The 116,939-nt window shown below is 35.4% G+C and overlaps 7 protein-coding genes, 3 long non-coding RNA genes, 1 other non-coding gene and 1 pseudogene across 12 annotated transcripts; 5 read left to right on the top strand and 7 right to left on the bottom strand.

Moving 5' to 3' along the window:
* Positions 1 to 22,069: 22,069 nt before the first annotated feature.
* LOC106397033 (heavy metal-associated isoprenylated plant protein 33) lies at positions 22,070 to 24,483 on the top strand. The gene is made up of 3 exons (XM_013837570.3): positions 22,070 to 22,260; positions 22,348 to 22,423; positions 22,561 to 24,483. The coding sequence occupies exons 1-3, from the start codon at positions 22,231 to 22,233 to the stop codon at positions 24,144 to 24,146; spliced, it is 1,692 nt and encodes a 563-aa protein (XP_013693024.1). The 5' UTR covers positions 22,070 to 22,230; the 3' UTR covers positions 24,147 to 24,483.
* Positions 24,484 to 38,410: 13,927 nt separating this feature from the next.
* Positions 38,411 to 40,513, top strand: LOC106399626 (probable aspartic proteinase GIP2). Its single transcript, XM_013840089.3, has 2 exons — positions 38,411 to 39,392; positions 39,488 to 40,513. The coding sequence occupies exons 1-2, from the start codon at positions 39,053 to 39,055 to the stop codon at positions 40,477 to 40,479; spliced, it is 1,332 nt and encodes a 443-aa protein (XP_013695543.1). The 5' UTR covers positions 38,411 to 39,052; the 3' UTR covers positions 40,480 to 40,513.
* TRNAG-GCC lies at positions 38,837 to 38,907 on the top strand. The gene has a single exon. It is a non-coding gene; the product is annotated as a tRNA-Gly (tRNA).
* A 4,362-nt stretch (positions 40,514 to 44,875) lies between the features above and the next one.
* On the bottom strand, positions 44,876 to 48,917 carry LOC106400182 (gamma conglutin 1-like). Its single transcript, XM_048769017.1, has 2 exons — positions 47,854 to 48,917; positions 44,876 to 45,444 (listed from the first exon to the last, which is right to left on the bottom strand). Exons 1-2 carry the CDS (start codon positions 48,709 to 48,711, stop codon positions 45,040 to 45,042), a joined length of 1,263 nt encoding a protein of 420 aa, XP_048624974.1. The 5' UTR covers positions 48,712 to 48,917; the 3' UTR covers positions 44,876 to 45,039.
* Positions 48,918 to 68,171: 19,254 nt separating this feature from the next.
* LOC125593061 lies at positions 68,172 to 69,755 on the bottom strand. Its single transcript, XR_007328977.1, has 4 exons — positions 69,487 to 69,755; positions 68,845 to 68,944; positions 68,572 to 68,764; positions 68,172 to 68,461 (listed from the first exon to the last, which is right to left on the bottom strand). It is a non-coding gene; the product is annotated as an uncharacterized LOC125593061 (long non-coding RNA).
* Positions 69,756 to 70,293: 538 nt separating this feature from the next.
* Positions 70,294 to 78,975, top strand: LOC125593062. Of its 2 annotated transcripts, XR_007328979.1 has the most exons (6): positions 70,294 to 70,666; positions 71,081 to 71,124; positions 75,907 to 76,100; positions 76,189 to 76,339; positions 76,422 to 76,559; positions 76,655 to 78,975. It is a non-coding gene; the product is annotated as an uncharacterized LOC125593062 (long non-coding RNA). The 2 variants fall into 2 exon arrangements; XR_007328978.1 differs by having other exon boundaries at positions 75,907 to 76,339.
* LOC106433633 lies at positions 78,236 to 84,232 on the bottom strand (annotated as a pseudogene).
* Positions 84,233 to 87,317: 3,085 nt separating this feature from the next.
* Positions 87,318 to 89,255, bottom strand: LOC106433643 (probable aspartic proteinase GIP1). Its single transcript, XM_022709521.2, has 2 exons — positions 88,167 to 89,255; positions 87,318 to 87,780 (listed from the first exon to the last, which is right to left on the bottom strand). Exons 1-2 carry the CDS (start codon positions 88,956 to 88,958, stop codon positions 87,475 to 87,477), a joined length of 1,098 nt encoding a protein of 365 aa, XP_022565242.2. The 5' UTR covers positions 88,959 to 89,255; the 3' UTR covers positions 87,318 to 87,474.
* Positions 89,256 to 90,001: 746 nt separating this feature from the next.
* On the bottom strand, positions 90,002 to 93,057 carry LOC111212879 (glutathione S-transferase T3-like). The gene is made up of 2 exons (XM_048769015.1): positions 90,656 to 93,057; positions 90,002 to 90,554 (listed from the first exon to the last, which is right to left on the bottom strand). The coding sequence occupies exon 1, from the start codon at positions 93,055 to 93,057 to the stop codon at positions 92,131 to 92,133; it is 927 nt and encodes a 308-aa protein (XP_048624972.1). The 3' UTR covers positions 90,002 to 90,554; positions 90,656 to 92,130.
* On the bottom strand, positions 90,002 to 103,818 carry LOC125592741 (probable aspartic proteinase GIP2). The gene is made up of 3 exons (XM_048768128.1): positions 101,327 to 103,818; positions 100,423 to 100,426; positions 90,002 to 100,316 (listed from the first exon to the last, which is right to left on the bottom strand). Exons 1-3 carry the CDS (start codon positions 102,192 to 102,194, stop codon positions 99,914 to 99,916), a joined length of 1,275 nt encoding a protein of 424 aa, XP_048624085.1. The 5' UTR covers positions 102,195 to 103,818; the 3' UTR covers positions 90,002 to 99,913.
* A 2,169-nt stretch (positions 103,819 to 105,987) lies between these two features.
* LOC106433646 lies at positions 105,988 to 107,486 on the bottom strand. The gene is made up of 4 exons (XR_002661497.2): positions 107,420 to 107,486; positions 106,920 to 107,134; positions 106,513 to 106,579; positions 105,988 to 106,414 (listed from the first exon to the last, which is right to left on the bottom strand). It is a non-coding gene; the product is annotated as an uncharacterized LOC106433646 (long non-coding RNA).
* Positions 107,487 to 111,197: 3,711 nt separating this feature from the next.
* LOC106433636 (glutathione S-transferase T3-like) lies at positions 111,198 to 111,869 on the top strand. Its single transcript, XM_013874465.1, has one exon. The coding sequence runs from the start codon at positions 111,198 to 111,200 to the stop codon at positions 111,867 to 111,869; it is 672 nt and encodes a 223-aa protein (XP_013729919.1).
* Positions 111,870 to 116,939: the final 5,070 nt, after the last annotated feature.

The raw sequence follows: 116,939 nt of genomic DNA, 5'->3' as shown, positions 1-116,939 counted from the left end.
AATGTGTTCGATGGAAAAAATAAGGTTTTTTATGTCATAATTTGTTTAATGTCCACTAGAGAACATTATATTAACCTAAAATATAAGAAGTGTGTATTCTTTCCTTAAATAAAAGCTACAGAATTACCTAATATGATTTACATATATATGACAATTAATGATTATGAATAATAAAGATTTGATAACAATTTTTGCATCTTTCTTCATTTTTGTTTAAATTTATATTATTAAAAAAATAAACAATCACATCAACCATATAATAAAAAAATTAGATTTTTTCTTATATATTATATTTTGATTTTTTTAAAATGACTTTAAATTACAAAAATGAGGAAACTTTATATGTTATTTTTTTTAAAACGATTTTAAAATACAAAAATGAGGACACCTTATATGTTATATTTTTCTTATATGTTAGATTTTTTCTTATATGTTATATTTTGAATTTTTTAAAACGACTTTAAATTACAAAAATGTAAGTTTTTCTTAAGTATACGACTAAAAACATTAAAATGACATGTATCAATTCGATGGTTGATTTGAAAGCTTTCAAAACCATATGTAAGATAAAAGTCAAAATAATTCAACTCTGAAAACAATACTGTTCACTTTTTCAAGAATGTGTTCGAGGGAAAAAATAAGGTTTTTATGTCATAATTTGTTTAATATACACTAGAGAACATTATATTAACCTAAAATATAAGAAGTGTGTATTTTTTCCATAAATAAAAGCTACGAAATTACCTAATATGATTTACATATATAAGGCAATTAATGATTATGAATAATAAAGATTTGATAACAATTTTTGCATCCTTCTTCATTTTGTTTAATTTTATAGTATTAAAAAAAATAAACAATCACATTAACCATATAATAAAAAAATAGATTTTTTCTTATATGTTATATTTTGAATTTTTTAAAATGACTTTAAATTACAAAAATGAGGAAACCTTATATGTTATATATTTTTTTTTAAACTACTTTAAAATACAAAAATGAGGACACCTTATATGTTATATTTTTCTTATATGTTAGATTTTTTCTTATATGTTATATTTTGAATTTTTTAAAACGACTTTAAATTACAAAAATGTAAGTTTTCCTTAAGTATACGACTAAAAACATTAAAATGACATATATCAATTCGATGGTTGATTTGAAAGCTTTCAAAACCATATGGAATATAAAAGTCAAAATAATTCAACTGTGAAACCAATACTGTTCACTTTTTTCAAGAATGTGTTCGATGAAAAAAATAAGGTTTTTATGTCATAATTTGTTTAATGTCCAATCCGATCAACCCATGATGTATTAATTATAGTTTTGTTCCATTATTTTTAATAAAAATTGATCCGATCCATCGGAAAGAAATTATATAATAACAACAAAAAATATTTTATATATATAAATAAAATGATCAAATATATAAAAGAAACTATCGATAATATATACAAATAAAGTCACCCTGCGCAAATCTTTTCCTAGCAACAGATAGATAAGGACATTTTTATAGTTAAAATGTAAAAAATGTAGTACTAAAGGGGCCACGTAATTTATTCAGAGATTAAAAAAACAAAGGAGCTTTATAAATAACGCAAATGTTCTCCATTCGTACCATGGAAATCTGCATGCCATTTGAATTGCGGGCACTAGCAGATTCACCTATTCGGCAATTCGTTAGTTTAACTTAAATTGATTATCTTTTTTTTTGCATAAAAGGCTAAAATTGATTATCTTTTAAAAAATCATTATCGTGGATTATATATTTTTTAAATGTACGGTATCTCCAACTATGACACTAAATTTAGAGTTAAAACTATATCAAATTTAATGTTTTGGTGTTATATTATTATTATCATTTCTAACCATGATACCAAATATTACATCAAAAATAGTATTATATATTAGTTAATATTTTCAGTTTTAATAAGTTTTTATTATTATTTCCAATTGATAAATATTTTAAAATTTTATGTTTATCAAATTTATTTACATTTATATTTTTTAGTCTAACAATATTATACTTTTATGTATTTATTTTATGTAAAATATTATATTAAAATTAGTAACTATTAATTATGAAAAGCATATAACAAAATAATATGAATTTTAATTTTATCTAGCTTATATTATTAATTTCTATATTTTATAAAATATTTATTAAATTTTATATTACTAAAAATAAAATAAAAAATTCTATAGTATTTTATTTTTAAAATATAAATATCATTTAGTGATTTCTTACTTGAAAATAAAATAAAAATATTTTAATTATGTAAAAATAATTTAAAAATATAACTTATAGTATATTTATGTTTAGTTATAAATTTGAACTAACTAATAATAATAGTTGAAATATATTATTAAATGAAATACAATAAAATATGTATATTAAATATTTTGTGTAATGAAAAATATTACATCAAACACTACAAGAAAACACAGTTTTAGCAAGGAAATTTAACGAGGAAAACTATTCCTCGTGAAATTACGATGACTTAACGATGAAATTGCGAGGAAATAAAGTTTCCTCGTAAAGGCCTTGTAAAATACCGAGTAAAGCTTTTCCTCGTAAAATCGTCGTAAGTCGACGTGGTTTTTCCGAGAAAAATGTGTTTCGTCGCAAATTCGTCGTAATTTTAGCATGATTTTTACGAGGAAATAACTTACGAGGAAAGAACGAGAAAGCCACCAACTTAACACGTTTTTTTTGCCACCAACCTAATTTTTCGTCGTAAATTCCTAGCAAAATTAAACTACCAGATTCGAAAATTTTCTATAAATATGGAGGTTTGAACATAATTTTAAGCACACCAACAAGAAAAAAAAACGTGAAAAAAATGTCGGGCTTGGGAAATATTTTCGAGTTGCGGAGGTGGATGTATATGCATAGAGATGCTAACGGGAGAGTGACGAAAGAATATCTTGCTGGGTTGGAGCGTTTTATGCATCAAGCAGATTCTACACCGCTCGCCCAAGAAAGCGGTAAAATATTCTGTCCTTGTAGGAAATGTAACAATTCAAAGTTGGCAAATCGTGAAAATGTTTGGAAGCATTTAGTAAATAGAGGTTTCACGCCAAATTATTATATCTGGTTTCAACATGGAGAAGGTTATAGTTATGATCAGAATGAAGCTAGTAGTAGTAATAGCAACTTTCAAGAAGAACCGGTTGATCATCAATTGCATAATGCACATAGTTACCATCAGGAGGATCAGCCGATGGTAGATTATGATAGGGTTCATGATATGGTAACTGATGCATTCGTAGCTCATGATGATGAAGATGAAGAACCTAACATAGATTCAAAAAAGTTTTATGAAATGTTAGATGCGGCAAATCAACCACTTTACAGTGGTTGTAGAGAAGGTCTCTCTAAATTGTCATTGGCTGCTAGAATGATGAATATTAAAACTGATCACAATCTACCTGAAAGTTGCATGAACGAATGGGCAGATTTATTTAAAGAGTATTTGCCGGAAGACAATGAGTCTGCTGATTCTTATTATGAGATTCAGAAACTGGTTTATAGTCTTGGGTTGCCTTCGGAGATGATAGATGTTTGCATCGACAACTGCATGATCTACTGGGGAGATGATGAGAAGTTGGAAGAATGTCGATTCTGCAAGAAACCACGATTCAAGCCGCAAGGAAGAGGACGTAATAGGGTACCGTACCAAAGGATGTGGTACCTACCAATTACAAATAGATTGAAAAGATTGTACCAATCGGAGCAGACTGCTGGAAAGATGAGGTGGCATGCCGAGCATACTCAGACGGATGGTGAGATGACTCATCCATCAGATGCAAGAGCCTGGAAACATTTTAACAAAGTACATCCGAATTTCGCTAGCAATAGCCGGAATGTGTACCTCGGATTATGCACATATGGATTTAGTCCATTTGGAATGTCAGGGAGACAATATTCATTGTGGCCTGTCTTTCTTACGCCATACAACCTGCCACCGGAGATGTGCATGCAACGGGAGTTTTTATTCTTGACCATATTAATACCCGATCCGAAGCATCCAAAAAGGTCACTTGATGTTTTCCTACAACCACTGATAAAAGAGTTGAAGGATTTGTGGTCAACAGGGGTGAGGACGTATGACTGCTCAACGAAGAAGAATTTTACGATGCGAGCTATGCTTTTGTGGACCATAAGTGACTTTCCTGCCTATGGGATGTTGTCTGGATGGACTACACATGGGAGATTAGCTTGTCCATATTGTAATGGAACGACAGATGCATTTCAACTGAAGAATGGTAGAAAGACAAGTTGGTTCGATTGTCACCGTCGATTTCTTCCAGTTGGCCATCCGTACCGAAGAAACAAGAATTTGTTTAGGCACAAAAAGGTTGTGAGAGACACTCCTCCTCCATATCTAACTGGAGAACAAATTGAAGCGCAAATCGACTACTACGGAGCTAACGAAACAGTTCGCTGGGGTGGTAATTGGCATGTCCCTCGTAATATGTCTGATTCTTACGGTGTTCATCACAACTGGCACAAGAAGAGTATATTTTGGGAGTTACCATATTGGAAGGATCTTCTTCTGCGCCACAACCTTGATGTGATGCATATGGAGAAGAATTTCTTTGAGAACATCATGAATACAATATTGAATGTCCCAGGGAAGACAAAAGACAACATAAAATCGAGGTTGGACTTGCCGGATATTTGCTCAAGAAGTGAGTTACATATAAAAAGCAATGGCCAAGTTCCCGTTCCAATTTTTAGATTGTCTTCAGAAAAAAAGTCGGTTTTGTTCAATTGGGTGGCATCAGAAGTGAAGTTCCCTGATGGGTATGTTTCAAATCTTTCAAGATGTGTTGAAAAGGGTCAAAAGTTCTCCGGGATGAAGAGTCATGATTGTCATGTCTTTATGCAACGACTTCTGCCATTTGCATTTGCGGAGCTACTTCCAACAAACGTACATGAAGCACTTGCAGGTAGTTTACAATAGGACAATAATATTAAATTGGTTTAGTTTACAATAATAGTATTTGACTAACAATGTGTTTAATTGTTTTTGGAATAGGCATTGGAGCATTTTTCAGGGATTTGAGCACACGCACTCTTAAAGAAGAAGTCGTAGAACAGCTTCAGGAGAACATTCCTATCTTATTGTGCAACTTGGAGAAGATATTTCCTCCAGGCTTTTTTGACGTGATGGAGCATCTAGCTATCCACCTCCCATATGAGGCATTGCTTCGTGGACCGGTACATTACGGATGGATGTATCAGTACGAGCGAGCCATGAAATATTTGAAGGGAAAAGCAAAGAACCTCGCCAAAGTTGAAGGTTCTATAATTGCTGGAAGTTTGACAGAAGAAGTTTCTCACTTCACATCGTACTACTTTGCGTCAAAAGTACGTACCCGAAGAAGAGCTCCAAGAAGATATGATGATGGTGGCGTTGCGCCCACATATGCAGTTGTTGGTGTTCCAGAAATCTTTAGCCAGATTGGACGACTTGGTGGGAAATCAAAACAGGTTTGGTGGTCGAGTGAAGAAGACGCTCATAGTGCACACACCTATATTCCACTCAATTGCGAGGATCCATTGATGCGTTATTTTGAAAGGTAACTTAAATTGAGTATACATTATATAATTGAGAGAGATTAATTCATGTAAAATGTGAATTTACAGCATGTTTGTTTCACAAGTCGAAGAAACATTTCCTGGTATATCCACAAGTGACGTAGACAAAAGAAAAGATCAACACTTTGTTAAGTGGTTGAAGAATCAGGTATTAATCAAATACTTTTAAAATCTTCATACATGAATGATTTGTATTTCAACGTTCTTTTTATTTTTAAATAGGTTGATTATGACGACGATGCAGATTATCCTAAGTGGTTATACGAAGTAATTCAATCTCCACTTGTAAAGGTCACCACATCACAGATGTATTTCACACGAGGCTATACTTTTCACACATATGAGTATGGTAAACAGCGGGCTACCAGTAACTATGGAATTTGTGTGAAAGGAGAAACAGATTTCTACGAAATCTTGACGGAGATTATTGAAGTCGAATTCCCAGGGATATTGAAGCTAAAATGCGTCCTCTTCAAGTGTGAATGGTTCGACCCCGTCGTCAATAGAGGTGTTCGGTTGAACAAATTCGGTGTAGTAGATGTCAACGGTGGCCGGAGGTACAACAAATTCGAGCACTTCATCTTAGCTTCACAAGCAGACCAAGTTAGCTTCCTTCCATACCCACGGATGAGAGAGTCGGGTATAAATTGGTTGGCCGCGATCAAAGTTACACCTCGAGGACGAATCATCGTAGGAGAAGAACCACCATTGCAAGAAGAACAAATAAATGAAGTTCATGAACCTGAACAAGAAATTGATGACATCCTTCTCATTGATCCGCATAATCACGAGTATGAAGATCTTACCGAAGATCCCACGGAGGAAGCTGTTGAAGACGAGTTTCATGTAAATGATGATGTTTCAAGTGATGACGAGAATGTCGATGAATCCGATTAATGTATTTCATATTTGTATGAGTTTGATTTATTATATATAATTAAAGATAATGGGAGTTTATTTATAAATAAGATATCGACATTAATTATAAGTAAAGGAATTGTGTTTTTATAATTTTCAGGTTTGGATTAGAATGAATTGCTTGAGGTTAAAGGATAGAAGTGTTTGATATATGAAGTAGAAGATAAAGAAGATGTGGTTTGGGATTTAGGGTTTCGTTTTAGGGGTTTAGAGACAGTCGTCGTACTTAGCATTAAGTCGTCCAGAAGACTTAAAGGTAAGTCGTCTAAAGAGGTCACTTTTGCAATTGAAAATTAAAAGGGACGACTTAATTCTAAGTCGTCCGGCTTTGTTTGTTAAAAAAAAAACTTCAGACGACTTATATATAAGTCGTCTACGAGAAACAGGCTAGTTTTGCATTTGACCGAAAGTTAAAATTTCACGGTAACAGTAAACGTCGTAAGAGCCTCGTTAACTTACGTGGAATTAGAGACGATTTATAATTAAAAAAGCGGACATCGCTTTTTCCACGTAAGACCAAAACGTCGTAAGAGTCTCGTTAAATTACGTGGAAAGAGCGAGGTTCGCTTTTTTATTTTACTTTTCGTCGTAAGGGCCTCGTTAACTAAAAAAAATTAATTTTCAATTTTATATAAACTTTAACCAAAAAAGAGAAGTTAAAATTCAGTCGTCTTTGACTATTTCTGGACGACTTATAATTCAGTCGTCTCTGGGAAAGTTAAAATTTCACAGTAACAGTAAACGTCGTAAGAGCCTCGTTAACTTACGTGGAAATAGAGACAATTTATAATTAAAAAAGCGGACATCGCTTTTTCCACGTAAGACTAAAACGTCGTAAGAGCCTCGTTAAATTACGTGGAAAGAGCGAGGTTCGCTCCAGAAGACTTAATTTAAAGTCGTCCGGGGAAAGCAAAGTCGTCCAGAATTTTTCCCAATTTTCTGGTCAAACCTTGCTTATCCCGGACGACCTTAAATTAAGTCGTTCAGCTCGACGACTTTCAGCTAAGTCGTCTGGAGAAAGGTAAATTTCAAGTTTTATAAGTCGTCCAGAAATAGTCAAAGATCTGACACGATTCGGTCAAATGCAAAACTAGCCCGTTTCTCGTAGACGACTTATATATAAGTCGTCTGAAGTTTTTTTTTTTAACAAACAAAGCCGGACGACTTAGAATTAAGTCGTCCCTTTTAATTTTCAATTGCAAAAGTGACCTCTTTAGACGACTTACCTTTAAGTCCGCTTTTTTAATTATAAATCGTCTCTAATTCCACGTAAGTTAACGAGGCTCTTATGACGTTTACTGTTACCGTGAAATTTTAACTTTCGGTCAAATGCAAAACTAGCCCGTTTCTCGTAGACGACTTATATATAAGTCGTCTGAAGTTTTTTTTTTTAACAAACAAAGCCGGACGACTTAAAATTAAGTCGTCCCTTTTAATTTTCAATTGCAAAAGTGACCTCTTTAGACGACTTACCTTTAAGTCTAATCATACATGCCCAAAGACAAGTTGAAATACAAATACTTCGCTCGTTAAAAAATCATGTTCAAATACAAAGACAAGTTCAAATACAAACACAAATCTAATCATACATGCCCACGAACTTATCACCATCCACATTTTCTTTCAAATGCTGATCAACAAGCTCCTTCCATATATCCACCGCCATATTATCCCTCATTTTCTTCGCGTTGCACCTAGCAAAGTCTTTAGGGTCAAAGGAGACCCCAAGAGCATGATCACATTCAATGTACTTTACAGCGTACACAGGTTTGAGGTTTGGAGATAAGAAAGATAGGGTTTGAGGTTTGGAGATAAGAAAGATAGGGTTTGAGGTTTGGGGTTTAAGATTTTAGGGGTTAGCAAAAAAAGCCTCGCTATTCACACGTAAAATCGATGATAAAAACAAGAATCGTCGCAAGAACAACGTTAAATAAAAGACGGGCCTCTGTATATCCTCGTTAATTTACGTGGCCCTTACGACGAAACGAAAGACGGGCCTCTGTCTCTCCCCGTGATAAAAAAAAGCCTCGCTATTCACACGTAAAATCGATGATAAAAACAAGAATCGTCGCAAGAACGACGTTAAATAAAAGACGGGCCTCTGTATATCCTCGTTAATTTACGTGGCCCTTACGACGAAACGAAAGACGGGCCTCTGTCTTTCCTCGTGATTTTGCGACGAATTTGCGACGAACACTAATCCTATATATAGGCGAAACCGCAGCCCTCTTCATTTCCTCTCTAATTCCTCTCTACAGCCTCTCCATTTCCTCTGAAAATGGTAAGTCTCTCATTCCTCTCTAAGTAGTTTAGGGAATTTAGATTAGGTGGTTAGTTTAGGGAATTTAGTTTACGAAATTAGTTTACAAAATTTAGGTTTCCTCATTTTATTAATTACGTAGTTAATACTGTTCATAATTTTTTTTTAACTCTTGACTTTAATTTATAAATTTAAATTTTGCAGACTATTCGTAGGCACCAGCGTAGTGCTCACTACTCGCAGATGTTCGGTCCACCGGGCAGTCGGTTAGATCTGCCTTCACTTCCCGGCTCTTCTTCAGCTCCCGGTTCTTCGGGTCAGCAGGAGACCGTCCCCGAGACTCAATCTTCTCAGAGAGTCTCGCCTTCTTCTACGGCATCGCCATCAGTTCCTCATGTGCCTCCTCCGGTACCTCCTCCTCCGATGCCAGCTCCTCATGTGCCTCCTCAGATGCCCGCCCATCAGGTTCATGCTGATTTGATGGTGCCAGCGAGTAGTCCTTACTCTCAGTACACTGTTGAGGACATTCTCGGTTTCCCAGGCAGAGAAGGCTTACCGATCATAGACCCCGACCGACCTGAAGGAACTCTTTGGTATGTATGTTACATTTATTTTTTAAAATTCATTTGTGACTTTAATAAATATTTAAAACTTTGAATTTGTTTTTTTTTTTCAGGTTTGGGGTTGATAACTGCCTTGCAACAGAAGTAACCGAGACGATTAAAGGTTACTTCTCCATGGCACATCCCAACTGGAAATCCACTCCGATCTACATCAGAAGGACGTGGTTCAAGATTTACGCTGTAAGTTTTTACAATTTACTCCTGATTTATATTTTTTTAAATTTTATTTTTCTAAACTAATTATTAATATATTTTTTTTTTGCAGCAAAAATTTAATTGGTCCATCGGGGTCACTGAGAAGGTGCGGAAAGAGTTTATCGACAAGGCGAAGAAACGTTTGTTGGACACGGTCTCCAACTGGAAGGGTGACTGGATCGTGAAGGGCTATGAGCGGGGCAAACCTTCAACCATCACCACGGACGTGTGGGATGGCCTCATCCGTTACTGGAGGGATCCTGATGCCATGAGAGTCGCCCAGTCTTGTTCCGCCTCCCGTAACTCGGTAGATGAGCACGGCCACAGGGCGATGCAACATAGTACGGGCCAAAAGCCACACGCCCGCGTCCGTTTGGAAATGGTACGTAATTTAAATATTTAACTTTTTGATTTTTAATATATATATATATAATAAAAACTTTCTTAACTGTTTTTAGGCCAAGGAGTTGGGACGTTTACCCACTCTTATGGAACTTTTCGATCGGACCCACAAGAACAAGGCGGGCGCATTTGTAGATGAGAGGTCTGAGAAGATCTACAATGATGTGGCAGCTCGTATTGACGAGCGTGAGACCCAGCTGGCGCAGGAGTCCGCCGACGGATCACCCGTCGTCTTATCCACAATAGAAGTGGATAGAATTTACGAGGAGGTAAATTTTATATAAATTTTTTATTAATTTCATTTTACTTTAAAATTTAAATTTTAATATATATTTTATTGTTTTTTAAGGTCGCTCCTAAGAAAAAGGGACGTGTGTTGGGGATTGGTTCCGTCAACGATGTTCCGAGAGCGACTTCCTCTTATGGCCAGAGACGGGATGATGAAGTCTCTCAGCTGCGCGACGTGTTGGAGACGACACAACATCAGCTGTCGTCGACACAAAACGAGTTGGCCTCGACAAAATCGTCGTTCACAGCTCGTATGACTGGTCTCGAGAACTTCTTGGACGTCATAGCGGCCACAAATCCGGAATGGGAGGCCATGTTCAGGACCATGAGACAACAAAACCCCATTCCAGGCGAGACATCCGTGCAAGTCAACGAGGAAGATCTCTCGAGAAGGAGCGAGGAATTCTACGACGCGGCAATGCAACATTAGTTTTTTTTTTGTTATTGTATTTTAAAATTCAAAACTTATTTATATATTATATAATTTCATTTTGATTCGGCCAAAAAAAAATTTCTATTCGATTTAATTTCAATTAAAATTTTATTAATAAATTAAATAAATATAATTTTTATTTATAAATTCAGTAAATAGAAAACAAAGTAATTACGTCGCTAATTCCCGATGTATTAACGAGGAAAATTAACGACGAAATATCGAGGACTAATTAACGAGGATTTTACGTGGATTTAGTTACGATTCTATTACGACGAATGCTTTTCGTGTTCCTTACGTTTTTATTACGACGAATTTGTTTAGAGGTTTTTGCGGGTCTTTTACGACGAATCCTTTACGAGTTTTTTACGAGGAAAAACAACGACCGCATTACGTGGAAACCCCACGTGGTCTTTACGACGAAAGCTTAATTCTTCTTTACGAGGAATATTTAACCTCGCTAATTAACGACGAAATGGCGACGAATATTCTCTTACGACAATCATATAACGACGAAACGCCTTTCATCGCCATTTCCTCGTAACTCTTCTTTTCCGAGGAAATAACGACGATTTTGGCCGTCGTTAAATTTGTGTTTTCTTGTAGTGAAATTTAGTGGGATGATGTAATTTTTATTGTTCTATTAGAAATAAAATTACACTAAATTTGGTGTTTTGCTGTTCTATTGGAATTTACCTAAGTTGATCACAACTTTAATACGTGAACAGAATTTTATCAGACAAGTTAATACCAAACAAGTTAATAACATACATTCCAATATGGGTTATAAGAACTAGGATGATATCCAAATATCCAAAAATAAGATTTTAACATAGAAGAACATCTTAAATACTTTCATATTGTTATTTAAAATTAATATCCAACATTCATATATATTCTATCTTGAAATCATTTAAAGGCTTACATGAAGATTAACTGGTTCAAACTAATATTTACAATATGATTTTTGTTGAGAATATTCCCAGTTTAGTATCGGTATAAACTGTATTTTGAGATTTTTTTTTGAGCAAACATCTATTAATTAAGAACTTCAAGGTTTAAACAACAATCGAAACAGGTGCAGGAATGGAAACTAAAGCTGCTTTAGCGAGAGAGTCAGCTTGTACATTTGCTAAACACAGAATAAACTGAAAAGAGATAGAGGTGAAAGAGCGCGCCATGAATCTTATGTCGTGGAGAACGCCTTTCAGCACCACATCCTGTTCATGAGATTTCAAGAGTGAGATGAGGGTCTTTGAATCAGAACAGACTAAAAAGCTGCTGACATGTGAGGAGATTGCCGCTGTCATAGCTGCTTTAACCGCCAATGCTTCAGCCACCAGAGCTGAAGGAACATAACGCCGGTACGCGGACGGATTTTCGGTGAAGGAATTTGATGAGTCCCGGATGAGCCATCCAATTCCGTCCCTGAAGTGGAGTCCTATGCTGCATCAGAAAAGGAGGACCAAGTGCAAGCATCAACATGAGAAACATGTAAAGTCGAAACCACACTTTGTGGTAGAGAGGGTTTTGCGACAACTATCTGAGCTGCTTTCCAAGCTCTAGCATCATGCAAGGCTTTCAGGACAGTGGCATCTTCGGAGAAGAACTTATCTTCGAAGAGAAGTTTGTTTCTGTTTGACCAAAGTAGCCATAAAACCCAAGGGTAAATTGGCGTTGCGCCCAACCCAGAAGGAGGCAGAGACACCATTTTTCGACATTGGTGGAGGAGGGCCGCAACAGAATCAACGTCATCCATCGCAGGCTTGAACAAGCTAGGCACTAAGTCCCAAACTTTTGCTGCGAAAGGACACTTAAGGAGCACATGACGCTCTGCTTCTACAGCCCCGCATCGTTTACATACTGGATTTAGGGACAACCCTCTTCTTTCTAGAACAGAGCCGACCGGTAAAGCTCTGTTGTTGGCCTTCCAGAGGAAGTGCTTGATCTTTGGGGATGTATCAACTTGCCAAACCCCCTTTTTCCAGTTGAAGGCCTGATCGTCAGAGCTTCCCACATAGAGCTTTGCAAGAGCATAACCCGACTTCGTAGTGTACAGACTGGATGCGTTAGGTAGCCACACTCTTTCATCAGGCGCTAGGAAAACACTAGGGACCAACCTCCTAATGCTCTCCTCATAATGTGGTAAAACTTGTTGAATCATTGAAATGTCCCAGTCGTTGGTTCCATGAAGAATGAGCCTGCAAACCTTCCAGTCTTTCGTATCTGAAGTTGGGGGTCCAATTGGCGCCATTGGTTCCGTCGTTGACAGCCACGGCTCAGTCTAGATCCCAACATCTCTTCCCGATCCAATGGCCCAGCCCATGCCTTTGAGTAGAAGATCTCGACCTATCAATATCCCACGCCATCCATGAGATGCACTGGCAGGGGGTTTGACTTCTAAGAAGGGTGAGTGCAGACAATATTTTCCGATGAGGGTCTTTGCCAACAGGGTCGTTGGTTCTTTGAGTATTCTCCACGCCAATTTTGCTATCAAGGCATCATTGAATTGAGCAATCTCTCTGAACCCAAGCCCCCACTGCACTCTTAGGCCTAGCCATTCTCTCCCAAGAGACCCAATCCATTTTCTTGACTCCCGGGGAATTATCCCACCAGAATCTCGTAAGGATGCTTTGGATTTGTTTGCAAAGGGACCTCGGAAGTTTGAAACAGGACATCGTGTATGTTGGCAAGGCGGTCAAAACCGATTTCAAGAGAATCAACTTCCCTGCCCCAGAAAGGAATCTAGTGGTCCAACTGTGAGAACGCTGGCGGATACAGTCAATCAACGCAGCGAATATGTCTCTCTTACGCCGGCCGAAGTGCTCCGGAAGTCCTAGGTATCTACCAAGTCCCCCTCGTTAAGAATGTGTAGTTCGGCTCTGACTCGTCTCTTAGTTGCTACTGGAGTCTTTGCGGAGAAAGTAATTGGTGACTTATCCAAGTTGATGAACTGCCCAGAAGCCGTCTCATATTTCCGAAGAATAGAGATCAGAGCCTTGCAGCTTCGGGGGTCTGTCCTACTGAAGATCATCGTGTCGTCGGCGAATAAGAGATGGTTAATAGTCGGGCAACTGCGAGCTACCTTGACTCCCACAACTTTTCCTGTTTACCGCGCCTTCTTCAATAAACCCGATAAGACTTCCGAGCAAAGAATGAAGAGGTAAGGTGAGAGAGGGTCGCCTTGTCTGATTCCTCTAGACGGATTCACTTTCCCTTGTGCCGTGCCGTTCACCAAGTAAGAGTAAGACACTGACGTCATGCAGGTCATGATCCAGGATATCCAAACCTCATGAAAGCCGAATCGCGCCAGTACTTTACATAGAAAGCCCCACTCGATCCGGTCAAAAGCTTTGCTCATATTTGATTTTATCTTCATACTGCATCGCACCTGTATTTTGAGATAATTATATACATGCTTGTTAAATATATATATATATATGTGTGTGTGTTTTTCTTGTTGCAAACATTAAATAAAGAGAGGGATGACAGAAACAGAAAGAGCGAGTGTGATATTGAGAGCCCCCAAAAAGAGATTATTGGAGAAGGAAGTGAGCACATGGAGAGGCTTATTTATGTTTCCGATGATGGAAAGGGGAATATTACAAACCAACAAAAGTCAAATCTGTCGTATTTGGATACCAAGGATCTAAATTGTTGTGACAACGATATGAAACCGAACACTCGGAGCATTTTCAAAAAACGCTCTATAACTTCAAATATGAGTTTTTTTGTTTTCCAAAAAGGAATTTTGAGTAGTGAAACTCTATATTTGAAGTTTCACTACTCAAAACTTCAAATTTGAAATTTCATATTTTTATTTGCATTTTGGTCCCTACAATTACACATCACATTTATGATTCATAAATATTTTCTTATTTATTGTTTTAATCCTTATAAAAATTATATCTCATTAAAATTTTAAGTTTTGTTTACAAAATTTAAGTTTACACATAAAATTAAATAAAACTTTAAAATAAGATATAAAATATTTAAAACTAGATTTAGATAACAAAAATATACAAAAGAAACTTAACAAAAAAAGTTTTTAAGAAATTACATGAAGACATAACTATTACACAAATTTAAATATTACAACAATACTAATAGTCAGGAAAGTTAAATCCAGAACCTCCAAAATTTTCAAATATTGTCCAAATTTTTTGTGTAACTGGAAATGGTTGTTGTTGTTATTGTTATTGTTGATGATGTATTTTCGTACAATTCTTTCTTGTTCATATTAAATATATTCACGAGTATTAATATCATCGAAAAAGTTAGTCTTTTAACAATATTGTATGTTTCTCTTTTACTTTTTTGTTCTGATCTAATGTATTTACAAGTATTAATATCACCTGATTTCAACAATTTTTATCTCTAATCTAAAAATTAAAAATGAAAAGAGCCATTTTTACTTTGAAATGCACTAGTATATCATATATGCATTACGAAAATCACTTTATGAAATAATATGGTATTTTACCTGAAGTTTAATATTAATTAAATTATTTTGTTTAAAATTTTATATTTTAATATAATATTTTATTAATTAATATTGTTGTAATATGTTTATATATGTGCTAGTTATTTACAAAAGTTTTATGAATTGAAATTAGTTATGACAAATATAAGGACTATATTATAAAATACGAATAGTTTTGAAGTTGAGTTTGAAATTTTGCTTTTGGAGAAAAACACCTTTAAAATTTAAATATAGAATTTTGAAAACTTCGAAATAGAGTTTCTTTTTGGAGATGTTCTCGGGCTCCTAATGATAACAACATTACAGACAGTGCAGATTAAGAGAATAATATGATATGGTTTATATATGGTATGGTAAACAAATGCTTATTAAGAACATGTGCGAATAATAGAAACATGTTTGTCGAAACCTCGCCTAGTGTCTAAGATCTACTGTATATTCAGTTTAAACTATGCAGTAAAAAGTTCTTTGTGGAAAGAAAGTAATAGGAAGTTCCAGATTCTTGTCTATATTTGATGTGTGAATTATGTGGTTATATATATATGGTTAACAAAAACAGAGAGCATCGATCTAAAATAAAACTCGTAAACATTTTCGATTTATTTGATAGAAACTGCAATAAAGGTGAAACATTCCTTTTATCTTTTTCTGCTTGACATTTACTTGTCTATGTCAATATTCTCTAACCACCCACCAAAATGGTCAATGCATACTTTTGTTTTATAAACGCATTATCACAAACATTTTCATATAAAACCTAACAAATCTAAATAATGTATGCATTCAAATAAAACTATATGTTCCTTTTCCTCTTGTTCAGCATAACCTTCAACTTACTTACTATCGTACTATAAAAGTTATTAATGTGTTGACTTTGGAGAGAAAGAAGGAGGAAAACTTAATGGGTCACGCGAAGCTGATATACGAGCAAAACAAAGATCACTTTGGCAAATAACTAAGCAAGTGTGCTAAAAGTCTTTGACTATCAATAATTGAACCACACGCTTTCTTACAGTTTCATAGTACTATTACTCTAAACTAAAGTATCTTAAATTACTTATTAAATTGTTTCAGTTACCAGTTTTAGTGTCTGTGTTGTTTTCTCTTTATTCTCTGCTATTTCCTCAAATAAAGTATTGTTTTTTAAATATCATTTGATTATGCAAATGGACACTAACACTAAAAGCCGAGTAGAATTTGCATCCTCGAGTTTTCGCTTAACTTGAACTCACAATTCTTTTGCAACATGAAATAATCGCGGGAAAATAAAAACGAATTTGTAACGGGAAAAGAAACCACACATAAATTAGCGGCCAGTATTCAATTTTCAACAAAAACCAAAAGCAAGGGAATAAAAGTAATCGTATTTCTTGTATTATAAAGTTTGGTCTAGTTATACTACTGAACAGTGAACAGAGACGGCCAGGTTTAATCCAAATCTAATGAAACATTGGACTTCGCTCCTAAATTTTTTGACATTTTTTACGTAGTCTAAGAAAAAAATTTACAAAAGTTCTTAAAAAATGTTTATGGCCTCCACATTTTTAGATTCTGTCCTCAACAGAACTGGACTCAAGACTGTTCTTCAGTTTCTGTGTACATGTACTACACTATTACTCACTAACGCGCACTCGTAATCATCAAATTATAGTATGCATGTATCTGTAAGTGGTGTGTAATACTATTTACATACATGTAATATATACATAAGATGGTTGGAGGAATCAAGTAATAGGACACGAACTGGGTCACGGGCTTAAGGGGAACTTAAAATACTAAAAACAATTTCTACTAAGATATAATACTGAGAGGCACTGAGATTTTGTGGTGTGTCAACATGTAGCTAAAGAATAAAGATAAGGGTGAATTTGTGAGATGACCATAGTAGCAAAAGAATTAACAAAATAACTATAGCTTGGAAGGTGTGTCAATTTAGCACATCAATAGACATTTTACTCCTTCATAAATGCGTGAACGTTTGCATTACAAACACAATAACCCAATACCATTTTACTTATACAAACGATATAGAATAGTCTGTTTCAAATATAAATACAACTATAGAAGAAAATTAATTATATTAGTATTGTTTATTTGTAGAGTTCAAAGTCATTTAAGCAATGTCTAATATGAAAGAGAATATTTATTTGTATAATATATGTTTAAGTGTATAATATAAAATGTGAAAGAACAAAATTATTGATATAGTACAAATAATAAAAAAAATTATCATTCTATTATTTGTGGCCACAGAGTATAATATTTACCTAATTATGAAAAAAGTGGTGTGTAGAGAATGCAATTTATCTTCGGAGGGAGGGAGGGAGAGGAAGAGAGGGAGAGAAAAAGTGAATGTTTTGAAACAATTCTATTTTATAATACATAAATAGAATATAATACAACAATATATTATTTAAACGTTACATTTTTTTTTGAATACATTGAACATTACATATAAGAGAGAAAAAAAAATAAGATAAAGAGGAGGGAAAGAGAGAGAGGAAGATAAAGATGGAGATGGAGATAGAGCAGAAAGATATATGAAACATGGAAAAAATAGGAATTGTATAGCTACAATTCCATTCTATTTTTTATAAATAGAATAGACTCGTATTCTAATTGTATATATTTAATTTTATAAATATATGTTAGTTTTACACAATTTAAAACATGTCATATACAAAAAAAAAAAAATGTTTTTATAGATATATAAAAAATTTGAATATATAATTTTTAATCTTATAAAGTTAATTAAAAAGAGAAGTGAAAGTGAAAAAAGACAATATAGTAAATATTATAGAAATATCATAGCCATATGATTGTAACGGGTATATAATTAATTTTGTTGTTTGCTATAGTCATGTCGCCAAATTATCCTAAAGATAATGCTTATTTTGACAACCGAGAAGGTTGCAACAGTGTTTATTTATTAAAAAAAAAAGACAGTGTTTATTTATTTATTTTACAACTACTAATTTTTTCTTTATATAAGATGCATTGTTATGTATATTTGTATGTAAATTAATGTATAGTGCAAAGATGATCAATTATCAATATGATCCAAGAAAGCTCATCAGAAAAGACTTGTCCTTGTAATGCATCTTAGTGGGTTGGCTTTAACAGGTATCCAATCCTCCCATTTCCTTTTTCTCTTCTGTTTTTTTTTTCATATATTTTGTTTTTTTGTTAACTATATTTTGTTACAAGTATACGAATTGAAATTGTCATTCTTGAGCGCCAGACATGTTTCTGATAGCACCACGTGAAAGATAGGATAACATTTATTTAAAATTAAAAAAAAAAAAACTAAACTAAACAAAACAGGTCAGAACTCACTTCACCCAACTCCCATCAAATATCTTGCATTTTTTGTTTTATGATATTTTGTTTTATCATGTACTCACTCACCCCAATCTCTGCCTATTTATTAGCCATTCATTATGAAATACATATAACTTATTTATTTGTGTAGGTCTGTACCAAAATAAAATAATTATTATAATTATGTCTAAAAGAAATTTAACAGTTATTCTTTCCCTGCACATAAAATCAGAGGAAATATTTTTCAAAAAGAAAAATCAGAGAAATCTATTGAAAATATTGTGCTATTGTATTTGTTCTAAATATAGATTTATTTTCTGTTATATACCAAGAAGGCAAGATTATACGTTGATTTACTTTTACAACTACCAATGCATTTTATACTAGAATATATATTTGTAATAAAGTATATACTCCTTCCATTTCAAAAAAAAATCATATTCTAGAAAAAAATATTGTTTCAAAAAAATACATTTTTTACTTTTTCAATGTATTATTTAATAAAAATTTGTAAAATTCAAAAAAATTAATAGTGTTTATTGGAGTTCTATTGGCTGAAAGTTATGAAAAATTGTTATTCACAAAAACAACACATTCACAATCAAGTTTTAATGTGTTTTCTTAATATGCGTGAAAAATCTAAAATATGTATTTTTTGAAACGGAAGGAGTATTTATTTTGTTTTGTCTTTATTCATAAAGTATACTCCCTTTGTTTCATATTAACTGTTATTTTGAGTTTGTGCACACAGATTAAGGAAATAATTAATTTTGTATATTTTTTATATAAAAACACAATTACATATATATCTAACCATATTTCAACCAATAGAAAAATAAATTACTCCATAAAATTAATAAATTTTGCATTGAAAATCGAAAACGACATTTATTTTGTAACGAAATTTTTTTTCTACAACGACATTTAATATGAAACGGAGGGAGTATAATTTATTTTTATTTTTCCTTTACACACACGAAAACCCTCTAAATACAGTGATTAATTTTTAAATGTGATAAATGACAAACAGTAGTTTGTTAATAGCATCATTAAACAGATTGGCCAAATAAATAGTGAAAATGGTCAACTAAAGTTTTGGTCAAGACTTAAATTAAATATTGTCGTTTGTGTGGATTCAAAAAGACCAAACTAAAAATCACATGATGATAATTCAACTGTAAGAATATAAAAAACGTACTACGAACTAGCCTCGGACGTATCGGGTATCCGGGCAATTTTAAGATATCCGGATCCGAATCCATAATTTTACTATCCTTATCCGGATCCGGGGTTCGCGGATATCCGGGTGTCGGATATCCTTCTAAAAATTATAATATCCGGCGGATATCCGGATCCGGATTTGGATCATTAAAATAAATAAAAAATAATATTAATATATATAAAATATTAACAATAATTTAAAAATAAAAATATATATAATGTTTTTAATTATTTCTATGTATAATATTACAAAATTTACATAAAATTTATATATACTATTATAAAAATGAAAATATATTAAATAAAATTAGTTTTTATATATAGATATTACTATTTTTGAAATAGTTATTAATAAAATTTACGGATCCGGATATCCGGACTAAAAAATCAAGATATCCGGATCCGGATTCGGCTTTGACGGATTCAACATTTTACTATCCGGATCCGAATTCGGCCTCTCCGGATATCCAGATTTTCTGATCGGATCACGGATTGAATCCGGATCTCGGATAAAAGTTCCAGGCCTACTACGAACATTATAAATATAGAGATGGTATAATATAATCAGATTAATGAGTTAATAAGTAGAGACCGGTTAGGTTCGTAGGGAGGATGGTAACAATTATTTTATTTAGGAAAGAAGAAGAAATAGTGAAGGTGTTTAAATTAATCAAATGATAAAGTGAGTTAAAAGAAGAGTAAGACTTGTAAGAGTCAAACTGAGGAGTTCGAAGTAGAGATGGCTCAAGACCCAACACGGTCTAGTGTCAGTGATGTTCACATGGCAATGTCCAAATACACTTGCTGCTTCCGGGTTATCCTTTCTTCAATCTCAACGGCTAGCATTTTCCTCTTCCCATCGACTTATTGACTGGCGAAAGTTAAACAAAATCACGCAATTTAATGTCATGTGTTTGGACATATGCTTGTTGCGATTTGCAAAGTTTGTTTTCTGAACACTGAAGTCCTTTCTCATTGTCACCAGAATTTACTGGTTGAACAAGTTGCTTAGTACTATATAAATACTTACACCCAGTATCTTAAATTATCGACATAATAACACTAAATATATGTTGGATGGCTGGGAACGTATTAATTGTTACTTAGCCCTACAAAGAGATGGGTTGGTCTAAAACATGACCGACAAAACCCTTTAATTATGGTCCGATGCCTGATTATTTTCTTAACATTTGTTTGCTAATTCCCAAGTTTGAACCCAACTCTGTATTTGATTAATAACATTATTCCCTTGAATTGAAAAGGCTAATTGTTTTTTACTTGGACAAAGAATAATTCTTCACTGACTTCTAAGGTATATATATTGTTACACATTCGCTTTGCCTTGGTAAAAACTAAAATTTAATTTCACTCACAATCTATGATCAGTGGTCCAGTGTCAATCTCTATATAGCTCGTGTCACTCACACTCTTCGCTAGTTTTAAATTTGCATTGTTTTTTTCATAAGGATACTTTTCCAATTATAAACCAACTAATGACAAATGAACATCACAAACATCATCATTTTCAGAAGAAGGTCGATCAACCTGTTCTCCGCGACATTCAAAACGTGCATGGCAGGTCACAGTCACATCATCCACAGCCTTCGAAGAGAATTCTAGATGCAACATCTTCAGAAAAACCTGAAAATCTTTGTTCCAGATAACGTTCATTTGCATACCGAGATGAGTTCGTTTTGGCCATACTAAAGACGACTGTTTGAGATGACACAATGCATGCGCCGTTTGGTCTTGTGATGGCTATCAATACAATGTCTCATATATCGAAAGCATACTGCAACCGATCGTCTAAGTGTTTCATAACTAATGCAAGATCTATGTAGCTTCAAAAAGAAACAATAAAGAATGGGAAAGTCGTAACAATATTCTAACTTCAATTTTTCCTTCTTTTTTTTTTAAACTGATGAATAAATCAACAGATTCTTGATTTGCTTGTTACGTCTGTCAAAAAGGGGGAATAACAAAGAAATCATCCTATCTGCATGATGTAGGTGAGCGGTCAAAAGGGTAGTTAAAGCCTACAAGTACGAGAGAAAAATACCTATAAGTGTACCGGAAAATCAAACCGGTTCGAAGAGCCGAGCTGGGTCGAGCCGATGAGTAGTAGTAATACTTCGGTGCAACGCAGACTAAAAAAAAAACTCGATATGGGAAAATAATAATCAACGGTGAGGATCGTCAGTTACTGGAAACGTAGCGGGACCCATGTATCTAATATGGGAATCTTTCTAATGTACGGTGGATTTAGAAGTGAGTAGGCCCCACTTTTCTCCATACTTCAATACACCCCACGCCTCATTATTACTACCTCTCCCTCTCTCTATTACTATATGTAATTCATAATCGTTTTAATTCTCCTTTACATTGTTCTACGTTCTTGATTGTGCACATCTAACTTTCAAGAACCAGAGGAGTTTTCTCAGATCTAGCGAGATAGAATATTTCAATTAAAATAAAAAAATGAGTAAAGAAGAGTTTATGAAGATACAGGTTTGTTTGCTCACCACATTATTTCGATTGTTTTGTTCTAATATTTAATGAGAGCTTACTCTGTTGTTGTGATGTTTTCTTGTGTAGACTTGTGTTCTTAAAGTGAATATTCACTGTGATGGTTGTAAGCAGAAAGTGAAGAAAATCTTGCAGAAGATTGAAGGTAGAGAGAAGCTAAAAAACAAAGATCTTCCAAAATATCACCTTCTACATTTTGACTTACGAAAATTTTCACTTTAATTCTGATTTGACTAAAGACTTCAATTGACTTACGCAATGTTGTTTTCGGACCTGAAACAGGTGTTTTCACGACAAAGATAGACGCAGAGCAAGGGAAAGTGACAGTATCTGGAAACGTAGACCCTTCGATACTGATCAAGAAGCTCTTGAAATCTGGTAAACATGCCGAAATCTGGGGAGCTCCAAATGCAAACAACACCAATCAGAACCAACCCAACTTGGCTAATCAGCTCAAAGGCATGCAGATTGACCACGGCGGCAAAGGTGGTGGCGGTGGCGGCGGTGGAAACAATAACAAAGGCCAGAAGGGAGGTGGTGGTGGCGGAGGTGGAGGAGGCGGAGGCGGAGGCGGTGGAGGTGGCCCACCGCCACCGAAGATGATTCTTCCACAGTTAACACCACAACAGATGCAGCAGCTGAATCCTCAGCAACTTCAACAGCTTCAACAGCTTCAGCAGATGAAAGCGTTTCAAGATCTGAAGCTTCCTCCTCCTCAGTTAAAGGGTCCGGGCCCTGGCTCTGTTCCTATGAACAAGAACCCTCAGAATCCTAATCAGAAGGCTGTGAAGTTTGATGTCCCTGAAGATGATGACGACGATTTCAGTGATGATGACGAGTTCGATGATGACGACGAGTTTGATGATGAGTTGGACGATGACGAGTTTGACGACCGCCCTCCGCCTAACAAGATGAAGCCTATGATGGGTGGTGGTGGAGGTAACATGATGATGCCTAATAACATGATGCCTAACATGATGATGATGCCCAACGCTCAGAAAAACGGCGGTGGTGGTCCTGGACCCGCCGGTGGCAAAATTGTGGGTAAAGGAGGCCCCGGTGGTGTTCCTTTTCCTGTTCAAATGCCTGGCGGCGGCGGAGGTAATGGTGGCATGAAGGGAGGTCCCCCCGGTGGTGGTGGCGGTAATGTGGGGAATCCAAATCAAGGCGGAGGAAAGAACAGCGGTAAAAATGGTGGTGGTGGTGGTCATCCGTTAGATGTAAAAAATGGCGGAGGTGGTGGAGGTCCTAGCGGTAATAATAAAGGAGGAGGCCAGATGATAGGTGGTCCCAACGGAGGCAAAAAGGGTGGTGGTGGTGGTGGCGGAGGAGGACCCATGGGTGGAGGACTCCCGCCGGGTTTCCGACCAATGGGAGGTGGCAATGGCGGACCTCCGACCATGAATATGCCAATGGGTGGTCCAATGGGTAGTCTACCATCAATGGGTGGTGGTCCTGGTCCAATGGGTAATAATATGCAAGCGGTTCAAGGATTACCTGCGATGGGTCCAGGAGGTGGCGGTGGTGGCTCAGCTGCAGGTGCCCCACCAGGATATTTCCAAGGTCACGGTGGCGCTGGAGGCGGCCAAGATTCAATGCCAGGTAATCCCTACTTACAACAGCAGCAGCAACAACAACAACAACAATACTTAACGGCGGTTATGAACCAGCAACGTGCAATGGGAAACGAGCGGTTCCAACCGATGATGTACGCTCGACCACCACCCGATGTCAACTATTTGCCACCTCAACCGCACCAACAACATCCTTACTCGTACCCGTATCCATACCCTTATCCTCCTCATGGTGGTGATCAGTACTCTAATTATTTCAATGATGAGAACACATCAAGCTGCAATATTATGTGAGCAAACAAAAAAAAAAACAAAGCTTCCATGGTTTGTCTATCCTTCTCGTCTGTGATTATACATGGAAATGGGGTTTCCCTTAATTATTTGGGGTTGTTAGAATCCTTCTCTTTTTTACTCCAGCGGATCGAATCCTAAGTTATATTAGGATTTATTTCTAATTTGTGATAGTTCTTAAGTAATATATATAGTATGATAATATAAAATCAAACAAATATTTTCCATTGCAGTTCTTGTTTTTTTTTTCTCTGGGTTCTTTCTTTCTTAACGAGATCCTAGTGTTCATAGTTGTTTATATGTTTCAGAAATTAATAAATATGGAATGTGTTTTCTATTATGCAAAGTTCTTTTACTCGTGATTAGTTAGTCTTAAAAAGAATATACTCAAATGCGTTGAACAAGTTTGGTAGATACTAGATTCCAAACCCTTTCTGAAATTAAAATATGTGTGTATTTAGCCATGTTCTAAAAATCGGGTCAGGTGGCCGCTTGGGTTCTACGCGTCACTCTTCCGCTTCGATTTATGTCAAATTCTCTTTCTAATCTATTTTTATTATTTTATTATTATTTTATTTTATTTTTAATAATATTTTTATTTATTTATTTGATTTACATTTTTTATAAATATTATTTATATTCATAATTTTGATGAAAATTACGCTATATTAAGTTTATACTCCTTTCGTTTCAATATAGATGATGTTTTAGAAAGACTATTTTGTTTCAATTTACACGAAGTTTTGAGATTTTAATGTTAATTTTAATTTTTTTGGAAACTGTTCAACCAATTAGATTTTACCGTCTCTTTATTAATTGGTTAACTGATTTTTAAAATATTTTTTTTTAGAAAAATGTAATTTTCTTAATCTTTGTGCACTACTACAAAACATCAAGTATTATGAAACAGATGGAGTATATTCTATTTGTGTGTTTTATACAATCTTAAACATGAAAATGTATTAAATGTTATACACAATTAAAGATTAACATGTTTTATAACATAGTAAACAATCTAAAAATTCTGCTCCAAATAATTTCCGATTAATTTCCAATTTTTTCTTTAGGCGTTAGGTCCAACCCGATCGTCCGACCAGCTCCTCCTAGCGCGAACAAAGGTATTTAGTGATATTGACACCTTTTATTCACTAAACTCTTTTATATATTTTTTAAAAAAATAATGTTTTTTATTTTCTTTTTCAAATTGGGCAAAAATAATGGAGAAATGGATTGGAATTGTCCCACCCACTGTTATATTAGATCATTTTGTCCATTTGGTTTTTAGCTTTAGTCTTTCGCTTTTATTATTAGGTTTGAATAGAATTCTAAAAGGAAAAGAGATTACAAAGCCTAAAGTAAACAGATCAGTTTATTTTTTTACAAGAGAAAAACAATAAGAAACGCTCAATGTGAGGATATGACAACATCTGCTTTTCAAGACTACTTGTTTAGTGAAAAAGAAGTAATAAACGCTGACATAAAAGAAGTAATAAACTTAATATCTTGATCTATATATTTCTTTATGGCATATGTGAACAGGCTTAATTTGCTTGCGATAAACGTTAAGGGTGATTAGTCTTTGGGTTGCTAATGTGTGATTAGGCCGGTTCAGTCTCTTAAAAACTTAAAGCGTATATTAAAAAATTACAGATGATCATCATCGTCATTATAATCACTATGATGATGTTACTGTTGTGAATGAAGTGGATCAAGGATGATGATGATGATATGGATGATGAGTGGGACCTATTTCTTAAATTAAATGGATGCTTGCGGGCTTGCGGCAGTTATCAGTGATTTGCGTCATAGACTCAGCATACGTTTCTTCTCATTCTCATGCTTTTCTGTTTTAAATATTTTCGATGTATAACACACAAACTTATAAAAGAAGCGTTTTGGATTCGTCAAGATTTTGCTTCTTTCATACGTATTCTGCCTTCTATTTCTTTAAGGGTTTTTTTGTTTAATTTAAAACACTCTTGTCTTGTACGTGGCAGTTACTACTCACATAAATCAGATTAATTCTTTGTTTGGACTAGAACCAGAGTAACGTTGCGGTGATAAGACGAGCAAGGCTCAGAACAGTCTGCTCGAATTCCGACACTTGTTCATAGGTTGTTGGTTTTTATAGCTCTAACGTTACTCCCATGGTGAATCACTAAACTAGTAACGTTGTAATGAGAAGACCAGCAAGGCTCAAAACTGCGTTTACACTTTACCAACCCAAACCCGTTACGGTGTTGACAAATTAACCTATCTTTTCACTTTGGGTCCCATAGTTTCTTTACCTTTTTGTCACTTCGTATAGTTTCATAATTTCATTTCATTTGGACAACAAGCGAAAAGGTTAATTTTCAGTGTTCACAAAAACATATGCGTTTGAAGTTTTTTTTTTAATTCAAGCATTTATTTGGATTTGAATTCGAGGAGATGTCCTCGTCATTTTTAAAGCTATTGAGGAGATATACACTTGTTTCACTCTGAAAACATCGTACATTCTATTTTGAAGTTTCGGAAATTTTATATCTGAAGTTGTAAGGTGTTTTTCTCAAAAAATAAAATTTCAAAACTAACTTCAAAATTATTTGTATTTTACACTATGGTCCTTATATTTGTCACAACTAATATAAATTCATAAAACTTTTATAAATAATTAACACATATATAAAAATATTACAACAATATTAATTAATAAAAGCTTACATTAAAATATAAAATTAGAAATAGAAATACATAATTAAATATTAAACTACAAGCAAAATACCATACTGTTTCATAAAATTATTTATATAATGTTCTCATATGTGATCAACTAATGCATTTCGAAGTAAAAAATGACTCTCTTTATTTTAAATTTGTAGATTGTGAGCTAAAAATTGTTGAAAATGAAAGACACAGAAGGTAATAATATCAAGTTCACGTTCTATTGGATCGAAGAAAGCAAAATTATATGGCCGCTGATACTTTGATATCATCAAACGATCAAATCCTTGATCCTTTAAAAGAAAATGCAACAAGTAGGGGAAAAAGTTATTGAGATGATTGAATTACGAATGCAAAATGAAGCAAAAATGTTAGTTTTAAAAAAAGCAAAATAAGAAAATAAAATATTGCTAAAAGACTTAGCTTCTATCGTAATATTAATACTCGTGAGTACATTCATTATGAACAAGAAAAGACGCCAAGAACAACAACAACAACCATCTTCGGTTACACAAAATTTGTTTGTACAATATTTTGAAGGTTTTGAAACTTCCAGAGCAAATTTACCAGATTATTAGTGTTTTTTTAATATTTAAATTTCTATAATAATTATGTCTTCATGTACTTTTTTAAAAGGTTTTTTATTAAGTTTGTTTTGTAATATTCTTGTTGTCTAATTTTACTTTTGAAATAATATAAAGCTTGTTTTTAAATATTTAATTTTATGTGTAAAACTTAAATTTATTAAAAAAAAATTGAAGATTAATGAGATATAAAAAAAATTAAAGATTAAAATGAGAAATGAGAAAATACTTAAGAATTATAGATAGAATGTCCAATTGTAAGGACCAAAATGCAAATAAAAAATGAAACAATTTTGAGTAATGACACTCTATATTTGAAGTTTTACTACTAAAAATTTCAAATTTAAAGTTTTGAAGTTCTTTTATTAAGAGTAAAAAACTTCATAGAGTATCTTTTGGAGATGCTCTAATAATAAAAATTTATAGTCGCTATAAAAAGAAAAGAACTACAACAATCACCTATAAATCTACAAATTTAAGAAGCTTCTTTTATAAAAAGTTGTTTTATAAATCTTTATTACTAAAAAATTGATGTTAGCTTTTGCCAAAAAAATTGATAACTAGAGTAAATGAAACTAAAATGTTAGAGCATGATTACTGGGAGTTCTTAGAGTGGAGTTTTTAGCGGAATATAAGAATCCATCTTTTAACTTTTAACAAAAAAAATTAAGAACCGGCTCTTAAAACTCTTATTTAAGAACCGGTTTTTAACTTTTTTAGTTAAAAGTTAAGAGACGGGTTCTTATATTCCGATAAAAACTTCGCCCTAAAAAACCCTCCAATAATGATGTTATTAGCTTCTGCTCGAGCTTGGCTAGTCAGATAACTTTCGTGTTTAGTAGCTGTCCAGTGATATAATGCCAAGTCATCAACATTGAATTATTGAGCGTTTTAACGTCTGCATCACAGCCGTCCGATTGTACCCACAGACCAGATGGCGCCAGAGAAAAAGCTCGCCATCCGAGGAGACGCGTGGGACCTGAGTTCCTTTTCCTTCACTCACTCTGCTTGCTCGCCGGTTACGAAACCGCGCGAACGACGAGTGAGTTATGAGATGACGTGATGTTATGGTTAACGACGTTAAATTTCCATAATTGTCATGTCACATACTCCTTCCATCCAAGAAAATAAAATTTTTTAAAATATTCACACTTATTAAAAATTCAATAAATATTTATAATTTAATTTTTTTATTTTATTATACATTTTCTAATAATTTTTTACCAATGAAATTTAATTAATTCAAATATTTTTATTTAATGTTTTTTAAAAATATAAAAAAATATTTTAAACATATAGAAAATTTATTTTTGTGAAAAGAATAAAAAAATCTAAAATATCTCATTTTGGAGAACGGAGAGAGTATAAGGGATAAATAAAGACAATTTTTTAAAAATGTAGTACAAGGGTCATGTTATTTATAAAAGTTGGTATGCTTCATAATTACTTTGAGAGAGAGGGAAAATAAAGGAGCTTTATAGATTAACGCAAATGTTCCCTATTCGTACCATGGAAACCTGCATACCATTCGAATTGCGGGCACTAGCCGATTCACCTATTCGTTAGTTTAACTTATGCTTATTTGACTATCGTGGAGTCCAGTCTAAGTTGATCACAAATTTAATATGTGACCAAAACTTTATCTAAATACTAAACGAGTAAAACATACATTCCAATCTGGGTCATATAAACTGGAGATGATATACGATATCCACAAAATTAAGTATTCAAATCCGTATTTTAACATAGAAGAACATCCAAATTTTTTCATACAAATTTGTTAAACAAATATCCAGTATCGACCATATATATGTATCAGTGATGTGTTGGGAAATATGATTTAAAAAGGCTCCCTAACCTTCTTTATATATTCTTTCCCTATCTTATGTATTTTGACATAATAATAAAAATACATGTTGGTTCGAAATAAACATTCTATACAAGTTTTTTGTAGATGTTAAAATAGAGAGGTGGATGTGAAGGAAATAGAAAGAGAGTGTGTGAAATTGAGAACCCCGAAAAGAGATTAATGGAGAAGGAAATGAGCACATGGAGAGACTTGTTTGTGTTTCCGATGATGCAAGAGGGAATATTACAAACCAACAAAAGTCAAATCTGTCTTATTTGGAAATCAAGGATCTCGTGAACGATGAATCGTTTGACAGCAAGCTAGCGAGAACACTCCGAAAAAATAGAGCAATAGGCTGAACCATTTTCAATGTATTTCTCTATTTTTTTTCTCTAAAATAGAAAAATTCTATAATAGAGATGAGTTTGTCTTCAATGTATTCCTCTATTTCTTCTTCTAAAAAGGAATATTTTTGATATATTCTTTTCTAATTTTACAAATAGTACCTTTTATTTGTGAAAGTTGAAAACTAACCCAATTTAGTGTAACATTTATAAAATTATGATATTATTTACACATAATATTTTTTTAGAAACTATTATGTAAATAAAAAATATGATTATATATTTATATAAACAATAAATTTTCACTAAAAATATTTATTTTGGTTATAATTGTAAAAGTAAAAGTTAAAGGATCATTTTGTAAATAAAAAAATATGTCTCTATTATAGAGGAATGATATTTCTTCCTCTAAATATAGAGGTGAAAATAGCAATCTCTATTTTAGAGGAAGAAATAGAGTAGGGTTGGAGTGATTTTATCTCTAAATGCTATTATAGAGGCAAATATAGAGGTGGGTTGGAGATGCTCTAATAGCTTTCAGGTTATTTTGCTTCAAAAATTAATATATAAAGAGGAGTCTTTTTTTTTTCAGAGGGAAGGCATTCTAAAATTCTAACTCCAAAACATTATTTTGGTGTGACTTCTACGCTATTTTAGTGTAACCTCTCAGATCCAACACTAAAATAGTGTTTTGGAATTGGATTGGAGATGAATTTTTTTTAGTATTGAAATCATATTAAAATAGTGTAATCTTGAAACTATAATAATGTTATAGGTTGGAGATGCTCCAAAGAACAGGATTTTATTTTAAATCCCACAGATATTGATTTAACATAAGCGAGTGGTATTAACATACTGAATAATTATTACATGTTTTCCGAAACCTCTTCTAGTGTATATAGTGTCTCATGTATATATGTAAAGATTAAACTACGCAGTATAAAGTTCATTGAAAAAAAATAAGAGAAAGTCCAAAATCTAGTGTCTTGAATTTGATATGTTAATTTTGTGGTTATATAGGTGGTTAACAAAACAAGGGAACGTCGATCTAAAATAAAACTAATATAATTTCAGGTTCGGTCTAGGAACATTTCGGGTTTCCTTAGTTGATAGAAATTGCAATAAAGGTGAAACATTCCTTAATTATGCATTTACTTGTATTTGTAACCTCCCACCGAAATGGTCAATCCATGTTTTTGCTTTTACAAACGCATTTTCATATAAAACCTACCAAACGTAAATCAATTATGCATTGGAATAGAACCTAAACTTAGTGCACTGGACTCTCCGTTATTTGTTTCCCTTCTATTGATCATATTTGGAAAACTTTTACTTTTACCTTTCCTATTATTGTTTCTATTGCTTTTCTCCTTACAGTCGGTCACAGTCCCATTATAAAAGTTATCAGCGTGTTGACTTTTGGAGAGAAACAGGAGGAAATTTAATGGCTCACGCGAAGCTGATATACGAAGCAAAGTAAAGATCACTTTGACAAATAACTAAGCAAGTATGCTAAAACTAAAAGTCTTTGACTATCGAATAACCGAACGACACGCTGCCTTACAGTTCTAAAGTACTACTATTAACCTAAAATCAACCATTTTGAAGGGTATTTTTAAGGAAAAATCGCATTTTAAACACCGAGAGTATCACTTTCTACCACTTTAGACACAGAAGTGTTTTGACTACCACTTTAAACTTTCAAAGTGACATTTTTATCATAATAAACCTCCAACGACGTTTTCCAAGTTCGTAGACGACCGGTACTGTTCATTTTACAGGTTAAAAAATGATGTGTCGATTTTTTTTTTAAATAAAAAATAAAATAAAAAACGTAAAAATACAGAAAAATTCAAATGAAATTGGAAAAAATTTATAAAAAATTATAAAAAATTCAAAACAAAATTAGAAAAAAAAATTCAAAAAACATAAATATTAAAATTTCAAACTTAAAAATAAAATAAAATATTAAAAATTCTAAAAATTCAAAAATAAGATCTAAAATTGAAATATAAAATTTAAAAACGAAAATAAAATTTTAAAAATTCTAAAATAAGATCTAAAATATTAAAAAAAAAATTGAAATTTTTCTTTATTTATTTGTATTTTTATATTTAGAGCATAAGAGTCTTGCATCTTTAATGAAACATTTTTGGTCATTTTTTTTCTTAGAAAATCTTTTTGGTACAAAACTCAATATAATCTATTTGAGAGAATTATTAGCCCTGCGTGTGGTCACCATCAATTAACATGTGGTGAAATTGGCGGCTCCCGAGATGCTTTCTGCGAAGTGTACTTAGGCGCTAGTCGAACTATGTAAGGTGTATGAGTATTCGGATTATCAAAAAAAAAAGTTTTTGATGGTAGCAAGTTTTGATATATTGTTTTTGATGGAGGCAAGTTTTGATATCATCATAAGTGACGGTCACTTTAATTGGATGAAATTTTAAAATAAATATTTTTTTTTGGTTAAATATTTACAATTTTGTTTTACAATTTTAATTTTTAAGTTTGAAGTTTTAAGTTTAATTTTTATGTTTTTTGAATTTTTAGATTTTTTTTAAAATTTTGTTTTGAATTTTTTACATTTTTTTCCAATTTCATTCGATTTTTTTCTGTATTTTTATTTTATTTAAAAAAAAAACGACACGTCATCATTTTGACCTGTAAAATGAACAGTACCGGTCGTCAATAAACAGGAAAACATATTTGAAGGTTTATTATGATAAAAATGTCACTTTGAAGGTTTAAAATGCTAGTCAAAAAACTTCGGTGTTTAAAGTGATAGAAAGTGACACTTTCAGTGTTTAAAACGCGATTTTCCCGTATTTTTAACCTCACTCCACAATTTATTCCAAATTAGAGTTTAGAATATGAAATGTTTTAATCTCACTCAATTTTCCATTTTATAATAGAATAAACATGGATCTATTCTATAAATAGAATGACTATTTTATTTTTTGTTCATTATTTTATTCTTCATTCCATTTGTGAAGTAGGGTTATAATAAACTCAACTCCATTATTGAGTTATTTAGTTTTGAAATAAAAATTGGAATTTTACATTAGAATCCAATGCTTTTATTAAATTGTTTCAGTTATCAGTTTTATTTTCTGTATTGTTTATCTGTTATTTCCTCAAAAAAATATTGATTTTAAATTGTTCTAAGTCGGTGGAATTTGCATCTTCGCGTTTTCGCTTAACCTTAATTCACATAGTTGAAAATCAAATCAATAGCGAGAACGAAAGCACACAACAATTAACGGCTTGTATTAAATTGTTCAAGAAAAAAATGGCAGGGAATAAGAGTGAATATGCCATATTCCTTGTATAAATTTGTACTATTATATAGTTTGTTATTTCAGTCTCAGTTCACGTTTTTTTTGCTTAGAAGTCTCAATTCACGTTGATATTCAAAATCTCAGACGCATTCCTAAACTACTAAATCCAAGCGATTTGTTCGTATAAAACCAAACTAAATGACTGTGAACATAGCTGGACTAAAGACTGTACTTCAATTTCTGCATACATATGTACACTATAGTTTTACTCATTACCGTGCATTCGTAATCTTCGAATTTAAGTATGCATGTATCTGTAAGTGGTGTGCTAGCGACAAAAACATGTATATATATGTTAGATTCGACTTTAATTATGGAGTTCCAACTTAAAACCAATTGGCGATTAGTGGATTGGTCCTAACCTTTTATATATTACTTAATGTCCTTTAGAATTCCCGATGTGTGATATATATCCCTAATACCCCTCCTTGAGATGATGGTTCTTATCGGCCATAAATTTCGGAACTTTAAGACATTTATACTCGGTCGAGCGAGTTTAACACAACCTTTATACCCGGTTGGAAGGGTTAATCACGACCTTTATACCCGGTCAGAAAGATTAATTTTTTATTTTAATTAGGAGTTTATGATATTTAGGATATGGGCTCTGATACTATGTTAGATTCGAGTTTAATTATGGGCTTCCAACTTAAAACCAATTGGCGATTAGTGGATTGGCCCTAACCCTTTATATATTACTTAATGTCCATTAGAATTTTCGATGTGAAATATATATTCCTAATAATATATAAGAGAATTGAAGGAATCAAGCAACAGGACACGAAGGTCACGGCTCACGGGTTTAAGGAAAACTTAAAATACTAAGCAATTTCGATAAATATATGCAATATTGAGAGGCACTGAGATATTTTGACCCACGGGTTTAAGGAAAACTTAAAATACTAAGCAATTTCGATAAATATATGCAATATTGAGAGGCACTGAGATATTTTGGTGAGTCAACATGTAGATAAAAATAATGCTTATTTAATTATTTTGACAACCCATAATGTCGCCACAGTTTTTTGATAATTTGTTCTTTTATATAAGATGCACTGTTATGTATATGTGTGTGTAAATTAATGTATAGTGCAAAGATGATCAATTATCATATGATCCAAAAGAAGCCTATCAGAAAAGACTTGTCCTTATAATGCATATGATTGTTTCAACAAAGTGGTGGGATTTTGGTCGATACCAATCCTTTCATTTATCTTGTTTCTTCTGATTTGTTTTTTATATATTTGTTACAAGTATACGAATTGAAATCGTTGTATTCGAGCGCCAGCCATGTTTCTGGTAGCACCACGTCGTCAAAGATAGGATAACATTTATTTAACTAAACAACACAGGTCTGAGCTCTACTTCACCAATCCTCATCAAATATCTTGCATTTTTTCTGTTTAATGGTTATTTTTGTTAATTATATACCCACCCCAATCCTGCCTCTCTAGCCATTCATTATGAGATATATATATCGATAGCTTATCTATTCGTGTAGTTCTGTACCCGTATAAAAGAACAATTACTCTGTTCCTGCACGTAAAATCATGCAAAATTCTACTGAAAATATTACGTTATTTCAGAATACAAATATCTAAATAGAGTATATACTTTTTATTTTTATTTTCGTTTCCTTTACATACAAAAAGCTCTAAAACACTGAGGTTAATTTTTAAAATATGATAACTGACAAACATAAGTTTCCAAGTAACACCACTAACAAACTGGCCAAAGAAATACTGAAAATGATCAACTAAGTTGCGGCTAGAACTTTAAATTATACAGGTATTCTCTTAGTGTAAATTTACAAACAATTACAATACCGAACTAAAAAGAATCAGATGATGGTAATTCAATTGAAAATATATTGAAAACGTACGACGACCATTCAAAAATCAAAATATAAATAATCAGATTAATGAGTTTCTTTATCTGCAATCAGATTAATGAGTTTCTTTATCTGTAATCAGATTAATGAGTTAAGTACCAGTTAGACTCCGTAGTGTGCAGAGAAAATGATTTTATTAGACAAAAAGAAGAAAAATGAGTGAAAATGTATATTTGTTTGCTAATTCCTAAGTTTGAACCCAACTCTATATTTGATTAATAAATAATAACATTATTCCCATAACTAGCAAAATATTTTTATCTAAGGTATGTTGTTAAACATTCGCTTTGCCTCGGTAAAAATTTATTCCACTCACACTTTGAGATCGGTGGTCCAGTGTCAATCTCTAATAATATTTACATAGATAAATATCATACAATAAATACTACTACTAAATCTTGATATGCGCTTAACAAGCTGAGAATATTTTATGATAAATTTTTTTATATATAATTTAACAAATATTTTGTTAATTTATAAGAATTTTGTGCATTTTAAATATTTTTGTATCTAAGTCAGTGTTTTTAAATTCAAACCAAACCCGCAGTCAAACCGTTTAATCCGGTGATCCGATAATTCAATTTAGATTTTTAAAAATATTCATATTTAAAAAAAATCACTAAAACCCGAGACTAACCGAGTGAATCGATGGATGACCGATATATAATCCAATATGGTTTAAATTGTTATATTTACATAATTTATCACTTTTTAATCTAAATTTTAAAGTTCATTGTTTTGCAATTTTATGAAATTATTAAATTTCTAGAAAATTTTGATAGAGAAAATGATAGATATCAAATAATAAGAACTATAAATATTTCTTGATCATATTACTCCTTTTATATAGCTTAATTAATTTTATTATAGTTGTTTTGTGTAATTTATTTTGTTAATAATTTGGTTTATATTATAATCAGATTTTTTTTTTGTTAACAATTAGTGTTAAGCATTTTTTAGATAACATATATTTTGAACATTTTATTATTATTTTTTGTTATTACATTTATCGTACAATGTATAACGTTTATATATATTATGTAATGATATTATTGAAATATTATGTTACTAAAATAAATTATATAACCATTATTTAGGAAATATAAATAAAATAATCTATTAATTTAATTTATTTATTACTGACTGAAATGTTTTTGTAGTATTTAAACGCGTAAAAATAAGTTCTATTTATTTTTTGTTGTTTTCTAAATTATTTGATTTTTTCAATCATTTAATTTATCTAAATAATTTTAAGAAAATTGTTAGAAATTATTAAAAAGATGAGGTCTAATATTTTATATTGTTTAGACACAACGTTAATTATAGTGTTGTTTGGAAACATAGATAGTAGTATAAAAAAAAGGAAAATCACATTTTAAATTCTTAGAGTGTCACATTCTCGTATTTTAAACACTGAACGTTTTTGACTCGCACTTTAAACCTTGAAAGTGATATTTTTATCATAACAAACCTCCAAGTCACCTAGTACTGTTCATTTCGTGACGACGTGTCGGTTTTTTTAAATAAAAATTAAAATACATAGAAAATTTGAAAAAATCTAAAAAATTCAAAAAAATTCAAAAAAATCTAAAACTTCAAAAATATAAAAAATAACATTTCAAAATATAAATAAAATAAATATTTTTAAAAATTTAAAAAAAAATTGATTTATCAATACTTCTTAGATAAGTAACATATATTTTAGTTTCTCTAAAGTTTGATTAGTTTTTTATTTAAATTCTAAAGTTATTTACTATTTTTAAGAACTTCACTTATAAGTTAATTTCTTTTTAAACAAACTTAAAACTACTAAAATAAATATAATTTTAATAAATAATACCTATAATAGGATTAATTTTGAAAATTTTAAAAGTTAAGTATTGATAAATCAATTTTTTGTTAAAAAAAATTAAAAACCAAAAACCAGAATCTAGAATCACCTTTCAAGCTATTATATATATTTATTCGCTTATAATTGGATTAATTTTTTAAAAATATTTTATTTTATTTTTAATTTTGAAATGTTATTTTTATATTTTTTGCATTTTTAGAATTTTTTAAAAAAATCAAATTTTCAATTTTTTTTAAAAAATCATTTAAAAAAGAAAAGAAAGAAACCGACACGTCATCACACAAAATATGTCACCTAGTTGACTTGGTAAACAAGTAAACCTCATTGAAAGTTTATTATGATAAAAATGTCACTTTCAAAGTTTAAAATGCTAGTAAAAAACGTTCAGTGTTTAAAATGAGATAATGTGACACTCTCAGAGTTTAAAATGCGATTTTTCTTACGAAAAAATGAATACATTGTTTCCCTATGAAAAAATGAATACATTGTTTCCAAACATGGATAATAGTATAAAAAATGAAACATTAGTGATTTAATGCAAGTTTAACTATAAAGTAAAAAAACTGTATTTAATTTAAAAACTTACAAAATAAATGTTAGGTCATGTTTCTGTTTTAATAAGATAAATAAATAATTAATAATTTCTGGGTAAACATTTTAAAATAGTTTCAAGCAGGTGAGCCCCACTTTTCTCCATACTTCACAACACCCCAAGCCTCATTATTACACCCTCTCTCTACCTAATTCGTAATAAGTAGATTTTAATTTTCCTTAACCGGGCAATCAAAGAGAAAGTATTTTACGAACCAAAACAATCAATTTATCAGGAAAATAAATTAAGACATTGGCGGATGTGAACAAAATAGAAAAAGAAGTTACTGGGTACAGATGTTTGGGCATGTGAAGCAGTGTAGTAAATAGGAGGTAGATAAAGTGATTGGTACGAAATGTTCTAACTTCAAAAAGAGAGATAACAGAGAATCTGAGGACTGTAATTGCACAAAACCCCTCGATGGCTTTGTATGAAAAGGACACCACCACATAACGAGACAGGAACAGCAAGTGGATCATGCGAGTGATTGCACAACATCATCCAATGGGTCAGTTTTAAAAATTTGCTGGGAAAGTTAATAAGCTATACTTTTTTTGGATCAAACTGGGGAAAGTTATACTTGATAACGTTTTTTAGTAGTTGTGTGTACACACTTCTTCAATTGGAATGTTAGGTTATTAAGCTTTTTGCACTGAGATGCAAACTATTATTGGTAGATAGATATCCTGTGCTTTTGCTTTGTAATGCTGTAGTGGTTTGGAAATGGATTTCTGAAAGTCTTGGTTTACCATCAAGTGACTAGAGACTCTTCTTGGATTTTACATTGTTGAGAATGTTCATTATGATGCTCTAAACAGTAAACACATCAATTTACTATGAATGACAAATGAGTATTACTAGTATTATTCACGTAATAAACATGTAGAAACAAATAATTGTATAAAAATTTACCATTGAGTTTTTTAACGATTATAATTATATAAAATTCCAAAATCCATTATTAAAAGCCATCTATTTTTATTTCTAAAGAGCAATCAATTGCATCGTACAATGAACATAGGATTCCCACTATTATAAATAGTTGTTGATTGACAAGTTGATTTACCAATTACCAATGATCATAAGATATCTTATAACAAGACGGCAACCTATCAAACAAATTGGGACGAAATACAATGCAAGAAAAAAATACTAGTTAGTGTGCTTAACAGATGAAATATAAATGGGATTTTTGATTTATTTGGGCTTAAATATATTTAATTATATTTACTTCATATTTTTAGGTTCAGATCAAGGCCCAATATGTTTGGGTTCATTAGCATAAACAATGTTCCGAGTTTCAAATACGAAATATACAACAGTGGGTTAACAAGGGTGAGACTTATGTAAAGTTCATATGGTGGAGCATCATGAAAACAACTAACAACATTTTTTTTTTTTTGTCAGCAAACAACTAACAACTATGTAAGATGTAACAGAAACTTTTATATTGAACAAAAAAATTAAATGAATCAGTAACGAGATAAGCTAAGAAATGATAGGTTTTTTTTCATCATCAAGAAAGAGAGTAACACAAGCACCAGTGGTCTAGTGGTAGAATAGTACCCTGCCACGGTACAGACCCGGGTTCGATTCTCGGCTGGTGCAATTTTTTTATTTTTAAAATTCCTCGAGAGCTATTTAAATTGAAGGTCAGCGAACTGTATGATACTATTATATCTTTCGCTGTCAAATTTAGTTATTTTGTATGCTACATCGTATATCACCATATCTTGAACTCAAATAAAGATTGATGGCATTCTCAAAGTCAATGCTTAACAACAAAATGGACCGTGTACATCTTCTCCTCCTCCTCCTCTTCGTCTCCGCCGCCGTCGCAACATGGCCAAATAAACCTCATGCATTAATCCAAACGGTGATCAAAGACCCAATCACCAATCTGTACTTCACCTCCATCGACATAGGAACCAACATCACCGTCTCCGTCAGCTTCGTCATCGACCTATCTCAACCTTACACCTGGTTAGACTGCTTCTCCGGCTACTCTTCCTCTTCTTATACTCCGATAGATTTTGACTCCCCCAAATGCAATCTCCACAAGCTCACACGCCCTCTCAATGTACCCACACCAGGTCAGAATATTCAACTATATTGATTGATAATATTCAACTATATTGATTGATACAATCTAACTTTATAAAAATAGAGTAAAAAGAAAGTCTTTCAGATTGGTGTGTCTGCTCCGGCGCCGGAGAAAAAGTCAAACCAGGATGCTCCGACCATCCTTGTGGGATAAAACCGTACAACCCCGTGGATAACACGTCACGTGCTGGATCCTTAAGTGAGGATGTAATGTTCTTCTACTCTACACCTGACGGCTTAAGCTTCGGATCTAGATTCCAGTCTCCGCCGGTGACATTCGCCTGCGTCGGCCGGAGAAGCTTCGAGGGGTTTCCTTCGGAAGCTCAGGGGTTGCTTAGTCTGTCAAGAAACGCACTTTCTCTCCCGTCGCAGCTCTCTTCCAAATTCGCGCTCTGTTTGCCTTCTAAAACAGAGGACTCTGGTTTTGGAGATCTTTTCATCGGCGGTGGTCCGTACTTCCTCCCGCCGTACCACGACGACGCTTCTCGTCTCTTCACCACCGTATCTCTAATCACTGACAAAGCCTCAGATGAATACTTCTTCGAAGTCAAATCAATCGAAATCGATGGAAAGGTGGTTCCTTTAGAGAATTCGATACTCTCTAAGCTCAGCACCGTGACTCCTTTCACCGTTCTGCATCGTTCGATTTTCGAACGTTTTGTTAAAGAGTTCAAGGCAAAGGCCAAGGCGAAGAAGATGGTCGAAGCAGAGACTGTGGTGGCTCCTTTCGAGGTATGTTATAGAGTGAAGAAGGGGTTTAAAATGGAAGATGTTCCAGTGATTGATCTAACGGTGGGGAGCGGTGGCGGGAGATGGAGGATCTACGGCTGGAATTCAATGGTGGTTGTGAAGGAGAAAGGTGCGATGTGTTTGGCGTTTGTGGAAGGAGGAGAGATGATGGTGATTGGAGGGTTTCAGATGGAGGATAACTTGGTGGAGATTGATCTTCAGTTATCGAAGCTTTGTTTCACTTCTTCTCTTCGTCGACACAACACTTCTTGTTCTCGTTTTAGACCAGTTGCAACAGATTGGTGTCTTAAAGACAACAATTCGTGTGGATCGGTCATATGTTGTTAAACTGTTTTGAGATTATTTTACATTTCTTCTTGAATCTGGCCCAATAAGAAAACTACGACTATTGGTTTGGTCTAATACAAGCCTAAAATGAAAACATTAAAGGGGGTGAATTTGAGATTTGAAATGATTTAATTTAAATGACTTTCTGATGATTTTAGCTGAATTAAAGAAGTTAGAATGTATATCACTATATATATACTTACCTAATAAACTTAAGTGAAATATCTTAAAATCACAACAAAATTTTAGAATCTACTATCTTTAATTGAAATTTTCTTGTCAAATAATATAAAACTAGCCGTGCGGATATTTGTTTTTTCTCCTCCATTCATGTCATGGATTCAGTTCAAAAATGACATAAACTCTTTTCCCAGCGATAAAGAGAAAGATAATGTGCATTTTTTTCACTGGCTCTTATCTAGTGCGTCTAGGCCTTTCCGAGCGAGCCTCTGGGATCTCATGTAAACCCCCATGATGTGGTAAATGGAGGATATTAGGGGAAGCAGTGAGTAGAGATTCCCCTGCGGAGAGCCGGATGAGGGGAGACCTTCACGTCCGGTTCGGAGGGTTCAAAGAAAGGGTGGGCCGTCGGTTTGAATCCAATATTATGCACCATTTTTTTTTCCAAAAATACGGAATTCACAACTAGAAAGGGAAAGGTTTCCGCTACCAACTGATCCCACCATGCCTAGGAATTCCCATCGAACAGAGAGATAGATTCAACCCCTTCCAGCTTCACTGAAGAAGCGGATCCAAAAGCGAGAAAAAAAAGCTGGCTATCAATTCAAGGAACTCATTCCGAACGGAGAGAAAGAAGAAAGAATCTTGTTCCTAATCAATCTTCTCTTTAGGGGGGGGGGACGGGGGAAATCGCTAGATCCCTCATGGGATCAAAAACTCATGAACATCATCCCTTCTTTCCATTTGACTTTGATCTATTTATGTTCTTGTTTTTGTTTGAGCTTTGATCTCGGCATATGAGATTGATTTCATCGAAGTTGAGTAAGAGTCACTCCACTCGCCGCCAATGTGGAAGGATGCCGCCGAAAAGAATGGAACGCTGCTTCGCAGTCGAGTGACTTCGCCCCTGAATGTCTTAGATAGCTGTAAGTGAAAGAAGGGTACTAAGTAGCTGGGAATGCGGGGCGAAATTCTCTTTCCTCTCAGGCCACCAAGAGCTGAACTTGGAATTCAAGAACTAGGGAGATAAGTGGTGAGTTGGGAAGGAATGTTAGGAACCTAGAACCTTTCCTTACCAAGATCCAAAACTAGGAATCTTTGCCCGTTTTTTTGATTAAAACTAAAAAGGCACAAGGTAAGGAATTTTGTCGGAGAATCTGAGAATGGTTCTTCTAATAGAAAAAAAGAATTTGTTTTATTTGACCGAGGGGGCCAAAAAACTAAAAAACAATTAATTGTAAAAACATCATGTGTATTTCTGAGGTACCCCTCTGGTGTTAAAGGATATAAGCTCATGCAGCCCACTTAATGGCTTCCCTTTGTTCCAAAATGGAGGGAGGCCAGCTATTTATGGTATCCTCGGTATGAGGATGAATGTCTCTAACGCTGCTCCTGCCACTCACTTTACTATTTAAATATTTTTGGTTAATATTGTAAACATTTAGCATATTTTAAAATGTTTGTAAACACAATAATTAAATAGTTTACATGGTATAAAAAATTATTGACCTGTGCAGCACGTACTAAACCTTCGACAAATATTGACGCATTGATATGTTCGAGTAATATTTTTTAAACAGGAAATCGTTTCTTAAGTGCAATAATATTTAAAAAATATTTTGATTAGATATGATGAGATCTAGATACATCCGAAAGGAATATTCAGTTTTAAACCTTAAATGTTGTTCTACAACTAAATTAAACATATTTAAATCTTAGCATAGATATATTTTATTTTAAAATAACTAATATTAACAAAAATGGTTAAATATATATTTTATGTATTTTTGATATATATATAATAATTAAATATATTTATATCTTAGCATATATATATATATATTATGTGAGATTTAGATATATTAAAAAGAATATTCGGTTATAAATATTCCATATTGTTATACAAGTAATTAAAAAATATTTATATCCTACCATATACAGAGTTTATTGTTGAAATCAATTAATAGTAACTGAAAAGGTTAAACATGTATTTTAGAAATATTATAAATACATACATTTTAAGTCTTACAGCTAATTTTGTGGAATTATACGATACTTAGGAAATATTTCATATTATCATTTAAAAAAAAAATTAAACTTGAATATTCCTAAAATTGTATCATGGACAACTAAACTATAATCATGTCTTCAGCAAAGGGTTGGTATTAAATATTAATATATCATCGACAACTGTTTTGTTGAAAAGGTGAGGATAAATACATTATAGTATAGATTTTTGTGGTGTCCTCTATTAATTACATTCCATCTCTTTACTAAAGTAATTATGTATAATAAATGTAAATTACCGAAATGTTAGGAGAAATTAAAAGTGAAGATATTACATCAGTTTTGTTGCCAAACAATTTTTATTAGTTATAATTATTATAGGAAATGATGTAAATTGGAAAAGAAAAAAAGTAATTAAAGTTAAGATTATTTATTACTTCAGTGATATTGTTTTGTAAATAAGTTATAAGTTTTATAGATATTTTTTATTTGTACTTCTATTTTAATAAGAATGATAATAATTCTAGGTATATTTTATTATTATGATTAGTAGATGATCAGATGCTAGAAAAATACCCGTACGCCGGAATCCATACGAGATCTTCCGTCGACAGTAGTAATTAAAATTCATATTGTGTTTATGTATCCAATGAATAATATCTGGACCACATGGTTCACATGATGCATGCATATTTTGTTACTATTTATTGTGGTTGCAAGATGGTCAATGTATATATGGAGATGCTACAGAAAAATATGAAGGAACCTATGTGAGATTATCTGTCGAGGCAGTAGCAATTAAATTACAGAATGCAACTATGTATGCGATGAGTGATATCTAGGCCATATGGTATACATGAGAAAATAATTTTCTTTTAGATCACGAGGAAGCCAAAGCTATATCTATTTCAGTGTAATTTTTAAATAGGTCACCGTTTTCGTACTTAGGCCATGATTCACAGCATTAGCACTAGTAGTATTCTATAGAAGCAGTATGCTACATGACCTGTATACTTTTGCTAACTGTTTAATAGGATGATTGGTAGAACAGTATGAATATGCTATTTAAAATTATTATAAAAATTAGTATATAATATATAATATATTTATTTTTAATGAATATATTTCTAATATATATATATAAATATATCAACATATAAAATTTAAAAGATATATAATTAATTTATTTTATTTAAAAATTTAAATTTATGTTTATATCGAAAAATATTATTTAAAAATAAATTTTATAATTAAAATATATATTTTTAAAAATAATATTTCATATTTAAAATAAATTAAATTATATAAAATTAATTTATATATTTTAAACGTGAAAAACTATTTAAAAAAATATTTTTAATATAAATTAATTTTAGAAATCAAAATTTTATTTTATGGATATAAAAATAATTTTATGATATTATTAAATAAAATAAATGAATTAATTATATATATTTTTTAATTTTATAAATTATAGATGTAAATACTCTTATAAAAGCTTCATGTGAAAGCATTGGCCATAGAGCATTTGCATTTAGTAAATGCTTCTCTAAATACTTTTCTAATAATCGTTGATTGGAAAATGTAGAGCATAATGCTAATGCTAATGCTCTACCAATCAAGGTCTTAGTCATGCATTGTTCCAATGATTGATTCGCTGCATTTTCACTGGAATTTTTTTTCTTTTTTTGTAAGAATTCACTGGAAATTTTTTATATGAATATCTCACAGCTTAAAAGTAACATATTAGAAAACATAAAAAAGAAAAGAAAAAAGGTTCTTAAATGGAACGGCTGAGCCGCCTTTGAGATCTATGGAAAGGCTATGAGTGATGTGAGAGTTGTTTCCGTCGCTAAGGTTTGTGTAGTGTAGTAGAGGCTTTGTGCATTTGTCTTTGATCAACGTAAGTGGGTTTTTGGTATCTGATAAAGAATGGGAACAAGTCGATCCAAGAGGGGATTGTTGTATGGTAACTACAATGGAAGTGATATTGTATCTTATAATAATCACAAACTTTACCGTTCACGTGAATGGTCCTTGGTATCTTTCTAGCAAAGCTTGGGACCTTGGGTAGGTTTATTTACAAGCTTTCTATTTTTGTTATTACCAATGGAAGAAATAACTATTATTATGGAAACTTTTAGTACTGGCTTTTAGATTATTTAGTTAAAAATGAGATCAGATAGATGATGGAGTATGACTGATGTTTAAATAGAGTAGGAAGTAGATAATGAAAAAGAAGATAGAATAAATTTCCAATTTTTTTAAATTTGCATGACTCAAAAAAAAAAAAGTATAAGAACTGTGATAAATTTTATTCAAATTTTTTATTGGAACACAAGTAAAAAGCTGAAATAGTCAAAGACGATATCTTTATAACATCATGTGTGAATGATTCTGTCTCCGGGAAGGCCACGCGGAACAGCTAGTCTTATGGCTCAAGAGAGAGTCACTAAAAGCCATACGCTTGGTGCTCAAATCGAATTCGATCATATAATCTTGAAGCTGATGCGTCCCAATGACCATCGGCTCAGTAGGTTTCTTTCCTCCGTCGGCGAATGCCAAACAAATCACCGTCTCCAACACTCTCACCACCGTATTCGCACCGTGAAACCTCCACTTCACCTCCCCTGCCCTCCCTGGCAGACCAATCTCTATCACCGGCACGTTCATGAACTCCTCTACGTTCCTCCTGGAACCGCCTTCTTCGAAGCAGGTTTTAAATGGTGTAACTCCTGGGAACTCAGCCATTCCTGGGACCTCAGACATTCCTGTTAACTATCATAGGAACAAAAGGAATGGATAAGAAAGAGATGAGTAGAAATAACATTTTAAGAATGATGGTTCCTTATCAAAATTAATAAAATAGTTTAAATGGTGAATAAGAGAATGATGAGGAATAGTAAATTCCTTATCATTCTTTATAATTTACACTATTTATAAGGAATATTTGTTTCTTGGATATGAATGGTGACCAGGAAACGGCGATAAATAATGCATTCTCTAACGTTCCTAAAAAATATCACCATTCACGAGGAATAAATTTTTCTATTTCCTAACGTTCCTAAAAAATATCACCATTCACGAGGAATAAATTTTTCTTCTTATTCTCTACCATTTTTTTTTTGTAAAGAAATAAAAAACAAAAGCATCTAATCTATTAATTTAGAGTCCTATTTTTTATCTACTATCAAATGTTGTGTTTTTAATTTTGGACTTATTCTGAATTGTGACATTTATATAAACATGCTAATGATACAAAATAATTCTTATATGTACGAAGTCACTTAAATCAAACCGGATGTACACAAACCATAACTCGATTTCTACTGATTCCATAACAATGCAAATTTCATATGTAACCAATAAACCGATATTACACAGACAATACTGAGCTATTCACTTCTATACAAATAATCATGATCGTTCTTTGTGGGTTGCTCGTGAACCCAAGATCGACTGTTGCGGCTATTGTCGTTTTGATCCAGACAACGTCGTTTTTCTAAGTGTCTCCGTCTTCTTTGAGATTTGCCATATCAAATTTTGTCAGGATGTAGCGAACCAATGCAAGACAGCGAAGCTAACCGCGACGGTGATCGTCGTGTTCGTGGTAACGACAGCTATTACTAAAACGCATGGGGAATGGTTTTCACCGAGGAGGCGACGAATCTCCCCGGTTAACAGCGACGGCGCTTTGGATTTTGAATTATTTGAGATCAAAAACTGTCCTCAAACGGTGGCATGCGGCGTCTTGAGGGGAACTGCACGGTTGTCTACAGCGGTGGTGAACGTTAATTTCGTGGGCATGCCGATTGTTTCGTCTCGGATATTGGGCTGACACTGGCTTTAGTGGGCTTTGGATAATTAGTATAATAATATATGTATTTAAATTTGTTTTAGAGTGTTGTATTTCAATTTTTAAAATAACAGCAAATTAATTTTATCTCATATACATATATTAATTTTACTATTTTAAAAAAATTATGTTAAAAATTTAGTAAACTAAAAAATGTAGATAATATATAAATGAAGAAATTAGAATAAAACTAAATTATATTTAAAGTGAATTATATGCAAACTATATAAATTTAGCAGTCATTTGTTTTTTGTATTTTGATGTTTCTATATTTGGTTATCTTAAATAGAAAACTTTTTCTATCATATATTGAAACATATTAATTTACAAATCACAAAGAAAATTTCATACAACAATAAATAAGAGTACATTTAATAATATAGAATAATTTACTACACAACAATGTTATAGAACTACCTACACATATATAATATCAAATTTTTAATATTTATATAAACTAAAAAATATTTATAATAATAAAAATATATCTGCGCAATTGCGCGGATCAAAACTCTAGTTCCTTCTTAAATTTGAGAAGGAACAACCATTCCTTTTCATTCCTGCAATTTTATTCTTTTGCGTTCATTTTCTATTTGTTCTTCTTGTTTTCAGAATGGTCACCAGTCGAACCCAAAGGGAGGAATAATAAAATACAATTATTCCTTATCAAATTAGGGGAGAAATAATTTTTTCTCTTGTTTTATTACTCTTCGTTCATTTCCTTCTTATTCCTTATATTCCTTTATACCAGTCAAAACTTTAAGAAATTGATTTATTCTATAATTTTCTATAAATAAAGGAACGAAGATAAATGAAAAAGAAAACTTATTCCCCATGAACGGTAAAACATTTAAAGAATGTTAAGGAATATAGTTTTCCTCATCGTTCTCTTGATCACCCGTCATGCCCATAGTTAAATCCAAACAAATATGATCAGCAAATCTATTACACACAAATATTTCAAATCGAATATCAAAAATCAAATTTATCAGTTCATTAAATAAAATATTCTTGTTATTTGTGCGTAATTACGTTGTCAAACATGGGGGCACGTGGACCCACTCAAATTTTGATATTGATATTTAGTACCACAATTATAACCATAACATAGCTAAAATTTTATTATGCCCCCTCAATTTCTTTTATTTGTTACCATTTGTGCACCCATGAAAAAAAAATCTTATGGATTCGCTCCTGGATTTAACTACGTTTTCACAAATAAAATAGTTTTGTTATTTGTATATTACAAATATTATATGTATATATTATTAAAATAAAAGAGTTTGTTATTAAGATGTTATAAAAAAAACAGTTTGTTATTTGATTAATACCTTTGCTTGAAGCGTAAACGCACTAGCAAGAGCATTGTAGATATCGGTTTGTAGAACGGTATATGGAACCACCGTGCTGATCTTTGCTCCGCCTTCAAGCAAACTTGGGTTCAACGATAAAGGTACTCCGTCGACGTAGATTGACGTGGGGGAGATTATATATTTTCCCGACTCAATGTTTTTCAACGGCGTCAGAGTCATCGGGATGGGATTACTGCTACCATTGAACGGCGGGATAATATAGCCGTTAACGCCACCGACATAGAAATGACCGACGTCGAAGACGGAAGAAGGCAAGCAGAGAGCGAACTTGGGGATGACGTTAAACGCTCTCGTCACCTGTCTCCAGAACGGAAACTCTCCGGCCGGGGAAAGACCGAGAACTCCGGCGATCGGAAGGGAGAGGCCTTGTGTGGCGCAGGAGAATGTGAAGCGGGGGAGAGAGACTTCGGAAAGTTGTCTTCCGCCGTCTGTAGTGGAGAAGGTAGCTTTGTCTTGAACGACACGGCCGGTGACGGGTTTGCCGAGAGGGTTTGGTTGACGGTAAAGACACGGCCGGTGACAGATTTTTCCGTCGCAGCCGTTGCCGGGGATGGACTTGCAGGTGGAGCTCTTGCAAGTGATGAGGCGGAGTGATGATAAAGATTTGAGTTCGCGGCAGTTGAGCCACGTTAGGTTGGTTTCGAGATCGAGGACGAGGGTAGCGTAAGACTTCTCGGCGGATCCGATGTCGAAAGCTGTGTAGTATTGTTTGGAGGGTTCGTGTTTCATGATCGGAAGAAGGTATTGGGCTTCTGACATCAGAGTAATGGAGGCAAACATGGAGATAAAAACGATGAGCCGCGTAAGGCCACTCATCTTTGTTTTCTAGGTCTTTTTTGTTGGTTTACTTGTTGTAAACGTTATGACTTTGATTGTTTGTTTGTGGATGGAGATGAGTACTATAGATGCATGGTATTTATAAACGTAAAATAAACTTTATATCTAAGAAATTGTTTAATGTTTTGAGCACGTTGAATATGTGTCCTAGTGTTTAAATTACGGGCACTTCCGCGTAACGAGACTATTATATATCTTTTTGGTAAAAAAACGAGACTATTATATGCGTGTAATAGATATATGATCACATGACAACAGCTAGATTATATTAGAAAAATTGGAGAAATGTCAGTGGAACTTGCATATATAAATGGTACTTCAGAAAATTCTCTCCCAGACAAGCTTCCCGAAAAAAGGCATTATCCTTTTTGTGTAAAGCAATACCCCTTTTACCCGCCAGTCTCTTTACCGGTTATGGATTAATTCCTCTGATTATCCTTCTGTATTTTCAAATTTTTACCGGTATTAGAGTTATTCAGCGGTCCATCCAAAGCCTTGGCCTTGATCCCCCGGGTTCTTCCCCCGACCCGATGTCGGAGGGACCGCCGCCGTTCGCCCTCGCCAGCCTGGTTACCGGAGCTAGTCCTTATGCAGATTGTCTGTCTCCTACCGCCCTTGAAGACAAAACCAGTTGTAACCGAAGCTTATGATACAGGGGTTCATGTCCTTTTTGCTGCTTGCGATTTTAGTATCAGTAGGTTGAGACATTGTTTGAAGTTCACGGCTGGATCTAAGAAGCAATCACTCCGCCTATTGAAATCTTAACCAATAAGTTATTTCCGAACTCAGCAGCGAGAATGCAGAGAAGGATATCTGTAGCTGATAACGGGAAACAAATCTGTACAGAGGACTATCAGGCGCCTCGTACGGCTTGGGTTCGAGCTGAACTCCCGGAGAACACTGAGCTTATCAACAAGTGCTCCCTAACGCTAATAGGGAGAGTCACTAATCGCTCGGTTCAGAAGATCTGGCCCCTCCTTTCTTTCTTCTCGGACCTCTGGAAGTCTGATGTGAAACCTGTGGGGGCAGACCTGGGTAATGGTCTCTTTCAATTCCAATTTGAAAGGGAGGAAGATCTACTCCAAGTGTTGGAGAAAAGACCATACCATTTTGCTAGATGGATGGTTATAGTCCAAAGATGGGAGCCAACGCTGTCGAAAGCATTTCCGTCCTTAATCCCCTTCTGGATAAAAATCCAAGGAATCCCCATACACCTCTGGTCTGAAGGAATAGCGACGAGTATTGGAAATGATATAGGGATCTTTGAGAAAGCTGAAATCACTCCTCTGACCATGCGCATGCGGGCCCATGTCAACGGCCTCCTTCCACTAATCACCTCCACAGTAATAGAGTATCCCAATGGAGAGGAAGTGACGGCAAGCTTAGTCTATGAGAGACTGGAGAGGCATTGTACAACTTGCTTAAGGCAGGATCATGATATTCATGATTGTTTGGAAGAAAAGGCAAAGAAACGTTTACTCAAAGCGTCTCAGGAGGTGGATCGTAGTAAGCAAGCCTCCCAAACCTCAGTCAGAGAAGGTCGCGAAGCTAGGGAGCAGTCACCACGAGATAATACAATCTACCATTTCTCGGACTCGAATGGAGCAGAATATCGTGAGCGACGGTCCCACTATGATCAAGAACTGCAGGGCCGACGGCAGTATAAACTGCAACCTAAGACATGGAAGGAGAAGGAAGAGTACAGGAGAGCCAGTCAGGCTAGGGAACGCTCTCGCTACCCTGAGGAGCGAATGCACGCAGGAGCACCTCTGTTCTATAAAAAAGACAAGCGTCATCTCAAAGTAGAAGCTATTACAGAGCAGTAGTAAGAAACCCAAGGGCTGATATTGACAATGGGCTGAGCTCTGTGAGGTCCCAATCTAGAAATTTTGAAAAGGGGATTCCCTTACCTGAACTTGTGCCCTCTCTCCCAACCTAAGCTCTACAGCAGGCACGAAAAGAGGTTCATGATGCTATGCTACAGTATACTAGAGTGGCTGACCCATCTGAAAGGGAAGCGCGGGAGGAAAGAATGAGACTTGCGGAGGACCTAGGCGAAATGGAGGAAACGGCGACCAATATGGTCCAAGCAGCCACGCATCTGAGTGCAAAAAAGCATGGTCGGATACAAATAACTGATACTCCAGAAAGAATTTCGGCAGTTCAACGTCTTTCACTTTCGGAATCTCATGAGCGCATCCCCACATCTGCAAGACTGGGACCGTGCCCCCTAGTCCAGGAACCAGTTCAGAGGACCATTCCTCCTAATGGAGATATAGTTAATGCGGAGAGATTACCAGCCTCGTTGAGGCTAGATTACCCCCCTGAGACTGTACTACCACCCACAACCACGGGATCGACAGTTAAAAGGAAGCCGGGACGACCCCCAGGACCAAGAAAAGGAAACGAGTCATCAGGGGCTAAGCCCCCATTAGCTGCAGCTGCTAGTAGTAAAATAAGAAGGGTGCCTGCTGGCAAACCATCCCCAATAAGGCGGTCTACTAAAGCTGCGAAAGCTAAATCTGGGGCGGGTCCGTCTAAAGGGAAGAATCAACCAGGAGGTTCAACGACAAGCTCAGAAAATAGGCCACTCTGTAACATGATCCCAAGCACTTAGAGGAAGAGAATGGATTTTCGGATCCCATCCACTCCCGGTCCTTAAAGATGGTGAGCTGGAACTGTCAAGGGTTAGGGAATCCCAAGACAGTTCGTCGTCTCAAGGAAATAACGAAGACCTACCGCCCCGACATCTGTTTCTTTATTGAGACTAAAAATCCCGATGACTTCGTACTTCAAAAATGTGATCAGCTTGGGTATGATGAGCATTTCTTGGTAACTCCCACAGGCCACGGAGCGGGGGGTCTTGCGTTACTTTGGAAGGAAGAAATAAAGTTACAAGTGCTCTATCATAATGCTGATGTAATCGATACGAGTATTAAATACGAAGGAAAATTATTCTATGCAAGTTTTGTATATGGCAGTACGAACAGAGGCCAAAGGAACCTGTTGTGGAACCACCTCTTGGCATCAGCAGAATCACGAGATGCACCGTCGTTCCTTACGGGGGATTTTAATGACTTACTGCGTAGTGAAGAGAAGGTAGGGGGCCCGGACAGGCCAGAGGGCTCCTTTTCAGACTTGCGAACCTTCTTTTCTGAAGGCGACCTGTATGATCTCCACCATTCAGGCGACCCATTGTCTTGGCGAGGCCAAAGGGGTACTCATTTGGTGCGATGTAGACTGGATAGAGCTGTGGCCAACAGCTCTTGGGCAGAGAACTACCCATCGGCTCGCTGCCATTACCTGGAGTATGAAGGCTCGGATCACAAGCCACTCGTCTCTTGCCTTGATCCAACTATTATGAAAAGGAAAGGCCTCTTTCGGTATGACAGAAGGCTCAACACGAATGAAGAGGCAATCAAAGTGGTTCTGGAGTCATGAGCTAGCTTAGACCGGCCAAAGGTATCTGAGAGACTAGCGGCTACAAGAAGAGCATTATCAGAGTGGAATAAGCTCCAACAACAGAACAGCAAGGTCCTTATTGAGCAAAGAAAGAAAGAACTGGAGGCAGCCCTGACTAGCCCGCTAAATGACACTGCCCTTATCAAGGAAATTGGTGATAAACTTAATAAGGCCTATCTGGCGGAGGAGGCTTTCTGGAAGCAAAGAAGCCGGCTGTTGTGGCTCAGTTTAGGAGATAGAAATTATGGATTTTTTCATGCCACAACAAAGAATCGGAAAAGGGCTAATGCTCTAACAGTACTGGAAGATAGCGCAGGGGTGATGGTATATAAAGAGGCTGAGATAGCGAAGACAGTAGAGGAGTACTTCAAAGAGTTGTTCACCTCGGAACAGGGAGAGCGAACTAGTACGGTGACAGACGCCCTCCAACCCCTGATCTCGGATGAAGATAATGCGGGCCTGATAGCAATACCGTCGGCCCTGGAGGTGAAAGAAGCAATGTTTGCTATAAATGGAGAAAAAGCACCAGGACCCGACGGGTTTTCGGCGAGCTTCTACCACACCCATTGGAGTGTGATCGGGCCAGACCTTGTAGAAGAGGTTCAAGCGGTGTTCAGATCAGGAACTCTTCCCCTCGGAGTTAATGACACTCACGTGTGCATGATCCCGAAGATCAAAGGCCCGCAACGAGTATCTGATTATCAGCCTATTGCGCTATGTAATGTTTATTACAAGGTCTATTCCAAGATACTCCAAAGAAGGCTGCAGCCGCTGTTGGGGAAGATTATATCGGAGAACCAATCAGCTTTCGTCCCTGGGAGACTGATAGGAGACAACGTCCTAATTACTCATGAGGTTTTACACACCTTGAAGACATCTAAAGCAGAGAAAAGAGTGGCGATGGGAGTAAAAACGGACATGAGTAAAGCGTACGATCGACTAGAATGGGACTTCATTGCGGCGGTGCTAGAGAGACTCGGATTTCACCACCAGTGGATTGGTCTAATCATGCAGTGTATCTCGACAGTTATGTACTCCTTCCTCATTAACGGTTCGCCTAGAGGAAAGGTTAAACCGAGCCGAGGGATTCGCCAAGGCGACCCCCTCTCTCCCTACATATTCATTCTTTGTAGTGAGGTACTCTCGGGTCTTTGTAACAAAGCCCAAGCGGAAGGTCGTATTGAGGGTATTAAGGTGGCAAGGGGGAGTCCCCGGATTAACCACCTGTTGTTTGCGGATGACACTATGTTCTTCCTCAAGGCAAACAAAGAATCGACGCTGGCACTAAAAGAAATCTTGCATAGCTACGGGAAAGCATCGGGCCAGTCGATTAACCTGGCAAAGTCTTCGGTCACGTTCTCACGCAAAGCCCCGGCTACTTTGAAAAGAATGGTGCAAAATGAACTGCAAATCCAAAAGGAAGGCGGAGTTGGGAAGTATCTTGGTCTGCCGGAGCACTTCAGAAGAAAGAAGAAAGACTTGTTCTCGTCTATTGTGGAGCGGATTAAACAAAAAGCAAGTAGTTGGTCGAACAAATATCTATCAGCAGCATGAAAGATGGTGATGCTTCAAAGTATCCTTTCACCTATACCATCCTCCTCCATGACCTGTTTTAAACTCCCAGTATCCTTATGTAACCGTATCCAATCAGCGCTCACCCGGTTCTGGTGGGACGATAAGTTGGGGAAGAAGAAGATGGCTTGGATCGCTTGGAACAAAATGACACTTCCAAAGAGCAATGGCGGTTTGGGCATCAGAGATATACAGGCATTTAACGATGCTTACCTGGCCAAGATAAGCTGGCGACTGAAGGAAAATCCAGACTGCCTCATAGGGAGAATACTCTTAAGCAAGTACTGTCCCTATGGGAACCTCCTCACATGTTCCACGCCGAGTGCAGCCTCTCATGGTTGGCAAAGCATTCTGGTGGGGAGGGACTTATTGGCTAAAAATCTGGGATGGATAGTAGGGAATGGGGATTCAATCAAGGTCTGGGATGATGCATGGCTAACGCTTGATGCTCCGTGCCGACCAATGGGCCTAGAAACAAGAGAATCAGCTGAGTTAACGGTCAAAGATCTCATCATAGAGGAGACCGGCGAGTGGAACAGAGGTCTGATCCAGACTATCCTACCATTTGAAGAAGAAAGAATTCTCAATCTACAACCTAGTACTAAAGGAGCACCTGATGCGTTAAAATGGTTAGGAACAAGAACATGGGAGTATTCGGTCAAGTCAAGATATTTTACTGCCATGGCAGAAGTAACAGATGAGATCCTAGAAGGAGAGCCTACCCCGGAGTTTGATTGGAAGAAGACAGTTTGGAATTTGGCAGTGGCCCCGAAGGTGAAGATGTTTATGTGGAAGTGTCTGAGGGGAATCCTCCCGGTAGGAGAGAGACTGCTGGCCCGACATATAAACATCAACCCCGCCTGTAAGCGGTGCGGGAACTCAGAATCTATCAATCATCTTATTTTCCATTGTCCGTTTGCTCGGGAAGTGTGGGATCTTGCTCCTCTCGACGGACGGTTTGGAATTAGCGGATTGACAGATTTGAGAGCTGACTGGACTGAGTTCCAGGTGCAGAAGTGCCTCCCCCCAACAGGTTTATCTTCCTCCCCGATTGTTCCTTGGATTATATGGGGCTTGTGGAAAGCACGGAACAGGTATGTCTTTGAGAACTTTGCTGGGACACCGGCAGACATACTATCGCAGGCAATAGTTGCAGCAAAAGAGTGGGCCTCAGCGCAGGAGAAGAAAGATAAATGTAGCCAAAAGAGCCCGGAGCAGACGTCTCGTGCGCTTGGTACGATAGCTCGGTCGGACGCTGCGTGGTCAGAGACCAAAAAGAATGCAGGGCTAGGGTGGACGGTAACATCGCGAGAACAGAGGACCTTGCTAAAGAAAGGGATTGGTTTTACTCCCTCAGCCCTAGTTGCAGAAGGCTTAGCGCTGAAGGAAGCGGTTATAATACTCCGTCTAAAAAAAAAAAAAAAAAAAAAAAAAAAAAGAAGACTCAGAATAGTATCGGCGGGAAGTGGAGTCACCTAAATTTGACTACAGTTTAATGATATGGTGCAATGTCATTAAATGTAAGTCAATAGCTTAATTGGATAATTAAGCCACTTTTCAAAGAGTAGTGACCAATGAATGTGTAGTTTTGGTCACCAAATTTAGGTTAGTTTATCATGCATAAAAGGAAAGAAGAGACAAATAAATATTTTATATTTCTTATGGCTTGGTTGCATTCAACGTGTTTGATGGGAAGAAAAGGAGAATGAATCGTATAGTCTTGCTTTGTCATCACCAGGTGTCTAAACAAGAAAGGAAGAAAATAAATAATATGCTTACTCATGCTTATGAGTATCACGTGGCCAACTTGGAAGCAAATGACTTACCTGAGTCATTGTCTTGGAAACGTGGCCAAAGATGGGAGGGAGAGTGTGTGATACTTGTCACCGCCTCATAGATCTTGTTTAACTATAAAAGGAAGGTCAACCTCTTCCATTTTCACACTTACGTGACCAAGAGAGAAGAGAGGAGAGCAAGAAGAGAAAAGAAATAAAGAGAAGAAAGAAAAGAAGAAAAGAAATAGAAAAAGAAAATAAATAATTTAAGGAGCTGTTTAGAGAGTTGCTTGGAGAAGCAAGACGTGTTACAACATTGCGGGATTAACGGTACAAAATCAAGACGAAGATTGGAGGGGATAAAAAGGGTTTGGTCAGCTTCCGGAATCAGAAAGTCAAGCCACATCGCTTAATCACTGTGAGTCACGGTTAATTGTTTGTTAACGTGTTTTTAATGCAGATTCCTGACATCGGAGACGGTTTCTGAGCTAGGATTGTCGGACCGGTCTAGGTGTCAGTTTGTGGATCCGAGGCTTGAGACGATGTCTGGGCTAAGTGGATAGCAAGACTAGTCTAAGCACCCGGATTATTGTGATTGTGTGATTATTATATGTTGTTATAGTGTGTACCTCGTGTTGGTACTGTTGTATGAGAACCTCGTGGTGGTTCTAGTAGTAGTTTGCAGGTCATTGCTTCCTCAAATGGTACCACTAAGCCGGTCGTGGTCCGGAAAGTGGTGGGCTCGGTTTAACTTGGCTTGATCACCAAGGCCGAGTGTCACATGTGGATGTGACAGCCCCCGGCGAGTCCGATAGAGGACCGGGGCACGGCGATTCCGATTGAGGACCGTGACCGGGTGATTCCCGAGCGCCTACGCCTGTGTGGTGTAATAGTGAAGGGAATGCCGGTGTCCCTTATTTGGAGGAAGAATGATTCTGTTGGGCCCTAGGAGTATATATATGGTTGATTGATGTGATGACACTCATAAAGAGTGTTTGGATTATTATGGTTTAATTGTTTACTGCTTAATCATTTAAAATTTAATATTTGAATATTGATTGTTGAACTACCCGTCTTGCTTGTGTTTGGGGTTGGTTTAGAATGACGGGTAGTTGTATATGCTAGATAGGGAACCCTGGCTCACTGAGTGAAACTAGTTCACTCACTCCTCACATCCTTTTGCAGGTGACCAGTAGAGAGGACCGTAGCACTCGCGGAACTGTAGGAGCTGGTGTAGATTGATCATCTTTTGCTAAAGACTCGTTTTCAAGATATATGAATGTATGTTTTACTTTCGATTGCGTCCATGGACCCTATGTATAATATTTTGGTCTTGTGAACTTCATGTATTATATATATGAAATAAAGTATGTTTTATATTCGTGACGTGTTGAATCTGATATTAGGTTAGTCCAACCTAACACAACTCTATTACTCGGTACGGGTTGCAAAGCCTCAGGCCGAAGATTAGAGGAAACGAGTTTTGAATGGATATTCTGGGTTACAGAATTATGTTTTGTGACTTGGAAAGTCTATTCTAAACCCGTTGTGACACTTCTGGACTTGGCAGAGGAAGGTCGTTCGGGCATGTTCTTGTTTGATTGTTGCCCGGCTGACTGACCGATGTCTAAAACGGTTCGGGGGTGTTACAGAGGTGGTATCAGAGCATGGTTTAGATCATGCGGTCAATCACGCATTTTTCGTGTTTTATCGAGTCAAATATGTCGCAAAAGATGTATTAGGAAACCAGTAGAGTCCCACTCTAATTTGTATTCTAAATAGGAATTCCTTGTTTGTGGATTGCAGATGGCAAGGAGGGGAATGAGTGATGGGGGACAGGATTGGATGCTGGGTATAGACAGAGTCTCAAGAAGAAGGGTACTGGGATATGAATCCGAGGGGAGAGTGCAAACACCACACACTAACCAAGGATTCAGTGAAGAAAACGTAGGAAGAAATAACAATCTGTTTCATGATCAAGAGATACCACCAGAAGAAAACTTTCCACCAAACCGTACTGTAAGGGGAAGACTAGAAACAGATGATAGCGAGTCAAGTGTCCAAGGACCAAGACCAAATAGGCGGAACAACCCGATTGAACCAGAAGTTCATGATCAACCACAACAAGGAGAAGGAATGGAGCACACTTTGAAGATGCTTCATGACGTGATAGCGAGGTCACTACAACAACCTCAAGTGCAACCTCAGCCACTCGTGCCACCACAACCTTCAGTTAGTACACCGATGTTACCATTGATAACTGCCATGAAGAATATGAAGACACCACATTTTGAAGGAGGTACAGATCCATTTCAAGCCGACCAGTGGCTTCGAATTATGGAGAAAAACTTTGAGACCCTGACGTGTTCCGAAGAGTCTAAGAAGAAGATGACATTGTATTACTTAGACAAAGACGCAGCAGAATGGTGGGAGAGTAGGGATCGCCAAGTGGGACATCTGGTCACCACTTGGGCGGCATTCAAAAAAGAATTTGAACGCAAGTACTTTACTCCTGAATCCAAGCGAAGGCTTCAACGCCAGTTTGCAAACTTAGTACAAGGAGATAAGACGGTTAGAGAATATGAATCTGAATTTATGCGACTGCGACGACACGTGCTACGAGGACAAGATGATGAGGAAACCATGATATCTAACTTTATGTTTGGTCTAAAACCAGAGTTAGAAAATAGACTGGCAGTCGGGAACTACGAGAGTCTGACCGAGCTAGTGGAAAAGGCTGTGAATGTGGAGATTGGATTGGAAGCTGAGAAGGCGGTAACTAAGAAATCCAAGCAGCATCAAGAAGGAAAGTATGGTGGAAACCAAAGATCTTTTAAGGGTAAAGATAAGGAAAAGGAGTCGGGAGGGCCAAGTCGACGATCTCTGTTCACAGGGAAATGCTTTAACTGTGGCAAGATAGGCCATAAGTCAAGTGAATGCTACGGGAAGAAACCTGGATCCTTTCAGTCAAACTCCTACAATCCTACATGTTTCACGTGTGGAAAGAAAGGGCACATCTCTACCCAGTGCAGCGTCAACCGTCCTATCCCAGCTACGCCAATCACTGTCCATCCTCCTCCAGCTCCACCTGCAATCGCACCAGCGCCAAAAAGGCAAGCTATAGGAGGTAGAGTTTACGCTTTAGAACTAGAGGATACTAAACCTCCAGGCCCATCTAAGGGTCCCATCACAGGTATTTGGGTTCTTTAACCTTACTAGATTGATTTTGTGTTGTGTGATTGCTTGTGATGGATTGGTTAATTTATGTTGGATAATTATTATGTTGTTGATATATATTGATGTTGTGGCAGGAACTTTACATGTTGCGGGGCGTCCCACACATGTATTGTTCGACTCCGGGGCAACACATAGTTTTGTGACCCCTGAGGTAGCTGCCGAGTTTGTGGGATCATTTGTGATTGACAGGATGGATGTGGCTGTAATGACTCCCGGAGACCAAACCCTCCAAGCAAAAGAATGCCTCAGAAGAGTTCCGTTAGTCATTTGCGAGAAGATGTTCTTGGCAGATTTGTTGGTGGTGCCCTTAAAAGGATATGAAGTTATCTTGGGCATGGATTGGTTATCAGGCTATCGGGCACAATTAGATTGTGGAAAAGGTCGTATTTCGTTCAAGGAGAACGGGCAACGGCAAATAGTATTCTACGGGATCAGTCCAAGTAAGTATGTGTCTTTAGTAGCTGCCTTGAGAGTGGAAGATTTGCTCAAGGATGGAGAAGCGTATCTGGTAACAGTAACTGCTAGTGAAGGACCCGCTAGCAATGGAGTTGAAATTACAGATATTGCGGTAGTACAAGAGTTCGAGGATGTGTTTGCAGCGTTGAAAGAGTTACCTCCACCTCGGAGTAACCCTTTCACAATTAACTTGGAACCTGGAGCTAAGCCGATAGCAAAGACTCCCTACCGCATGGCACCTGCAGAGTTAGCAGAGTTGAAGAAACAACTTGAAGATTTAATGGAGAAAGGTTTCATAAGACCTAGCTCTTCACCATGGGGAGCTCCGGTCTTATTTGTCAAGAAGAAGGATGGTAGCATGCGGCTTTGCATTGATTATCGAGGAATCAACAATATCACCATCAAAGATAAGTATCCTCTTCCGAGGATAGACGAGTTGTTGGATCAGCTAAGGGGAGCAAGTTGGTTTTCGAAGATCGACTTGGCGTCGGGCTATCATCAGATTCTGATTTCAGAAGGTGATGTCATGAAAACTGCGTTTAGAACTCGTTATGGACAATATGAGTTCGTCGTAATGCCTTTTGGCCTTACTAATGCACCGGCGGCCTTCATGAGATTGATGAATGAAGTTTTCCACGATTATCTCGACAAGTTCGTGATAATCTTCATCGATGACATTTTAATATATTCCAAGACAGAGGTCGAGCAAAAAGCACACTTGAAGCTAGTGTTGGAACGGTTAAGAAACCAGAAGCTGTATGCCAAGTTCAGCAAGTGTTCTTCCTGGAAAAGAGAGATCGGGTTCTTGGGGCACCGTGTGTCTGGAGAAGGAGTTTCCGTAGATTCAGAAAAGGTGAAAGCCATCGAGGAATGGCAAAGGCCATCAATGGTAACCGAGGTAAGAAGTTTCCTCGGGTTAGCCGGGTATTATCGAAAGTTCGTCAAGAACTTTTCTTCGATCGCTAAGCCCTTGACGAAGTTGACCGGAAAAGGAGTTCCGTTCATCTGGGGAAAAGAAACAGATGAAGTATTTCAGAGACTGAAGAAAGCTTTGACCACAACACCAGTATTGGCATTACCTGAACAAGGTAAACCTTACACTGTGTACGCAGATGCTTCTAGGGTTGGGTTGGGTTGTGTGTTGATGCAGGAAGGCAAAGTAATTGCTTATGCATCAAGGCAACTCAGGAAACATGAAGAGAACTACCCAACACACGATTTAGAAATGGCGGCAGTGGTGTTTGCGTTAAGGATTTGGAGATCTTACTTATATGGAGAAGTCGTGGAAGTATTCACAGATCATAAAAGTCTCAAGTACTTGTTCACACAGCCTGATTTGAACCTCCGACAAAGGCGATGGATGGAGTTTGTGGCGGATTACGACCTGAAGATTCAATATCATCCAGGCAAAGCTAATGTAGTCGCAGATGCACTAAGTCGTAGAAAGTTGGCGTCCAATGTTGGAAAGGAAGTGGAAGCGTTATCGAATGAACTCAAGTTGATGACATTACGGGCAATTGAAGGAGAACCAAGTGAGCCTTTAGGCATGCGTGCCGTAAACCAAGCAGGTTTACTTGCACGGATCAGAAAAGAGCAAGAATGTGATGAAAAGCTAAAGAAAATCATCAAGGAAGTCAAGAATCATGAAGGTGCAAACCCAAGTGGCTATCATGTGGCATCAGATGGTACACTTTTACTTAATGGAAGGATCTCAGTACCACATGGAGAAAGGCTACGAGATGAGATTTTGAAGTCGGCGCATCATTCGTTACTCAGTATCCACCCCGGGAGTACGAAAATGTATCGAGATATCCGAAGGTATTATCATTGGCCGGGAATGAAGAAATCAGTGGCGCGATGGGTGGCTCAATGTCAAACTTGTCAACAAGTCAAAGTCGAGCATCAGATTCCAGGAGGGTTGTTACAAAGCTTACCAGTACCTCAGTGGAAATGGGATTCCATATCCATGGATTTCATCACTGGGTTACCCCGGCTCGAGGTAGATCAAATAACACAATATGGGTGATTGTTGACAGACTGACGAAGGTGGCGCACTTGTTACCTATGAAGGAAACTGATAAGGTAGAAGTATTGGCAGAGATGTATGTGGACCAAATTGTGAGGTTGCATGGTGTGCCAACAGATATAGTCTCAGATCGAGATCCTAGATTCACCTCAAATTTTTGGAAGGCGTTACAAGAAGCAGTGGGAACTAAGTTATTCATAAGCACTGCGTATCATCCCGAGACGGACGGCCAAACAGAAAGAACCATTCGCACCATAGAGGATATGATGCGGATGTGTATATTGGATTGAGCGGGAAGCTGGGAAAAGCATTTACCATTAATCGAATTCTCCTACAACAACAGCTTTCATTCTAGCATAGGTATGGCACCATATGAGGCGCTTTATGGGAGGCCATGCAAAACACCTTTGTGCTGGACCGAAGTTGGAGAAAGAAGAGAGTTCGGACCCGAAATTGTAGAAGAGACGACGAAAAAGTTGGAGATCATTCAAACCAATATGAAGAAAGCGCAGGATAGGCAAAAGAAGTACGCTGATCAATCAAGGCGAGAAGTGGTGTTCAGTATTGGTGATTGGGTTTATCTAAAGGTGTCAGCTCAGAAAGGAAAAGATCGATTCGGGAAAGTCGGGAAACTAGCGGTAAGATTCATCGGACCATATCAGATTATAGAACGAATCGGAGAGGTAGCTTATCGTCTCAACCTACCTAAAGAAATGAGGATACATCCGGTGTTTCATGTATCAATGCTACGGAAACATGTTCATGATCCCAAAGCTATTGAGATGGAGCAAATCGAAAACCTGCAAACAAACCTCACTTATCCAGAGGGGCCGATCCGAGTAGGTGAACGTCGAATACGGAAACTAAAGAACCGAGAGATTCCTCAAGTCCAAGTCTTCTAGGGTAAGCGAAACCGTGTGGTCGTGACCTGGGAGGATGAGTCGAGATTCAAAGCATCGCATCCAGAGTTCTTCCATGAAGATGTAGTGATGGAAGAGGGGGATCCATCGAAACCCTAGAGAATTCGGGGACGAATTCTTATAAGGAGAGGAGGATGTAATACTCCGTCTAAAAAAAAAAAAAAAAAAAAAGAAGAGAAGGCTCGGAATAGTATCGGCGGGAAGTGGAGTCATCGAAATTTGACTACAGTTTAATGATATGGTGCAATGTCATTAAATGTAAGTCAATAGCTTAATTGGATAATTAAGCCACTTTTCAAAGAGTAGTGACCAATGAATGTGTAGTTTTGGTCACCAAATTTAGGTTAGTTTATCATGCTTAAAAGGAAAGAAGAGACAAAGAAATATTTTATATTTCTTATGGCTTGGTTGCATTCAACGTGTTTGATGGGAAGAAAAGGAGAATGAATCGTATAGTCTTGCTTTGTCATCACCAGGTGTCTAAACAAGAAAGGAAGAAAATAAATAATATGCTTACTCATGCTTATGAGTATCACGTGGCCAACTTGGAAGCAAATGACTTACCTGAGTCATTGTCTTGGAAACGTGGCCAAAGATGGGAGGGAGAGTGTGTGATACTTGTCACCACCTCATAGATCTTGTTTAACTATAAAAGGAAGGTCAACCTCTTCCATTTTCACACTTACGTGACCAAGAGAGAAGAGAGGAGAGCAAGAAGAGAAAAGAAATAAAGAGAAGAAAGAAAGAAGAAAAGAAATAGAAAAAGAAAATAAATAATTTAAGGAGCTGTTTAGAGAGTTGCTTGGAGAAGCAAGACGTGTTACAAGATTGCGGGATTAACGGTACAGAATCAAGACGAAGATTGGAGGGGATAAAAAGGGTTTGGTCAGCTTCCGGAATCAGAAAGTCAAGCCACATCGCTTAATCACTGTGAGTCACGGTTAATTGTTTGTTAACGTGTTTTTAATGCAGATTCCTGACATCGGAGACGGTTTCTGAGCTAGGATTGTCAGACCGGTCTAGGTGTCAGTTTGTGGATCCGAGGCTTGAGACGATGTCTGGGCTAAGTGGATAGCAAGACTAGTCTAAGCACCCGGATTATTGTGATTGTGTGATTATTATATGTTGTTATAGTGTGTACCTCGTGTTGGTACTGTTGTATGAGAACCTCGTGGTGGTTCTAGTAGTAGTTTGCAGGTCATTGCTTCCTCAAATGGTACCACTAAGCCGGTCGTGGTCCGGAAAGTGGTGGGCTCGGTTTAACTTGGCTTGATCACCAAGGCCGAGTGTCACATGTGGATGTGACAGCCCCCGGCGAGTCCGATAGAGGACCGGGGCACGGCGATTCCGATTGAGGACCGTGACCGGGTGATTCCCGAGCGCCTACGCCTGTGTGGTGTAATAGTGAAGGGAATGCCGGTGTCCCTTATTTGGAGGAAGAATGATTCTGTTGGGCCCTAGGAGTATATATATGGTTGATTGATGTGATGACACTCATAAAGAGTGTTTGGATTATTATGGTTTAATTGTTTACTGCTTAATCATTTAAAATTTAATATTTGAATATTGATTGTTGAACTACCCGTCTTGCTTGTGTTTGGGGTTGGTTTAGAATGACGGGTAGTTGTATATGCTAGATAGGGAACCCTGGCTCACTGAGTGAAACTAGTTCACTCACTCCTCACTTCCTTTTGCAGGTGACCAGTAGAGAGGACCGTAGCACTCGCGGAACTGTAGGAGCTGGTGTAAATTGATCATCTTTTGCTAAAGACTCGTTTTCAAGATATATGAATGTATGTTTTACTTTCGACTGCGTCCATGAACCCTATGTATAATATTTTGGTCTTGTGAACTTCATGTATTATATATATGAAATAAAGTATGTTTTATATTCGTGACGTGTTGAATCTGATATTAGGTTAGTCCAACCTAACACAACTCTATTACTCGGTACGGGTTGCAAAGCCTCAGGCCGAAGATTAGTGCTGTTGATGATGTTGTATTTGGTTGGATCTCGGGAGAGAGGAATGAGGAGGCTGATTTACTGGCCAAAAATGTCTTAAAATTGTATGAACAAGAGGTGGTTGTGGTTTTAATGCCCCCACCAAACTAGAGTTATGAATGAATGTTAGTTGGTTAAAAAAAAAATGTCAGTGGAACTTGCGGGATAGTTTCAGTGATCATTTTAATTAGCGCTGCTCAACTCAAGTATCAATATAATTCACGTGGTGGCTACTTATTATTTTCTTATATTTTTCGAAGAAGTTAGCTGACTTCTTATGCTAGATCTTAATATATGATCAAGTCTTGCTGGATCGCGAAATTGATATAAACATTACATACAACTCGAGTAAATAATAACCATCACATATTCACACGTTTAAGTTTAAACTTCATTGGTTCATGGCAATGCCTTCAAATTGCCTGAAACATTAACTCATTGCTCATCTAGATAATTATTGACACCTAACTCATCATAGAGTATTAAGCTATATATCTATCTATACCTATGGTTAAGCTCCAAATCCTAAACACATGCTTTCACAAGAAAATAAACAAGGCTGGCCGTTTCTAAATGAGTTTATTAGAAAGAAAATAAAGTACGTAAAAAAGAGAGGAGAAAATAATCTCCTAGTCGATAGACTTTGCCATATTTGTGAAAACCTTTTTTTGAAATTTGACATTTTTCATAGATCAATATTTTATGGTTATTCAAAGTTGGATTGAGAAATTCAATGGAATTTCTACCTATTGATGATGGTCTAAGCACTTAATAAAAGGGCTGTCAAAAAAAAAAAGCACTTAATAAAAGGAGAACAAGTGAATATGGAATAGAAATCTTATTATATAAAGCTTGGTTCTTTAAAGTTGCTAATTAACATGATCGCGACATGTGTCAATAATTTTTTTAAGATTGCGACATGTGTCAAATATATGATCTCTTTTCTTAGAATTTAAAAGAGATTTAGAAAATAAAAGTTATTATTAAAAAAATATCTTTTTACGATTTTTTTTAAGATTTTGAAAAAGAACAATTACCATTACATAGTCTTTCACAATTATATATTGTTAAAATTATTAGATAGTATTTTTTATTTTTTTTAATCCTAAACAAGTAAATAATTGTAAAAAGTTATTTAAAAGTATTTTTTTTGTGTTAAAAATATATAAATTTCGTTTTCAAAGATAATAAAGAAATAAAATTGCAAAGAAAAATATTAACTAAACCAAATCTAGAAAAAAAAACGAATTATAAAATACTACAAATGCAAGAAATTATTTAATAAAATTCATAAAGTAAAACTAACTATAAAATAAGTAATATTTATTTTTTAAAAGCTTAAACAAAAGAAAATTCTAAAATTATTACTATTATTTTACTATAAATAACAAACTTTCCTTTTTATAGATAATTGTATGTTAATAATTTATAAACCAAAAAATACCTACAAATATTTCACAACTATATTTAAGTTTTAGCTTCCACATATTATTTTCAAAAAATAAAATCTTATTTTCGAAAAAAATATTACCTAAGTATTTCTTTTAATTTCTTGATACAACTCAATTTTTCTTATAATCTTATTACATTTTATGATGCTAACGCAATCTTTTTTTCAATTATGATGTGTTATCGTATATGAGTATGTGTTAATATGAAAAATATGTGTTTGTACATATAAGAAAAAATATAAAATTCGTTAAACAGAAAATTTTATTAAAAGTAAATTAATTTTATAAAAAAATTAAACAAAAACGAATTATAGTATCCTACCAATACACGGAAACTTTTAATGAAAAATATTAAAGAAAATAATTATAAAATAAGTAAGTTTCCTTTTTAAAAAGTCTAAATAAAATAAAATTGTAAAAGCAACATTATTTTTCTAATAAATAACTAACTTTCCTTTTTCATAGGTAATTTTTTTTAGGAAATTATAAACCAAAATAACTTCAAATATTTCACTCGATATGATTGTTACATGTGCTAATAAAAAATAATTATATTGTTAATGTGTCAATAAAAACCTGCCATTATGTGAAACTAACTTTTGTTTCCTAAAATCCTAAATAAAATAGATTTATAAAATAATTTTTCTTTTTTTAATCTTGACCAAATAAGATTTTTTTTTAAAAAAAAAATCCTTACAAAAGATAATTGTAAAAGTCTATTTAATAGTAATTTTCACTTTTAAAATTTAATGATAAACATAATACTAAAAATTATTTAATTAACAAAGAAAAATTGTTAACATATTTTTTATATTGAAAAAAACGAATTTTGAAAATAGGAACTTCTAAAAATAGTTAATATTAACTGGAAATAATTATTTAATAGTAATTTTATTTTTCTAAATCCTGAACAAAATTAAATTTTAAAATATTATTTAATATTAATTTCCTTTTCTAAAACCCTAAAAAAGCTTTAAGAGAATATTTGATATATTTTTAAAAAATCATAAACAAAAGAAATTTTATCATATTTTTAAGTTCTAACCAAAATAAAATTGTAAAAACTTATTTGGTATGTTTTTGAAAATAATTTGATGAAGCACATGATACTAAAAATTACTCACTCTGTTTAAAATTAGTTTAGATACGAATTGTACAAATAGTATTTTTTAAACTTATTTAATAGTAACTAGAAATAATTATTTGATAACAATTGATTTTTTCTAAAATTTTAAAGAGAAGATAATTGTAAATGTTTATATGATAGTAATTTTCCTTTTCTAAAATCCTAAACAAAAAATATAAAAAAAATCCAAACAAAAATAAATTTTAGAATTATTTAATAATAACTAAAAAAAAGAATTCAATGACAAGTAGCCGCTAATGACAAGTATGATGTTAAAACTATTAATTATCAAAAATCAAAAATTAGGATGTCGTCATGATTGCTATTTATATGTGTTTGGTCATAGGAAAATCATACGCATGTTTGATATATATTTTCATGTTTGGTCATAGGAAATAGATTATTATTATTATTATTGTCACCGAAGTGATTTTTATATGCATTTTGTCAAAAAAATCAAGTTTCATCGCCATCTTATTACATTTTTGTTTTTACTATGTAATATTTTTCTACTTTATTTTTAATTAAAATGTTGTTATAGAAATATATCATTTAGAAATAATAAATTAAGAAAATTATTAAGTATCAGATAAGTTTAATAAAATATTAAATTATTACATAAGAAAGTGTATGATGTTGTCAATGACTCGATTGACCTTATTTAACTTTCATTTTTTTTCATTCTAATTCTTAATTCAGATTGGGTTGGATTTAAATTAATAGGTATGAGTGTTTTTTCTAGCACTAAGTAGAAAGTTGATAAAAATTCACCTATGCACATGATTATAAAATACAAATATTAACTGAGATTTATGTATAAAAACGAGTTCTTAATTATAAAATAAGTCTGACGCAATATACGCAAAAACAATCCTAAAAATATAATAAAATGATTTATTACTTTTATTTCTTTATTAAATTAAAACATCAAACAAAACCCGTTGCAACGCACGGGCTCATATCTAGTATCTAATAAAGAGCTTATTAAAGTGCAAGAACAAATGAAAAGGAAATAATCTTAGATTGTCACTAATTAAGGACAAATATATTTTAACTGGTTAATAAAAAGATTAAAAAGAAGTGTGTTGCACCAAAGCAACTGCTAAGGCTACTTCTCTTGTTCACATAACTAGCATAAACTCTCTCAAGGTTATATCTCTTGTTCATTTAACCAGCATGGAAGCCCTACATACATCGGGGTTTTCCCATTTATTTAAGCTTATAGACATTGTGTCGGACTTGTTGCTTAGACTTGTAGCGTTGGACTCCAATACATGGTTTGTTTGTTTTAAGTTCAGGAACCTACTCTGAATCCTATCTCTTATGTGGATGAGTCGACTTAGAGCATCATTATCCCAAAGCTCTTATTAGGGTGTCTTAATTATTTTTAAGTAGTAAAGTGACTTAAAAGATATAGCTAAGAGATTTTAATATTTACTATCTCCAATGCAACTCTCTTAATTAAGAGTTCTTAAAAAAAATTAAACATTTTATGAAAAACATATCTACATCTTGGTTGGTTGAGGATGAGAGAATATATGTGTGATCAAACATGACTGAAAACTACAAGACTTCCTCCACGACAGAAAACTACTAGCTTACTCCCAATGCTACAAGACAACAAGACAGAAAACTACAAGACTTCCTCCACTCCGTGACACAAGAAAACTCCCAATGCTCCATTCTTTGACTCTGTCTTGACCTGAAAGACGAAGATGAATCAATAACCAGATGCAATAACATGAAACATAAGAACAAGAACATGAAACATAAGATCAGAACAACAAAGAACAACATAAGATAAAACTAAACCTTGTAATAAAACCATTCAGACCATGAGGATGCTTTGTATAGAGGCGATATCAGAATCAGACCCAAAACTCTATCTTTATGTTTTATCTGCAAACCTCATGTCCAGGGGGACTAATATGGTAGATGCAGAAGTTATGGAGGAGCAAAGACACTGCTTCAGGGCAGAGAAACAGTCCTTGGAAGCAAGACAAGTCTAGCCAAACATAACAATCTAACATCAGGTTATGTGAAAGTGAATATAAACCAATGCATATATTTCACCACTACTCTTACAATTTAATGCTACATTTGGGTAAGTGATCAATGCTGGCTTCTCTTGGTCTCCATAGACTACAACTGAAACTAAACCATCGCATGTCTTGACATGATGCTCCTGCAAAGAAAGATCAAAACAAAGAAAGAACTGAATCAGTCTATCCAAACTACAATGCCACAAGCTTGATTATCATATACACACACACACCATTAGTCTCGTCCAAAATCAGCTCAACATTCAGGGAAACCACAACAAAGCTTTCCAATTTTATTCTTGTTTTAAGCAGGTACTAGTACATCTAAGAAAGGAACATTCCAACTTTGTTCCAGACCATACAAAAAATAAAAAAGGTTCTCAATAGATTCTCCATGTGCAAAAAACAAGCAGTTCTGGAATTTTACTGTAATCTACACAACAGAGTTAAAAGAAACTATGAATAGCCAATAAAACTAACAATCCTATGAACAAAATGTCGATAAAGTTCTGGACTTTAAGTGAAATCTACACAAAACATAGTTACAGAGACTATGAATTGCAAATAAAATTGGATACATAAAGCTAAAGACCAAGGAAGAGAGCCAAGTCTTATGATAAGCTCATGGAGGCTGAACCCAATCATACCGACGAAGAAAGTATCGACATTTAGATAATTAACTTACGGTCTGGCGAAGCTTCGGCGAGAAGTGGAGCGGATTGAGGTGAGGGAAGAGGGTCGAGCAAACCGGAGAGAAGCAAGTGCGGAAGGAGAGGAGAGAGTTGGAAGGAAAGAGAGGGAGAGAGATGGAAGCGAAGACTTGGCTGGGAGAAGAACCCGGAGGAGGAGATGAGAGTAGTTGAAGAAGACGCCATTGAAGAAGCTACAAAACTGCTATCGCCCTGACACGTGGCTTACAAGAGGCGTCTTTTATGTACCCTAATTAAAGGACGTCACTTGTGTTAAGACCAGGTCCATTGGGGGTTTTACCCAGGGGTTCTAAACGAAAAAAAGAAAAAAAATAAATGAAAAATGAAATAAAAAAACAGAACCGGTCTAAATGAAGGGGTTGTAGAAGCTGTAAAAACCCCATACGTGGCAATATGATATTGGCTTGAGGGAAGGTGACCTCTTCTCTTCTCTTCTCTTTCATAATCGATCCGTTTCTCTTCCTTGATATTGTCGATGTCTCCACCGTGCATCGCTGCTCTTCGTCGATGTATCTTAAGCAATCCGAGAACGGAATCTTAAAGCCCCTCTACCCGTGGAAACCATAATTTCGCATATTCTTGAGAGATTATGTCCGTACAAGGATGGCGAAATCGATGAGATGCAAGAGGGTGAAGAGATTAAAAGCTATAAGAAGAGAAATTGTTGAGAAGGAATTATTCACTCTCACTAGAGAAGATGCCAAATCCGCCGCCATGGAAGTCGCACTCGCCGCCCCTAAATTACCTGGTCGTCTACCACCACCTTCTCCGATCATGGAAGTTGCGGCTCCTACCTCCGAGTCTGCCTCTGTCTCCGCCAACGTTATGGGTGTGTTGGATTTTTATAGTTTGCTCGTGTCTTCCGCGAAAACGAAGGCATGGAACAAGGGGAAGAGATCAATCCAAGCCTCGTTGCAGGGATAGAAGACTCTGCGGCCTCCTGGTGCCTTGAGGAGTTAGCTAAGCTCTGTGATTTGAGCTCAATAATCCCATGATACCAATCTTTTCCAAGGTGGATCTCTCTCACGTACGCAAACAGAGCGGCCGTTTCGTTGAGGACTTTGAAACACACGCCAAAAGATTTGAGGACGAGGAGATACATCCATGGAGAGGAGCTATGAAGATAGTTGGAAACCTCCCTGGATATGTTTACAGGTACAAGACTCCAGATCTCCATATATATATATAGCACAGCCTCTATAGTTTATGATATGTAGTTAGATATAGAAGATGAACTGAAGTTAGATTCTTGAAATTTTGGAACTTGTGGTTAGATCATGTAGTTAGATATAGAAGAAGAACTGAACCAAGGCCTAGACAAGATAAGAGGAAATGTCTATGAGAAGAAGATTCTTGTGGTTTTAGATGATGTTGATAACGTAGACCAAGTTGATGCGTTGGTTGGTGAAAGAAGTTGGTATTGTTCTATCTACAGCAATTAGCATTGTGTCTCTTTATGCTCATGTTTCATATCTTTCTGTTTTGTGTCTCTTTATGCTTCTTCTAAGTCTTCATCTGAACTGCATTTGTATTTGACATGTACTAAGCTGTCTCTTTATGCCGTTGCAGGTGAAGCGAATACATGTGACAGAAGAAGCGAAGACATGACATTGGTATGTTTCGCTCACTCATAAGTTTGTGTATTTTGTATTCTGTCTAGTCGTATTGTGTGCTCATTCTACTTAAAAAACAAAAAAATTAAAAACCTCAATGAGGTTCTACCATTGGACAAGGAAAAATTAAATTAGATTAACAAAGGTTCTAAACCTTTCAAATCACTATATTTATTATTAATTTATTGATTAGAGCCCATAAAGGGTTCTTATTGATGGACATGCTCTAACTAGTGGTATAGCCTCCGCGCAAGTGCGGGACCAGATAAGTTATTGATCGTTGTGTAGTTTGTGTATGGGATTTTGTCGTTTATTTTTTTACACTTTTGTTTTTCCGTGTTGTATATAATGGTGATGAACATAACATTTGGAAGTCACACAGTTTGATTAAGTTGATATAAGAATGACCGGCGAATTCATATGCATTTTTTTCGTAATGATTTGATCGACCATTAGCGTTATTAGCGCTTTCATGTTCAAAAGATAAAGTTTATGAAGTTGTTTAATATTTACTTAGGTAGTTGTTAGTATATAAAACAAATAGTGTAAGGAACAAAATATAAAATTTGAATTAAAAAAATTAAACAATTTATCGAACAATAAATTAAATTATTTTCTTATTTTACCTAAATTAATTTCAAAAATATAGAATTATAATAAACTATTTTTTTTTAAAAAATTAATAACTCTAGAAAAATTTATAAAATTATACGGTTGCAAAATTATTTATTTTTAGAGTTTTACTCGACTTTGTTAAAAATAGTTTATGGTGGACAAAAAAATGTCAGAAATAGGTAAACCAAAAAAATACACCACTGACAAATCTTGTATGAGTTAGAACCCGTCGACGTTTCATTAATAATCCAAAATAGAAATAAAATATCCGAACAGAGAAAACAAGCAAGGGAAAAAATATCCAAAGTTTATGATGGAAAACAAAGATAATAGCAGTTTTTAAAAATGCATAGAAAAGACGTTGACGGGCTGATAGGAATACAATAGATATTTCCAATCACACACGGCAGCGCTTGCGGTTGTTCTGAGCGTCTGAAATCTCTGGAGGATCTGCTGCAGCACATTCCTCATCGACCTTGTCTCCCAAAACAGACGGGCCCGATGATGCTGCCAATCCTACGTCACCTTCACTGCTTGGAAGAATATTCTCACTGTGCTCCTGAAATACATGAACGTGATGACAAGTAAAATTAGACAACCTTGCCATGGTTCTCTATGATGGTATCTTCAGTGATGGTGGAGATAGTGATGGTACGGTGATTGCTATTAATGGCTTCCATCAATTTGAGAGCTCTTCATGTTTTGGGCTGGATCTTGGCAAGTAGCTATGAATACATCAAACACTATGTTGCTGGCATGAGATTTGAATCGACCTAGAGAGCCTGCAACAACATAGACAATGAGGTTCTTGAGTATATTGAGCTCTACCAAGCCAAACACACTCGTTTTCAACACCTTGTTTCCTATCTCTCTTCTAATTACTGCCATGTCCCTCGATGCAGTTCACCGCAATAGGTTTGTTAATGTCGGAGAAGAAGTTATCTGACCAATAAATTTCAAGTTTTTAAGTTTCAAGATGACACTAAGCTAAAATGCATTGTTTTAAAATCAAACCAATAACATACAAAAGGAACTCACCAGAGATTCCGATCACATCCATGTCAGGGAAATCATCGCTGATGAACTCAATAACATTATGGACACCTTTGGTTACCAAGTCCATCCCCATTGCACCACACCAGTGTTACAACTGAACCATACATAGCCATTTTTTCCCTACCAATGTACAGTGAACAGTTTGTAGCATCGTAAATCTAATTGACATGCATCCACAAAATCATTATTTCATCAGCAAAAGTTTCAATCTTGAGTCGAACCACACCACAAACATAATTTTTTTTACATCTTGGTGGTACCTGTTGAAAATGACACCCGACGTTTCGAAGTGATCTGGATTCTCCTAGGAAGGCTCAAGTTCCATAGCACGTTGGCACGACAAAAACTGGACAATAGGCGCTCTAGTTGTACCGTCCTTCAGCTCCGCCTGAGACGTATCCAGCCTTGCAGCCTCTGTTAGTCCTAGCAACCAAATAACTTTCCGTTATAGCCCATCAGAACAGAGTTTACATAATATTAGTTAATTGGACAACTTCAAAGCGATCAATCAACTTTCACGATCGACCCCCTATCGTAGCGATGGATGGTAGTGATTCACACGAACTGGGATAGAACCGTTGATCTTGGAATTCTGCCCAGAGAAACATACGCTTAAAGTATTTAAACTGATAGCTTGAATATTGATTAAACAAATATGGTATATAGTATTCCATCTAGAAATTCAAATTGTCAATACCTTTCCTGGGTACTATGTTCTAGGCGGATAAAGGTGGCGGGAACAACGACCGATTAAGCAACAACAACACTGGAGGCTGACATCTTCGAAGGTTGGCTAAAAGCTGCGACAGTTCAATTTAGGAGTAATTTAATAAGAGATATGGGTCTCAAGGTTTGTTTGAGAAATTATATATACTGAGACGGATCGTTTCAGAGGTGAAATAGTACCATAACTGATCGTTGGAGATCTAGAGAGGTGAAGATGAAAAGTTTCAGAATTTTTTTTGATAAGCTAAAAGGGTAACGCTTTGGTTTATCGGTAGAGACATAGTACTATAAAAATCCTAGATACATACAAAAGAGATTTAGCCCACTTATAAGTTTTATTGGGCCAGAATGCGGATTTTACTAAATAGGTTTCGATGATCAAAGTTACACGTGAGTATTGAAACATTACAGTTATGTGTGGGATCCACTATAAGAAATTCTTCATAAATAGTATATATTAGTTTCGGTAATCAATGTACAAAGTATCCTTTAGTTTAGTGGTATAAATGCTGGTGTTTATATCACAGTAACCCGGATTCGAGCCACAGACTTGACATTTTTTCACACTTTTTAAAAGTGAGACCCACTTACCTGCTGACGTGTCGCATCAGGAGTGATGAAACTGGCTCATTATAATGTAGATTTGTATTTTCCTTTTTTAAAAATTTTTTAATTAAACTAAGAGACCCTATTAAATATCCCGATAATCATGCTCTTACTTTCTCTATGGATCAGCAAATCAATACAATACTAAAAGGGAGATAATCTCAACTCTCAGCTATGCCACATCATCAAAAATAATCCTCCAACCAGAACATTTCTTTTTGCCACGTCAGATGGGCTTCGGTCTCCGTTGTGGTATTTACGTTTGGGACTCCGTTGTTTACTTTTATTACTCTGGGCTTCGTCTTCGACAAACCTAAGAAAAAAAAAATTACCTGCAGAGCACGGAGATCGCGATGAATCCTAAAGCAGACGGAGGTCTCGAGGATCTATGCCTCTGCCCCTTCGTCTTCTCCGATTCAAAGCGTAAAGAGCTCTGATCGATCACCTTCTCTACAGACGAAACCATGTTCTTCTCCCTCCCTCTCGCCGTTAACCCCACTCTTCTCCCCGTCTCCTTCAACTGCTTTCTCCTTCGGCGGAACTCACCTGAGATGCCTCAGACGCCTGGTTACTTCATGCAATACTAAAAGGGATATAATCTCAACTCTCAGCTATGCCACATCATCAAAAATAATCCTCCAACCAGAATATTTCTTTTTGCCACGTCAGATGGGCTTCGGTCTCCGTTGTGGTATTTACGTTTGGGACTCCGTTGTTTACTTTTATTACTCTGGGCTTCGTCTTCGACAAACCTAAGAAAAAAAAAATTACCTGCAGAGCACGGAGATCGCGATGAATCCTAAAGCAGACGGAGGTCTCGAGGATCTATGCCTCTGCCTCTTCGTCTTCTCCGATTCAAAGCGTAAAGAGCTCTGATCGATCACCTTCTCTACAAACGAAACCATGTTCTTCTCCCTCCCTCTCGCCGTCAACCCCACTCTTCTCCCTGTCTCCTTCCACTGCTTTCGCCTTCGGCGGAACTCGCCTGAGATGCCTCAGACGCCTGGTTACTTCATGCGTCGCCTCCGTTCAAATCACTGTCGCTAATGGTTCCGCCCAGCTCCTGTTGTTGTGGAGAGATAGCAGATTAGCGACAGTCTTCCTATCAAGGGACGCATGGCCGCCGACACCATCGATCTTCTCAAGGTGAATGGTGTTTCTGTTCCGATGAAAATTTGCATTTTGATTATTATCTGGTTAATGCTTTAGATTAACAAGTATTTAGCTTCAAACTTCAGATAATTTACAATCTGCTTGTGTTTTTAACTTCAAATCCTCCTTTGATTAAAGACTAATTATCTCCCTTTTGTTTATTGACTTCGACACAACGTTTTTTTTCTTATGAAGCTTTATGTTATGTCTTCGTCTTCATGTGTTTAGTATAGTCTCTCATGTTTGTCTTGCTTTTGAAACTTCTACTGGAGGAAGTTGGTATATATATATTTTTTTAAATTGGAATCTTGGCTGATTGGTCATGAGAAATGCCATCAAGTGGTATAGTATCTAATTAGCTACATATATAATATAAGGCTCTTATTTAGAAATTAGTTGGTATTTTGTTTTTTGAATGACTAGCAGGTTCTGAATTCGTAAATTCACTCTTTTTGGGGGAGAAAACCTTTCGCAACGCAACTTGAACATATGACCCGTTAGACACCTATTAAATAATCTAAGAGTTTTAGTCACTTGGTCAATTCTTTGTTAGTAGGTTTTAAGTGGTTTTGAATAATTTATTTCTGTGTGAATGAGTTTAGTATTGACTCTATCATGTCTTTGCAGGTATGGTAAGGACTCAGTGGTGTGGATGGACTCAGACTCGAACTCCGACACCGACACCGACTCGGAGAAGGACAATGAAAACGAGGTGTAGACATTGAAGCACGTAACGAAAAAATTTATGGTGTATAGGGCGGGGAAGCCATCGTGTGAGTATAATAAGACAATGATCTACACAGAAGACATTGGAGATCTTTGTATGTTTCTTGGACATAGCCAGAAACATACAATATACTTAATTTTAATTTTTTATAATATGATGTTGCAATCTTGAAATGATGACAGATTAGAAATGAAAGGCGAGGAGGTATCTTAGCAGAGGAAAAAACAGCCAGTCCCTTTCTCTCATAAGTTCTCTAAAGCTGATCCTTTGGCTCTCCGCCTTCTTGAACGCCTGCTTGCCTTTGATCCCAAAGACCGTGCATCTGCTGAAGATGTACCTTTTTGTTTTTCTTTCCCATTTTCTTACACAGACTTAAAATCTTATCTTTCATTGTTCTGATTTGGCTTATTTACAGGCACTATCTGATCCATACTTCAGTGGTTTGTCAAACTCAGAGCGTGAACCATCAACACAGCCAATCTCAAAGCTTGAGTTTGATTTTGAGAGAAAGAAGTTAACAAATAATGATGTCAGAGAATTAATCTACCGAAAGGTAACACAAAAAGCATTTCTTCTTCTACACATCTTGCTTTTCTCTGCTCTTTAATGGTTTTAACAGTCACTTATCTTTGGAAAAAAAAACATTAGATACTGGGAGTATCATCCTCAGATGTTGGAGGAATACAAGCACGGTGGTGATCAGCTTAGCTTCATGTACCCTAGGTTAGCTTCAATATTTATAGAACATATTTTATTTAAACAGTGATTTTTTTTGGGGAAAAAGATGCAATTTAATTTTATTCAATAATTAGTATATGTTACTCATATTAAATGTGATTATAAAATATTATATCATAAGATTACGTATACAAAAAAATATTAACATAATGTGTATTATATATGAAATGTACATTTAAAACATAATTTATGTATATATAAATCCAAAAATAGAAAATGGCAGTTAATTAAAAGGTTACAATTTTAAACACGATCTTCTATTTTGATAATTTTAAAATTATTATAAATATAAAACAAATTGTTTATATAAACATGTGTAACTTAGAATGTGTATAACTAAAGTAAAATTTAATATTGAGTTTGTACACAATACTATCAAAGCACCATAGACAAAGGACATGGAACCTAAAAAAAAGGCCATGAAACACAAAAGAAGAAGTGAGGCAAATGCGAGAATAATAATAATGCAGTTTGTAGGTTTGCAACTCAGATTGTAGGGCAGGATCAAACCGTAGGTGTTAGAATTCTTAAACCGTTTTTGTTAAATTTAAGTTTTGGTTAAAAGGTTGACAAAATTATTTTGGTTAAAACGATAAATTGAAGACAACAAATAAAGAATCGATATACAAGTCGGTGGTACTTTCTTTTAAATACAAGTACATAAATGAAACTTAATAATTTTAAAACCAATCAAAATTTATACAGTACTAATTATAAGCTTTACAATTTTTTTATATAAAAATAAATAACCAAGATAAAGAATATATATATCTTAACTTATAATTTAGTTAAATTTTTATTAATCTTTCTAATATCCTACATAAAACTCCAATAAAACACAACAAATTATTTCAAATAGTTTTAAATTTGCATTTATGTTTATAATTCTATAACAAGTTTCAGTGTATATCATATTTGTTCGTTTTTAAAATATAAATATAAAAATTAAACTAATATTATAGGAAAAAATCCGGGCGTAGCCCGGAAAAGCCCCTAGTGAATCTAAAGACTACTTTTGCTGCAGGAAGTCTTGGACAATATACTTAATTGGGCTATATCGCCCTATAATATTTACATGAGCCCCATATATGTATGAGCCCAATCTCACTTTTCATAGTTCCCACAAATTTCACGTTGTTCAGCGTTCCAATTAAGAGTTGCCACGTGGAATTTATAACAGTACCAAATCAACTTGACTCCAGTTGACGAAGTAGGCATAACCTTACAAGATCACAAATATTCCCATTAAACGAACATGATTGCTAGATGGTCAATGTACATAGAGATGCTAAAGAATACTCCCTATGGAAGAACCCATACGAGATTTTCTGTTGAGACACTTGTAAATACAGAATGCAACTATGCATGCCATGAATGATATCTAGACCACATGGTTCACATGATGTGATCTTTTTCAAGATCTGTACAATCCTTAGAAATTAAATTATATGTTTCTAAATCTATACATCTTTTTTTTTTTGAACACTTATAAATCTATATATCTATTTCGTGTAAATTGTGGAATAACATTTTCGTAGTTATAAAGTATTGTTTCACTGTTTTTTTTTTTTTGACATCAAATTTTCAGTGGTTTATTAGCTTTTTTTAGGGCATTTATATTTAGAAACTTGATATGTGAATATCCCAAAATTGTTTTTTTTAAAAGAGGGAAAGTAGTTCTCAAATCAGACCAGCTGAGCCGCTGCCGAGATCTATGGCAATATATGAGTGAGAGGGGAGTGGATGTTGTTTCCAAAGTTTGTGAAGTAGAGACTCGTGGCTTTATCTTTGATCAATGGAAGCTGAAAAACCGGTGGGTTAACATGATAAAGAATGGGAACAAGTTGATCAAAGAAGCAAGCAGGTGTTGCATAAATTTACTTTCCTGATTCAGAAAAATGATATAGTAACTACAATGGAAGTGATAATTTAATTTATTGTAACCAAATGCTCTATCTACCATTCACGTGAGTGATCCTTGGTATCTTTCTAGCAAATCTTGGACCAACTTTAGAAGCTTTCTACTTTGTCATTTCCCATGAAAGAAATAACTATAACGGAAACTTTTAGTATTCACTTTAGACTATAACCCTGTTCTTTTGATAGACGCTGCGTCTAGCGTCAACGTCTCCAATTAACCCTGTAATTTTGTTGCTTTAAAAGCATGATGGCAAAGAACCACTGAATCCGGTGTTAATTAAACGAGACGCGGCGTCAGATTTCCGATGATATTTGACCGCTTGAAATTCTAGCGTCAATTAAACAAGAACGCGGCGACTCCTTTTGCTGTTACGGCGACATTTTTTTCTCGTCATCTCTGTCCGCGTTTCTTTCACAAAGTAGTTGATGCGAATATTTGGTGACGCTGACGCTAGATACTGCGTTTATCAAAAGAACATGACTTATGTAGTTTAAAATGAGATCAAATAGCTGATGGGTATGACAGATGTTTGAATAACAAAAAAGTTGAAAAACAGAAGATTTTTTTTATATTTTTGATTTTCATGTCTAAGTTTGTAAAAACCCTAAATTTGCAAGTCTCACAATTACTAATAGATTGTGCGAAATTCTTAAACGTTAGACAAATAAACGATACATTTGATGATAGTTTTATTCAAATTTTGATTGGAACACACGTAAAAGCTGACATGTCAAATTAAGATATCTCTTAATTTAATGTAATGTTGGATTGATTTTAGACCACGTGGAGCAGCTAGTGTTATGGAGCAAGAGTGAGTCACTAAAAGCCATACGCGTGGTGCTCAAATCGAATTCGATCATATAATCTTGAAGTTGATGCGTCCCAATGACCATCGACTCATTAGGTTTCTTTCCTCCGTCGACGAACGCCAAACAAATCACCGTCTCCAAAAATCTCACCACCGTATTCGCACCGTCAAACCTCCACTTCACCTCCCTTCCATTCCCTGGCAGCCCAATCTCTATTACCGGCACGTTCATGAACTCCTTCATGTTCCTCCTGGAACTGCCTTCTTCGAAACAGTGTTTGAATGGCGCAAGTCCTGGGATCTGATACATTCCTATTTCCTGTGAAACATAGTCATACCCAAACATAATGATCAGTAAATTTATTACACACAAATATTTCAAATCTAAAGTATCAAAATAAATTTATTAGTTCATTAAATTTAAGGAAAAATTGTCTAGATAGGCTCAAAAAAGTTATGACGAAATTAGCATAGCTTTTTCTAAAATATAAAACGATTAAATTATTTCAAACTATTTTTCATTTATGTACTAGTTTTAAAATAAAAAATGTTTGAATGCTATTATATAGTATTTTCTAAAAGTAACGAATAGGTAATGAACGTAGAAGAATAAAATTGCAAAAATGAAAAGGAATGGTTTTTCCATCCTATATTTAATAAGGAATAACTTTGTTCTTTATTTCTCTACAAAAAAAAGAAATGGTAGGGAATGAGAAGAAAAATTTATTCCTTGTGAATGGTGAATTTTTTTAGGAATGTTAGAGAATGCATTATTCATTATCGTTCCTTAGTCACCATTCATACTCTTAGTTTTTCATCTTAAATGTATAAGTATATTTTAATAATATATTTTTAATATTAACACTATTTTTGGTTAACTTCCCTTTTTTATAAATCACATTCTATATTTAAAAAAAAAAAAATTCACTTTATAAATTTTGTTATGTGGAGATGAACCCAAATTGCTTTGAAATTAATCAGTTTATTTCAATCAATTTTTCTAGGGGCATTGCCCCCGCGTTTGCTAGGGTTATTGTAGTTGTGAATTTTGCGTTTTGAGTTGTTTTTCAAGTTTTTTTTTATTGTTATAGGGTTAGAGTTGTGATGATGAATTGTGTATGCATTGTTCACCACTTATGAAGTACTAAACTGTGTTAGTAATGTGATTGATAAAGTTCGTGGTGTTGTTTGCTGTGTCACGGATACGTATTGTTTGTTTATCTTTTTAATTTGTTTCTTGTACTATTAAGAGTACATAAATTATATTAAAGTTGTTGAGAGTACCTTTTGTTTCTGGATATTTTTTTTCCAGTTTAGTTGTGTAAGTTTTGTTTATTAAGTAATAATTTTTATTATCCTTATTATGTTTGTTATATGTTTCTTTTTTATTTTTAAACTTGTTGCTCTTACCGGACCTTTAAAACAAATACATGAAGACTTGTAGAAATAACTATAAAATGAGTGATAGTTCTGAGTATTTGGGCCTTAATGGGTTTTAAACGAATTTATGTATTTCTCATAAGAAGACAATAACATTGACCTGTTGACATTGAGCATGTAATCTGTTTTTATAAGACAAGAGGAGTGAGCAGGTGGAGATGTTGTTGCCGCCTTTGTGTCTGTCGGGATTTTATCTTGTATCTTCTGGTTTGGTTGTGTTTGTTTCTCTTTTATTTGATGGGTAATATGTAAACAAAAATCATTGTTAGTTGTATTTATCAGAGTTCGTAATTTACTCTGTTTTTTTGTTTAGGTAATTTCACTGATATTGGTTGTCGTCTACGTTTTCTTCTTTGCGAAAGTAAGTTTGTAAATTGTTAAATAGTTGGCCGTGTAGTTTGTATTTGTTTAGCTGACTCGATGTATGTGTCGTTGAGTTTTAGTTGAGGTGATTGATTTGGTATATTTGTTTTGAAGTTTATTTCTAAGATTAGACAAAAAAGAGAGGTGATCATTAATGATTTGTCTTTTTTGGAATTCTAGTTTTTGGTGTTTTGATTGTTTGAGATGTTGTGGTTTCTTTTAAGCTGTAAAATAAAGGTTTGTGTAAAATTAGTTTGATAAGTAAAAGAGATAAATAGACGACCACATATTTTGGGTAGAAAATATTTTTGATTATTGATGTTAGCACAATATAGAAAATAATATAAAGGGAATTGTGTGTTGATTGTTTCTTACGGATCAATGAGGAGACGGATAACGACTCGGGTTGTTTCTTTGGTAAGGTCAGAGCCCTGGACAGAACGGATTTGCCCAACCACATCTGCGAGTTTAAATATCAGTTATGATATCAAAACATAATATAAACTCAGATGCAATATGATAATATACCTGGGAGTTCTATGTTTGTGTTCGCAATCACTTGGAAATTGTCGAACAATCTAATTATGACTGGAGATTGATCTTAGGAGCATCTGTGATGACTTCATTAATAATAGTTGGTGAGATGAAACGAATAAGGAATGAATGATCAGTTATCTTGTACATTCTTGAGCACCTATCAACCTCAAAATGATCGACTTACACAATGGAACCGGCTTTCAAAGATGACATGTAATGATTAGCACGTCCGGCGGGAATAAACTCATGAATCACAGAATCTGCAAATAATATTATTCAACAAAGAATCAGAAAATCAATTAAAAACAATCTATATTATTTTCCTTTCCTAGGCCCGTCCCATAGAGAAAGCCGAAGAAGCAAGAGTTTCCGACCTTCACAAATATATATTAGTTTCGGCCATAAAAGCACAAAGTATCCTTTAGTTTAGTGGTATAAATGTTGGTGTTTATATCTCAATAACCCAGGTTCGAAACATGGATTTGACACTTTTTCACACTTTTTCACACTTTTTAAAAGTGGGACCCACAAAATGCTGATGTGGCGCGCTGAAGAGAGAGCAAAAACTCAATCATTATAATATAGATTTTCTAAAATAATTAAAATAGTTTTGTTATTTATTACCTTTGCTTTATGATTAAATTATTTCAAACCCTATTTAATTTCTTCTCTTATGTACTAATTTTAAAGTGAAAAATGTTTGAATGCTATTATATGGTATTTTCTAAAATAATTGAAATAGTTTTGTTATTTAATATACCTTTGCTTTATGGGTAAATGCACTAGCAAGAGAATTGTAGATATCGGTTTGTAGTACGGTGTAAGGAACCACCGTGCTGAGCTTGGCTCCGCCCTCAAGCAACTTTGGATTCAACGATAAAGGGATTCCGCCAACGTAGATTGATGTGACTGAGATAAGATAATCCGAGCCAACGATTTTCAACGGCGTCAAAGTCATCGGAATCGGATTACTGCTACCGCCGAGCGGCGGGATAATATAGCGATTAACGGCGCCGACATAGAAGTGACTGGTGCCGGAAGAAGGCAAGCAGAGAGCGAACTTCGAGATGACATTAAACGCTGACGTCACCTGTCTCCAGAACGGAAACTCTCCCGGAGAAAGAGCCAGAACTCCGGCGATGGGAGGGGAAATAAATTGGGCGGCGCAGGAGAATGTGAAGCGGCGGATAGAGACACTGGAGAGTAACTCTTTGCCGTCTGTGGTGTAGATGGTGGCTTTGTCTTGAACGACACGACCGGTGGTCATGAAGGGTTTGTAACCGAGAGGATTTGGTTGACGGTAAAGGCAGAACTTCCCGTCGCAGCCACTGCCGGGGATGGACTTGCAGGTGGAGCTCTGGCAAGTGATGAGGTGGAGTGATGATAAAGATTTGAGGTTGCGGCAGTTGAGCCACGTTAGGTTTTTCCGAGGTCGAGGAGGAGGTTGACGTGAGAGTTCGCGGCGGATCCGATGTCAATAGTGGTGTAGTATTTTTTTGTGGGCTCGTGTTTTGTGATTGGAAGAAGGTATTGAGCTTCTGATATTGGAGTATGGCGGCAAACATGGAGACGAAGACGATGAGGTACGTAACGCCACCCATCTTTGTTTACTTGTTGTAAACGGCAATGAATGTGTTTGTTTGTTTGCGATGAAGATGGACTGTTATAGATGTATGGAATTTATACATGTAAAATAAACTTTGTATCTAAGAAAATGAAAATATTTAAATTCTATAAATGTATTTTTTAATGTTTGAGCACGTTGAATATTTGTTTTTCTAGCTAGTGTACGCGCATTGCCCGAAAAAAATATTAACACGTGACAACTTTTAAATTATATTTGAAAGAATTATAGAAATTAAGTCGGTGATCGTATACGTACGTGATGGTGAAACTGATATAAACAAATACAGACAAAATAACCACTGTACGTAAAGTTTCAACTTCAAGTCAATGCGTTTCAAATTGCCAGATATTTCGACTCATTATTATTCTAGAAAACTGTTGACATCTTACTCATCATACTGTATTAAGCCGTATCTATACCTCATGTTAACTCGGAATCCTAATTTTACAATAAAATCAAACACGTTTATTCTAGCTCTGTAGCCCTTAATAAAAGAAATAAAATATATTTGGAATAGAAATAGCGCATAAGGAATCAAAGTGCAAGATCAAATGAATGGAATAAAATTAAGGCTTTGATTGTTTGCATAGATTTTGGTTATTGGATATTAGTTTTTAGTTTTTCTATTGTTTGATTTTTGGCTTTCAATTTTTAGTTTTTAATTTTGATTTTGTTTTAAAATAAAATTTGAAGGTAATTTTTTCAATACTGATATAATAGATATAATATATTACACTGAAAAACATTTTAATTTATATTTTAAACGACTACTCTAGTAAACTTTCTTAAAATTACGGTAAATTTGATAAAATACACTAAAAATATTAATTGAAATATTGCTTATCAAATTGTATAATATGTGTATATTTATTATTATGATTACTAGATGCATGGTCAGGTGCTAGAAAAATATATGTAGGAACCCATATATGGGATTTTCTGTCTCTACATTAGTAATTAAAATTCATAATGTATCTATTTATGCGACACATGATATCTAGCTAGACCACATGGTTCACACAATGTATGTATATTTTTAATTTAAATTTAGATGGTCACTGTACATAGAGAAGCTAAGAAATATATGAAGGAACCAATTTGAGATTTTCTGTCGAGACTGTAGTAATTAACGTACATACTGCAACTATATATGCGGTCCATGTACATAGAGAATTAGAGATACTAAAGATATATGAAGGACCCATATAGATTTTTTGTGGATAGACTCGTAATTAAAATACATAATGCAGCTATGTATGCGTTGAATAAACCACATGGTTCACGTGATGTAATCGTTTTCTAGATTTCGTGAAAGCCCTAGAATTAAAATAATATTATTCTAAATCTATATATATATCTATTTCGTGTAAATTAAGGAATAGTTGAACATTTTCGTACTTACGCAGCATGGTTTCAGTGATTTATTATTTCTAACGGAACTTTTTCATGCGAGTAATTTATAATTTTAAAAAGAAAATATTAAAAAAGGAGTGAAAATAAGTTTTCAAAAATCATCAGACTAGGTGAGTTGCCACCAAGATCCATGGTAATGCTATGATTGATAGGAAAGTGACTGTTGTTTCCAAGGTCAATGTTGTTAATGCCAGAGTAATAATGCATAAATAATAAAGTCACAAGTTTTTCTCTTTCCGAATTCACTAGAAAAAAAAAATCTTACACCAATCTTTTATATTACAAAAATTCTGTAGGATTACCCAAATCCTAAGCTAAAACTCATCGTAGAGTCTAGACTTTTGTTAATCAAAATCACCCCGATCCTGAGCTAAACTCCCTATGAATCTATAGACTTCAATCTTCCAATACTCGGAAGTACTTCAACAACTACTTCCACATCTAATGCAGAGCAGTGACACCAAAGGCTTGGTCACACAAGCACCAAACAATGATCTCTCGACTTTTCTTCTTTTAGCAGAGACAACTATCTTCATAGAGACACGTCCTCCATGTATACATAACCAGAACTTGCTCCTCAAGTTCTTCCAAAAGCAACTTAAACAATTTTTCTTTTTCTCTAAAGAATAACTCTTTTGTCTTTTCCTCTTCGAGTAATATCCTTTACACTTAATGTAAATCTCCCATTAATATATTGATTCTTCTCAAAGTTTAACAAGCCCACAAACATCATACAACACGAACTCCAACCAAATCCATCTTCATGACACACACATGTACTACCTCCTGTAGTACTTCACGAACTGATACAGAATATACATCTTCGAATGTTTGTGTAGTCAATAGAGACTTGTGGCTTTGTTTGGATGGCTAAAGAATGGAAACAATTTAATCAAATAAGCCATTGCTGTGTAAGTTTTACTTTCTTGTTTCAGGAAGTGATATGGTAATTACAATGGAAGTGATAATGTATTTTATCGTAATCACGTGAGCGATCCTTGGTATCTTTATCGCAAAGCTTGGATCTTGGTAACTACAATTGAAGTGATAGTGTGTTTTATAATTTATAGTAATGATTATAACAAAATAAAATAAACAATATATTTAAGAAGAAACTGATCATGATTAATTTATTCAAATTATGATTGGAACACAAGTAACAGCTGAAATGTCAAAGACGATCTCTTAACCCTCATCACATGTGATTGATTCTATTTCCGGGAAGGTCACGCGGAGCAGCTAAAGTTATGGAGCAAGAGTGAATCACTAAAAGCCAGACGTGTTGTGCTCATATCGAAATTGAGTATATAATCTTGAAGCTGATGTGTCCCAATGACCATCGACTCCTTAGGTTTCTCTCCTCCGTCTACGAACGCCAAACAAATCACCGTCTCCAACACTCTCACCACCGTATTCTTTTTTTTTTTGTTAAGTATGTGAATTTCATTAACTTAATAATGAGGCAAAGAGATACAATGGACTTGACTAATCTAATCCTATTGAATCTAAGTCGCTAAGTCAATAAGACAGAGCAATGAAGCCATAGCAAGCCACAAAAAAAGTAAAAAAACTCACTAAGACTAATAAGGTTCAATCACAACCATGAGGATGCGAGAAGCTTAGCTAGTATTTAACAGGTCTTAAGACAACCATTCAGCAAACAGGAGACCAGAGAAGAGATCTTGAAGCCGGAACCTGCATCAAAATAGCTCGGACCAATAGAGAATCGCAACCGGAGAATGGTCCGAGGCACCGCAGACCATCCCGAAGGCGACATCGAAAGAAGTACAGGCGAAGCAGGGTCGGCAAGCCCTGGTCCGGCCATCGCAAGCAATGATGTCCACTCCAGACGTTGCTATCTCAAGAAACTGTCACGCCATACTCTGAGAATCCTAACTGATGTAAAGAACCGGTATATGAAGCAAAGGTGGAGTACTGGCTGGTGGAAGCAGAGGTTTAATGGCTGGACTCTGGTCCCACCACGCGAGCAGAGCACAAGGGATTCCAGCAACTGAACACCAAGAGAGGCAGAGGACGACGACCAACTTCCTTCTGAAGCTTGAAGAACGGAGGAGCCAGAGCTCCTTACAGCAGGCGAAACAGGAGGAGAGACCCGTCTGAGGAGGTTAGACAAAACGGAGTAACGGCACGAAACTCCAATCCAACCCAAACCCGAACAGATCGAAACCCAAAGAAACACCAGGTGGTTGTCTAAGAACCATTACCGAGAAAGAAGTCCCCGACGATGAGTCTCGAATCGCCTTTTCAACTTGGAACAAGAGGGGGAAGTTCTTACCAAAGCAACCGTAAGAGGAGACATGGGAGAGACGGTGGAGGCAGAATACTGACCAGAACGGCAAAGGCAGCGACGCAGAGCCACTCCGGCGAACCCTCCGGGAGAGATCTGACCCAGATCTACTCCGTGCGAAACCCTAGATCTACCAGCTTGACGACGCCTCCAGCTCAGATCCGGCTCACCACGACCTCGCCATCTCTCCAGGGAAGCTGTAGACACCCACAGCCACCGGTTTGAATCGCCTAGTCCGGCCGCAACCCGACGATAAACAGAGGAGATGAAGCAAGGAGGAAGTGGAGGAGACAGAAGCGTGAGAGGGCAGAGACTAGGAACGGTGACGAAACGGGGTGGCGACCGACGGGTAGAGACCCTCCGTCGGCCACCGGAACGAGACGCAAGAGGAGATGTCGAAGCGAAGAGTTGGTGGGGAGAGAAGATCGTTTTTTTTTTCCAAGTTGCTCACCACCGTATTCTTACCGTGAAACGTCCACTTCACCTCCCTTCCATTCCCTGGCAGCCCAATCTCTACCGACGTCACGTTCATCAACTCCTCATTTATTCTCATGGAAGAGCCTTCTTGGAAGCAGTGTTTAAATGGCGCAAGTCGAGGGATCTCAGACATTCCTATTTTCTGTGAAAAAAAAAACAATCCCTAACATGTTATACACAAATATTTGAAATCAAACTCTTATAAGTTATACCAAAAAAATATATTTATTTGTTCAATATTGTGATATGAAATCACATTCATACATTCCTATTTTTCTATTTCCTATAGCACTAAGTGCGTTTTTATCAATAGTAATAGTTATCTATTACTGGATTATTGTTACCGGACTATCGTGTAAATTGTTTTGGTCGAAGCCGGAGAACAAAATTTCTAAGTGTTTTTGTTTGAATAATATTCAAATTCCTAAGAAAGTGTTTTAGCACATTCTCAATTCTCGCCTACCACCACAGCATGCATCAATATTTATTTGTTCATCAATTTATAAAGAGTTTTGTTATTTAATTTACCATTGCTTTACGGGTAAATGCACTAGCAAGAGCATTGTAGATATCAGTTTGAAGTACGGTGTACGGAACCACCGTGCTGAGCTTTGCTCCGCCCTCAAGCAAACTTGGATTCAACGATAAAGGTATCCCGTCAACGTAGATTGACGTGGGGGAGATAAGATAATCAGAGCCAACTATTTTCAACGGAGTCAAAGTCATCGAAACACCGAAACCTCCACCGCCGATAAAGAAATTACCGTTGCCTGAAGAAGGCAAGCAGATAGCGAAGCGCGGGATGATGTTAAACGCTCTCGTCACCTGTCTCCAGAACGGGAACTCTCCCGGAGAAAGACCAAGAACTCCGGCGATGGGAGGGGAAAGGCCTTGGATGTGTGTCTGAGCGACGCAGGAGAATGTGAATGGACGGAAAGAGACTTTGGTGGAGATGGTGGCTTTGTCTTGAACGACACGGTCGACGGTGGACACTGTGTGGTTTTTGACGAAAGGGCTTTGTTGAAGGTAAAGACAGTGTTTTCCGTCGCAGGCGTTGCTGGGGATGGACTTGCAAGTGGGGCTCTGGCAAGGGACGAGGTGGAGTGATGATAAGGATTTTATTTTGCGGCAGTTGAGCCATGAGAGGTCGGTTCCGATATCGAGGAGAAGGTTAACGGGAGAGTTGGCGGCGGATCCGATGTTGATAGTGGTGTAGTATTGTTTGGTGGTTTCGTTTTTGGTGATCGGAAGAAGATATTGGGCTTCTGAAATGGCGGCAAACATGGAGATGAAGATGATGAGGCGCTTAAGGCCATGCATCTTTGTTTTCTCAGGTTCTTTTGTGTGATTGTTTGTTTGCGATGAAGATGGCCTATTATAATGGAGATGAAGATGATGAGGCGCTTTAGAGATGCATGAATTTATAGATGTGAAATAAACTTTGTATCTAAGAAAATGAAATTATTTTCATTTTATAATGGTATTTTTAATGTTGAGCACGTTGAATATTTGTTTTTATAGTGTCTGAATTACGCGGACACTCGCAAAAGATGACTATTTATGCATTTAGAGCATCTTTATCCGGGGATACTAGAAGAGGTTTTCTTAGCGTGTGAGTCCCGCGTAGGACCCACTTTTTTTTAAGAAACCGGTTACAAAAACTATTAAATAGTAGTCGATTCTTAAAGGTTTCTTACACTGTTCGCGGATCCCACTAACACGTGGCGGTTCACGATTGGTTCGTTTTTTTTTTTTTACTTCGAAAAAGTAAAAAAAAAAAAAAAAAAAGAAAATTAAGAAACCCCATTTGGGGTTCGAGGGATAATGATGCTCTAATAGGTATATATGTACACGTGAAGATAGTTATATTATATTTGAAAATAACTGGAGAAATGTCGGTGTAAAAAGTGTGGTAAGGTTCAATAAACATTCAAGCGCTGATCAAGTATAACTCACCGAGGTTTACGTTACGGTTGAGAACTGCTATCGGTAACCGATGTATTTTCGCCGGTTTAGTGGTGATTTTAGCTTAGACTTAGGTTAATTTTCTGACTCAAAGCTGTAACCGACATTGTAATGTCCGTACTTTCGGGATTTTATAAATAATTATATATATATATATAACTCACGTGGCGGGGAATTTGTTGACTTGTTATACCTAATGTTAATATCTATACTAATAAAGTAGCTTAGACCATCTCCATTAATAAGGAACTCACATGGGTACTTAACAATTAATTAATGATAAAACAATGATTGTAAATGTTAAGGACCCTTGTTTAGCTAATTTAATTTTCTCTTGTCCAATGGTAGAACCCCTATTGGGTTCTTAATTTTTTTTTTCTTTTTTTTAAGTAAAATGATTGAATTTCATAATATGAAAAAACATAAATTTATTTTAAAAGAAGACAATACAACAAATTGAAATTACAAATACTAATCTTAATTTATTCCAAATTTTTCCCAAATATTCTCAACCAAATCAGCTTTCAATTGGTGATGTATTTGGGGATCACGGATTCGGGTCCGAATACTCATCATATTCCCGAGATTTGAAGGCTGATTCGATAAGAAGTCCAAATCCACTTGTGAACTTCGGTTTGATTCTGGTTGTGTGAAAGTTGATACATCAAACTGACTGTATCCATCTCGTTCGTCTTCTACTATCATATTATGCATAATGATACATGCTCTCATTATCTTTCCAATCTTGATTTTATCCCACAAAAGAGCTGGATTTTTGACTATGGCGAATCGAGCTTGCAATACCCCAAAAGCCCGCTCGACATCTTTACGTACAACTTCTTGTTGTTTTGCGAATAAAGATGCTTTCGGATCTTGTGGAAGTGAAATAGACTGGACAAAAGTAGCCCATTTTGGATAAATACCATCTGTGAGATAGTAAGCTAAGTGGTACTGGTGTCCATTGACAATATAATTAACTTTTAGAGCTCGACCTTGTAATATATCATCAAAAACTGGTGATCGATCAAGAACATTAATATCGTTTAATGTACCTGGAGGTCCGAAAAATGCGTGCCATATCCAGAGATCTTGTGAAGCTACAACCTCTAAAACAATTGTTGGCTTTCCTGATCCACGTGTATATTGACCTTTCCATGCGGTCGGACAATTCTTCCACTCCCAATGCATACAATCAATGCTTCCTATCATCCCGGGAAATCCGCGTAACTCTCCAATATCGAGTAGTCGTTGAAGATCTTCTGGTGTGGGTCTTCTCAGATACTCATCTCCAAATAAATTTAAGATTCCTTGAACAAAATGTTCCAAGCATAAAAGCGCGGTGCTCTCACCAAGTCGGAGGTATTCGTCTACGGCATCAGCTGCGCAACCATATGCCATCATACGAATTGCTGCCGTTGCCTTTTGTAATGGAGAGTGACCGAACCTTCCAGTAGCATCTCTTCTTTGTTGAAAGTATGAGATTTCAGCGGAGAGTCGATCAACAATACGCATGAACAAAGACTTGTTCATTCTAAACCGACGTCGAAACATGTGAGAAGGATAGGTTGCCTCTTCACTAAAATAATCGTTCCATAACTGCATGTGTCCTTGCTCTCGTTGTCTTTCAATGTAGGCTCTCTTTTTTTTGGACCTTGATGCTTGTTGACGATCATCATGGTGACTGCAAAATTGTTCGAATTGTTGCTCAAAAAGTTGATCAAATGTTTCATCCATCATGTCTTCAAAATTATCCGAGGAAGAAGGAGCCATTTTAAAAAGAAATGGCAAGAGAGAAATGGAAAGAGAGAAATGGCAAGAGAGAAATGGTAAGAGAGAAATGGTAAGAGAGGCAAAGTAACTCAAATCTTTACTTAGAGAAAACGTATGGCACAATATGTTTTTGATAACATCAGGTCATTATATAGGAAAAAAGGAAACATATGGCACTTTTGTATCACATGCTACGACTTCTTCTTTTTGTCTTTTGGTGTCACATGCTACTGACTTCTTCTTGTTTGTCACATGCCACTGGCTTCTTCTTGGCTGCACTTGGGTGTCACATGCCACCCCTTTCTTGGCTTCACATGCTACTGACTTCTTTCTTGTCCTCTTGTCCTGCAAAACCAAAAGACGAGCCATCTCTTGTCACAATCAGTTACAACACGAGCCATCTCTTATCACAATCAGTTACAATCCTAACCATCATTTACAAACGTATTGAGCATCAGTTACATGCTACTACACAATCAGTAACAAGAAAAAACAACAGACTCGTGATAAGGAGTACCAAACTAACTTGAAACTTGAAACTTGAGCAATGAAGATAAACATAACTTGCATTTCATAAACCAATATTATACATTAAAACTTGCATATTATACAGACTCGAGAAACATAACTTGCATTTCATACAAACTTGACCAGAACATAAACAAATGCATACAGACCCGTGATAAGGAGAACCAAACTAAATTGCATTTCATACAGACTCGTGATAAGGACCAAGGTTAAGATACATAAACTCAAACTAACTTGCTAACATCTCGGTAATAAGCTTATCTTTCAAAGCAATCTCTAGTTCAGTTAATGGCTCTGTCTTGGCAATTAGGCCCTCCAACAACTTGTGCTTGTCATGCTTATCTTTCAAGGCAAAGTCCTTTTGCCTTATCTCCCACATGTTTTGAAAGTCCACACACGCCTTCCCTTCTTCTTCAGAAGTCTTAGCCTTGCTCACAGCCTGTTTACCTTTGCCCTTTGCAGCTTTGACACCAACAGGCCGAGCCATTGGTTCATCTCCTCCAAGGCTACACGGCACTGACGTTGATGATTGTGCTGAATGGCCATCAAGCTTTCTTCTCTTAGAGTTCACATTATCTTTACTGGTTAGAGCTCCACACCATTTTTGATCATACCTAAGCTCCAACCAAGCATGCTCAAGTGTGAACTTGCTCTTGTAATCATTGAAGAATATTGCATGAGCCATCTTCAAAACATCATCCTCACTCTGGCCACTGGATTTTTGCTTCGTTGCCGCATCATTGGAGCCAACAAACTTGCACACGCCCTCATTAATCTTCCCCCACCTCGATTTACAGCAAGATGGCTCTCTCTTTTGCAAACCAGCAAGCTGTGGACTTGAACCAAAATAAGTAGCAATTCGTTTCCAAAACGCAATTGCTTTCTGCTCATTTCCCACGAGAGGATCTTTTGAGGTATTCAACCAAGCACTGATGAGCACCTTGTCTTCAGTTGGTGACCATTTCCTCCTTTCTTTACGGTCAGCCACGAGGTATGCATCTTCGTTTGCATCTTCAGGCCATCCAGTACCAAAGACAGACGCATCCGGGGCAGAGACTTCAATACTCGGTTCACGACTGGCAAAGGAGAAAGAGGTTTGTGGTTGTTGACTGTTTAGGAGGTTTTGGAAGCTACAAGGTTCACTAAAAGGATCCATTGCGAAGGAGAGGAATTAACAAAGGAGAAAGAGAGCTTCTTCTGTTTTATGAAAAGAACTATGAAAAGAGTAGAGATATGAATTCAGAAAAGGAGAGTTGGTCGCTTTTTAAAGCAAACATAATGAGAGTTTTGTAGGTGTTACGGGTAAATGGCCATCAATGTATCTAACTAAAACTAAACCAACCAAGAAAGTCAACGTATCTACCTAATTATAAAACAACCAAGTAAACAATCCTAAAGTCCCTTTAATTCCAACACAAACAATGTCTAAACCAGCATTAAAGGATTGTCTTGTCTACTTACCTCTGAATTTAAAGAGAGTTGGTTTGACAAGTTTGATGAAGTTTCATCCGTATCTTGTTGCTCCCTGCAACACCTCTGTCTTCTTCAATGCTATGTGTCTTCTCCTTTTCTGTCTCCCACGCAGCTAATCAAATCAAAACCCAAGACTCTGGTTTAATTACAACTAACTTCGTATTACAACATTAAAACAGAAGAACGAAACTTGGAACAAATTAAGACAATGAAGATTAATCAATCAACTGTTTTGAATCAAAACTAGAGTCTACTGAAACTTCAAAATCAAGACAAACAAGGAATCTTTAAAACATCAAATAATAACTTGCCTCTGTAATTTGGCGAGTTGAATCATCCCATTCCACAACCAAAACCGTAACCACAGTTGTCGGAAGATACTTCTCACACCTGACAACCTCCGTCGATGACTTGCCTGTTTAACTCTGTTCATTATCGTCTCCGTAGTCCGTTCCTCGCGATTTGAAAACAAAAAAATATCATTATCAAAACAAAAAAATTGGATTATAATCAAAGGAATTCTATTCACGGGAACAAATAAATAAATCAAACTGAACCTTTATGGTGATTGCATGCCCGGCTCTGGAGGAGAACATCGCCGAAGAAAGAAACAAATTGAACGTCTTCGTCGTTGAAGAATTCGACGGAACCGACGAGGGAGAGAGACCAGAAGCTAAGGGAGACCAGAAATGGAACAAGAGAAAGTCACAATCGACGACGAGCAAACGAATTAAACATCATCAAGCTTTGGAGAATTTGACTGAATCAATCGCGGAGAGACTTTGATGATATCGAAGATGAGAAAGAGCAGCGACCGAAAGAGAGAGACACGCCTTTTGTTTCTTTTCGTCTAAAATGAGCGACGCCAATACTATGCTGCCACGTCGGGGGTCTTTAACAATCCTAAACTCACCTAATTGAGGAGCGCTCCTGGCTAATAACAACATTTTTTATTTAAATTTTTGCCTTTATTACTTTAGGACCTCCTCCTAGATCTACCGATGGAGGTGGTCTTAGAAAGGCTCAAGGTGAAGCTACGTTAGCAGACCACTGTTCGTTTTGTTGACACGTGTCGAAGAGGGAGGGGATTTTGTTTTTTCCGCGTGAAACTTTGATTCAGGGAGGGGATTTCGTTTTTCATTTATTGGCTTTCTAATGATTTACTGGGCCTTAATGATATCCCAAGCCCGTTTGTGGTTAGGGTTCGGTGTCTCTTCGAGATTGCGATCTTCGCCGTCCTCTTTCCATCGTCTCCGATTTCGGCTCCTCACTGTAACGTATTGCTTCTCATTGAAATCGATCTTTAATTTGGTCATCAAGCTGTACCCCACCTCTCTTCCCACTCCATCTCATTTACTCTCACTGACGACCCGCGTTTGTAACAGATCGAAGGTGTCGCTATAAATAAGTGTGTCTTGGAGCTATGAGGATCTACAGCTTTGAGATTTATAGCTTAAGCAATCCGACGCACACCTTCCGATATGTCTTTTTATGTTCTTCTCGCTAATTTTGGAGCAGGCCGTTGTTCAAACACCGCTGAAGTGCATCTTTTGAGGTTCTGGGAAGCTCGCAACGTCAGGAAAGATGGAGAGCTTATGAGCCTTGACATGCTTCTCCTCGATGAACAGGTAAATCCGATAGTGTTCTGTTTCTTATTTCTGTCAGTTAGACCTAGGTGTTTAATTGTTTGGTTTATTCTTGACTCGTGGCAGCCTACGCTGATACACGGGAGCATCAACTCAAGCCGCGTTGACACTTTCCGGAGGCGGCTCAGTGAAGGCTCCGTTTACTCTCTCAGTGGTTTCGACGTCGCACGAGCTAACCCAAAATTCCGACTCTCTGACTCTCAGGTGTCCATACGCTTCAATGATGGAACTTTTTTGGAAACAAAAACTGACTCGGACAAGGACATTCCGACTGAGTTATTCAGGTTTTGCAGCCATGAACAGCTTCTGACATTGGCAAACACTAACAGAGAACTCCCAGGTATATCTCTTCTGTACTAATAAACTTATCCAATTGCCTTTTTTCAACTCTATTAACGTTTGTTTGTTTTAAAATTATTCAAGATATCGTTGGTGAAGTAAGTTCCGTCAGGAGCACGATCGGTCCTCATCATGTAATGGTGACTCTGCGTTTGGAAGGGTAAGCTGTATATTTGTTTATCCAGTAATTGTCATCGTCTTTGTTGCTATCACGACATCAAATTGCATCAGGGATGTCAATGTTTGTGTCAGTATGTTTGATGATCGTGCTGTAACTTTCCAAACTAAGTTTGACGAGCACATCTCTAAGCCAAAGGTTATACTCTTTACAAGCATCAATCCCAAAGTTGTTGGAGGTAAGATACGTGTTTTCACCTAGGAACCCTTCATTAGAACGGTCCACTTACGCACTTTTCACTTTCAGGGAAGCTTTTTCTCAACGCTACGTTTGGTACCCACTTTTATTTCGACTGTGAAACATCAGCTGGAAAAGAGCATTATGAAAGGTAAGTGTTTTATGCTGAGATTGATATAGTTCACCTCATTGGTTTATCATTGTTTTCAACTGATTTCTCTTGCGTGTTGTTTGCACGCTAGGCTGGTTGGTGATGGAGCCAATGCGAGCTCTTCTAAATCAGAAGTGGTCTCTGCTCAGAAAATCGAGCCCTTGACTGTTGCTGAACTGAACCAATATGTCCTTGCCGCTGACCCACAGGTTAAATTATTCCAAGAAAAATCTTTTATTCCGTGTGTTTCTTCTAATTTTACGAACATTCTTATTGGTCTCAGAATATTGAGTTTCTGTGCAAGGCCGAGGTGACCAGTCTTCAGTCGGAGAAGGGATGGTGCTATATTGGATGCTCCAAATGCGTAAAGAAGCTTCAGCGGGATGAAACATCTTTCACTTGTCTCTCATGTGATAGGGAAAACGCTACGGGTGTATTAAGGTCTAGCTTCTTGACTGATCTTATTCAACTGTTTCAGAGAAGTTGTCTCCTTGCATGTGCGTTAATTTATCACACTATCTCATCTCTGTTTTGCTTTAGGTTTTGGCTTTAGAATTATGGCCGTAGAAAATTTGGCTATTAAGACTTTGGCGGTAAGTTTAAGTTTTATTAAAAAAAGATTGTTAGTTAAAATTTTAGAAGTTTGGAACAATATGGATTTCAAATGAACAAGAAAAAAAATTCAATGATTAATTTGTCAATTTTAAATTTTAATAAAATTGTTACAAACTTAGATAAGTGATTTAGTTATAAAAGAAGGAGAAAAAAAATATTTTTAGTGAAAAAAAGAAAAAAAGAAAAAGAAGTTGCAAAAGTCAAGTATTGTTGGCTTTAGAAAAAAAAAACACAAAGGGTCTAACTGATAACTATAAAAGGAATAGAAGAAATAGGAAAAAAAAATGAAAGAGAATAAAATAAAAGAAAAATCTATTCCTCTCCTAATTTGTCAAGGAATAATTGTAATCTTTTATTCTTTAAATCTTAAGGAATGTTAAAGAATCATAGGTAACAAACATTCCTTGTAAATGGTGAAAATTGTAAAGAATGCTAATGAATGAGCTATTCCTACTCATTCCCTTGGTCACTATTTGGAACCAAAAGAGGAAAAAAAAACTTATGATGACTTTAGAGCAGTTAATCTTTAAAAAAACCTGATTGATGAAAAAGAAGTTTTAGATACTTTATAATCTTACAAAGCCCTCAAAGCCCTAGCAACATTGGACTTGATGGATTGTGAAAATAGATATAAACAAATACATTTAAGGTACAACTCGAGTAGGCAATAACCATCGTACGTTAAATTTAAGCTTCATGTCAATTCGTTTCAAGTTAATGTGGAGCCTAAAACACATTAGAAATTTTGTAATGTTGTTTGTGAGATTAGGAAAACAAAAAACACATTGTGGACAATAATATCATTAAAACAACAACAACGATGTAAATGATCCTTGATATCTTTCTAGCAAAGCCTGGACAATCGTGATGGTGTATTATAGTAATCACGTAAATGATCTTTGGTATCTTTTTTTTGACAAAGATGATCCTTGGTATCTTTCTAGCAAAACATGGACCTTGCGTAAATATAATTGAAGTGATGATGATTCTTTTTTTGGTCAAACTAGTTTCATAAATTAAAGTTTACTCTCCAAAAATAAAGAAATTGTTCAACATACAAGATATAAAAGCCAACATGCTGAAAGAACAGCAGATGAAAATAAACGATACGATTTAGGAGGAAACTGATTACTTTGGGTGCAACTGGATTATTAAATATTATTTAGAATGAAATAGCGTGGAATGGTTTATTCCATTATTCCAAACACCATTTCACCACTTATCTTGAATGGAATGAAATTGCCATTCCATTAATTCCCAAAATAAATAGACAAATTACAAAGAGAATTATTCATGTTATTCCATTTTTTCTATTTCAAAGAGAAAAAGTGATAAAGAATGAATGAAATTGATATATTCTATTTTTTCCCTACATTTCATTCATGTTATTCCATTAATTCATCAACATGTAAACCAGTTACAGCCTAGCTTTATTCAAATTTTTGATTGGAACACAAATGAAAGCTAAAATGTCAAAGACGATATCTTAACCTCATCATGTGGAGCAGCTAGTTATGGAACAAGAGTGAATCACTAACAGCCAGACGCGTGGTGCTCAAATCAAATTCGACCATATAATCTTGAAGCTGATGTGTCCCAATGACCATCGACTCATTAGGTTTATTTCTTCCGTCGACGAACGCCAAACAAATCAGCGTCTCCAACACTCTCTCCACCGTGTTCTTACAATGAAACCTCCACTTCACCTCCCTTCCATTCCCTGGAATCCCAATCTCTATCACCGGCACGTTCAACAACTCCTCCATGTTTATCCCGGAAGCGCCTTGTTCGAAGCAGTAGTGGAATGGAGCAGTACTTACTGGGAACTCGAACATTCCTATTTCCTGTGAAAACAAATTTGAAGCCAAACACGTTATACAAAAAAAACATGTTCTACAAAAAAACTTTTATTTGTTAATCAGTTAAAAAGTTGGTTATTCAGATCATATCAAATATCAAATATATTTTGTTTCTTTTTCTTCTAAAATAAAAGATATCTATAATAGAGGTATAATATATTTCTATGTATTTCATTCAAGAGGAAAATATGAAAATATGCTAACAATCTCTATGTTATAGGTAGAAATAGAAGTGAGTGGTATTAGATATGATTTTAAATGCTATTAAAAAGACAAATTTAGAGTTTAACTGGATATGTTTTTAATACTGTTGCCTTTCGCGTAAATGCACTAGCAAGAGCATTGTTCGGGATGATGTTAAACGCCGTGTTCACCTGTCAACAGAAAATCTCCCGGAAAAAGACCAAGAGCTCCGGGGATCGGGGAGGTAAGGCCTTGGATGTGTTTCTCGAGGACACGGAGAATGTGAAGGGGGCTGAAAGAGACGTTGGTGGAGATGGTGGCCTTGTCTGGAACGACACGGTCGGTGGCGGTCACATGTATTAATACATGATAGAAATGACAATAATAAATTATTTTTCGAAAATCCCAAAAAATCTGAAAAGCCTTATAATCCTATAAGAGACTAGGCCGGGACGAGGTCAAATATTTGCGCGCTTAGCAGATTTAGGCCGGGCTGAGCCAGACCGAATTGATACCCTACTATGAAATTTGTCAGAGGAGAGTGGCTGTTGTTTACGAGGTCAAGGATTGTGTAGTAGAGACTCGTGGCTTTGTCTTTGATCAACGGAAGTAAAAACGGTGGGTTTGTTTGTTTGTTTTTTTCCCCGGTCACTAGGGAAGTATGTAGGGTTAAGATGATAAAGAGTGGAACAAGTTGATCAAAGAAGCCAGTGTTGTATAAATTTCTTTAGAAGTTTTCTACTTTTGTTATTTACTATGAAATTAGTATCCATTTTTAAATTATTTATTTTAAAATAAGATCAGATAGATAATTACGAAATGGTAGTCTAGTGGTAGTGGTAGACGAACTTTTGCGAGTTAAGCAATTTGAGTTCGAAAATATCTCGTTACAATTCATTTTGTGGCCATATATACAAAATCATCTTTTAGGCTTCATTTGAATGTTTGAAGAGAAAGTTCATCCTTGAATTACCTCCATTTAGATATTAGTCTCATCTTTTTCGTACACTTGAGATATTTCCAGATTAATTAAAAAAATAACAATAAAATCAGATAGATGATGTATATGACCGAGGTTTAAATAGAGTAGTAAGTAGATAATAAAAAGGTTGAAAAAGAGAATAAAACTAAATTATTAATATATCTGAATTTTCATATCTAAATTTTGTAAAGACAACATTTTTTTTGCAAGTTTCACAATTATTAATAAATGTGCGAAATTCTTAAACGTTAGGCAAATATTAAATTATAACAAAGGAAAAACAAACAATACATTTAAAAGAAAATGTGGATAGTTTTATTACAAATTTTGATTGGAACACAAGTAAAAGCTGAAATGAGCAAAGAGGATCTCTTAGTGTCATGTGTGATTGATTTTATTTCTTGGAAGGCTACGTGGAACAGTTAGTGTTATGGAGTATGAGTGGGTCACTAAAAGCCATTTGTGTGGTGCTTAAATCGAATTCGACCAAGTAGTCTTGAAGCTGATGTGTCCCAATGACCATGGACTCATTAGGTTTCTTTCCTCCGTCGACGAACGCCAAACAAATAACCGTCTCTGATACTCTCTCCATCATATTCGCACCTTGAAACCTCCACTTCACCTCCTTTCCATTCCCTGGCAGCCCAATTTCCATCACCGACACATCCATGTTCCTACCGGAAGCGCCTTCTCCGAAGCAGTGTTTAAATGGCGCATGTCCTCCTGGGGTCTGAGTCATTCCTATATTCTGTGAAAACAAATTTAAAACCCAAACAAAGATGAGATTAGTAGACTTAATATACTTAAATACACTCTCAGTTTTTTTTTATTATATGAAGATTTAAGATTGTGTATATAGATTAAGAAAACTTTTAGTTTTATATATTTTATTAACAAAACATCATTTGTTCAATTCACCTAACTATAACCTCACAAATAACAAAATAAACAGCAAAATATAATAACAATGAAAGTTAATGGGAGAATTAGAATTACCGAAAGACCCAAAAAACGTATTTTGACCAAAATATCACACAAGTAAGAAAAATGACCAAAAATATTTTATTGAATAGGTAAATGACAACTATACATTTACTCTATATAAAAATATAAATAAATATTTCTATAAAAATAAAAATTAAAAATATAATGTTTCTTTAAAAAAATCAAATATTTTTTGATTTTTATTTTGAAATCCGAAGCTCGTTTTTGAAATATTTTTAGAATTATTATTTTAAATTTTAATTATTTATGTATATTTATGATAAAAAATTTTTAGTGATATCCTTGGGTATTTATTAAAGTTTAATAAATTTAACACTGAATTTTGTTTTTTGAGAAAGAAAATTGAAAATATTTGAACAAAAATTAACTTTAACGTTAAAGGAGGTGTATTCAATATAACATTTGAGGTGATTTGTTTTTAATGGAGTTTTAGATGATTTCAATAAGTTACAGAGATTTATGTAATTTTTGTTAATCCACTCTAGAATATAACCTAAAATCATGTGATTTAGGTTTTAATTATTTTAATTAAGAAACTCCACTCAAACACCCTAAAATCACCTGAAAATTTTAAAACTCCACAACTTAAAATATTTTCAATAACAGTAGATTTTAGAGTACTCTACGGAATTTTAAGTTCAATAACAGTGAATTTTAAATGTGTTTTTTTTTTTTAAATTCATGTTTGAATAAAAGTAGATTTATCATTTTAATACAAATCACCTAAAATTTTCGGTTGAATATACACCCCCTAAATATTAAAAAACCGGAAGGAATGAGTATTTGAAATCGAATATCAAAAATCAAATTTATCAGCTCATTAGATAAAATAGTTTTGTCATATAATACCGTTGCCTAAGCGTAAAAGACTGAGCAAGAGCGTTGTAAATATCGGTTTGAAGTACGGTGAATGGAACCACTGTACTGAGCTGGGCTCCGCCCTCGAGCAAACTTGGGTCCAAGGTTAATGGAACTCCGTCAACGTAGATCGACCTAACGGAGATTAGATATTTTCCCGAGTCAATTTTCAACGTTGTCGAAGTCATCGGAACGGTTTTTTTCCCACCCAACGACGGGGTGCCCATAAAGAAGTACCCGTAGCGGGAAGAAGGCAAGCAGAGAGAAAACTTCGGGATGACATTAAAGGCTGACGTCATCTGTCTCCAGAACGGAAACTCTCCCGGAGAAAGAGCCAGAACTCCGGCAATGGGAGGGGCCATGCCTTGGAGGTATTTGTCGACGGCGCAGGAGAATGTAAAGCGGCGGGAAGGGGCAATGTGGACTGGTTGTCCGCCTTCTGTAGTGAAGATGGTGGCGTTGTCTTGAACTACACGGCCGGTGGTCACTACGGTGTTTTTACCGAGAGGCCTTGGTTGCCTGTAAAGACAGGTGTTTCTGTCGCAGCCATTGCCGGGGATTGATTTGCAGGTGGAGCTCTTGCAAGTGACGAGGCCAAGTGTTGATAGAGATTTGATTTTGCGGCAGTTGAGCCACGTTAGGTTGGTTCCGAGATCGATGAGGAGGTTAACGGGAGACGTCATTGCGGCGGATCCGATGTAGACAGTGGTGTAATATTGTCTGGAGGGTTCGTCTTTGGTGACGGCAAGAAGGTACTGGGCTTCTGACATCAGAGTTATGGCGGAAAACATGGAGAGGAAGACGATGAGGTGCGTAACGCCACCCATCTTTGTTCTCTAGGGCTTTTTGGTTTACTTGTGTAAAACGGCAATGAATGTGATTGTCTGTTTGCGAATGAAGATGGACTATTAAAGATGTCTGGTATATAGTAAAGTAAACTATGTATCTAAGAAATGAAAATATAGGTAGATCTGGAGTAGTATTCTTTAATGTTTTGAGCACGTTTAATGTTTTTCTCTCTAGTGTTTAAATTATATGCATTCCCTCAAAAAGACACTATTAATTATGCATACTGACAGATATATATACACCTGACAACAGCTAGATTATATTTGAAAATTAGAGAAATGTTGGTGGTTCCTGGAGGATAATTTCATTAAACATTTAAGCTCTGCTCAAGTATCAAAATATTTCAAAAAAGTATTAATATAATTCGCGCAGGAGCTACTTCATATTTTCTTAGTTAACTTCTGGTACCTGATCTAAAATTAGCAATATATACTCTTGCTGGATCGTGAAATTGTTATATATAAACAAATACATACAACTCGAGTAATAACCATCATACCTTAAGTTTTAAGCTCATGTCAATGCGTTTCAAATTCACCAGCAACTTAACTCATTGCTCATCTAGATGAGTCTTTGACAACTAACTCATCATATATATTGTGGGCGGATGGTAGTAGAATAGCTGAGCCCAATTTTGGTTCTAACAAGTTTACTTTATTGGTTATTGTGGAGGAAGAATTTCTCTGTGTTTCAAAGAAAAAGGGTCAATGTGGAGGAAGAAGAAAATTCATCAGATCACAAAAATATGGATTCGGTAGATCTCATTACACCTTTAGAAAAAAAGAATTCTTCGAGAAAGACATGTTCAGCCATCAACAAGTGTTAAGGAGATGCATGGGCAAACCATAAGTCGTGAACGGGAAAAAAAAGACGTAAAACCATGGTGGATGCGGTTTAGTTGTTTCAGCTGCAAACACCTAAGTCAATCGGGTTTAGAGATTTGATTGTTTTATGGTTCATTATGTTTAGAGATGTCAAACTGGATATTGGACCGCGGGCCAGACCCGTTAGGAGTTGATGCGGGGCGGGTTTGGGTCTAGGGATTCATTGCCCGCAAAATAGCGGGCCTTGCGGGACTGAACTTGTGCGGTACCGGGTTTAAAGCGGGATGGCCCACCTCAACCGCATCTCGACGCTTCGCTGTCTTCACCTGAAAAAAAGAGTGAAACACGATGGAGCTCAACGATGCCCGTGGGAAGAAATGGAGCTCCGATGATGGCCGTTGATGTCCGACATGCGACAATGCTTCTGGTGACCACATCATGTTCGAGTTCCAGCAGAGGAGCTTCTCTTCCTTTTCTTTCCACCACCGAAGCCTCTCTTTGTCTTCGCAGAACCACCGGAGCTTCTTATCTTCTCGATCAACCACCGGAGATTCTCTTCTTCCTCGAGCCTCCACCGGAGCTTCTCTGCTTCATCAAGCCACCAGTGGAGCTTCTCTTCTTCATCGATCTACCATCAAATTCACAAAAGATAAAACATACATAAGTTCAAAGCTAGAACATTTTCACTAGATATATAAGTAAAAAGTATATCTTATGATCTGAGAAGACACATTAAACCATGTTACTTGATATTCTCGAAGTTACTTAACACTTTTGAAAATTAAATAAACATATCTTAAAGTTACTTAACAAATTTACAAAAACTAACGTAGAAGACTTCCACGGAAGTCTTCTCAATTAGCTAGAAATTTTTCTAAGCATGAATGTTGGTAACCTTATAAATATCACCAATTAAGTTATAAATTTCATTCAGTAGCCCCAATATTGACTAATATACATGAATTAACAAAAAAAAATTAAATTTTTTTTATAGTTTTAGAGAAAATGAAAGTTTATTAAACATTGACACAGACGACTTCCACGGAGGTCGTCTGGTAGACTTCTAGGAAGCCGTCCATTTAGGTTAATTTTGCAATTGATTTTTAACCTCGACGACTTACATGGAAGTCGTCCATCTTTTTTTGTTAAAAAAAAATCGAGACGACTTCCATGTAAGTCGTCTAAGGAAAATGGGTTAGTTTTGCATTTGACCGGATTGTGTCAGAAATTTGACTTTTCCTGGACGACTTACATGGAAGTCGTCTAGTAGAAAATTAAAAAATCAATATTTTGTTATACCTAGACGACTTCTATGTAAGTCGTCTCAGGTTAGTTTTGCAATTGAAAAATAAAACAATTTTTTTTCTAGACGACTTACACAGAAGTCGTCTGTCCGACGACTTACATGGAAGTCATCCAAGATAAGCAAGGTTTGACCAGAATCTCGGAATAAAATCATAGATGACTTTCGTGGAAGTCGTCTGATGGACGACTTCCGTGTAAGTCGTCTAGACAAAAATAATTTTTTTTTGTTTTATTTTTCAATTGCAAAACTAACCTGAGACGACTTACATGGAAGTCGTCTAGGTATAATAAAATATTGATTTTTTAATTTTCTACTGGATAAGTCGTCCAGGAAAAGTCAAATTTCTGCACAATCCGGTCAAATTCAAAACTAACCCGTTTACCTTAGACGACTTACATTGAAGTCGTCTCGATTTTTTTTTTTTTAACAAACAAAGATGGATGACTTCCATGTAAGTCGTCTAGAAAAACACATTTAAAAGTCAATTGCAAAATTAACCTCTGCATTGACCAGAAAACTTCCATGCAAGTCGTCTACTCGTCTGGACGAACAGATCTGGAAAAAAACTAATTTCATAGTTTCAACTAGTGAGATAATTTGTTTAGCACACAAAAATCTTCTCCAAGCACCCATAATCTCAAACAAAAGTTACCCACCAAGAATCGTATAAGCTTCAATGGCTCTATGAACCATAAAAATTTTAGAATCAAAATCTTGGGTTCTTTTCCGATGAATATGGAGAGAAAGTAAAGAGATGTTGTTTTTGGTTCATAAGAATTGAAAAAGAAATAGTGTAAATCAATTTTTAGGTGCATTAAGAGCTTCAAATTGGTTGTTCATGGTGGTTGGTGTATTGATGGCAATGACAATATTGTGAATACTTGAGGAAGATGAGGGTGATAGAGTAAAATATGCATTTTCAAAAAAAAAAAGGTGATGGCATTTTCGTGAATAATCTGAACTTTGGGGGTGAAAGAGGCAAGTCAAAGTTCCAAAAAAACATGGGTTAGTTTGTGTTTGACTTTAAGTTTTGAGTCATATTTGCAAAAAGCCCCCCATCTTTGTGCTTCTTAGGTTTTTTTTTTGTGATAATTTGTTTGCGATGAAGATCGATGAAGATGGATATATAGATGTGTGGTGGTATTTATCTAGGTTACATGGAATCGGAAACCGAAACATTTCTAAACGTGGAAACGTTATTTTAAAAAAGTTTTGGAAATGTTATAAATATATATATATATATATATATGAATGATTAAAATGTGAGTATAATTGTTTTCTTTTGTTTGGTTTATCTAAGAATATAAATAAACACATGGCAGTTTTATGTTAACAATACGAAAATGAAACAAGTATTAGTTAAACATTCGAAATCATATTAAATTTTAAAAATAGCAAATGTCCAATACATAAATATTAAGTAGTTTAACTCAAAATAAATATATAAGTTACAAAATTTATTTTAAAAAGTTTTCTTCACGTTTCCAAATCAGAGTAACAAGTTTCTAAAGTGGAAACACAATTTTTTATTGAGTTTCCAAAATGAAATTTTCAAGAAACGAGTTTCTAATGAGTTTCCACGAGTTTCCGATTCCGAAACGTTTCTGAAATGTGAAACAGACTATCTTGAGTTTCCATGCAACCTATGTATTTATAGATGTAAAATAAAATTTACATTTAAGAAAATCAAAATATTTAGATTTTATAAGTATTCTTTAACGCTTTGAGCACATTAAATATTTGCTGTTGTACTGTTAGAATTAGGGCATTCTTAAGCGCATGCCCGTAAATGAGACTATCTATGCATATTCTAGATATGTACAAGTGACAATACGTATATTATATTTGAAAAATTTGGAGAAAATTGGTTGTATCTTGTACTAGGAAGGTTCGGTAAATTAGAGGACGAGTGATGGAGGAAGAGGACGAGAACTTGTCCAAAGGCACTACATAGTTCGAGTTAGGAACCACTTTTGTTTCCAAGTGACCATCTGTTTCTTGTGTGCTTGATACTGATTTGCAGAAACATTCATCATTTCTCAGTCCAAGTCAAGACCAACAAACGTCTCTAAAGGAACATAAAAGAACGTAGTAAGCGTTCAAGAACCCCCACAAAAAAAAACTAGAAGCTATGTGATAGAGAAAGAAGACCAGTAAATTGCTAACCTTCAACTCGAATGACCTTAGATCACGAGACAATTGCTCTGCATTGATTCCCTCCCGTGCAAGTAGTCTGCTCCATATCCAATAAAAAAAATAAAACACTTAACAACAAAACCATCACAGAGACCAAATTAATAAGTTTTATGGATAATTGATTGAACACAATCTCTAATTAAAAAAACATGTAATTTCCAGAGAGAATCAAAATCAAAACTTTCAATCAAGAACAGAAAGACACATGATCCAACAACATACACTACATTGAGAACATTTACATGCAATAGCCATATACGACCAGAGATATAATCAAAGATGACAACTTTACCAAATCAGAAACAAAACCATGAATCTATAGACTAACAAAGTCAAATTTCAGATGCAAACAGAGAAGAATAAAGAGAAGACGTTACCAGTTTAATCTCTCTCCCTGCGTCACTTTCGATGTCGCTCTCAATCTCACGAACGTTCATCGCCTCTGCGATGCTGAGAGAGAGAGAGAGAGAGAGAGAGAGAGGATTGCTTGATGGAGACGAATAGCCGTTTCGGTCGAGACAGAGAGGTTTCGAGAGAGAGAAAGAAAAAAACCGTTTATGAAACAAAACCTCGCCTCTCTCCTCTCATTTCCCTGCACGTGTCATCAAGAACCGTCGCTTACTTCCCCTAATTAAGATACACCTCTTATGATAATAAGTGTTTTTGATTTTTTTTAAATCAAAATTAACCTAAGATAGCCACTAAATACTTGCGATAATGGTACTCTTATATCTTTTATTTAAGAGACGGTTCTTAGATTTTTAGTTAAAAGATAAGAGACCGTATCTTATATTACGCTAAAAGACTCAATCTAAGAAACCTATAATAAATATGCTCTAATCATCGTACTGTATTAAGCTGTATATATATATACTACCTCTTATTAAGCTTGAACAATGGATTTGCTAGGAAATCTTACAAACAATGGATTTGCTGGGATTTCTTTAGGCTTGTATTGGGCTTGTTTCTTATACTTGTAGCTTGGGACTCTAATACATGGGTTGTTTGTTTTATATTCGTGAACCTACTATGCATCGGGTCTCTTATGAGGATTGATAGAGTCAACTTACTTTTTCTGTGGATCAGCAAATGAATCTAACGACCATGGAACTGTTTATCAAATGATATACCAGTGTTATATTATTGTTATTATCATTACTAGTCTACTAAATGGTCAGATCTCATATGCTAGAAAATCTGTGTAGGAATCCATGGGAGATTTTCTGTCGAGACAATAGTAATTAAAATTCATAATGCGTTTATGTAAGCGATGAATGATACCTAGACCACATGGTTTACAAAATATGTGTATATTTTATTGAATTATTCTTGGGTTCACTTCCTGGGGTGAACCTCCTAGGATAAACCTCCTAGGGTGAACCGGTTCAACAATCAATAGGATTTTGTTAATTTATATTGGATATTTTTTAGAAAAAAAAACAAAATATTGTCAAGCTATTTTTTGTTTTTAAAATTAAAAGGTAAACAATAAAATAAAAAATAGTAGTAGTTACAAATAAATAAATAAAATTTAAAATATTTTTAACGTCGTTAGCAAAACACTAAATCCTAAATTTTAAATCATAAACTCTTGGGTAAACCCTAAACCCTTGGATAAATCCAAAACTCTAAATCAAAAACACTAAACACTAAATCTTAAAAACACTAAACCCTTAATCCTAACCCCTAAACCTTTGGATAAAAATAAATAAAAATAGTAATAGTTACTTAATTTTTTTTTTAAATACTTTTAACGCCGTCAGTAAAACATATTAAACCCAACAAAAGACGTTAAATCCTAAATACTAAATACAAAATATTAAACACTAAACTCTAAATCCTAAATATCCAGGGATTTAGGGTTAGGATTAAGAGTTTAGTGTTTTTAAGATTTAGTGTTTAATGTTTTTGATTTAGGTTGAGGATTATCCAAAAGTTTATCTAATGGTTTAGGGTTTAGTGTTCTGCTGAGGACCTTAAAAATATTTTTAAAAATAATTTTTTTTTTGGAACTACTACTATTTTTTTACCTTTCAAATTTAAAAACATAATATAACTTTACAATACTTTATTTTTTATTTTAAAAGATATCGAATATGAAATAATAAAATTTTATTGGTCGTTGAACCTCCAAATTCATTCCAAAAGTATGAACCGAAGAACAACTCTATTATATTATGAGATTGTCTGTCAAGATAGTAGTAAATATTAGATTATTGTCAACGTACATAGAAATGCTAAAAAATATTTGAAGGCACCCATATGAGATTCTCTGTCAAGATAGTTGTAATTAAAATACATAATCCAGCTATGTATGCGATGAATCATATCTAGACCACATGGTTCACATAATGTAATTGTTTCTAGATCTCGTGGAAGCCCTATAAATATTATGTTTTCCAAAACTATACAAATATATATCGTGTAAATTGTGTAATATGTTAAAGAGTGTGTCGGTCCAAATTGGTTCGTTCGAATTAGTAGTTATAGTTTACTCATTTCTTGGTGATCAGGATATGAATATATCCTAAAAGATATTTGTATATCTTTCATATGCATGAACCATCCACCATGCAAATATTAAGCTCGAGAAATATTTGCATGGTGGATGGTTCATGGATCTATACAAATCTATTCAGTGGAATTGGATGAGTTTGAAATGATAGAATGAAAAAAATCCAACTTATGGGGACACAGAACATAAAGAGGCGCGAGACGGCACTACACTTGGAATCGGAAGCACTAAGATGGGCAATGGAGAGCATGCTACAGCATTCTGACTGCCAGAGATTGCAAGGACCAGATTGCAATGGTAAATGATCCACAAGCTTGGCCAAATTTCTCAACTGAGCTGGAGGTCATCCAAATTCTCAAGATGTGTTTTCCAGAGATCAACTACTTTCCAAGGATGCAAAATAAGATTGCAGACTCACTAGCTAGGAATGCCCTTTCTTTTCATAGATCTCTTTGTTTTATTGGTTGTTCTATTCCGGTTTGGTTATCCAGACCACCTCAAGTTTGAATAATAGAACATCCGTTTATTGCCAAAAAAAAAAATCACGTACATCTTGTAGATAATATATATAAGGAGATCAACCTCTATGGAATAAGATCATCAAGTTGTACCTAATCAAGTTTTACCTAAAGCTCACTTTACAGTATCCACTTTTAGATTATTTAGTTCAAAATGAGATTAGATGGATGACGTGTACGACTGATGTTTTAATGACCGATGTGGTATGACCGATGTTTAGATAGAATAGTAATATATATATAATGAAAAAGTTAGGGAAGAGAAGAAAATTCAATTATTAATTTATTTGAATTTACATGTTAGCTGATAAAAAAAGAATTTGCATGTTTAAGAGCACGTTCAACGCGGTATCTTAAGCATGTTTTTAATGTTAATACGCTATTAAAAAAAAAAAAGAAGACATTACCCGAAGGCACGTCCCTTAATTAGGAGCGCGAAGAAACGAATGTTAAGAAGCACATGCACACAATTATTAGTTTGGGCATCAGTGGAGACGGGTTTCGTTTCATCTTCTTTCTTTCTCTTTTTCGGTTCCTCACTTCTCAGCGACGAAAAAGGCGATTCATATGGCTCTCGGTGGCTCTTCTCTCGTCGACTCTTCGGCGACGTCTCCTCTCGTCAAGGAAGGAAAAAGGTGACGTCTCTATCGATTGCTCTGCTCGACGAAGGATGACGGCGATTTCTCCCCCTCTTTGAGTCGGTGGCTCTTCTCGATGATACGGCGATGTCTCTCTCGGTGGATCTCATCGACGAAGGAAAACGACGATCTCTCTATTTGTGGCTCTCGGAGACGCAGATAAACGCCGATCTCTCTATTGGTGGCTCTTGGAGACGCAGATAAACGCCAAGTGTTTTCCGGGGAATCAAAAGGTAAAAATCTGTTCATTTGATTCTGTCTTTCAGTCTTTCACTTATGCATGTCTTAATTTGTTTTTGTGTTTGATTCGTTTGTTAATTTTTTTTTGTGTTTGATTCGTTTGTTAATTTGTTTTTTAATTTGTTTCTGTGTTTGACTCAGTACATGCATTGGATTAATTATTCTTTCATTTGTTAATTTGTTTTTTCATTTTTTTCTGTCTTTGAGTCGGTAGATAGATGGATGAAGACACATGATCCATATTCGCCAGAGAAAAGGCGTACGCTTGTTGATAGAGGTAAACATTTATCTTTGCTCTGTCCAATAGAATAAAGCATTGTCTTGTACTCTTGTGTATTTGATTAACTTGCGATTGATGTTGAATCTTGTTTAAAATGAATTGAATCCTCGGTAATAAATGCTTTGGTTAGTGTTAGGTTTGTTTTGTGTTTAGGTAATAAATTGATGGTGTGTTTTGATATGGTGTAGTATCTGCCAGAATGTGTTTGATTATGGTTTTGTTTAGGTAATGCATTGATGTTAAGGTTTGATAGATATAGATGTGTAGTGTGGTGAATGTGTTAGGAATATGTCAACTCGGTCTGATAGATATAGATGGTGGTTGTGATCAATGAATTTATCCTTCTCTTTCTTCTATTAAACTCTTCCATTCTCCTCTTTCTTGAATACAATTCACTTCTTGTTCTTCTCTTCTCACTTCCTCGCCTCTGTTTTTTTATTTTCTCTCTTCTTTGATCTTCGGAAATGGATTATAATCCATTTACTCAGACATCAAACTTTGTTGGGCTACTTAATAGGCAACAAAGTATTTCCTTTGGTAACTATGAAGATAGTGTCGAAGTATCTTCATCTCAAGTTTCTACTCTAGTCACGGATGATGTTGGTGAGCGCCGGGAACGAAGGAAGTGGACGCCCACTGATGATGTTGTGCTTATCAGCTCGTGGCTAAACACGAGCAAAGATCCAGTTGTTGGCAACGAGCAAAGATCAAGCACATTCTGGAAGAGAATTGCAGCCTACTCTGCCGCTAGTCCGAAGGTTGCTAGGTGTGAAGAGAGAGAGCCTGGTCACTGTAAGCAACGCTGGCACATGATCAATGACTTGGTCTTCAAGTTCTGTGGATCATATGAAGCTGCCACTAGAGAGAAAAGTAGCGGTTGCAATGAGAATGATGTGCTCAAAAGAGCTCATGAAATATTCTACAACAACTATAAGAAGAAATTTACCCTTGAGCATGCTTGGAACGAGTTGCGGAACAACCAGAAGTGGACTGACCTTTCTACTGCTAAAAACGAGGGAAACTCTAAGAAGAGGAACAGTGATGACGGTGCAGATTCATCAAGCTCCAAGCTACTGAAACCAAGCGTCCCGCGGGTGTTAAGGCAGCAAAGGCCCGTGGGAAGAAGACTATGGTAGAGAAGAATGCGGTGAAAGAGTTTCAGAGTATGTGGTCCATTAAACAGCATGACTTGACAATGAAGGAAAGGTTGTCGAAGATGAGTCTACTTGTCTCTCTTATTGCAAAAAAAGAGCCTCTAGCCGAGTATGAAGAAGCCCTAAAGAAGAAGCTCATCAGTGACTTAATGTTTAATTAGTTTAAGAATGTTGAATCATGTTTAGCGTAAGTGTAGCTGCTTAATGTTTAAGTTTGATTAGTTTAACTCTCTGTTTCTTGCTCTTGTTAACTCTTTGTTTCTTGTTCTTGTTATAAATGCTTCAGAAATGTTTAAGTTTGATTAGTTTAACTCTCTGTTTCTTGTTCTTTTTATGAATGCTTCTTAATGTTTAAGTTTGATTAGTTTAACTCTCTGCATTCTTGGCTGTCTTTACTTTCAGGTTAAAACAGAGTCAACGAGTTGAGCATTGGAAGTTGAAGAAGCACGGATTGACTCTCAGAATCATGGAGTCTTGTAGTGTTGTGTCACGAGTCTTGTAGTGTTGGGTCACGAGTCTTGTAAGCCTTGCAGTGTTGTGTCACAAGTCTTGTAATGTCTTGGAGTCTTGTAAGTCACAAGTCTTGTAAGCCTAGTAGTCTTGTGTCACAAGTCTTGTAAGTCTTGGAGTCTTGTAAGTCACGAGTCTTGTAGTGTTGGGTCACGAGTATTGTAAGCCTTGTAGTGTTGGGTATCGAGTCTTGAAGTCTTGGAGTACCAAGTCATTTTCTCTCCTTCTCATCGTTTGATCACAAAGATCATTGTTTGATCACAAACTCATCTCTCCTTCTCATGATCACAAAGATCATCGTTTGATCACAAGAGTCATCTCTCCTTCTCAGCAAACAAAACAATTTCTCTCCTTCTTACCAAACAAAAACAATTAATCTCCTTCTTACCAAACAAAGATCATCGTTTGATCACAAGACTGTCTCTTCTTCACAGCAAACAAAGATCATCGTTTGATCCATTCTCTCAATTCTCATCACAAACACACTTATCTAAATCTAAAACACATCAATTATCATCTCATGGCATCTTTTTCTCATCATAATTTAGAGGGGTCACTTGATGAAAGTTTTGATCAATATTTTTATCAACATTTCGATCAAACATTTGAAAATTTGTGCAATGTTTATGGTGATCAAGAAGATGAATGGAAGACAAGGAAAAAACAGAGTTTTCACCGAAAGAAATCGTGAAGAAGGTCATCTCCGGTTATGGAATGATTATTTCAGTGATGATCCAACATATCCAGAAAATAGTGAAGAAAGCCATTGTTCATGTATATTGTTGATCGCCTCTCCAATGAAGTTCAATTCTTTCGTCAAACGAAAGACGGTATCGGAAGGCTTGGTCTCTCTACAATTCAAAAGTGTACTGCAGCTATTAGTGTGTTGGCATATGGTTATGCGCTTGATGTGGTCGACGAATACCTCAGGCTCGATGCAACCACTACTCGATTATGTGTGGAAACATTTGTGGAAGCAATAATAAATTTGTTCGGCGATGAGTACCTTAGAAGACAAACACCGGATGATCTTCAACGTCTACTTTATATTGGAGAGCTTTGTGGATTTCCTGGGATGATAGGAAGCATCGATTGTATGCATTGGGAGTGGAAGAATTGTCCTACTACATGGAAAGGGCAATTTTCTCGTGGTTCGGGAAAACCCACAATCGTTTTAGAGGCGGTTGCTTCATATGATCTCTGGATATGGCATGCATTTTTGGATCTCCAGGTACCTTAAATGATATTAATGTTCTTGATCGCTCACATGTTTTCGATGACATAATAAACGGTCATGCTCCGCAAGTGAATTTCTCGGTCAATGGAAGAGAGTACCATTTGGCTTACTATCTCACCGATGGTATTTATCCAAAATGGGCAACTTTTATCCAATCTATTTCAATTCCACAAGAGCCGAAAGCAGTTTTATTTGCGCAACGTAAAGAAGCTGTCCGGAAAGATGTCGAACGTGCTTTCGGGGTTTTGCAAGCTCGATTTGCCATTGTTAAAAATCCAGCACTTTCTTGGGATAAAGTCAAGATTGAGAAGATTATGAGAGCATGTATCATACTCCATTATATGATAGTAGAAGACGAACGAGATGAATACACTTAATTTGATGTTTCGGATTTCCAACAAGGAGAAGGCAGCGGAAGTTCACATGTCGATCTCACATATTCTACAGATATCCCTACAAGTATCGCCAATCAGATGGGTGTTCGAACTAGAATTCGTGATAGACAAGCGCATCAACAACTGAAATGTGATTTGGTTGAACATATATGGGGTAAATTTGGACGTGATCAAGACAACAACTGAGCTTCGATGCCTCTTTGAAATTATTATCGTTTATTTTAGTAATCTTTGTTTTTTATGTTTTTATGTTTTTATTTTAAAATCTATGTTTAAAATGTTATGTTTGACTTTGTTTTATTTAATAAATAAATTTAATCTTTGTTTAAAATTTTATGTTTAAAAATAAGTTTAATATTTTTTTTTGTTAAGAACCTTATTTAAAAAACTACCGTTAAACTATGATTAAGTTTCTCTTAACAAAGTCTCTTATCTTAATTTTAATAGTTAAAAATTCAATAAGAACCACTTAAGAACCACTTTAGGGTTTTACCAATAAACATGCTCTAAGTTTTGTAAAAAAAACACGCACAACTTTAGGGTCCGAGTGGGGACCGCGGTTTTGATAAGATAAGCGGTGCGGAATTAAAGTGCGGTCCAACTGCGGTTCATGCGGTTTGCGGAACATGTGCAGATTTGGTTGAAAAAATAGTGCGGTTTTGATAAAAAAAAAGTACTGCAGTTTTGAGAGAGAAAAAATAAAATAAAATTAATGTGAAATATTTCTGAAATGTATTTTTTTTTTACAATTTACAATTTTTTATTTAGTTTTTTTAATTCAAAGTTGAAAATTTAATTTGGTATTGAACTAGATCACTTGTTTTGGCTGGTTTATAAACTGATTTTTTTTTAATTTAACTCAAATATGATTTTTAACCCAATATGTAACAGATAGAAAAATAATTAACGGTTCATCCGGTTTAACCAACCGGTCCGGTCTAATTTCTAAAAATAAATAGATGTATATGATTTTATTAAAATTAATATTTAAACTAAACGATAGTAACTAAAATACTAAAATACCAAAATTTAGTACTTTATTGAAGGTGGTTTTGGATTACAAAAGATTATAATAGTGACACTATATTAATACAGCTAGAAATTATAATATCTTTAATAATAATGTCATAATATTTTATTTTTTTTCTAATTTTAGATATTAAAATTCATTTGAAATAAAAATCAAATCTGTATATATTTTCTTTATTCTTATAGTGTTAAAATTCTTTTGAGATAAAAATTCAAGTTTAGATAAAATATATTTGAAGAAGGTGTACTAATAATAAAAAATACAATGCAATAGAAAATAATATGTACTTCGATTTTCATATGCTATTTTAATTTGTTCATGTGACTAGCATCAAGTTTTAATTGTTGTTGTTCATTCATTTGTCTAGCATTGTTCTATTTATAATAGGCGTGATTGTCTGAGTTTTAATTTAATTTAATTCGTCGTACGTATTGATCAGACCATGTATTAGTTTCATTGTAATTTTTAGGTAGAATCTATTATTAAATAATAAATAGATAAATGTTACTTCAACAAAAACGCACTTTGTGTTGTGTACCGCACTATAATGCAAGCTTATCTAGAGTAGGTGCGTTTTTATAGTAACTCGTATAAACAAAAAAACTATTTTGTTTTGTTTTTAGCATGTGCGTTATTCGATCAATAACGTCCCGTTTTTCAGCGCGCTACCGAGGTTTGAGGGTTTGTTAGCGGTAAAGAATGTAATGGCATGTGGAGATGGAGGTATTAATTTAGGCAATGAAATGCATGAAGAATTTAAGACAGTTCCGTACATTTGAAACAGATTGTTCTCAATTGGTGAATATGGTTTCGGAACCAGAGGAATGACCAGCATTTGAAAGCTACCTGGAAGACATTAAATTTTTGAGAAGAAGCTTCACCAACTCAGATATTGTTCATGTACCTAGGACGGAAAACATAAAGGCGGATCGCTTGGCACGCAGTGCTCGGAAACAATCGTCTTTCGTCGTACACATGGATGCAAAGTTGCCGCATTGATTTACAGAGTCTACATGAGTCTGTGAATGTTTGCTGTAAAAAAAAAACGTCCCGCTTTTAAACTTTTTCATGATTGGTAACTACTTGCGGTTTTCTCCCTCCTCAAACCAAAAACGCTCCGCTTTACGTGCACCATTCATAACATTAAAAGAAAATATGAATAATTTTATATATCTATCTTATTAAAATAGAAGTACAAATAATAACTATCCATTAGTTTTACCACTTATTTATAATAGATTGCCATTGAAATAATTAATAAACATACCTTTTAGTACTTTTGTCTTTTTCTGTTTTATAATGTATTTTCCTAAATTGATTATTATCTAAATCATAATTTTATTTTTTTGAACAAAAACTTTCTAAAATCTAAATTACCAATAAATCTATATCTTATAAAATAGAAGTACAAATAATAATTATCCATTAATTTACCATTTATTTACAATAGAATGCCATTGAAATAATTAATAACATACTTTTTTAGTATTTTTGTCTTTTTCTGTTTAATTAATGCATTTTCCTAAATTAGTTATTACCTAAATCATAAATCATAATTTTATTTTTTTGAATAAAAACTTTCTAAAATCTAATTACCAATAAATGATATTATTTTGCGTCCAACTTAGTTCTTATAAGAATACATAACAATAGCATGTTACGTATGTTTGTTTTTTACATAATGATAAATGTTAAGTATGTTTTCAACCAAGTGGTTCACTCAAAACTAACTTCATTAATGACTTCGTATACTGTATAAAACTCGGTATATATCAATATGTCTGAATTACATTAGTAAACCAAGGGGTCCTATTATTAATTTATAAAAATTAAACCAAGCCACTACATTAAATAACACAAACCGGAAATAGTGAGTCAGT

Source organism: Brassica napus, chromosome C9 (genome assembly GCF_020379485.1).
Source record: "Brassica napus cultivar Da-Ae chromosome C9, Da-Ae, whole genome shotgun sequence".
NCBI lineage: Eukaryota > Viridiplantae > Streptophyta > Magnoliopsida > Brassicales > Brassicaceae > Brassica > Brassica napus.
The sequence above is the reverse complement of the archived record's forward strand: the minus strand, read 5'-3'. Positions and strand labels throughout refer to the sequence as shown.

What these genes read in the sequence shown, in the direction of transcription:
- LOC106399626 (XM_013840089.3), top strand. Translation starts at nt 39,053, where the DNA reads ATGGCATTCTCAAAGTCAATGCTTAACAACAAAATGGACCGTGTACAT. An exon ending in TCTCAATGTACCCACACCAG is followed by an intron (nt 39,393 to 39,487) that starts GTCAGAATATTC and finishes AAAGTCTTTCAG; the next exon opens with ATTGGTGTGTCTGCTCCGGC.
- LOC111212879 (XM_048769015.1), bottom strand. Translation starts at nt 93,057, where the DNA reads ATGGATCCTTTTAGTGAACCTTGTAGCTTCCAAAACCTCCTAAACAGT.
- LOC106397033 (XM_013837570.3), top strand. Translation starts at nt 22,231, where the DNA reads ATGAGTAAAGAAGAGTTTATGAAGATACAG. An exon ending in AAGAGTTTATGAAGATACAG is followed by an intron (nt 22,261 to 22,347) that starts GTTTGTTTGCTC and finishes TTTCTTGTGTAG; the next exon opens with ACTTGTGTTCTTAAAGTGAA. An exon ending in AATCTTGCAGAAGATTGAAG is followed by an intron (nt 22,424 to 22,560) that starts GTAGAGAGAAGC and finishes GACCTGAAACAG; the next exon opens with GTGTTTTCACGACAAAGATA.
- LOC106433643 (XM_022709521.2), bottom strand. Translation starts at nt 88,958, where the DNA reads ATGCATGGCCTTAAGCGCCTCATCATCTTCATCTCCATGTTTGCCGCC. An exon ending in CATTTACCCGTAAAGCAATG is followed by an intron (nt 87,781 to 88,166) that starts GTAAATTAAATA and finishes TTTTTTTCACAG; the next exon opens with AAAATAGGAATGTCTGAGAT.
- LOC125592741 (XM_048768128.1), bottom strand. Translation starts at nt 102,194, where the DNA reads ATGGGTGGCGTTACGCACCTCATCGTCTTCCTCTCCATGTTTTCCGCC.
- LOC106400182 (XM_048769017.1), bottom strand. Translation starts at nt 48,711, where the DNA reads ATGAGTGGCCTTACGCGGCTCATCGTTTTTATCTCCATGTTTGCCTCC. An exon ending in CGTTTACGCTTCAAGCAAAG is followed by an intron (nt 45,445 to 47,853) that starts GTATTAATCAAA and finishes TTCCTATGATAG; the next exon opens with TTAACAGGAATGTCTGAGGT.
- LOC106433636 (XM_013874465.1), top strand. Translation starts at nt 111,198, where the DNA reads ATGGATTATAATCCATTTACTCAGACATCAAACTTTGTTGGGCTACTT.